The 144,179-nt window shown below is 41.1% G+C and overlaps 2 protein-coding genes and 1 long non-coding RNA gene across 4 annotated transcripts; 2 read left to right on the forward strand and 1 right to left on the reverse strand.

The window, feature by feature from the left end:
* Positions 1 to 2,322: 2,322 nt before the first annotated feature.
* Positions 2,323 to 79,131, forward strand: slc9a1 (solute carrier family 9 member A1). 2 transcript variants are annotated; one of them, XM_062962059.1, is made up of 12 exons: positions 2,323 to 5,145; positions 51,670 to 52,130; positions 56,619 to 56,869; positions 62,892 to 63,109; positions 67,515 to 67,717; positions 67,867 to 67,956; positions 68,900 to 68,970; positions 70,622 to 70,795; positions 72,248 to 72,362; positions 74,057 to 74,158; positions 74,501 to 74,573; positions 75,240 to 76,583. In XM_062962059.1, exons 1-12 carry the CDS (start codon positions 4,782 to 4,784, stop codon positions 75,251 to 75,253), a joined length of 2,136 nt encoding a protein of 711 aa, XP_062818129.1. In that variant the 5' UTR covers positions 2,323 to 4,781; the 3' UTR covers positions 75,254 to 76,583. The 2 variants fall into 2 exon arrangements, with proteins under 2 accessions (XP_062818129.1, XP_062818128.1); XM_062962058.1 differs by having other exon boundaries at positions 2,324 to 5,145; positions 76,443 to 79,131.
* A 33,139-nt stretch (positions 79,132 to 112,270) lies between these two features.
* Positions 112,271 to 118,829, reverse strand: LOC134293819 (uncharacterized). The gene is made up of 2 exons (XR_010000779.1): positions 114,002 to 118,829; positions 112,271 to 112,520 (listed from the first exon to the last, which is right to left on the reverse strand). It is a non-coding gene; the product is annotated as an uncharacterized LOC134293819 (long non-coding RNA).
* A 1,228-nt stretch (positions 118,830 to 120,057) lies between these two features.
* Positions 120,058 to 140,381, forward strand: tent5b (terminal nucleotidyltransferase 5B). Its single transcript, XM_008120667.3, has 2 exons — positions 120,058 to 120,561; positions 137,745 to 140,381. Exons 1-2 carry the CDS (start codon positions 120,328 to 120,330, stop codon positions 138,762 to 138,764), a joined length of 1,254 nt encoding a protein of 417 aa, XP_008118874.1. The 5' UTR covers positions 120,058 to 120,327; the 3' UTR covers positions 138,765 to 140,381.
* Positions 140,382 to 144,179: the final 3,798 nt, after the last annotated feature.

Genomic DNA, 144,179 nt, shown 5'->3' on the forward strand with positions numbered 1-144,179 from the left:
GTTGGGTCTGTGCTCCAAGTTTGGTCCAGACCCGACGTTGGCTGGGTTCAGTGCTCTCTGGATAAGGGTAAATAAACTACAACTCCCATATGCCAAGGACAATTTATTTATTTATTTGAAACATGTATATTCCATCTTTTTCACCCCGAAGGGGAGTCAGGGCAAAGCACAACATATATACAGCAAACATTCAATTCATTCAATACATTTATATCCCGCTCTTCTCACCCCGGAGCGGCTTACAAATTAAATGTACATACAATATAGTATTAGCATAGCACAATATAAGCATTAAATTACTATATGGTACTATATTATATATATATATGGTAATACTAGCTGTACCCGGCCACGCGTTGCTGTGGCAAAGTGGTGGTGGTATTGGTTAAAAATTGTTGTGTAATTTTTATTTGACGTTATTTGCATTTTTTAATTAATTTTATTGTAAGTTATATTTTTATTTATTATATTTTATTATTTTCTTGTATTATTTTTAGTTATTTTCTGTTATTATAGTATTTTATTGTATTAATTTTTTAGTGTTTTTTATTTAAAAAATTTGGGTAGCTAGGAGACCAAGTTGGAGGAGCTTAGCCTTCTAACTGGCAGCAATGGGATCAAAGCAATTATTCCTCTCTCTCTAATTAGGACTTTATTTTTCTTTTCTTTTTTGTTGTATCAACCTAGAGGCGTGGATGATGGGTTGTGTTGTCAAATTTTGAGGTTGGGGGGCCTGTAGTTTTGTTGTTTTGTGGGTCGCCGTGATGCCATCACTCTTTTATATATATAGATAGATTATTAGTAATATTACATTTAATATATAATATATAATTAATATTATTACAGTAGAGTCTCACTTATCCAAGACTCGCTTATCCAACGTTCTGGATTATCCAACGCATTTTTGTAGTCAATATTTTCAATACATCATGATATTTTGGTGTTAAATTCGTAAATACAGTACAGTAGAGTCTCACTTATCCAAGCCTCACTTATCCAAGCCTCGCTTATCCAAGCCATTTTTGTAGTCAATGTTTTCAGTATACAGTATTGTGATATTTTGGTGCTAAATTCGTAAATACAGTAATTACTACATAGCATTACTGCATATTGAACTGCTTTTTCTGTCAAATTTGTTGTACAACATGATGTTTTGGTGCTTAATTTGTAAAATCATAACCTAATTTGATGTTTAATAGGTTTTTCCTTAATCCCTCCTTATTATCCAAGATATTCACTTATCCAACATTCTGCCAGCCTGTTTATGTTGGATAAGTGAGACTCTACTGTATTATCATTAACTTTGGTAACATATTTATTTATTTATTTATTTACTACATTTATATCCTGCTCTTCTCACCCCGGAGGGGACTCAGAGCAGCTTACAAATCAAATGTACATACAATATAGTATTAGCATAGCACAATATAAGCATTAAATTACTATATGGTACTATATCATAAGGAGACCTGGTGGTGCAATGTGTTAAAGTGTTGAGCTGCTGAACTTGCAGACCGAAAGGTCCCAGGTTCAAATCCTGGGAGTGGAATGAGCGCCCGCTGTTAGCCCCAGCTCCTGCCAACCTAGCAGTTTGAAAACATGCCAATGTGAGTAGATCAATAGGTACTGCTCCGGCGGGAAGGTAACGGCACTCCATGCAGTCATGCCAGCCACATGACCTTGGAGGTGTCTACGGACAACGCCGGCTCTTCGGCTTAGAAATGTAGATGAGCACCAACCCTAAGAGTCAATCACGACTGGACAACGTCAGGGGAAAACCTTTACCTTTACCTTACTTATATGGTAATATTATTAGTAATATTACATTTAATATATACAGTAGAGTCTCACTTATCCAACACTCGCTTATCCAACGTTATCCAACGTTCTGGATTATCCAATGCATTTTTATAGGCTTTTCCTTAATCCCTCCTTATTATCCAAGATATTCGCTTATCCAAGTTTCTGCCGGCCCGTTTAGCTTGGATAAGTAAGACTCTACTGTACTCGCATAGCACAATATAAGCATTAAATTACTATATTGTACTATATCATTATATGGTATTATTATTAGTTATATTACATTTAATATATAATATATAATTAAAGTTATTATATTATTATTGGAAGGCTCAAGAAGCCCTTGGGATCAACCACGACTGCTAGGATGGATCCCATAGCTCTGAGCCAAGGGCATTTGGAGCGGTGTCAATCCGCATCAGGTCTACCGTGGAGCGGATCCTTTCCCCCTTTGGCTGGGCAGAGCGCGCGCACCCGCCCGTGGGAGGCGGTCGTGGGCGCGCACGGCGAGGGCGGGGCCCGGGAGGAGGAGGAGGAGGAGGATCCTCCGGGCGGAGCTGCAACGCTGCGGTTCCACGAGGATCCGGAACAGGCTCGGCTTCTTCTCTCTTCCTCCGGGAACGAGCCGCTTCCTCGCCGTCCTTGCCCGGGCTGCGCGTGTCCTTCGCCTCCTTGGAGCCACGGCCCGTCGGAAGCCGCATCCGCGCTAAGAAGGTCTCGGGCGCCGACCCTTCCCTTCTTCCTCTCCCAACCCACCGAGGAGACCCTCCTTGAAGCCTTCTCCACCCAAGCAAGGTCTTCCTCGCTCTCCTGAGAAAGGTGATCCTCCTTGAAAGCCCTTCCACCCCAGGAAAGGGCTCCAGGGTCCTTGTTTTTCCATCCCTTCCTTTCCCAAACCCTTTGGGGACCCCAATTTACTTATTTCCCCCCAAAACCAGGGAGATGTCCTCCTGGAAGCTCCTTCCACGCTAGGAGGGTCTTGGAGACCCCATAATTCCTCTCCATACTCTAGAGATCCTCCTTGAACCCCCTTCCCCTCTCTCCACATCTTCCTAGCTTCCAAACTATAGAAAAGTCTTGGAGACCCTTTGATTTCTCCATCCCTTCCTTTCCCAAACCCTTTGGGGACCCCAATTTACTTATTTCCCCCCAAAACCAGTGAAGACATCCTCTTGGGAGACTCTTCCACGCTAGGAAGGTCTTGGAGATCCCATAATTCCTCTCCATACTCTAGAGATCCTCCTTGAACCCCCTTCCCCTCTCTCCACATCTTCCTAGCTTCCAAACTATAGAAAAGTCTTGGAGACCCTTTGATTTCTCCATCCCTTCCTTTCCCAAACCCTTTGGGGACCCCAATTTACTTATTTCCCCCCAAAACCAGTGAAGACATCCTCTTGGGAGACTCTTCCACGCTAGGAAGGTCTTGGAGACCCCATAATTCCTCTCCATACTCTAGAGATCCTCCTTGAAGCCCCTTCCCCTCTCTCCACATCTTCCTAGCTTCCAAACTATAGAAAAGTCTTGGAGACCCTTTGGTTTCTCCATCCCTTCCTTTTCCAAATCTTTTGGGGACCCCAATTTACTTATTTCCCCCCAAAACCAGTGAAGCCTCTTGGGAGACTCTTCCACGCTAGGAAGGTCTTGGAGATCCCATAATTCCTCTCCATACTCTAGAGATCCTCCTTGAAGCCCCTTCCTCTCTCTCCAGATCTTCCTACCTTCCAAACTATAGAAAGGTCTTGGGAACCCTTTGGTTTCTCCATCCATTCCTTTTCCATCTTTTGGGAACCCTAATTTACTTATTTCTCCCCAAAACCAGTGGAGATATCCCTGGAAGCCCCTTTCGCTCTAGAAAGGTCTTCTTCTCGCTCCAAAGAAAGGTGATCCTCCTTGAAAGCCCTTCCACCCCTAGAAAGGGCTCAAGGATCCTTGAGTTCCCATCCTTTCCTTTGCCAAACCCTTTGGGGACCCTCATGTCTCCATTTCTCACCAACTCTAGGTGAGAGAGACTCCTGAAGGCCCCTTCCACACTAGGGAGGTCTTGGGGATCCCTTAATTTCTCTCCATACACTAGAGGTCCTCCTCCAAGCCTTTTCCATGCTAGAAAGGTCTTGGGGACCCCGTAAGTTATCTCCAAAAACACTAGCGATCCTCCTCGAAGCCCCTTCCTCTCTCTCCAGATCTTCCTAGCTTCCAAACTATAGAAAGGTCTTGGAGACCCTTTGGTTTTCCATACCGTTTGGGGACCCTAATTTACCTTTTTCTCCCCAAAACCAGTGAAGGCATCCTCTTGGGAGACTCTTCCACGCTAGGAAGGTCTTGGAGACCCCATAATTACTCTCCATACTCTAGAGATCCTCCTTGAAGCCCCTTCCTCTCTCTCCAGATCTTCTTACCTTCCAAACTATAGTAAGATCTTGGGAACCCTTTGGTTTCTCCATACCTTCCTTTTCCAAGCCTTTTTGGGACCCTAATTTACCTATTTTCCCGAAAAGCTGTGGAGATATCCTCCTGGAAGCCCCTTCCTCTCTCTCTCCAGATCTTCCTACCTTCCAAACTATAGTAAGATCTTGGGAACCCTTTGGTTTCTCCATACCTTCCTTTTCCAAGCCTTTTGGGGACCCTAATTTACCTATTTTCCCAAAAAGCTGTGGAGATATCCTCCTGGAAGCCCCTTCCTCTCTCTCTCCAGATCTTCCTACCTTCCAAACTATAGTAAGACCTTGAGAACCCTTTGGTTTCTCCATACCTTTCTTTTCCAGAACCTTTTGTGACCCGATTTTCCCCATCTCTTTTCAAAAAAAGAGTTAGGGAGTGTCTGAAGGCCCCAAACCCCAGGCCTAAAGTCCAAGCTCTGGATATTATGCCTGCTTTCCCCCTCCGACTGGCATCTCCTTCTGACCTGCCCTCCTCCCTCCAATGACACCTAGATCTTCTTCTGAAGGCACATCTTTTTAGGTTCTGCCCAGGACAGTTGCAACATGGCAGCCAGGTTCCTGGGGGCGCCCGGCTCTTTCCGGGCCTTGCCCTTCCTGTTCGGGGTGGCCGCTCTCCTGGGCCTGTTGCCGGTGCTGCACAGCAGTGGGTCGCAGCCCAGCCCGGTGATCGTGACCCCTCCGGCACACGCCTCCAAGGCCCTCATCGCCGCCGTGGAGAGCATCACGGCCGCACCGCCGCCGGTCCCTAAAGAGACTCAGCCGGGGGCCACGCACCCCCAGAACACCTCCACCACCAAGCACAGCAAGCCGCGCAAGCCCTTCCCGGTGGTGGGCATCGAGTACAAGCACGTCCGCATCCCCTTTGAGATCGCCCTGTGGATCCTGCTGGCCTGCCTCATGAAGCTGGGTAGGTCATCCGGGTATGTCGGGGACAAGGTTACGCTTCCAGGAAAGAAACACTGCTCTGGGTTGTTGTATGTTTTCCAGGCTGTATTGTTATGTTCCAGAAGCATTCCTTCCTGACATTTTGCCCACATCTATGGCAGGCATCCTCAGCTCTCCTCTGGAAAATGTTATTCCAAGATACTTAGCTGTGAGACTTTGGGGGTCAGGCCAATTGTCAAATGCTGGTTATGTGGTTCTCTGTGTGTCTGGAAATTACTTTTGCAGCCCTTTTGACAGTGAGATTCTGGTACAGGCAGGCCTCAAGTTGTAAATATCCAACTTACAAATGACTTCTAGGGAAGAACGGGGATGAGACAACATGAAGGGAGATAAATCTTCCCTTTGGAAGGGAAATTCACTCCTGGAAGGGTTATTATCATAGGGAAAATAATAATAATAATAATAATAATAATAATAATAATAATAATAAATAAATAAATAAATAAATAAAGACTCTGGCAGAAACCAGTACAGGTGGTCCCGGTGGTGATGGGCACATTGGGTGCTGTGCCAAAAGATCTCAGCCGGCATTTGGAAACAATAGACATTGACAAAATTACGATCTGCCAACTGCAAAAGGCCACCCGACTGGGATCTGCACGCATCATCCGAAAACACATCACACAGTCCTAGACACTTGGGAATGTTCGACTTGTGATTTTGTGATACGAAATCCAGCATATCTATCTTGTTTGTGTGTCATAACAAAATAATAACAACAATAATAACAACAACAATAACAACAACAACGATGATGATGATGATGATAACAATGATAATAATAATGATGATGATGATGATGATGATAATAATAATTCAGTAGAGTCTCACTTATCCAAGCTAAATGGGCCGGCAGAACGTTGGATAAATGAATATGTTGGATAATTAGGAGGGATTAAGGAAAAGCCTGTTAAACATCAAATTAGGTTATGATTTTACAAATTAAGCACCAAAACATCATGTTGTACAACAAATTTGACAGAAAAAGTAGTTCAATATGCAGTAATGCTATTTTGTAATTATTCTATTTACAAATTTAGCACCAAAATATCACGATGTATTGAAAACATTGACTACAAAAATGCGTTGGATAATCCAGAAACTTGGATAAGCGAGGCTTGGATAAGCGAGACTCTACTGGATTATCATGGGGAAAATAATAATAATAACAATAATTATGATAATAATGATGATGATGATGATTATAATAATGCTTTATTTGTACCCTGCCCTATCTCCCCGAGGACTCAGGACAGTTTCCAACAAAAGTAACAAAATGGCAAACATTCAGTGCCGTAAACAGACAATGATACATCAAATCAAAACAGTGGATAAAACAATCTCAAAGTAAATGTATAAAACTAAATAAAAATAATACCCTGTTTCCCCTAAAATAAGACATCCCCAGAAAATAAGACCTAGTAGAGGTTTTGCTGAATTGCTAAATATAAGACCTCCCCCGAAAGTAAGACCTAGCAAAGTTTTTGTTTGGAAGCATGCCCAACGAACAGAACATTAAAGCATGCAGGATCGGTAAATGTACGTACCATAGATTGTTGTACATGGAAATAATGGTAGTAACAAGAAATTCTTGATAGGATTCACAGTTTGTCTGGTTATGCTGGTTTGTGATGACAACTACTGTACAGTATATAATAAATGTTCATTTTTTTTGTTCAACAATAAGTGTGAATTCTTCATGGAAAAATAAGACATTCCCTGAAAATAAGACCTAGCATATCTTTGGGAGCAAAAATTAATATAAGACACTGTCTTATTTTCGGGGAAACATGGTATTACATTCATTTTACTCTATTTTTATTATGATTATTAATACATTTATTATTTCACTCTGATCTTATTATTATTATTATTATTATTGCATTTATTATTTTACTCTATTTATTATTACATGTATTTATTATTATTATTATTACATGTATTATTTTACTCTATCATTATTAAAAGGATACATAAGCACATTTACACTGAAGAAGATGAAAATAATGATTTGATCAAAGTTGGACAGTCTTATCTTAAATATGAACTTTAGGTAAATATTCAAAAACATTTAAAGTATTGATGCCTCAATTAATGTAATTTTATTGGTATCTCTTTTTATTTCTGAAATTTACCAGCCTCGGCTTATACTAGAGTCAATGTTTTCCCAGTTTTTTTGTGGTAAAATTAGGTGCCTTGGCTTATATTCAGGTCAGCTTATACTTGAGTACATACGGGTAAGTTTTTTTAACCTGGACCATAACATTTGGGAATGAGAGAAGGAGTTGATTGCTGTTTCTGGGACTTTTGGAGCAACAAGCAATTCCAAAGGCTTGAACTGATTGTTTTGCACATGGAGCAGTGAAATCATGGTTTATCTTTAGAGACTTCCATCTTCCAAGAAGACAAAGGCCCCGTTGATTGAATGCAGGGCTGTTAATTGGCCGAGCTCTGAGTCTTCTCTTCCAGATGAATATGCCTTGATTTGTACTCCAGGGCACGGCCTCTGTGTGTTTACGTCTGCAAACACAAAACCATGTGGAAAATGGTTGTTTTTCTCCAGAGCCAACTATAGGTTATGTCCACAGGCATCACAACCTTTTTCTCACTGGGTTAATGTAGAAATACCACGTGGTACGAACTTCAGTTGTTTCTTGACAGTCCACCAAATTGGCTTCATCCCATTATGTGATGGCTCTGGAGTTCTCGTAGTAGGCAGCATTTTCAATTTACACAGCAGGAGAAACAAATCAGATTTTGGAAATGGCCTATCTCCCAGGCCTCAATCTGTCTCAGATTCCAAAATTGCCTCCTGAATATAGGCGTAGTGGTCAAACTGTCTGTCTTCCAATTGATTGTTTTTATATTTTGTCTCTCTGAGTGGATGGGAAATGGGTAAAGCTTGGAAACATCCCTCTTTCAGGACTAAACTTCCCGGAAAGCATCCAGAAACGGATAAATGTTGGGAGCCTGGAGTCTTGCACATGCTAGACTTTGCTTTTGACTCAATTGTGATTAGTTCAGGTATCCATGAAGTGGCGGGTGAGGCACTTTGCTTGATCTAGAAGACTTCCTTCCTGTGTTGTCGAAGGTTTTCATGGCCAGAATCACTGGGTTGCTGTGAGTTTCCCATGTTCCAGAAGCATTCTCTCCTGACGTTTTACCCACATCTATGGCAGGCATCCCCAGAGGTTGTGAGGTCTGTTGGAAACTAGGCAAGTGGGGTTTATATATCTGTGGAATGATATCCAAAGTGGGAGAAAGAACTCCTGTCTGTTTGAGACAAGTATGAATGTTACAATTGGCCAACTTGATTAGCATCGAATAGTCTTGCATCTTCAAAGCCTGGCTGCTTCTGGCCTGGGGGGCATCCTTTGTTGGATTTCTCCCACCCTGAACATTCCACAAATATATAAACCCCACTTGCCTAGTTTCCAACAGACCTATATGGCCTAACAAGCCTGTGGGAATCTTTTGTTGGGAGGTGTTAGCTGGCCCTGATTTTTTTCCTGTCTGGATTTCCCCCATTTTATGGGTGTTGTTCATTATTTACTGTCCTGATTTTAGAGTTTATTGGTACAGTAGCGTCTCAGTTATCCAACACTCGCTTAGCCAACGTTCTGGATTATCCAATGCATTTTTGTAGTCATTGTTTTCAATACATCGTGCTATTTTGGTGCTAAATTCGTAAATACAGTAATTACAACATAACATTACTGCGTATTGAACTGCTTTTTCTGTCAAATTTGTTGTATAACATGATGTTTTGGTGCTTAATTTGTAAAACCATAACCTAATTTGATCTTTAATAGGCTTTTCCTTAATCCCTCCTTATTATCCAACATATTTGCTTATCCAACATTCTGCTGGCCTGTTTATGTTGGATAAGTGAGACTCTACTGTACCGGTAGCCAGATGACACCTCTCAACAAAAGATTCCCCCAGGGAGAAAGCAGCCAGGCTTTGAAGCTGCAAGGCCATTCAGTGCCAATCAAGGTGACCAGTTGCAACATTCACACTTGCCTCAAACAGACAAGAGTTCTTTCTCCCACCCTGGACATCACTCCACAGATATATGAAACCCCACTTGCCTAGTTTCTGACAGACCTCACAAATCTCTGAGGATGCCTGCCATAGATGTGGGAGAAATGTCAGAAAAGAATGCTTCTGGAACAGTCCTGAAAATTCACAGCAACACAAGCTACTTCCTTTCCAATACATCTTATGTCGCTGTCTCTGTTCATGAGGATCTTCATTTGTCAGCTTGATTTCTATTTTCTCTGTAGATACTTCTTAACCAGGGAGTGAATTTTAGTTTGAACGGCTGCTGCTATTTGCACAAGCTGACAGTCCTGAACTTCCAAAGCACAAGGGAGGATTTGATCTTGTTGTGTGTCTTATTCTTTCGTCTGTTACTCCAAAGTGAGCCGGTTGCCGTAATTTTGCTCTGAGTCTATTTTTATAGTTTCTGAACCGTTATCTCTTTGTTCGGTGTCAGCACTGTCGATGACGGGGACTTTATTACACAAGGCTGATAAAGCACGAAAGAGACAATTAACTTTGGATGGGACTTCTTACACAAGGCCGTGACTGTCCTGTCATTGTGTTGTGCCTGAATCATGATCAGATTGTCAACTTTCATTGATAGGGGAAAAAAAACCTGCTAATGAATCCAATGTTGCTGTTGCTTTGCCCCTGTTTTGTGTGCAATACTTTCCTTCTACGGCTCTCCCAATATTATGAAATGGAGGAAAGTCTCACAAGAACACAGAAACTGCACAACTTCACAGTTGTGTAAAAAAAACAGGGATAAATTAGCAGTGTGTGCGCACTAGGTGGGGCAAACATGTCACGGCGATGCACTGTTTATGGGAATTTGCATCACCAAAGGGGAAGAACTATGGCACAATTGCAGCGAGATGTGAAAACAGTCATTCCAGCAACAACATAGTACTATGTAATATAATAATATTGTGCTATGGTAATAATATAATATATTGTATACACATAAAATATTGATACTGATATTATAACGTAATGCAATATAATAATAATAATACAATACAATATTAATTAGATATTATATATTGCATGTAATATTACTAATAATATTACAGTATAGTGGTATAGTACAATATCTATATATATAAAAGAGTGATGGCATCAGGGCAGCGGACAAAACAACAAAACTACAGGCCCCCCAACCTTCAAATTTGACAACACAACCCATCATTCACAGATCTAGGTTGAAATTGTGGCATTGAATGTTTGGCATTTACATATATGTATGTTAACCACCCTAAGTCCCTCTGGGGAAAGAGAGCAGTCTAGAAATAAATTATTATTATTATTTTATTATGACACAGCAAACAAGATAGATATGCTGGATTTCGTATCACAAAATCACAAGTGTCTAGGACTGTGTGATGTATTTTTGGATGATCCGTGCAGATCCCAGTCGGGTGGCCTTTTGCAGTTGGCAGATCGTAATTTTGCCAATGTCTATTGTTTCCAAATGCCGGCTGAGATCTTTTGGCACGGCACCCAGTGTGCCCATCACCACCGGGACCACCTGCACTGGTTTCTGCCAGAGTCTTTGAAGTTCAATCTTGAGGTCCTGAGAGCGGCTGAGTTTTTCCTGTTGTTTTTCGTCAATGCGACTGTCACCTGGGATGGCAACATCAATGTTCCAAACCTTTTTCTTCTCCACAACTGTGATGTCTGGTGTGTTGTGTTCCAGAACTTTGTCAGTCTGGATTCGGAAGTCCCACAGTATCTTTGCGTGCTCATTTTCCAATACTTTTGCAGGTTTGTGATCCCACCAGTTATTATTATTATTATTATTATTATTATTATTATTATTATTATTATTATTAATTGCTTTGAGATGTCAGGCCAGTGTGATAAATTCCAGAGTCCGGTGTGAGTGTTCATTGTTACTCACAAGCAGAACGAAGTGAATGATAGTAAATAACAGACAGGGAAGTTGTGCCTTCCCAAGACATAGATCCTATCAGATCCATACATCATGGCTAGTGATCAAGGATGCTGGGTTCAGCAGCAGCAACAGAGAGTATGAAGTTCTTTGTTTACTATGGGTCAGGTGGGAATGAATTATTGAGTGAGTCCCCCGAGCACAGCAGGGCTTGCAGATTAATATGCAAAGGATCGGTGTATTGTCATGGCAGCTGCTTTGCATGGTCATCTTTAACTCTTTGCAGCTACAGAAGGAGTTAAGTGTGAGCTCCAAAGCAAAGTGCATCCTTCGGGCTCGGAAGGACTCTGGTTGAATCCCTGGCATCTCGAGTTCACAAGGGTTTACGGAGAGGTCCCTTGGTGTGAGATTTTGCAGAATCACTCTCAATGAGGAGTGTGACTCTTGGCCAGACGCAGAAATAATCTGCCTTGGCCAAGGGCGGCTGTCTGTCGAAAGATAAATACGTCTGAACGTATCCTTTGAAGGAACTGTTTGCATCAGTGTTGCCAAGGTGGGGCCGAGGATATCCCTGCGGAGGAAACTTTTTGGAAAGCAGATGATCTTGTTCTGAGTTGTTGTATGTCTTTCGGGCTGTGTGGCCATGTTCCAGAAGTATTCTCTCCTGACATTTCGCCCACATCTATGGCAGGCATCCTCAGAGGCTGTGAGGCCTGGATAAACTAGGCAAGGAAGGTAAATGAATATAAAGAGTCCAGGGTGTGACAAGAGTCCTTTGTCAGTTGGAAGCCAGCGCTAATATTTCAGTTAATCACCCTAATTAGTATTGGAAAGGTTTGTCTCTTGCCTGTAGGGCATCCTTTGTTCAGAGTCATTAGCTGTCCTTGGGGCTCCTCTGCCCTCAGAGTGTTGCTTCCCATCTACTGTTCTGATTTTTGTGTTTTTTTAATACTGGTAGCCAGATTTTGTTCATTTTCATGGTTTCCTCTTTTCTGTTGAAGTTGTCCACATGCTTGTGGATTTCAGTGGCTTCTCTGTGTAGTCTGACATGATAGTTGTTGGAGTGGTCAAGCATTTGAACAAAATCTAGCTGATAGAAATGTCAGTTAGTCTCAATAGTAGAATGGAAGCAACAGGTGGGAGGTTGGAGAGTTAGAAACGGCTGCCTTTTCATCGGAAATATTAATAACTATCCACAGACACCCATTTAACATCTAATTCTCTTCTGGCCGGTTTCCAGACATCACAACGTTAGGTCAGGCTTAAATGGATAATTACCAAGGGGTGCATTGCGGCCTTTGCTGAGAGCTTTCAATTGCAGGGTTCAGGCCAACAATTTGGCTCTAAAAACTACCTTGTGTCTCCCATATAAATGCAGGGTGCTAGAACTGCGCCGTAATGATGTGGGTGAAGCACAACAAGGGGGTCTTGGCCTCCGTTTCCGTCACCTCGGCCTCCGAGTGTTTTAATTACTATTCTTCTCGCATCTAATTGTGAAGTTGAGGCAGGACTTGGAAATGACGGGGCTCGGGGCTCCGTCTGCAGCCTTCGCTCAGCACCTTGTTCCGTCTTGCAGGGTTTTGCAACAAGTTGTTATCTTAATTCCCTGCCTCTCCCGTCGATTTTTGTAGGGACCTTCTGGTTAATCTTCAACACAAACCTTGTATTTGTTCACACAACGGGGAGGAACACACAGCCCACTCTTTAGGGTTGGTCTGCCTCGCTCGCCATGCCTTCATAGCCAGAACTGTGTCCATTTGCCTGTGTATTAAAATAAAGTGTTAAATAGGAACTGAAGGTAACAAATAACTGGATGCAATGAAAGAGTGAGTTTAAAGCCTCGGGTTGTTTCACCTATTTTACAGTTATTTATTTATTTATTTACTAGCTGTGCCCGGCCACGCGTTGCTGTGGTGTTGTCTGGTGTTGTCTGTATTTTATAGGTAGTGTGGAAGAGGCCTACGTGAGGCCTAACTTTGCCTGTCCCCTGGGCTGAGTGGGTTGCTAGGAGACCAAGTGGGCGGAGCTTAGCCTTCAAACTGGCAGCAATTGGATAAAAACAATTATTCCTCTCCCTCTAATTAGGACTTTATTTTTCTTTTTGTTGTATCAACCTAGAGGCGTGGATGATGGGTTGTGTTGTCAAATTTCGAGGTTGGGGAGCCTTTAGTTTTGTTGTTTTGTCGGCCGCCAGGATTCCATCACTCTTTTATATATATAGATTTATTTCGTGTCAAAAACATTGCATAATAAATAAGTTTCAAGGTGATAAAATAAAGGAAATCACTAGCAGCTAAATAGTTTCAGACCAAAAGTGGGCAACAGCGACCGCATTGTTCGTGGCTTTTTTACAGTCATGGAAACAGGATAGAGCGGGATCCAAGAAAATGCACATCATGACCAAAGCTCCACCAGTGTTCACATTTGGGCATATAATAGAGTATTCATACTAAGTTTGGTCCAGATCCGTCATTGTTTGGAGTCCACAGGGTCTCTGGAAGTAGGTGAACTACAACTCCCAAATTTAAGGTCAATGCCCACCAAACCTTTCCAGTATTTTCTGTTGGTTATGGGAGTTTTGTGTGCCAAGTTTGGTTCAATTCCATCATTGGTGGAGTCCAGAATGCTCTTTGAATGTAGGTGAACTATAAATCCCAGCAACCATAATTACCAAATGTCAAGGTCTATTTTCCCCAAATTCCACCAGTGTTCGCATTCAGGCCTATTGACTATTCGTGCCAAATTTGGTCCGGATCCATCACTGTTTGGAGTCCACAGTACTCTCTGGATGTAGGTGAACTACAACTCCCAAACTCAAGGTCAATGCCGACTAAACTCCTAGGGCATGACTGCATGGAGTGCCATTACCTTCCCGCCAATAGAAGCAGTATCTATTGATCTACTCACATTTGCATGTTTTCGAACTGCTAGGTTGGCAGAAGCTGGGGCTAACAGCAGGAGCTCACTCTGCTCCCCGGATTTGAACCGCCGACCTTTCAGTCAGCAAGTTCAGCAGAGTATCTATTGATCTACTCACATTTGCATGTTTTCAAACTGCTAGGTTGGAAGAAGCTGGGGCTAACAGCAGGAACTCACTTTGCTCCCCGGATTCGAACCGCCGACCTTTCAGTCAGCAAGTTCAGCAGAGTATCTATTGATCTACTCACATTTGCATGTTTTCAAACTGCTAGGTTGGAAGAAGCTGGGGCTAACAGCAGGAGCTCACCCTGCTCCCCGGATTCGAACCGCCGACCTTTCAGTCAGCAAGTTCAGCAGAGTATCTATTGATCTACTCACATTTGCATGTTTTCAAACTGCTAGGTTGGAAGAAGCTGGGGCTAACAGCAGGAGCTCACTCTGCTCCCCGGATTCGAACCGCCGACCTTTCAGTCAGCAAGTTCAGCAGAGTATCTATTGATCTACTCACATTTGCATGTTTTCAAACTGCTAGGTTGGAAGAAGCTGGGGCTAACAGCAGGAGCTCACTCTGCTCCCCGGATTCGAACCGCCGACCTTTCAGTCAGCAAGTTCAGCAGAGTATCTATTGATCTACTCACATTTGCATGTTTTCAAACTGCTAGGTTGGAAGAAGCTGGGGCTAACAGCAGGAACTCACTCTCCTCCCCGGATTCGAACCGCCGACCTTTCAGTCGGCAAGTTCAGCAGCTTGGCTCTGTGGACAGCTCAGTGGTTTAACCCATTCGAACCGCCAACCTTTCGGTCAGCAAGTTCAGCAGCTCAGCGCCTTAACCCGTGCGGTTTTGCAGAAAGTTGAGAATATCACTTTGCATTGAATCTTTTTTTATATATATAAAATAATCTTTATTAGTTTTAACAGAATAATAAAAAGCAAAACCCCCAATTGGGCAAAAAAGAAAAGAAAAGGTTAAGAGAAGAAAGGAAGGAAATGTAAAAAAAGAAAAGAAAAAAAAGATAAAAAGAGATTTTAAAAAGTGAATATAAAAATGACTTCTCGGCAGTTTCTTCAAGGTAATTTGCCTTTTCTTTCGTCCTTAATTTCTCCTTAAATTCTAACTCCTTTTCTTCTTATTTCCTTCTCCTTTCTGTTGAGGTTATCTTTTTTTCTCTTTATACAGTAGAGTCTCACTAATCCAAGCCTCGCTTGTCCAAGCCTCTGGATAATCCAAGCCATTTTTGTAGTCAATGTTTCCAATATATCGTGATATTTTGGTGCTAAATTCGTAAATACAGTAATTACAACATAACATTACTGCGTATTGAACTACTTTTTCTGTCAAATTTGTTGTATAACATGAAGTTTTGGTGCTTAATTTGTAAAATCATAACCTAATTTGATGTTTAATAGGCTTTTTCTTGATCAGTCCTTATAATCCAAGATACTCGCTTATCCAAGCTTCTGCCGGCCCGTTTAGCTTGGATTAGTGAGACTCTACTGCAGGGGTCCCCAAACTAAGGCCCGGGGGCCGGATGCGGCCCTCCGAGGTCATTTACCTGGCCCCCGCCCTCAGTTTTATAATATAATATATTGTATATACATATAATATTGATAATAATATTATAATGTAATACAATATAACTAATAATAATACCATATAATAATATTAATTATATATTCTATATTACATGTAATATTACTAATAATATTACTGTATAGTGGTATAGTTCAATAAAGTAATATATAATGCTAATATTGTGCTATGCTAATAATATAATATATTGTATGTACATATAATTTGTAAGCCACTCTGAGTCCCCTTTGGGGTGAGAAGGGTGTGATACAAATGTAGTAAATAAACGCAGTAAATAAATAATAAATACATTTTAGAATTAGGCTCACCCAAAGTCTGAAATGACTTGAAGGCACACAACAACAACAACAACAACAACAACAACAACAACCACCCTAATTAACTTGACTATCTCATTGGCCAGAAGCAGGACCACACTTCCCATTGAAATCCTGATAAATGTATGTTGGTTAAAATTGTTTTTATTTTTAAATATTGTATTGTTCTTTCATTGTTCTTGTTGTTGTTGTTGTTGTTTTTGCACTACAAATAAGTCATACATCGGAATTTGTTTGTATTTTTTTTCAAATGATAATCCGGCCCCTTAACAGTCTGAAGGATTGTGGACCGGCCCTCGGCTTAAAAAGTTTGAGGACCCCTGCTCTACTGTATTTTATCATTCCTTTTTCTTTATCATCTATTTTTGCTTCTTTCTCTCATCCTTTGCATTGAATCTTAAGGGATGGATTGAAATGTGTGGAAGCTCAGGCTCAACCAAGTCCTAAAAATGCTGCTAGATATCTTTCTATTTCTTCCTCTTTTGATGCCGGAAAAGACTAACATGGCTACTTCAGTTTGAAAACTGGTTCATTTGAACTGATGCCCTTCCAACTATCCAGCCTTTTAGACTAGGCATGGGCAAACTTTGGCCCTCCGGGTGTTTTGGACTTCAACTCCCACCATTCCTAACAGCCTACCGGCTGTTAGGAATGGTGGGAGTTGAAGTCCAAAACACCCGGAGGGCCAAAGTTTGCCGGTGCCTGACAACACAGCCTTTGGAAACCTTTACTTTCTCCTTGCCTGCTGCTTTGCTAAGCTGCTTGTGATGTAAGCCCGGCAGGCAGCTGATGCGGCTCTTGTGCTTTGCTGGCCTTGCCGTAATGCGTGAGTCATTTCAGCCTTCCCCTCCTCCTTCCCTTTGCTTCCCTGCAGCCCTTGGATTTTGTCATACGTCTGCGTCAGGACTAGCCAGCTCATGGGTTTAGTCTGGTGTGCGGCTGGCCCTCAACCCGCTCTTAATAGCCACCTGCCATCAACCCATATTTATAGGGAAGGGATGGCTGGCTAACTCTGTATAATTTTGGGCAACCCACATTATCTGGGAAATGATACACCTTCGGCTATTTTATTACGGCGCCTGGACACCGACACTGTGTAGGATCTTTCTTTTTTTTCCATGCAGTCAGACAGATTGTCCTGTCGGCCAGACAGACAGAAAAAATGGAAATCAAAGATACAGAATGGGGGACGAGGCCTGGCTTGACAGCAGTGTGTGCGAAAAAGACCTTGGAGTCCTCGTGGACAACAAGTTAAACATGAGCCAACAATGTGATGCGGCTGCTAAAAAAGCCAATGGGATTCTGGCCTGCATCAAGAGGGGAATAGCGTCTAGATCCAGGGAAGTCCTGCTCCCCCTTATTCTCTTCTGCCTTGGTCAGACCACACCTGGAATCACACTGTGTCCAATTTTGGGCACCACAGTTGAAGGAGATGTTGACAAGCTGGAAAGCGTCCAGAGGAGGGCGACTAAAGTGATTAAGGGTCTGGAGAACAAGCCCTATGAGGAGCGGCTTAAAGAGCTGGGCATGTTTAGCCTGCAGAAGAGAAGGCTGAGAGGAGACATGATAGCCATGTACAAATACGTGAAGGGAAGTCATAGGGAAGAGGGAGCAAGCTTGTTTTCTGCTGCCCTGCAGACTAGGACACAAGGGAACAAGGGCTTCAAACTACAGGAAAGGAGATTCCACCTGAACATCAGGAAGAACTTCCTCACTGTGACGGCTGTTCACCAGTGGAACTCTCTCTCTCCCCGGGGCTGTGGTCCTTCCTTGGAGGCTTTTAAGCAGAGGCTGGATGGCCATCTGTCGGGGGTGCTTTGAATGCGATTTCCTGCTTCTTGGCAAGGGGTTGGACTGGATGGCCCATGAGGTCTCTTCCAACTCTACTATTCTATGATTCTATGATTCTATGAGCGATGGCATGAGCCACGCATTACAATATTCAACCTCAGTTGTGTTATCTCACTGTTCTATTTTATTTATTTTATTTATTTATGTACTACATTTATATCCCACTCTCTCTCACCCCAAAGGGGACTCAAGAGCGGCTTACAGATAATATGACGATCCAATATTTTATACTAACTTTGCCCGGCCATGCGTTGCTGTGGCTTATGGGAATCCTTTGTTGGCCAGGTGGGATAGCAGTGAATAGCCTTACAGTCTCAAAGCCTGGCCGTTTTCTGGAGTAGCTGGAGCTGTTTATTGTATGAACGTAGAGGCATGGATGAGGGGTTGTGCTGCCAAGTTTAGTGTTTCTGGGATGTGTAGTTTTGTTGTTTTGTCCTAGGCTGAAATTTCATTACTCTTTTATATATATAGATTATTGGCATAGCACAATATTAGCATTGTATATTACTGTATTGTACTATGTACCATTATACTGTAATAGTATTAGTAATATTACGTGTAATATATATTACATGTAGTATATAATTATATATTAATCTTAATAATTATTAATTGATAATATTATAATGTAATACAGTATAATAATTATTAATAATATTGTAATGTAATACAGTATAATAATTAATAATATTATAATGCGATAAAGTATAATAATTATGTTATTATATTGTATTACATTATAATATCAATATTATATGTACAGTACAGTCTCACTTATCCAACGTAAACGGGCCGGCAGAACGTTGGATAAGCGAATATGTTAAGCACCAAAATATCATGTTATACAACAAATTTGACAGAAAAAGTAGTTCAATACGAAATAATGCTATGTAGTAATTACTGTATTTACGAATTTAGCACCAAAATATGATATATTGAAAACATTTACTACAAAAATGCATTGGATAATCCAGAACGTTGGATAAGCGAGTGTTGGCTAAGTGAGACTCTACTGTAATAATATGTAATTAATACTGTATATACTCGAGTATAAGCCTAGTTTTTCAGCCCTTTTTTAAAGACTGAAAAAGCCCCCCCTCTGCTTATACTCAGGTGAGGGTCCTTGTTGGCTTATATTTGGGTCAGCTTATACTCGAGAATATATGGTACTTTTCTTATTTTTCTCTATTATTATTGGTATTATTACATTTATCATCTATATATATAAAAGAGTGATGGTATCACGGTGACCCACAAAACTACATGCCCTCCAACCTCGAAATTTGGCAACACAACCCATCATCCACGCCACTAGGTTGATACAACAAAAAGAAAAGAAAAATAAAGTCCTAATTAGAGAGAGAGGAATAATTGCTTTTATCCAATTGCTGCCCGTTAGAAGGCTAAGCTCCTCCAACTTGGTCTCCTAGCAACCCAATAAAAAAATAATAAAAAACACTAAAAAATAATTAAAAACACTAAAAAGTTAATACAATAAAATACTATAATAACAGAAAATAACTAAAAATAATACAAGAAAATAATAAAATATAATAAATAAAAAGATAACTTACAATAAAATTAATTAAAAAATACAAATAACGTCAAATAAAAATTACACAACAATTTTTAACCAATACCACCACCACTTTGCCACAGCAACGCGTGGCCGGGCACAGCTAGTTTTTCTCTATTATTGTTGCTACTATTACATTTATTTTCCTCTTATTTTTATTATTATTATTAATACATTTATTATTTCACTCTGATCTTATTATTTTATTATGACACAGCAAACAAAATAGACATGCTGGATTTCATATCACAAAATCACAAGTCGAACACTTCCCAAGTGGCTAGGACTGTGTGATGTGATATGTGATCTTATTATTATTATTATTATTGCATTTATTATTTTACTCCTCAGAGCATCAGCTTTGCACAGTTCCTTTGACTCTTACGTGCTATTTTTTGTAATGTGCAGAAATGTCGTTGGCTCGGTCAGGCCACTTCTTGCAATGGCGTCTTGGTTTTGAACGACAATGTTGATCTCCCAGGACAGAGACACAACACAATCCCACCCCAGAGTCATGTCCTCCATGGGAGTCAATGTTCATGTCTTTCTGCTCCCGTCTGCTTTATTGCACCCTCGTTCTCTGGTCCCGCCATTCCAGTAATCTTTGCTATTTCTGTTAATAGTCCTCTTTCCACACATCCTTTGCTTCTCCTGCTTCTCTCAGATTTTCAGTCTTAGAACATAAGAGGAGCCGTCGCCGGATCATAGAGCGATAAACCGGATCATAAAATTGCAATTAATGTGCTATAATGCTCCGCGCATCCTTTGTAAGCACCTTACCGAACAGGATTTCATCTTTATGCGACTCTGGAGGATTTGCTAGGATTCACTGATGCTCTTAGCTGAGATGAAAGGGTGTGTTGTGTGCTTTATTGGTCATCCCAAAATATTTTGCTGTCCAAAGTGGGAGAAGACTGATATTTTTTCTAACCACGGCGGCATGAATAGCGCAGGACAGAACTCCCAAAAACAGCACGGATTGAAGACCCATGAAAGAGTATTTACTAAAAGAAAAAAAAAATAATATTCACATAGAATTGGACTAAGGAAACTTCCTGGGAGAATCATAAAAATAACAATAACAAAAAATGTAGTTAAACCTTTTCTTTAAACTATAAAATTAAAACACACGCATATTGCGAAAAATGAAAATAAAGGAAACCAACTGGAAACAAGTAAAGGAATACCTCATGTTAAAGAATAAAAAAATATTGATATGATAAGAACTATTCGTAAAAACAAATTTATGTACAAAAACAAAGGGGAAGAAAGAAGAAAGGGAGAAAAGAACAAGAATAGAAAAGAAAAATAGAAAAGGAACAGACCTCTGGAAGATGCCAGGAAGTCAAAACAACCAATCATTTTTCTATGTAACATTGTTTCTCTATCCTGATAATTTTAACCTATGTTTATATCTCCATTTCTTCTTCGCCTATGCGCTATATATATATCTATATATATAAAAGAGTGATGGCATCAGGGCAGCGGACAAAACAACAAAACTACAGGCCCCCCAACCTCGAAATTTGACAACACAACCCATCATCCACGCCTCTAGGTTGATACAACAAAAAGAAAAGAAAAATAAAGTCCTAATTAGAGAGAGAGGAATAATTGCTTTTATCCAATTGCTGCCAGTTAGAAGGCTAAGCTCCTCCAACTTGGTCTCCTAGCTACCTAATAAAAAATAATAAAAAACACTAAAATATTAATACAATAAAATACTATAACAGAAAATAACTAAAAATAATTCAAGAAAATAATAAAATATAATAAATAAAAATATAACTTACAATAAAATTAATTTAAAAAATGCAAGTAAAGTCAAATAAAAATTACACAACAATTTTTAACCAATACCACCACCACTTTGCCACAGCAACGCGTGGCCGGGCACAGCTAGTGTGTGTGTGTGTGTGTGTGTGTATATATATATATACACACACACACACACACACACACACACACACACACACACACACTGCAATTAAGTAACTATAACAATAATAACAAAAATTTTAATTATTTTTTTCCAGAATATACACAATTTAGTGTAGGTAATACACATAGTAAAATAGATACTCTAACTTGCAGTCTTAAATCTGTTCTATTTATGTCCCTTTTTTCATATCTATATATTAACCCTTCTTTTTCTTTTTTCCTTTCTTCTTTCCTTTTTTCTTCTTTATTACTATTATATTATTATTGTATTATAAAAGAAATCTTAATTAAAAAGTATTATATATATATATAAGAATATTGCGAAAAATAAAGAGAACCACTTCCAGAGCTCTGGAAGTCATAGAGACATATAGCAACCGATAAATGATACATTTATCATTATATATATTATATATATTATATTATATATATTATATATATATATAAATATATATTTATATATTTACTTTTTTTTCTTGTCTTATCCTTTTCTGTTTTTATTTTATTTTAATTTAATTTTTATTTTTCCCGTTCTCCCACACATTATGTTGGTATTTGGGTTGTGGCTATCTAAGATGTGTTTTTTATTCTCTTGAGAAAAGACTTTTGATCACTGTTTGTAACAAGAAAGATACAAGTTGCTTATAAATTGCACAATAAAAATAACTTGGGGAAAAAAAAACAAAGTGGGAGAAGACAAGATGACTGCCTTTACCATGCCATGCATGGAAGCTGAGTGACCTGACTATATTTCTCAGATTTCTATTTTATCTTTCCTCTGTCCTCATTGGCCATAACCAGGTTATTCAAGGGAAAGTCATGGCTTCACTTGATTCTGGAGCACCTCCATTAAAATATAATATGACACCCAGCACAATCACATATTTTAGAGCAAAGAGGGTTATCGGAAGAGATGAAAACCAATTGAGTGTCTCGACGGGAAATCTTAAATTAATGGGACGCGTCAAGACTATGACTCTAATAAATGAAGAAGCAGAAGGGACAAAGAACGGGATGATGTCGGTTTTGTAGCAAAATATTAAACTGGGGAGATTAAGATGGATTGCTTGGTATGTGCTTTTATTTTCCTCTTAAAAACTTTCTAGAAGATTTATTATTATTATTATTATTATTATTATTGACACAACGACATAGTATGACACAGCAAACAAGATAGATATGCTGGATTATTATTATTATTATTATTATGACACAGCAAACAAAATAGACATGCTGGATTTTGTATCACAAAATCACAAGTCGAACACTTCCCAAGTGTCTAGGACTGTGAGATGTATGGTTATTATTATTATTATTATTATTATTATTATTATTATTATTATTTATATTTTCTCTTCTTCTTTTGGCCCGAAAATGAAGGGGATCTGGAAAAGAATAGCATTAGAGGCCAAAACAACCTCAAGATCAGGGCCAGCTAAGGATTCTCCCAGGCAGGAAGCAGCCAGGCTTTGAAGCTGCAAGGCCATTCAGTGCTAATCAGGCGATTAATTGCAACATTCACACTTCCTCCAGCAGACTAGAGTTCTTTCTCCCAACCTGGACCTTCCACAGATAATATATAATATTATAATATATAATATATACTGTATATACTCGAGTATAAGCCGACCCGAATATAAGCCGAGGCACCTAATTTTACCACAAAAAAAACTGGGAAAACATTGACTCCAGTATAAGCCGAGGGTGGGAAATTTCAGAAATTAAAATAGATACCAATAAAATTACATTAATTGAGGCATCGGTAGGTTAAATGTTTTTGAATATTTACAGAAAGCACAAATTTAAGATAAGATTGTCCAACTCTGATCCAATCATTATTCTCATCTGCTTCAGTGTAAATGTGCTTAGGTATCCTTTTAATAATAATAGAGTAAAATAATACATGGAATAATAATAATAATAATAAACACAGGAAAATAATACAAGTAATAATAGAGTAAAATAATAAATGCAATAATAATAATAAGAATAAGATCAGAGTGAAATAATAAATGTATTAATTATAATAATAAAAATAGAGTAAAATAAATGTAATAGTAGCAACAATAATAGAGAAAATTTAACACTTTTGGCTTATACTGGAGTCAATGATTTTCCCAGTTTTTTTGTGGTAAAATTAGGTGCCTCGGCTTATATTCAGGTTGGCTTATACTCGAATATATATGGTATATCATGAGAAGAGTTATATGATGTTTCTTTACACCATCCTGGCCTAAAGAAGCCCTTTTCTTAAAGTACAGTGACTTAGCAGAAGCATACATTTTGCTGGCTGATTCATAGAGTTGGTTGTGACCCACTTTGCAAGAGGCGCGCCTGCTTTCCTTTTTGAATGGCCATTTATATTTGATGATAAAACTCCAGAAGTCCCCGATGAGAAGTGCTGTTCGTTGACATTACCGCTAGCATTGCGTGATAGGTCAGGAGATGTTCGGTCTTGCTCAAATGAGGACAAATCCCTGTGAGCTCCCGGTGCTTCAGTTTGTACTCGGGAGGAGAACTCAAAGCATAAAAGGCAAGCAAACTTTGTGGGTCCCGATCCGTGTCCTTTGGAGATGCAAGTTCCTTGGCAGCCCCAGGAAGGAGGGCAGCATCTCTAAGAACGACCGCCATTCAAGGCAAGAACAGGGAATTTTGATGGCCCTGGGCAGCTTCGTTCCAAATAAGCAGGATCAAAAGTGTTGTCGAAGGCTTTCATGGCCGGGATCACAGGGTTGTTGTATGTCTTTCGGGCTGTGTGGCCATGTTCCAGAAGCATTCTCTCCTGACGTTTCGCCCACATCTATGGCAGGCATCCTCAGAGGTTGTGAGGTATGGAGAAAACTAAGCAAAGAGGTTAATATATATCTGTGGAAAGTCTAGGGTGAGAGAGGTCAGTGTGAATGTTGTGTAGTTAATCACTTTAATTAGCATTGAAAAGCTTATCTGCTGTCTTCTTCCTGCCTCTGGGGCATCCTTTGTTTAGAGTCGTTAACTGCCCTTGGTTGATTCATGTCTGGAAATCCTCTGTTTTCAGAGTATTGCTTTTTATTACTGTTCTGTATTAAGGGGTCGCGGCATTAGGAAGGTTGAGAACCACTGATGTAATGGCACACAGGTAACTCAGCTGTTAGACTGAAAAACCATAAAATAATTTTATGGTTGGGGGTCACCACAACATGAGGAACCGTATTAAAGGGTCGCGACATTAGGAAGGTTGAGAACCACTCGTGTAATGGCACATAGGTAACTCAGCTGTTAGACTGAAAAACCATAAAATAATTTTATGGTTGGGGGGTCACCACAACATGAGGAACTGTATTAAGGAGTCACGGCATCAGGAAGGTTGAGAACCACTGTTCTAAAGCATTTCTGTGTCAATGGGAGTCGTTGTGGCTAAGCAATGGCATCATAAGTGCCAGTTGTTTCCCCTGAACACATGTTCCTTTCTGCATGTCAGATGATGGAGATCATATGTTCATCTTGTGTGTGTGTGTCTGTACTATGGCTTGTGTTTATCTCTCAGCTCCCTCTGCCTTTATCAGGTTCCTCCAGAGTCACTTGAAGGCTCCTTTCCTCTTTATAGAAGGGAAGGGCAAAGTTGATTGAGGAGAAACAGCAACCCCTGTTTTTGCTAATTTGCTTAAAGGGCAGAGAGATTTTCTACATGAAGCTTGTGCTTTAGGATCTGCATTTGGAAGGACGAGAATGAGTAATAAAAACTCCCCTGGGGACGGTCCAGATGCATGCCATTTTAGATGTAAAGTACAGTCGGCCCTCCACATTTTTAGGTTTAACGTTTGCAGATTTGAAAATATATGTTGACTAGCTGTGCCCGGCCACGCGTTGCTGTGGCAAAGTGGTGGTGGTATTGGTTAAAGGTTGTTGTGGAATTTTTATTTGACGTTATTTGTATTTTTTAAAATTAATTTTATTGTAACTTATCTTTTTTATTTATTATATTTTATTATTTTGTTGTATTATTTTTAGTTATTTTGTTATTATAGTATTTTATTGTATTAATTTTTTAGTGTTTTTTATTGTATTATTTGTATTTATTTTATTTTTTATTCTTTTATTAACACTGGGCTGAGTGGGTTGCTAGGAGACCAAGTGGGCAGAGCTTAGAGCCTTCTAAGTGGCAGCAATTGGATAAAAAACAATTATTTCTCTCCCTCTAATTAGGACTTTATTTTTCTTTGCTTTTTGTTGTATCAACCTAGAGGCGTGGATGATGGGTTGTGTTGTCAAATTTCGAGGTTGGGGGGGCCTGTAGTTTTGTTGTTTTCTGGGTCGCCGTGATGCCATCACTCTTTTATATATATAGATTAATTAATAATATCTTGCGAGTAAACTGCCACTCAGTGCAAGTCTATACAAGCATCCTGTTTTTTTCTCCACCTGCAGCAAGTTGACAAGGCAATAATTTCTTCTAATTCCCTAATTATTTCAACTCGTTCCCCATCATTTTGGCCTTGGGGGTTGAGTATACATTAATGGTTCAGACTGTCCCTTGGCTTTGTGTGTGATTGTTAAATTGTTCACTCAACCGCATTTAAGTCAGGAGCAGGTAAATTCATTAATGGACCTGATTTCTCGAGTAGAGTGGAAACACTCTTTGGTGCAAGAGCCTGTTTCTAAAAATACCTGGCATCAAATGGCAAGGTTTTTTCTCACCTAAAAGGACAATGGGTTCCCCTAAACTATGAAGACCAAAATCCACTGCTTGTGGTAATATGAAAATAATCAAACAAACTCAATGTATATCCAAAAATCAATGTCTATCCAAAAAACAGGACTGTCCCAATCGCATATAAGTAGAAATCAGCAGTTCTTCTCTTGAAGTATAAGGACAAGTTTTTCATGTGAGTAAATGTCCTGTTCTTTATTGTATGAGTAGACTCCAGTTTCCATATAACTTGACTCAAACTGTCAAGAGTCAGACGCCAGTTAACATACAAAACAAAGTTTATTCCGAAGATAAGCCAAAAAATAACATAAACACAGGAAATATCCTTGAGACACTTCACTTTTCAGTGTTTCGAGAGTAGATTGGACAATAATAACTCAAAAACGAGCCACGCTAATTTCTCATGCTGGCATTCAATAAAAAACTAAATAACGCTTCAGTTCAGCTTTGGAAAACAAATAGAGTTAATTGCTGGAAAATAAACAAACTAGAAAAGCAGTAAAGCTGCTTCCACGGTGCAGATAAGCCGAGAGCCTCAAAGGGATGATGAATACCGTCGTCAGAAGAATCCAAGGTCAGGTCAGGAGGCAGCAGAAATTCCGAAAGACAAACCAATAGTCAGAAGCTGGGAGTAGCCGTCAGTCAGAGGGCGTAGACAGAAGCCAGGTCAAATTCAATCCAAAGTCCGAAGAGGGTGCAGTCATCCAAAACAGGTCCACGATAAGACACAGCGAGAGCCAAGCTAGATGATATCAGCAGATTCAAATCATAGTCCAAGTTCAGTCTTCATGGAAACACAGAGATCCCAATGGCGCCTCAGCAACACCTTGCCGCACGCAAAGTGCAGTGGCCAAACATTCCCATTTTATTCCCCTTCCTCCTGGGTGACCAAACACTCACACCCAAACACCAGGTGTCCCAAATCTACTCAGAGTCTGAACTCCACACAGCTAGAGCTCGTGGATCTGGAGTACCTAGCAATTCATCGGAGTCCCAATCATCCTGCCCACACTTAGCCCCATGAACACTTAAAGAACCATCCTCCCTTCTCCAAGCATCCCAATTGGGATCAGCTCCTGCAGAAACCCCAGGTTCAGAAGTATCCATAAGCCCCAAATCCCCAGACATCTCCGGTGGCTGTGCCCATTCAGTGCCCGCTTCCCCAGCCGCCACCTGTTCCTCAGCATCCATCTCCCCATCTGAATCTTCCTCAGAAGATCCCCCATATAGCTCTCTAAGTCGCTTCCTGCGCAACTCCTCCAGTGAACCCTCATCACGAGGGTTTTTTCTTCCTCTTCAAATTCCATCACCATCAACCATAATCCCCGAAGGCGCAGTCACAACACAAACCTGCAACCGGTTTCGACTCACAGGAGTCTTCGTCAGGCGGTTGGGTCTACAAATAATACACATCATAAATATATACTTGCAAACCAGCAATTTGTAAAGAAAGTTTACAAAAAAGATTACAACAAGGTATGTTCAGGCACTCTACTTACTTAAATAAACAGAAAAGGTTCAACTTTTAAGGTGAGAAGTTCACCATCAATTTTCTGGGTAGGTGGATCCTAAGGGGACATAGATAGTGGCTCAAGGTAGTATTACATTATGACATGAATAATAGAACATATATAGAATACAAATTCTGTAAACCCAAAAAACGACTATAATACTCACAGCTTGTCTTTATTGCCCCATGTACTCTGCAAGGAGTTTTATTCTGTGGCGAGTATAGGGTGGAAATGGCTCATACCATTACTTATACAGTTAATCCATTGATCAGGTGATGATGATATCTTTATTGGTTCAAAATACATGGAGGTAAAGCCTACACTGTTATAAGAAACATTCATATGAATTGACATTGTTTAACCCTTTTGGATATTCTGTTTGCAGGGTAAAGATCCAGAAGGATTCCCGTTGTAACAGTTTAGTTTGGAAATCCATGTCTCTGGGTGGAGTGACCACCTCTAAAACCTGTACTTGAAAAGATTCAGATCCACAAAATGCTTGTATAGTATAGAATCCATGGAATGTTTCCTGATCTTACTCTTGTGTTCAATGATTCTGAGCTTGATCTCTCTGCTTGTTTGGCCAATGTAAGTGAGCAAGCAAGGACAGGTGATGGCATATATTACACCTTTAGTGGAGCAGGTAGCAAAAAAAAAAAAAAGGTTTTTTCTCCCCTTTAAGAATTGAATCTGGTTTGATAGGGGATCTTTGCACCCTGGCTTTTGCACTTGTTTTCCTGAATATTTTCCATACAGTTTGAGTGGTGACAGTAGGAAGAGGAGAAAAATGGAAGCAAGCCAATGGCAGGAAGGCCTCTCTTAAAATTCCTTAATGAGACGGGCAGATTTCCAGGGATGTGGGATCCGCTTTCCTATTTATCTGGAACCCGTAAGATCCAGCAGCTGCTGCATTCTGGTGCACAAGATACAGGCGGAGAACTGCAGGATGCCAAGCCTCCGGGATTTAGTTCTGAAAATATCCAAATACCAGAAAACAGACTAGAATCCTTCCACTCTTATTTCTCCCATCCCAGTCTTTCCCAGATATGTTGGATACCATCAATTCACTTTCCCATCCTTCCTATCTCACCAAAAAGACCAAGGAAATAGGAAAATAATAGTTCTTAAAAAGCAAAAGTAAAGTTCCAAATGATTGTTGCAAAACAAGGCTATAAAGAATAACCCAAGAAAATGTTAGGCATAAAACAAGGTTCCATAAAATGCATGGCAAAGTCCCAAGAACGTGAATACACCAAGGCTGCAAAATAATCCGAGAAAGCAAGAGCTGGCTACTTGACTCAAACGAGAAGTTGCTTTGACAAAGATTCCTCTCTCAGCACACTCTTTTAATATCGTTTGCATAGCATGAATGCATTTCTTTGGCCTCTGACCTCCCTCTTGTTTGCTATTCTAGCACTCCTGCGAATCCTGAATTCCAAATAGCCAGCTTGATCCAAATATTCTGTTTCGTCAAGGCCAGACAGCTCGTTAGCGTCTGTCTGTATGTTATCAGACTGGGAGCTGTCCTCCCTTTGCACCTGGCTAGCTTCAGTATCATCTTCAGAATTATCAAGCCTCTCTGCTCCTCATCTGCCACAGCAGGAACACTCTGAACCTGAATCCCATAATTCCCATCAGAGTCATCTTGAATTTGAATCTCATCATCTTGATCCTGAATCCCATAATCCCCATCAAAGTCACTCTGAGACTCTAGCTGAGTCACAACAAGTGCATGGAATTCGTTCCTCCCGTTTAATTCGTTCGTTTGTTTCTTTCATTCCATTCAGGAACACATAACGCAGTGGTTCTCAGCCTGTGGGTCTCCAGATGTTTTGGCCTTCAACTCCCAGAAAACTTAACATCTGGTAAACTGGCTGCGACTTCTGGGAGTTGAAGGCCAAAACATCTATTCACCCACAGGTCGAGAACCACTGACTTAACGGGAAGCCCCCCTCCGGCACGAAAACAAGCTCGACATGAAAGCAAGCCTTTTAGAAATGTGACTTTTGACAGGAATGTGAGGCATCAGCTCTGCCTTAATTCTTGCTTGTTTAAGAATTTAGCATCAAAACTACCTGCTGCATCAGATTACTAAGATCAGCATCTACATACAGGAAGGTTCACAAGGAGAGCATAATTTCGTTTATAAAAATGTAACCAAAACTATTCTAGTTTTGGCCCACATTCCAATATGCTTTCTAATTTCCAGTATGTCATCCCAGTCAACAAATGCCTTCTTTGTAATGAGGACATATATTCAGAACTTCCTTGCTTTTCAACCTTTACATTGTGTGTACAGGTTGCATATCTCTTGCACAAAGTGCATGAAACTAGAAATGTTGTGAATTTTGGATTTTTTCAGATTTTATAATACCTACTAGCTGTGCCCGGCCACGCGTTGCTGTGGTGAAGTATGGTGGTATGGGAAATAAAGTATTGAGGAATTGTTGGTAGTTAAGGTAAAGGGTAAAGGTTTTCCCGTGACATTAAGTCCAGTCGTGTCTGACTCTGGGGGTTGGTGCTCATCTCCATTTCTAAGCCGAAGAGCCGGCATTGTTCGTAGACTCCTCCAAGGTCATGTGGCTGCTGGCATGACTGCATGGAGCGCCGTTACCTTCCCACCAGATATTATATTATCTGGCTCTGATTGTTTCCCCTGTTTTCAGAGTGTTGCTCTTTATTTACTGTCCTGGTTTTAGAAATTAGATTATTCTGTATTGTTATACCACAGTAATTACTACATATTATATTTATAAGCTTATATTATCTGCTTAGAACGGGATTATATGAAGCCCCTTCGACAAAGCTGTTTAAAATCCATACTGAACTGGAGTATATGGTAGTGTGGACTCAAGATAATCCAGTTCAAAGCAGATAATATAAGATTATAAATGGGTTATATAGCTGTGTGGAAGGGCCTTGAGTCTACACTGCCATATAATCCAGTGAAAATCTGATAATCTGTATTTTATAGGCAGTGTGGAAGAGACCTAAGTGAGGCCTAACTCTGCCTGTCCCCTGGGCTGCGTGGGTTGCTAGGAGACCAAGTCGGCGGAGCTTAGCCTTTTAACTGGCAGCAATTGGATAAAAACAATTATTCCTCTCCCTCTAATTAGGATTTTATTTTTATTTTATTTTTGTTGTATGAACCTAGATGCATGGATGAGGGGTTGTACTGCCAAGTTTAGTGTTTCTGGGATGTGCAGTTTTGTTGTTTTGTCCTAGGCCGAAATTTCATTACCCTTTTATATATATAGATATCATAAAGAAGCAGATAGCAATTCTATACAAATGCACAAGCCTAACTTTCCCCCATTTTTCTGGGTTTGCCTGGTACGAAACGTCTGCAAACAAATGCTTTCAACATCCCCACATTCCTTTCCTGTAAGCACCACATTCCTTTTTCGATGTAAACATTGATATGTTAAAATATGCAACCGTCTAGCTTTTCCTTGATTGCAAGGATTTCCTTGTTTTGGATTTGCATTCTTTCATAAATGTGTTGCATGCCTTCAAGTAGTTTCTGAGAGACGGTAACTCCAAGGCAAGCCAACCTATCATGGGGTTTGCTTGGAAATTCAGGGATGGTTTGGCTCAAGAAAAGACCGGTCTCCAGTCTCCGGAGTCATAGTCGGTTGTTCAAACCACTGCATCACACTAGATGTTCTCATAGATTGAAGGACCACTTACGAGTCCATTAGGTGACCATGAGGAGGTCACACCATCTCAGCCCCAGAAAGCCCCTCTTTTTATGGTCACCTTAGGGTTGCCATACACCGGAAACATTTTGCATGCTCCCAACAACAGCTACTACTAGGGAGTAGATGCAGTACCTGTAGTGCACCATGCTGGCAGAATGGCTGATTTATTATTAAATACTTGCCTTTGTGTAACTAGTGACATGGTGAATCACAGGCTTTTATATTTGGAGGTTGGCACCAACTGCCTTGATCGAATGGGCACGCGGCAAGGCTTTGATTTTCTGCTTTCCTATCTACAGGTGTGGTCAGAATTCAAAAGGGACACTTCTGTTGACAAAAGGCAGGGTTACTTTTGGAGGCTGTTTCTGCCTTTCCCTTCCTTTCTTCTCCTACCGGCATTTCGTTCTCTGAGGATGAAGAAGCTCAGACCTAAAAGCAAGAGCTTCCAAAGCATTTCATGTGCCCTTCTTTTAACTTTCCTCTTCTGTCATGCTGTACAGAGACTTCTTTTTCTCCTTAGATTATTTCTGTAGCCCCTGTTAATGTGGGATTTGTGTATTAGTAGTGTTTAAATGAAATTGGTGTCTAGCATGTATTGCATCATCCAGGTAATGCTATAGTGTGTAAAGAGTTAAATTGGTAAGAAGCTGTATTGACCTTGGATAGGTGGCTGGAGCCAGAGAGGAGTGTCCAGACTACAAGTGTGTTTGTATATAGCTGATGGCATCAGATGAGATCTGTTCTGCCTGCTGAGAAGATCTGTGCTGTTTGTCTAGAGCAGGGGTCCCCAAACTTTTAAAGCAGAGGGCCGGTCCACAATCCTTCAGACTGTTGAGGGGCCGAATTATCATTTGGGGGAAAAAACTGAAAAAATTCCTATGCACACTGCACATATCTTATTTGTAGTGCAAAACAACAACAATAACAATAAAAGAACAATACAATATTTAAAAATGAAAATAATTTTAACCAACATAAACCTATCAGGATTTCAATAGGAAGTGTGGGCCTGCTTCTGGCCAATCAGATAGTCAGGTTAATTAGGATTGTTGTTGTTGTTGTGTGTCTTCAAGTCATTTCAGACTTTGGGCGAGCCTAAGTCCAAAATTATTTATTTATTCATTTACTACATTTATTTACTACATTTATATCCCACCCTTCTCACCCCGAAGGGAACTCACAGCAGCTGTATGTACATACAATATATGATATTATTAGCATAGCACAATATTAGCATTATACTACATTGAACTATACCACTATACTGTAATATTATATGTAATATATAACATATAATATTATTATATGGTATTATTATTAATATTATATTGTATAAAATGATAATATTATTATCAATATCATATGTATATACAATATATTATATTATTAAAACTGATATAAAAATATTTTATTATAAATGAGGGCGGGGGCCAGGTAAATTACCTTGGAGGGCCGCATCCGGCCCCCGGGCCTTAGTTTGGGGACCCCTGGTCTAGAGCGAAAGTCTTATGTCCATTGTCTGCAAGTCTGTTTGTCTTGTCAAGTAAAATTTTGTAAATACTTTTACATCGTCTCTGATCGTCCCTTCCTTCTGCGCTCAACTGACATCATACATCTGCTGCTACGCTGCGTGCATGACTCTGACAGCCCCTCCCACGAACTCAAACAACATAGAGTTAAGAGAAAATGGCATATCAAAATATACATACAATATAGTAAGCAATCTGAATTACATACATAACAAATAACTAGTATAAGAGGCTTGTAGAAGATTGCTATTTCTAACAGTAACTTCTAATATTAACCTGATACGTTATTGACCGGATTTCCATTCATTTCGCAGAATGCCATGCTTAGAGAATGGCATAAAATTTGGACAATGTCAGTGATATTGACTGTGCGTTATTGCACTGACTCCAATGCTAGTAGTGTTACTTACTGCATTGCCAGAAGGTCCGATTGAACATGGACCTTCCGATTGAAGGCTGAAACATGAGGTTTTTAGACCAATGGATCTAATTTACATATGTTTTAATTGTTATAATGTATTTTAATGATGTATTTTTATAGTTTTAATTGATTATATGTACTGTTTTTCTTTTATTATTATGTTCTTGGCATTAAATGTTGCCAACTCTTGTAAGCCGCCCTGGGTCCCCCCGGGTGAGAAGGGCGGGGTATAAATGCTGGAAATAAATAAAATAAATAAATAAGGCACAGAGAATTTCATCTATGCTGACGATCGTGCCATCACCGCCTGAGTAGGGAGCTTTGAAATGGTTGAAGAGAAGCTCTCTGAAGTTTTAGGTGTTCTTACTGCCTATTACAGGGAAAACCAGCTGATTCCTAATCCATCTAAAATGCAAATGTTTTAGATCCCACTGGAATCCCACGGGAGCATTGCAGCACATCAAAATATTTTGGGTCTGTGTGTCTTCAAATACATTACAACTTGTAGCCTCGGTTCGCTTCTGACACAATAAATAAATAAACTTACTGCAGAGAGGAGAATATTTTTGACCCTCTAATTGGAACCATCTAGCTGTGACGTCCTTCGGGAAGCGCAACTCCACAAGGACTCAATCCTTTTTCTTTCTCTTTATATATAAATCTAATGTCTTAGCTATTAGCAGCCACTTCTAGCTAGGCATTCGGTATCTGGGACAATGGCGGGCCGTTTTCTGGGACACAAAAGGAGGCAAAGTATGGGTGATTGCATCTACAGAAAGCCATTCTGGAGCCTGCAGGTGTGTCTTGTGCACCAGAAGAACAGAAACATCCTGGTCTGTGCTTTATCCCCTTCATCATTTTGTATTTTACAGCCACTTTAAAAACAAAATGTTCATTAGCACGATTGCAAGGGTTCTCGTGGAAGCCCCGGAGAGGTATAATTAGAGTGTCTGAGTGGGAAAACATATGAGCAACGTTTTGGCAGATCCTTCCTCCCGAGCTTCATATTTTAGCATGTGCTGTGCTTGCTTGCCACGGAATCCCTCGAACGTGTTTTTAGATCTGTTGCATCTTGCATAATGATATATCTAAAGAAGGGAGCATTCTTGTTAGTAATTAGCTGTCCTTCTAGGAAAGTGGTTCCCAAACTTTTTTTGACCAGGGAACACTTTGACCAGGGACCACTCCCCAGCATTAGTTCCAGAAGGGTTACGAATCCGTTTTTGGTCAACGTTAGATTTGGTTTAGTTATTTGGGGTGCTGATTCAGACAATTGTATTGGATAGACCACATCAGCTCTGATTCAGACAGTTGCATTGGATAGACCATATCAGCTCTGATTCAGACACTTGCATTGGATAGACCACATCAGCTCTGATTCAGACAATTGTATTGGATAGACCACATCAGCTCTGATTCAGACACTTGCATTGGATAGACCACATCAGCTCTGATTCAGACACTTGCATTGGATAGACCACATCAGCTCTGATTCAGACAATTGTATTGGATAGACCACATCAGCTCTGATTCAGACACTTGCATTGGATAGACCATATCAGCTCTGATTCAGACACTTGCATTGGATAGACCACATCAGCTCTGATACAGACAATTGTATTGGATAGACCACATCAGCTCTGATTCAGACACTTGCATTGGATAGACCACATCAGCTCTGATTCAGACAATTGCATTGGATAGACCACATCAGCTCTGATTCAGACACTTGCATTGGATAGACCACATCAGCTCTAATTCAGACACTTGCATTGGATAGACCACATCAGCTCTGATTCAGACACTTGCATTGGATAGACCACATCAGCTCTAATTCAGACACTTGCATTGGATAGACCACATCAGCTCTGATTCAGACACTTGCATTGGATAGACCACATCAGCTCTGATTCAGACACTTGCATTGGATAGACCACATCAGCTCTAATTCAGACACTTGCATTGGATAGACCACATCAGCTCTGATTCAGACAATTGCATTGGATAGACCACATCAGCTCTGATTCAGACACTTGCATTGGATAGACCACATCAGCTCTAATTCAGACACTTGCATTGGATAGACCACATCAGCTCTGATTCAGACACTTGCATTGGATAGACCACATCAGCTCTAATTCAGACACTTGCATTGGATAGACCACATCAGCTCTGATTCAGACACTTGCATTGGATAGACCACATCAGCTCTAATTCAGACACTTGCATTGGATAGACCACATCAGCTCTGATTCAGACACTTGCATTGGATAGACCACATCAGCTCTGATACAGACAATTGTATTGGATAGACCACATCAGCTCTGATTCAGACAATTGCATTGGATAGACCACATCAGCTCTGATTCAGACAATTGCATTGGATAGACCACATCAGCTCTAGTTTCTGATACAGTGTTGTGACTCAGCCTTTGTGTGACTTTGATGAGGATTCTGGGATGCAGTTTCAAGATGATGGGATTCAGGTTCAGGATGAATTTCAAGATGACTCTGATGGGAATTATGGGATTCAGGTGCAGAATGTCCTTGCTGTGGGAGATGAGGAGCAGGGAGGCTTCATTATCCACTGTGACACCGAGTCCTTGATGGAGTACTTCCTCATTCTTCCGCACGCTGCTGGACGTTTTTATGGTGTTCTAAATTAGTTAAATTAGCCTCCCTGCATAAAGTGGTACCTATATTTCCTACTCGACAGATGCAGCCATCTTTCAGGCTGCTTAGGTCAACAGCAAGCTAGATTATTGATGGTCAGGGGGCTTAACCCGATCTGGGCTTCGATCTCATGACCTCTCGGTCAGTAGTGATTTATTGCAGCTGGCTACTAACCAGTTATGTCACAGCCCAGCCCTTAAAAATTAACCATAGAGTCACCCTGGAAGACGTAGACATTGCTAGAGAGGTGTTCTCTTGTAGGAACCTCCAGGGTGACTGTGGTCAACTTTTGGGCAACATAGAGATGTATTATAGCCTCGGCACAGCATTGCCCAATACAATCCTGTGGTTGGTTTTCCAGACATTGACCATAGACTCATCCCAGAGGTTCCTAGAGAAATGTTCTTTCAGGTTTAAAAAAATTCCAATTTTTCAAATGGTTTTTCATTTTCATAGGAGTCCTGTGCCTCTAACTCCAGCTGGCTATGTTTGAATAACTTCCTCGTTCCATCCCTCTCTCTGTCTGTCTTAAAATTCTATATTTCACAGGCACCCTGATTCTGTCAACTGCTGTAGCCATTAATAATGCCTGTGTGACAGACAGATTAATAGCAAATACAACCAGCCGGGCTGGGCTTTGTGATGTGCCTAGCATTGGCCGCGTCCTGGCAGCCGTTCTAAAGAACGAGCCCTAAGCATGCCGGGTCGGTGTTTGAATTCGTGCGGTATTAGCGCTAAAGGTTATATATGGGTCTCATGCACAAGGAATGAGTCACGCTGTTCCAATTGAGAGAACAGCCAGCTGGGTTTTTTCCTCTCTTTGTGTTCTTTGCTGTGTTCAGTGGAGCTTCCTTGCAGGTAAGCGAGCGCAGGACGAGAGGGCACGGGAGACTTCGCTCTGCTCCAGATGGAAGGATCTAGCTCCAATAAATCAACTTGCCCTTATCAACATGAATACATTTTTAAGCCAACCATACAAAACAGGGGTCCTCAAACTTTTTAAGTGGAGGGCCGATTCACAGTCCCTCAGACTGTTGGGGGGCCGGACTAGGATGAAATAATCCAAAATTAGGATTGTTGTTGTTGTATGCCTTCAAGTCATTTCAGACTTAGGTCAACCCTAAGTCTAAAGTTTAGGACAGAGGCCAGGTCAATGACCTTGGGGGGCCGCATCCGGCCCATGGGCCTTAGTTTGGGACGATCTCATAAGACCATAGGTAAGCAAAGAGACCTCCAAAGACCATCTAGATGGTCTCATAAGACCATAGATAAGGAAAGGGATCCTCAAAGACCATCTAGATGCTCTCATAGGACCATAGGTAAGGAAAGTGACCTCCAAAAGCCATCTAGATGGTCTCAGAAGACCATAGGTAAGGACAGTGACCTCCAAAAGCCATCTAGATGGTCTCATAAGACCATAGGTAAGGACAGTGACCTCCAAAAGCCATCTAGATGGTCTCATATGGCCATAGGTAAGGAAAGGCACCCTCAAAGGCCATCTAGACGGTCTCATATGACCATAGGTAATGAAAGTGATCTCCAAAAGCCATCTAGATGGTCTCATATGGCCATAGCTAAGCAAAGATACCTCCAAAGACCAACTAGATGATCTCATAAAGCTATAAGTAAGCAAAGAGACTTCCAAAGACTAGGTAGACTTAGATCAACCCTAAGTCTAAAGTTTAGGACAGGGGCCAGGTAAATGACCTTGGAGGGCCGCATCTGGCCCCCGGGCCTTAGTTTGGGGACCCCTGATACAAAAGATCAGGCTTCCAGGTCAGGACTGACCTGAAAATGAGAGAAAAATAAGATATCTAGTGGTTGCTGTGGGTTTTTTGGGCTGTGTGGCCATGTTCCAGAAGATATCTAGTCTCATTTCCTCCCTTGTAAATTTGCAAAACCCAAGGAATGTAGAGCTTCCTCTCATTAAATTGCCTCTCTATGTGTCTATATGGCATTGAATATTTGCCATGTATATGTGCCTTGTGATCTACTCTGCAAATAAATACTGCAAATAAATAAATGGAATAAATCCTCTCTGGCAATGTCTTAATTTTTCCAGGGTGACTCTATTGTCAACTTTTGCACAACATCTTGATGTATTATAACATCGTCGCATCATGGCATTTATGGCACATCATAACACTATACCAGGGGTCCCCAAACTAAGGCTCGGGGTCCTGATGTGGCCCTCCAAGATCATTGACCTGGCCCCCGCCCTCAGTTTTAGACTTGGGCTTGCTCAAAGTCCGAAATGACTTGAAGGCACAACAACAACAATCCTACTTAACTTGACTATCTCATTGGCCAGAAGCAGGCCCACACTTCCCATTGAAATCCTGATAGGTTTACACAGTATATTGGTTAAATTTGTTTTTATTTTTAAATATTGTATTGTTCTTTAATTTACTAATACTGTGCAATCCTAATAATATAATGTATTGTGTATACATATAATATTGATATTATAATGTAATACAATATAATATTTATTTATTTATTTATTACAGTATTTCTACCCCGCCCTTCTCACCCAGCATGGGACTCAGGGCGGCTAATAATAATAATAATAATACAACATAATATTGTATAATGTAATAATATGAATTATATATTATATATCAAATGTAATATTACTAATAATATTACGGTATAGTGGTATAGTACAATATAGTAATATATAATGCTAATATTGTGCTTTGCTAATAATATAATATATTGTTTGTACATACAGTAGAGTCTCACTTATCCAACATTCGCTTATCCAACGTTCTGGATTATCCAACGCGTTTTTGTAGTCAATGTTTTCAATACATCGTGATATTTTGGTGCTAAATTCATAAATACAGTAATTACTACATAGCATTACTGCATATTGAACTACTTTTTCTGCCAAATTTGTTGTCTAACATGATGTTTTGGTGCTTAATTTGTAAAATCATAACCTAATTTGATGTTTAATAGGCTTTTTCTTAATCTCTCCTTATTATCCAACATATTCGCTTATCCAACGTTCTGCCGGCCCGTTTATGTTGGATAAGTGAGACTCTACTGTACAACTTTTAAGTCCCTTCGGGGTGAGAGAGGGTGGGGTATAAATGTAGTAAATAAATGTTGTTGGGTTTTTTATTTTGCACTACAAATAAGACGTGCAGTGTGCATAGGAATTTGTATTTTTTTAATGATAATTCGGCCCCTCAACAATTTGAGGGGCCATGAACCGGCCCTCCACTTAAAAGGTTTGAGGACCCCTGCACTATACTATAGCAAACAGCATCCTAAACAATCATTTACGTAGGTTTTATTTTGGGGGAAATAGGGTAGTATGGTTCACCTGGCTGCCAGAAGAAATAAGAGGGTTCAACTATTGCTAGAAGGCCTGCTTATATTTCCTGCACAAGAATGCTGCCTCTCCACAAGGCTCTCAAGGAATGCAGAGAATCAGGACGAAGGCTTTTATGAAACCTTGGCCAAGATGTAAACCTCGGCTACTCTTCCAGTCTGTTGTTGTTGTCTCGTATCCAATAAAACTAACTCAGGGAATGTTGGAACGGGCAGAAATGAAGCTGAATATATTGTGCTGTTCAATTGTTTCCGAATGGTCTATTCCAATGCCAATCTCTGAATAGTCCTATGAAAACACTCTGGTTAGATCCAGATTAAATGAGAATGCGTTGTTACAATGTTCTAACAAGGTAATTATTGTTACCTGCCATCACGTTGACTTGGACTTGTGGTATCTCCATCACGTTGACTTGGACTTGTGGTATCTCCGTCAAGTTGACTTGGACTTGTGGTATCTCCATCACGTTGGCTTGGACTTGTGGTATCTCCATCAAGTTGACTTGGACTTGTGGTATCTCCATCAAGTTGACTTGGACTTGTGGTATCTCCATCACGTTGACTTGGACTTGTGGGATCTCCATCAAGTAGACTTGGACTTGTGGTATCTCCATCACGTTGACTTGGACTTGTGGTATCTCCGTCAAGTTGACTTGGACTTGTGGTATCTCCATCACGTTGGCTTGGACTTGTGGTATCTCCATCAAGTTGACTTGGACTTGTGGTATCTCCATCAAGTTGACTTGGACTTGTGGTATCTCCATCACGTTGACTTGGACTTTTGGGATCTCCATCATGTTGACTTGGACTTGTGGGATCTCCATCAAGTAGACTTGGACTTGTGGTATCTCCATCAAGCTGACTTAGGCTTGTGGTGTCTCCATCAAGTTGATTTGGACTTGTGATGTCTCCGTCAAGTTGATTTGGACTTGTGGTATCGCTATCATGTTGGCTTGGACTTGTGGTATCTCCATCACGTTGACTTGGACTTGTGGTATCTCCATCACGTTGATTTGGACATGTGGTATCTCCATCAAGTTGACTTGGACTTGTGGTATCTCCATCAAGTTGACTTGGACTTGTGGTATCTCCATCAGGTTGACTTCAACTTATGATAGCTCCCTTAATGGTGAATGTCAGGTTGTGTTACATACAGTTGTTAACCCAGAACTAGTTGTTACAGTGTTCTAACAAGGTTAACTGCCATCAAGCAGACTTTGACCTATGGGCAGTGGTCCTCAACTTGTGGGTCCCCAGATGTTTTGGCCTTCAACTCCCAGAAGTCCTACCAGGTAGTAAACTGGCTGGGATTTCTGAGAGTTGGGATTTCAGATAGACTAGTTGCATAGATCCAGTCCACTAACTGGAAATAATTAATTCTGGATTGACTTGGCTGAAACAATGAAACTTTATGAAATCCAGAAGGCTGTGGATCTCAATGACTTCTTGTTCATTTAGTGGCTTCAGTGTTGGACTCAAGAACCTGGGGAGACCAGGGTTCAGATCCCTAGTTGGCCAACAAAACTTCCACAACAAGTCATGCATTCTTAGCCACAGGAAATCCCATGATGGAGTCATCATAGGGTTGCTATAGATTGGAAATGACTTGAGAGCACACAACAAGAACAGTCCTTATGTTATAGCATATATATAAAAGAGTGATGGCATCATGGCAGCGGACAAAACAACAAAAGTAAACACCCCACAACCTCGAAAATTGACAGCACAACCCCTCATCCATGCCTCTAGGTTCATACAACAAAAATAAAAGAAAAATAAAGTCCTAATTAGAGGGAGAGGAATAATTGTTTTTATCCAATTGCTGCCAGTTAGAAGGCTAAGCTCCGCTCACTTGGTCTCCTAGCAACCCACTCAGCCCAGGGGACCCTTTACCTTAACTACCACAAATTCCTCAATACTTTATTTCCCATACCACCATACTTTGCCACAGCAATGCGTGGCTGGGCACATCTAGTAGCATTGAAAAATCAACATTTTCTTTTGGCATACATTGTCAATATGTTGCAAGCTATGCCAGTGGTCTAACAGCATTTGAAAAGTATATTTTTGTGGCTTGAATCACCACTTGAGTGTTTCGGGAAAGAGAAGAATCCTCTTACATCCCATTTATTGCAATAAGAATGCAACACGATCTCGCTTGACTTTCTGATCCCCGATTGGGTGGGACCACTTAAGACTGATTCTTCTTAAGACCCACCCTTGTTGTTGGTCTCAATTGTGCTCTCTGGTACCGTTACAATAGCCATGATTTCATCCTGTTCCCTGCAGTTGGACTGCTTGGTTGGGTCCATTAATGGGACACATTCCAGAAGGAGAAGAAACCGATAGCAGCCACGAGAAACAATAAGCAACAATCATGTAGACCAGGGGTCCTCAAACTTTTTAAGCCGAGGGCCGGTCCACAATCCTTCAGACTGTTGAGGGGCCGGATTATCATTTGAAAAAAAAATACAAACAAATTCCGATGCACACTGCACATGTCTTATTTGTAGTGCAAAAACAACAACAACAACAAAAGGACAATACATTATTTAAAAATAAAAACAATTTTAACCAACATTATCAGGATTTCAATGGGAAGTGTGGTCCTGCTTCTGGCCAATGAGATAGTCAAGTTAATTAGGGTTGTTGTTGTTGTTGTTGTTGTTGTTGTTTTGTGCCTTCATGTCATTTCAGACTTTGGGTGAACCTAAGTCTAAAATTTATTTATTTATTATTTATTTATTTACTGCATTTATTTACTACATTTGTATCACACCTTTCTCACCCCAAAGGGGACTCAGAGTGGCTTACAAATTATATGTACATACAATATATTATATTATTAGCATAGCACAATATTAGCATTATATATTACTTTATTGAACTATACCACTATACAGTAATATTATTAGTAATATTACATGTAATATATAATATATATTTAATATTATTATATGGTATTATTAGTGTTATATTGTATTACATTATAATATTCCCAATATTATATGTATATACAATATATTATATTATAAAACTGAGGGCGGAGGCCAGGTAAATGACCTCGGAGGGCCGCATCCGGCCCCCGGGCCTTAGTTTGGGGACACCTGATATAGACTAACTCAGAGAAAGAAGTTACATCATAAGCTTTTGATGGTGCATCTACAATGTAGAATTAATGCAAATTGACACCACTTAAATGGCCATTTCTCATTGCTATGGATTCCTGGGAGTTGTAGTTTTATCCTGCCCGAGTTCTACTACATCACCAAACTACATATCCCAGCATTCAGCCATGTGGTGTCAAATGGCATTAATTTCATCGTGGAGATGCACCCTTTGCCTACTTCATCAGATGTATGGACTACCATGGCTACTTCCACCAAAGTGTCCGTTTTGATCTGAAAATAAAATTGCCTCCAAATCAGTGGGATCAGACCCTTCTGGTGGTCTGCTAGAAACACATTTTGTGTTCTCACCCCTTTAGACAGTGCGAGGAATGAAGAGAAAGCTCTGGAACGTGATGAGAACTTCCTTCCGTCAATAGAACAGTTTCCTTGGTTACAGCAATGAGCAAATCATGTAAATGAGTCTGTTGGCTTTGATATTAAATCTCCAATGATATGTGTGAATAAAGATGTGAATAAATCCTCCTAATAGCACCGGGAACTCATTATTGTAGTAAACACTTGAAGGCACTTTTTGAACAGCCTCATGGTTTTGTATGCAGTTTCCACAATGGCCAACTTTTGCCCATGTTGACTGCGGATGGTGGAGGTTAGAGTTCTCCAGACCTTTGTGTGACTCTGATGAGGATTCTGGGATGCAGTTTCAGGATGATGGGATTCAGGTTCAGGATGAGTTTCAAGATGACTCTGATGGGAATTATGGGATTGAGGTGCAGGATGTCCCTGTTGTGGGAGATGAGGAGCAGGGAGGCTTTCCCATGGGAAGAAATGATGTTGCTACTGATGATGGTTTGCAGGTGCAAGAAGCAGAAAGGGAGAGCAGCTCCCAGCCTCAGTCTGATAACACTAACGAGCCCTGTAGCCTTGAAAGCGAAAGCGATGAGGCTGCTTCTCTAGATTGGGCTAGTTGTTTGGAATTTCGGGGGTTGCACAGAAATCTCAGAATAGTAAATAAGAGGGAGGTCAAAGGACAAAGAAATGCCTTCATGTTATGCTATTAAAACAGTCTGCTGAGAGGGAAATCTTTGTCAAAACAATTTCCTCGCTTGGATCAAGAACCAAGTCTGCTTTCCTATATTATCTTATAGCCTGGATGTATCCTTGTTCCTGGGACTTTGGCTTCGTTTTAAGGACCTTGTTTCATGCCTAATGTTTCCATGGATTTGTTCTTACAGCCTTGTTTTTGGTACTATTTTTTGGAACTGAACTTTTACCTTTTATGAACTATCTTTTCCCTATTCCCTAGAAGCCTTATATATCACCTGTCACATCAGCACTTTTAATCTTGTACCCATTACTCTGGCCCGGCCCAGTTTTATTGTGTTTTAGCGTATTGTTTATTGCCTGTTGTTTATACTGTTTTAATTGTTTTAATTTGCCTTTTGTTTTGTATTGTTATATTGTGCGTTGAGGCCTTGGCCTTTGTAAGCCGCATCGAGTCCTTCGGGAGATGCTAGCAGGGTACAAATAAAGTTTAATAAATAATAATAATAATAATAATAATAATAATAATAATAAATAATATTCCCTAAGCTAAGCTCCTCCAACTTGGTCTCCTAGCAACCCAATAAAAAATAATAAAAAACACTAAAAAAATTTAAAAACACTAAAAAATTAATACAATAAAATACCATAATAACAAAAAATAACTAAAAATTATACAAGAAAATAATAAAATATAATGAATAAAAGGATAACTTACAATAAAATTAATTTAAAAATACAAATAATGTCAAATAAAAATTACACAACAATTTTTAACCAATACCACCACCACTTTGCCATAACAACGCGTGGCCGGGCACAGCTAGTAAACTGCAAAAGACTACATTTGGTGTACAGTCTATTGTCTTTTGCAAGGTGGAGCTAACCTGAGGTGCGACAAGGTCCTGCAGTGCAACTCTATGGTCAATGTCTACTTGAAGTTGCACTGGAGGACATAGAGATTCCAAAACGGGTGGTCTGTCAGGTTGAAAATGTGTTATTTGTGGTTTTTCTACTTTAATTGTGATCCTGTGAATGTGAAGGGCTGAGTGTACTCACTTATTCTTAGCCACCATCGTTGTTAACCAGTTTTGACCGGAGAAGGGCATCCACGTAGAGCTGGAGAAGGTCCACCGAGGTCCGAAAACCCTCCGAAGTTGCCCATCTGTCGTGTATGCCTTGTGGCATAAATAGGCTGCCTGGCACATATTAGGTGTTCATGGTCTGATGGTTGTAAAGAATGCAACAACCCTCCAGCAGACCAAACAAGTAGCAAAATATTGGCCTGATTTTTAGTTACAGCTCTCGAGGCCGACATGCCTTGCTTGTTGTGTGCGTTTTTCTCTAGGTCTGCCTTTAATAATAATAATAATAACTTTATTTTTATACCCCGCCCCATCTCCCCGAAGGGACTCGGGGCGGCTTACATGGGGCCAGGCCCGATAAAACAAACAAAACAGTAACAAAGCAATAAAACAATTATTATTTTCTGTTATCTCGCTTTGGTTGCCTATTATGTGCAACTTGCTCACAAGCTGCTCGAAACAAAAACACCAAACCCTTTTTTTTAAAAAGGATGGGAGGTGCAAAGCAAATGGGTGTTCTGTTCTGCCTTTCACCGAGATCAAAAACCGACACAATGGAAGTACATGTATTTTTAGAACTTTGCCCAAAAAAAAAAAAAAAAAAGAAGGAAAAGGCTCCGAAGGCTTCGTTCTCATTAACTCAGCCGTGCTCCATCCTAATGCAATCTTGACAGCCCATGGGGACAAAGTGGGAGACGGTGATAATTGCGAGATTTGAGTCTTTAATTCGCACTTGACTCCATGGCTTTTGTCAAGGAAAAGTGGCTTCGCGGCTGGCTACAGCGACGTGAACAGCTCTTTGCAGCTGAAGGGATCTTAATATTAGTTGCCGACTTCCAACTGTCTTCACTGCATATACTGTATATACTCGAGTATAAGCCTAGTTTTTCAGCCCTTTTTTTAAGACTGAAAAAGCCCCCCTCGGCTTATACTCGGGTGAGGGTCCTGGTTGGCTTATATTTTGGTCAGCTTATACTCGAGAATATATGGTACATTTCTTATTTTTCTCTGTTATTATTGGTATTATTACATTTATTATTTTTCTCTGTTATTATTGGTATTATTACATTTATTATTTTTCTCTATTATTGTTGCTACTATTACATTTATTTTACTCTTATTATTAATATTACATTTATTATTTCACTCTGGTATTATTATTACAGTAGAGTCTCATTTATCCAACACTCGCTTATCCAACATTCTGGATTATCCAACGCATTTTTGTAGTCCATGTTTTCAATATATCGTGATATTTTGGTGCTAAATTCATAAATACAGTAATTACAACATAGCATTACTGCGTATTGAACTACTTTTTCTGTCCAATTTGTTATATAACATGATGTTTTGGTGCTTAATTTGTAAAATCATAACCTAATTTGATGTTTAATAGGCTTTTCCTTAATCCTTCCTTATTATCCAAGATATTCGCTTATCCAAGCTTCTGCCGGCCCGTTTAGCTTGGATAAGTGAGACTCTACTGTATTATTGATATTATTACATGTATTATTTTTCTCTATTATTATTGCTACTATTACATATATTTTACTCTATTTTTATTATTATTAATACATTCATTATTTCACTCTGATCCTATTATTGGTATTATTACATTTATTATTTCACTCTGATCTTATTATTATTAATACATTTATTATTTCACTCTGATCTTATTATTATTATTACATTTATTATTCTACTCTACTGTATTATTTTCCTGTATTTATTATTATAATTTCATTTATTATTTTACTCTATTATTATTAAAAGGATACATAAGCACATTTACATTGAAGAAGATGAGAATAATGGTTTGATCAGAGTTGGACAGTCTTATCTTAAATTTGAGCTTGATGTAAATATTCAAAAACTTTGAACCTACTGATGCCTCAATTAATGTAATTTTATTGGTATCTATTTTTATTTATGAAATTTACCACCCTTGGCTTATACTTGAGTCAATGTTTTCCTAGATGTTGTATAAACGTAGAGGCGTGGATGAGAGGTTGTGCTGTCAATTTTCGAGGTTGTGGGGCATTTAGTTTAGTTGTTTTGTCCGGTGCCATGATTCCATTACCCTTTTATATATATAGATAATGATGTGGCTACCAGGGAGTTGGCCATGCCAAGTTGCCTCTCACTCCACCAGCCTCACCTCTTTCTCTCCATCTCTTCACCTCTTTATTGGCACTTTCCTTTATTCACTTCTTTGCCTTCCTTGCAGCCCTGCCTGGCTCCCTTGGCTCCCTTGTGGCTGCCACAGCTTCTTACCAATATTGTTTGCCTTCAGCATAACGAAACCTCGCCCACACAAAACGGTTGCTTCTTTCGATGGAGAACTGGTGAGGAGGCGGCGATGGTGGGGAGACAAGTTGCAATGTGGAAAAAGCAGGAGGAGGCTGGTGAAGCTAGACCAAGGGAAGGAGAAAAGAGGAAACTAGCTTGTAAGTGGCAGGAGGAAGGGAGAACTTAGAAAAGGAAGAGTAGGAGGAGATGACAGCAGCAGTATGTCTTCTCTTGCATCAGGAAGCAAAGGAGGTTGGTCCACAACTGTGGCTGCAGACGAGGAGAAGGTTTGTCTGTGCTGGGCTGAACAGAGCCATGTGGATCGAAGATCTCCACAGCTTAGAGTTAGAAGCCAGCTGGCCAACCGTTCATAGAACCATAGATTTGGAAGAGACCATGTAAAGATGCAACCACCAAAAACTCAGGGAGGAGACCATTTACTTTTTTTTCTTTCTTCTTCTTCACTTTAAAGGGTAGAGTAACTTGGTTTAGAACATATGCGACAGAGGCTTAGATGTTGGAAGAACAATAAGTTTATTCAGGCACAGAGCTTAGTGGTTACAATGTTGTTTGTCACTTAGATGTATTCTTATTAACAGTTACAACACTAGAATGAGATGAATCAACTCTCTAAAGTATCACTTCTTTTACTTAAAGTAGTTAAAACCTATTCCTCTGCTCCTTTCTAACTGTTACTTCAATGGATGATCTCTGTGAGTCCAGCTGGGATTGGTTCCCAAAGTCTGAAACTTGGACTATCCAGTGACTTCAAACCACAGTCACTCCTGTGATATACTATCACAGATTCTCTGTGCCTTACCAGGACACAGACTACATTAAATAAGTCACCAAACTTATTTTAAACCAATTCAAAATGAACAATTGAGTCTCCTTGATCCCATCAACCTAGAATCAATCTTCCCTGTGCCTCATCAGAGCACAGACTGACTTTCTTTTTTAAACTCTGCACTTTCTTCAACTAAACGGCAGTTGGCTCCACCTACTTCTCCATGGCAACCAGCCTCTGAGATGCAATAACTGTAATACTTACCCTTTTAAAACATAAACACACAATTAAATATAACATCTGTAAACCAAAATTCATACTTCATTACAGACCATAAGGATCATCCAGTCCAACCTCATTCTTTCATGCAGGGAGACACAGTCAATGGGCTCCTGATAGATAGCCATCCAACCTCTGCTTAAAAATGTTCAGACTCCACTGGACTCCAAGGCAGTTGCATATTTCACTGCTAAACAGCTCTGACTATTGCATAGTTCTTCATAATATTTAGATAGAATCTCTTTTCCTGCAGTTTGAATCCGTTGCTTTGTGTCCTAGTCTCGGGAGCAGCAAGGCTCCATCAATAGTGAAGCATGTCGCCTCTTCACCTTCTCTTCTCAAGGCTTCGAAGTTGTGTGTTTAATTGGACCGTAGTGTAAAACTATGAGGAATTGCCATGTTCTGGTCTGGCCATAACCATCTTGGCCATCTGTTTGGTGGAATGGTTGTCAAAAGCTTTCTTTTGAAGCAACAAGGCTTTCTGGCTTCAAGGTGTTTCTATTATGTTCTTGTCTCCATGTCAATAGACTGGCTGTGCAGCTCTGGCTATTGTGTGTTTGTGATTGTTGGTTCTTCTCTGCGAGCTTTCTACAGTTAATATAATATATTATAGGTAAAGGTAAAGGTATCCCGACATTAAGTCCAGTCGTGTCCGACCCTAGGAATTGGTGCTCATCTCCATTTCTAAGCCGAAGAGCCGGCGTTGTCCATAGACACCTCCAAGGTCATGTGGCCATAGGCATGACTGCATGGAGTGCTGTTACCTTCCCGACAGAGCAGTACCTATTGATCTACTCACATTGGCATGTTTTTGAACTGCTAGGTTGGCAGGAACTGGGACTAACTAACAGTGGGAGCTCATTCCGCTCCCCGTATAAGCTGACCTAAATATAGGCCAACCAGGACCGTCACCCAAGTATAAGCCGAGGGGGGCTTTTTCAGTCTTTAAAAAAGGGCTGAAAAACTAGGCTTATACTCAAGTATATACAGTAATTTAAAAATGTTTTCCAGTTTTTAAAATCTCTTTGCCAATATTGTTTTCAATTACCTTTTTTGCTCTATTCTGTATCACCTTGGGAGCCCTAGCAGACCGAAAGACAGTGACACGGTAGTGGCGATCATATGACGATGATATTAGTACCAGCAGTAGTAATAGTAATATCTAAATATATGACACATCTTGTGGCATTGATCTTATTTCGTTCTTTTTTTTAAAAAAAAATGCCCCTGAGTGTACATTTTCCTTCTGAAACGGCTGACTCACCACTGCTTGCTTGTCCTTGGATGACTCTTCTGAATGTTGTCTCTTATGTCTGACTGGGATGAGAAGTGGAGAAAGGAGAGGACGGTTGGGATGTCTCTGCAAAGCAGCCAAATTTAGGAGTTTCTGCTGCATCCAAGAAGAGCAAAGCCTTTGTCATTCTTGGTTCTTTTATTCCTGTAGTATACCAAATACTTGCATTACAACAGCTGGTCTCTGCAACCTGCGCTCTTTGCTCCAACATATTATGGGCATGCATCCAGGGATGCTGAATTCTGTGAACTGCATACATTGTGCCGACTAGTCAAATTTGTCAGAGTATTTTTGCAGCGCAGCAGTAGTTGGATGGAAGCAGTGGAACGCAGGACGAAGAGACACTCAGAGACATTGGTAAAACTATTTACAAAGTTTTACTGTATGCAGCAGTAATCAACACAAACAGACTTGCAGACAACAGTCGAACACAGGACTGCTCTGTTCTCCAACAGAACTTGACTCGAACTCTAGGCAGACAGAACTCAACTGAACTTAACTGATGCAATCGTTATGCACAAACACTTGTGTCTGGATACTCCCTAGTTCTAGCCACACATCAAGGTCATCATAGCTTCTTGGCAATTAACTCTTTCCACATTATGGTACAATCTGGATGATGACCTTGATGTGTGGCTGGAACTAGGGAGTATCCAGTCACAAGTTTTTGAGCATAACGATTGCATCAGTTCAGTTGAGTTCTGTCTTGCCTAGAGTTCAAGTTCTGTTGGAGAACAGAGCTGTCCTGTGTTCGTCTGTTGTCTGTAAGTCTGTTTGTGTTGATTACTGCTGCATACAGTAAAATTGTGTAAATAGTTTTACCAACGTCTCTGAGTGTCTCTTCGTTCTGCGTTCCACTGCTTCCATTCAACTACTGCTGCGCTGCAAATACTCTGACAGTAATTTTATTGATACCTCAGCTTATACTGGAGTCAATATTTTCCCAGTTTTTTTGTGGTAAAATTAAGTGCCTTGGCTTATATTCAGGTCGGCTTATACTCGAGTATATACGGTAATTTTTAAAGTGGGATTTGTGTATTGATAGTGTTTAAATGCAATTTGTGCCATGCTTGTATTGCAACTGATTGCATCATCCAGAATGTACCATAATGCGGAAAGAGTTAATTGCCAAGAAGCTATGATGACCTTGATGTGTGGCTGGAACTAGGGAGTATCCAGACACAAGTGTTTGTGCATAACGATTGCATCAGTTCAGTTGAGTTCTGTCTGCCTAGAGTTCGAGTCAAGTTCTGTTGGAGAACAGAGCAGTCCTGTGTTCGTCTGTCATCTGCAAGTCTGTTTGTGTTGATTACTGCTGCACACAGTAAAACTTTGTAAATAGTTTTACCAACGTCTCTGAGTGTCTGTTCGTTCTGCGTTCCACTGCTTCCATCCAACTACTGCTGCGCTGCAAATACTCTGACGGTAATTTTATTGGTACCTCGGCTTATACTGGAGTCAATGTTTTCCCAGGTTTTTTTTTTGTGGTAAAATTAGGTGCCTCGGCTTATATTCAGGTTGGCTTATACTCGAGTATATACGGTAATTGTTAAAGTGGGATTTGTGTATTAATAGTGTTTAAATGCAATTTGTGCCATGCTTGTATTGCAACCGATTGCATCATCGAGATTGTACCATAGTGTGGAAAGAGTTAATTGCCAAGAAGCTATGAGGACCTTGATGTGTGGCTAGAACTAGGGAGTATCCAGACACAAGTGTTTGTGCATAACGATTGCATCAGTTCAGTTGAGTTCTGTCTGCCTAGAGTTCGAGACAAGTTCTGTTGGAGAACAGAGCAGTCCTGTGTTCGACTGTTGTCTGCAAGTCTGTTTGTGTTGATTACTGCTGCATACAGTAAAACTTTGTAAATAGTTTTACCAACGTCTCTGAGTGTCTCTTCGTTCCGCGTTCCACTGCTTCCATCCAACTACTGCTGCGCTGCAAATACTCTGATACCCTGTTTCCCCTAAAATAAGACATCCCCAGAAAATAAGACCTAGTAGAGGTTTTGCTGAATTGCTAAATACAAGGCCTCCCCCAAAAGTAAGACCTAGTAAAGTTTTTGTTTGGAAGCATGCAGGATCGGTAAATGTACATACCATAGATCATTGTACATGGAAATAAAGGTAGTAACAAGAAATAATAATAGTAATAATATAATAACTTTATTCTTGTATCCCACCTCCATCTCCCAGAAGGGACTCAGGGCAGCTTACACAGGGACAAGCCCAACAACAACATAAATTTACATACAAACAGAAATTTAAAACTGTAATTTAAAAACAGTATAGCAATAAAATATCATATAGAAATTCTTGAAAGGATTCACAGTTTGGTTGTGCTGTTTTGTGATGACAACTACTGTACAGTAGATAATAAATTTTCATTTTTAAAAATTCAACCATAAATGGGAATTCTTCTTTGTGGAAAAATAAGACATCCCCTGAAAATAAGACCTAGCGCATCTTTGGGAGCAAAAATTAATATAAGACACTGTCTTATTTTTGGGGAAACAGGGTATATTTTGGGGTCACACACAGTTGAAAGGAAACTCACCCTTTGTTTGCCTCTGGTTCTCTTTCCAGGTTTCCATGTGATTCCCACCATCTCCAGCATCGTTCCGGAGAGCTGCTTGCTCATCGTGGTGGGTCTGCTGGTTGGGGGTCTCATCAAAGCCGTGGGCGAGGACCCCCCGATCCTGAATTCGGACGTCTTCTTCCTCTTCCTCCTCCCGCCCATCATCTTGGACGCTGGCTATTTCCTGCCTTTGCGCCAGTTCACGGAGAACCTGGGCACCATCCTGATCTTCGCGGTGGTGGGCACCCTCTGGAACGCCTTCTTTGTGGGCTCCCTGCTCTACGGCGTGTGCCAGATCGGAGGCACGGACTTGGCGGACATCGGCCTCCTGGCCAACCTGATTTTTGGCAGCATCATCTCCGCCGTGGATCCCGTGGCCGTGCTGGCCGTGTTCGAGGAGATCCACATCAACGAGCTGCTCCACATCTTGGTCTTTGGAGAGTCTTTGCTGAACGATGCCGTCACTGTGGTGAGTGGAAGGCGGCTTTGGCAGCGAGCTGTGCGGTTGGGTTTTTGTTACTTAAGACCAGGGGTCCCCAAACTAAGGCCCGGGGGCCGGATGCGGCCCTCCAAGGTCATTTACCTGGCCCCTGCCCTCAGTTTTATAATATAATATTTTATATCAGTTTTAATAATATAATACATATAATATTGATAGTAATATTATAATGTAATACAATGTAATACTAATAATAATACCATATAATAATATTAATTATATATTATATATTACATGTAATATTACTAAAAATATTACAGTATAGTGGTATAATTCAATATAGTAATATATAATGTTAATATTGTTCTACGCTAAACTATAATGTATTGTATATACCAGGGGTTCCCAAACTAAGGCCCAGGGGCCGGATGCGGCCCTCCAAGGTCATTTACCTGGCCCCTGCCCTCAGTTTTATAATAAAATATTTTTATATCAGTTTTAATAATATAATATTATATATACATATAATATTGATAGTAATATTATAATGTAATACAATGTAATACTAATAATAATACCATATAATAATATTAATTATATATTATATATTACATGTAATATTACTAATAATATTACAGTATAGTGCTATAATTCAATATAGTAGTATATAATGCTAATATTGTTCTATGCTAATAATATAATATATTGTATATACATATAAATTGTAAGCCGCTTTGAGTCCCCTTCGGGGTGAGAAGGACAGGCTATAAATGTAGTAAATAATAAATAAATAAATAAATAAATTTCTGACTTAGGCTCGCCCAAAATCTGAAATGACTTGAAGGCACACAACAACAATAATCCTAATTAACTTGACTATCTTGTTGGTCAGAAGCAGGTCCACTCTTCCCATTGAAATCCTGATCTGTTTGAGTTGGTTAAAATTGTTTTTATTTTTAAATATTGTATTTTTCTTTTGTTGTTGTTGTTGTTTTTGCACTACAAATAAGACATATGCAGTGTGCATAGGAATTTGTTCATTTTTTTTTCAAATGGTAATTTGGCCCCTCAACAGTCTGAAGGATTGTGGACTGGCCCTCTGCTTTAAAAGTTTGAGGACCCCTGCTTAAGACAATAAATTACTGTATATACTTGAGTATAAGCCTAGTTTTTCAGCCCTTTTTTTAAGACTGAAAAAGCCCCTCTCGGCTTATACTCGGGTAAGGATCCTGGTTGGCTTATATTTGGGCCAGCTTATACTCGAGAATATTATGGAACATTTATTATTTTTCTCTATTATTATTGATATTATTACATTTATTATTTTTCTCTATTATTGTTGCTACTATTACATTTATTTTACTCTATTTTTATTATTAATAATACATTTATTATTTCACTCTGATCTTATTATTATTAATACATTTATTATTTCACTCTGGCCTTATTATTATTAATACATTTATTATTTCACTCTGATATTATTATTATTAATACATGTATTATTTTACTCTATTTATTATTACATGTATTATTTTCCTGTATTTATAATTATAATTTCATGTATTATTTCACTCTGATCTTATTATTATTATTACATTTATTATTTCACTCTGATCCTATTATTATTAATACATTTATTATTTCACTCTGATTTTATTATTATTACATTTATTATTTTACTCTGATATTATTATTATTATTATTATTATTATTAATACATTTATTATTCTACTCTATTTATTATTATATGTATTATTTTCCTGTATTTATTATTATAATTTCATGTATTATTTCACTCTGATCTTATTACATTTATTATTTCACTCTGATCTTATTATTATTAATACTTTTATTATTTCACTCTGATCTTATTATTATTAAGACATTTATTATTTCACTCTGATCTAATTATTATTATTACATTTATTATTTCACTCTGATCTTATTATTATTATTATTACAATTATTATTTCACTCTGATCTTATTATTATTAATACATTTATTATTTCACTCTGATCTTATTATTATTATTACATTTATTATTCCACTCTGATCTTATTACAGTAGAGTCTCGCTTATCCAAGCCTCGCTTATCCAAGCCTCTGGATTATCCAAGCCATTTTTGTAGTCAATGTTTTCAATACGTCGTGATATTTTGGTGCTAAATTTGTAAATACAGTAATTACAACATAGCATTACTGCGTATTGAACTACTTTTTCTGTCAAATTTGTTGTATAACATGATGTTTTGGTGCTTAATTTGAAAAATCATAACCTAATTTGATGTTTAATAGGCTTTTCCTTAATCCCTCCTTATTATCCAAGATATTCACTTATCCAAGCTTCTGCCAGCCCGTTTAGCTTGGATAAGTGAGACTCTACTGTATCTGTAAATGTGTTGATAGACCGAATCTTGTCAACAGACACACAGAGAATGAGTGGCAGAGTCTTTGCATCACATGCTCGATTGTTAGTATTTTAATACTGGCGGGACAGGCTTTGATTGTGTTCCCACTGACCTAAATGATGCTAGGAATAAATAGCTAAATATAAAAAAGGGTCGCTAAAAATAAACATGGTGCTCTGCTCTACATGAAATTATTTTCTTCTTTCAAGAGCAATAGCCTGGGACAGGAATGACTGGTATGTCTTTAGGGAACGTTGCACATTCTTCTGAGAAAACATCGTTCTTTCCCGTTCTCTGCAAAATCGTGTGCTGTATTTTTGTTTTGGAGTCAAAACAGAAGTCCTTCAAAAGCAATGTATAAATTTTTCAAAACTCAGAATAATAACTCTGTAAGAGTCCCAAATCAAAACCAGATGCTACAATAAATTCAACTAAATCTCAATGACAGACCATCATAAACAGGTAAATCTTTTACGGAGACAGGGAGGAATAATAATAATAATAATAACAACAACAACAACAACAACAATAATAATATTCTTTATACTTATACCCCGCCCCATCTTCCCGAAGGGACTCGGGGCAGCTTACATGGGGCCTTGCCCGATAAAACAAACAAATAACAATAACAAAGCAATAAAACAATTATCCCAGTAAAAAAAACATCAACATCAATAAAAACAATCATTAAAATCAACAAGCAGGATACAGTATTAAAACAGGAGAATCTGTTGCTGCAATGTCCATTGGGTTTCTACATTCCGAAGTGTGTGTGTGGAGAGCCCAAGTCTGCCCATGCCTTCTGTACAGGCTGAGAAACCATTATCCCAAATTCCAAAATACTCCAGAATTGTCCGTGTTGGAGGTTGTAGATGTAAATAAATAGAAGCTTTACCACAGTTTCTGAACCAAGATATACCCTGCAGTATAATAAAGTGTCACTCAGGCTTGTGTAACAAGTAACCGTAACTTTACTTCAGTTCAAAAGATCAAACAGGGCAACAATATATACAGCAGTCTCTCTGAATTTTTACAGAGAATAGAGAAAATAAGCAAGGGAGGTTTATATATATCTGTGGAAAGTCCAGGGTGAGAGAACTCTTGTCAGTTGGAGGCCAGTGTGAATGTTGTAGTTAATCACCTTGATTAGCATTGAATAGCTTCATCTCCTAGCTTCTTCCTGCCGGGCAGCATTCTTTGTTCAGAGTCGTTAGCTGCCACAGATTGATTCATGTCTGGAACTGCTCTGTTTTCAGGCTTTGAGTATAAAGTGTATATGAAACATAAAGAAATGTCATATTTAGACTTGGGTTCCATTTCTTGCATATGCAAGTTTTCTAAACCCAAAAGAGTCTGAAATATGGAACATTCCTGGTCCCAAGCATTTCAGATACTCATATTGATTTCTGGTGGTTCAAACACTGAATATTATAAATACTAGCTATGCCCGGCCACGTGTTGCTGTGGCAAAGTATGGTGGTATGGGAAATAAAGTATTGAGGAATTGGTGGTAGTTAAGGTAAAGGGTAAAGGTAGCCTTCTAACTGGCAGCAATTGGATGAAAACAATTATTCCTCTCCCTCTAATTAGGACTTTATTTTTCTTTTCTTTTTGTTGTATCAACCTAGAGGCGTGGATGAGGGGTTATGCTGTCACTTTTCGAGGTTGTGGAGCCTGTAGTTTTGTTGTTTTGTACGCTGCCGCGATGCCATCACTCTTTTATATATATAGATTGTGTGTACAATTGTTTCCAGGCTTGAGTATAAAGTGTATATGAAACATAAAGAAATATCATATTGAGACTTGGGTTCCATTTCTTGCATATGCAAGTTTTCCAAACCCGAAAGAGTCTGAAATATGGAGCATTCCTGGTCCCAAGCATTTCAGATACTCAGCCCATATTTTCCTTGAGGATTCGAAGGTAGTGGTTCTCAACAGAGTTTGTGCTCAGCAGGATGAATGCCATTCTGAGTTTAATCCAACCATTTAATCCGTTTTTCCTGTATGTGTTACTAATTTCCTGCCTCTTTCATCTCAGCATGCCTGTTGGCCACCTCTGATCTTTGCTTCCATGGGCTGAGATCGTTCTCGCATCTTCTCGTTCCAGGTCCTCTACCATCTTTTCGACGAGTTTGCCAAATTTGACCAAATCACGGTCACGGACATCATCCTGGGCTTCCTGAGCTTCTTTGTGGTCTCCCTGGGGGGGGTCTTCATCGGCGTGGTCTACGGGGTCATCGGGGCCTTCACCTCCCGCTTCACCTCCCACATCCGCGTCATCGAGCCCCTCTTCGTCTTCCTCTACAGCTACATGGCTTACCTCTCGGCGGAGCTCTTCCACCTCTCGGGCATCATGTCGTAAGTATCGGGCACGGAGTTGGTTGGGAAAGACATTGCACATGTATGAATCCTGCTGCCTTAACCCCAATCTGGATTATGCTCACGGCACCTTGCTATTGGTTGGTTGTATGTTTTTTTATTGTATTTAATATGCTTATATGTTTTAATAGATTTTGTTGTTGTATTTTGTGTTGCATTCTGGGCTTGGTCCTCCATGTGAGCCACCCCGAGTCCCTCTGGGGAGATGGGGCAGGATATAAGAATATAATAATAATAATAATAATAATAATAATAATAATAATAATAATAATAATTGCTTTTGATCTTATATGCCTATATGTTTTAATGTATTTTGCGGTTGTATTTTGTGTTGCATTCTGGGCCTGGTCCTCCATGTGAGCCACCCCGAGTTCCTCCGGGGAGATGGGGCAGAATATAAGAATAAAATAATAATAATAATAATAATAATAATAATAATTGCTTTTGATCTTATATGCCTATATGTTTTAATGTATTTTGCGGTTGTATTTTGTGGTGCATTCTGGGCTTGGTCCTCCATGTGAGCCACCCCGAGTTCCTCCGGGGAGATGGGGCAGAATATATTATTATTATTATTATTATTATTATTATTATTATTATTATTATTATTTTGATCTTATATGCCTATATGTTTTAATGTATTTTGCGGTTGTATTTTGTGGTGCATTCTGGGCTTGGTCCTCCATGTGAGCCACCCCGAGTTCCTCCAGGGAGATGGGGCAGAATATATTATTATTATTATTATTATTATTATTATTATTATTATTATTATTATTATTATTTTGATTTTATATGCCTATATGTTTTAATGTATTTTGCGGTTGTATTTTGTGGTGCATTCTGGGCTTGGTCCCCATATGAGCCACCCCAAGTCCCTCCGGGGAGATGGAGGCGGGTTATAAGAAATAAATTATTATTATTATTATTATTATTATTATTATTAAATTGACACAATGGCATTGTATGACACAGCAAACAAGATAGATATGCTGGATTTCGTATCACAGAATCACAAGTCGAACACTTCCCAAGTGTTTAGGACTGTGCGATGTATTTTCGGATGATGTGTGCAGATCCCAGTAGGGTGGCCTTTTGCAGTTGTTGTTGTTGTTATTATTATTATTATTATTATTATTATTATTATTATTATTATTATTATTATTAGAAACAAGATGAGTCCACAGCAGACACTCTGTCCAACGTGTGATCCAATACAACAGCTAGCAGAGTGTCTGCTGTGGACTCATCTTGTTGTGTTTCAAATAATAATAGTAGTAGTAATAATAATAATAATAATAATAATAATAATAATAATAATAATAATAATTTATTTCTTATAACCAGCCTCCATCTCCCCGAAGGGACTCAGGGTGGCTCACATGGGGACAAGCCCTAAAAACATCTGTTTGATGTACAATTAAAACATAAACATAAAACAAATTACAGAATTAACATAATACAACAATTATTTAGAACATCTTAAAATAAAAACAACCATATCTATTAAGAAGCAAAGTGAAATTATTCAGGTTTCATAGAGGGCAGGCTGTGCAACTGTAGAAAATAGGACCATAGCGGCATAAAGTGCTAAGTATTATTATTATTATTATTATTATTACTACTACTACTACTATTATTATTATTTGAAACTTATTATTATTATTATTATTATTATTATTATTGACACAACGACGTTGTATGACACAGCAAACAAGATAGATATGCTGGATTTCGTTTCACAAAATCACAAGTCGAACACTTCCCAAGTGTCTAGGACTGTGTGATGTATTTTCGGATGATGCGTGCAGATCCCAGTCGGGTGGCCTTTTGCAGTTGGCAGATTGTGATTTTGTCAATGTCTATTGTTTCCAAATGCTGGCTGAGATCTTTTGGCACGGCACCCAGTGTGCCCATCACCACTGGGACCACCTGCACTGGTTTCTGCCAGAGTCTTTGAAGTTCAATCTTGAGGTCCTGGTAGCGGCTGAGTTTTTCCTGTTGTTTTTCGTCAATGCGACTGTCACCTGGGATGGCAACATCAATGATCCAAACCTTGTTCTTTTCCACAACTGTGATGTCTGGTGTGTTGTGTTCCAGAACTTTGTCAGTCTGGATACGGAAGTCCCACAGTATGTTTGCGTGCTCATTTTCCACAACCTTTGCAGGTTTGTGATCCCACCAGTTCTTAACTGCAGGGAGGTGATACTTGAGGCATACGTTCCAATGAATCATTTGGGCCACATAGTTGTTGTTATTATTATTATTATTATTATTATTATTATTATTATTATTATTATCTACACTGCCATTTGATACCACTTTAACCGGTAGAGAAATGAAGTGTTCCCAAAGCCAAGATGCAAAATGTATTTTCCTATACAAACGTGGTCTCTGTAAGAAAAGCGTGTTGTGCTGGTTCACGGCCACGTACGTCCACTACGGCCTCTCTTCCTGTTTTGTAACCCTGTTTTCTTCGGGTCTGACATAGCAACAGATCCCTGCTAAGCCTGAGCGAGTGAGTCATCATTTGGTTTGGTTGCTAGCGAGGCCGGGATTGTCAGCAGAAACCAGATCGGAAGGAAACCATGTCCCCTACTTGCATGTTTCGGAGCCTGCAAGGAAGGAAGCCGGCCGAAGTTCATTCCAGACGGAATAAAATAAATACAAAACCAAGCATTCAGGAGACCCCGAGTCCCACCTGAAAGGGCCTTAAATGCAGATCCTGTTGTTTTGGTGGACCTTGAAACCCATGCATCCCTTAACCTGATTTCCAAAATCTGAAATAGTCCAATATTATCCGCATGGGTAGCTGGGATAGTGACCTATTTTGCTCTCTGGTGGTTCATTCTACACAAACTTTGCTTCATGCACAAAATTAATGCATACACACACACACACACACACACATATATACTGTATATACTCGAGTATAAGCCTAGTTTTTCAGCCCTTTTTTAAAGACTGAAAAAGGCCCCCTCGGCTTATACTCGGGTGAGGGTCCTGGTTGGCTTATATTTGGGTCAGCTTATACTCGAGAATATATGGTACATTTATTATTTTTCTCTATTATTATTGGTATTATTACATTTATTATTTTTCTCTCTTATTGTTGCTACTATTACATTTATTTTACTCTATTTTTATTATTATTATTATTAATAATAATAATAATAATAATAATACATTTATTATTTCACTCTGATCTTATTATTATTATTATTGCATTTATTATTTTACTCTATTTATTATTACTTGTATTTTTTCCTGTATTATTTATTATTATTATTATTATTATTATTATTATTATTATTATTACATGTATTATTTTACTCTATTGTTATTAAAAGGATACATAAGCACATTTACATTGAAGAAGATGATAATAATGATTTGATCAGAGCTGGACAGACTTATCTTAAATTTGAGCTTGATGTAAATATTCAATAACATTTAACCTACTGATGCCTCAATTAATGTAATTTTATTGGTATCTATTTTTATTTCTGAAATTTACCACCCTCGGCTTATACTGGAGTCAATGTTTTCCCAGTTTTTTTGTGGTAAAATTAGGTGCCTTGGCTTATATTCGAGTCGGCTTATATTCAAGCATATATGGTATTTTGCTTTCTGATGGTTCATTGTACACAAATTTTGTTTCATGCACAAAATTAATGCACACACACACACACATATATATATACAGCATCTATATATATATAGGCACACCGTGTGTATGTGTATGTATATGTATATATATATTTGTGTGTGTGTGTGTGTGTGTATATTTATCTACAGTATATATGTGTGTATGTGTGTGTGCAATAATTTTGTATTTTTTACAAATAAATAAAAAATAAATAATTTTGTATTTGTACAGTATCTATATACACACACACACACAGTGCGTATATATATGTGTGTGTATTTATGTGTGTGTGTGTGTGTGTGTGTGTGTGTGTGTGTATATATATATATATATATATATATATATAGAGTATATATGTGTGCGTGTGCGTGTGTGTATGCATGTGTTAAAGTATGTATGTATGTATGTACCATGAAGGCTGTTGCTAGGTGAAGTAGCTGTCTGTCAGGAACTGGATTATATGGCAGTGTAGACTCATATAATCCAGTTTCTGAGTCCGTATCACCTGCTTTGAACTGGATTATATGGCAGTATAATAATAATAATAATAATAATAATAATAATAATAATAATAATAATAATAACAACAACAACAACAACACTTTATTTATATACCACCCTATCTCCCAGAAGGGACTCAGGGCGGTTTCCAATCATAAGAACAACAAGTGCATTACATAACAGTAGAATAAACATATTATTAAAACAGATAAAACTATACAATTAAGTAAGCAATAAATAACACTTATAGCAACTTGTAGACTCATATAATCCAGTTCAACACAAAAAAAATCTGGATTATATGGCAATGTCGATCCAGCCAAAGTTTCACAAATAGGGACTCCCACAATAACAACAACAACAATTCTTTATTGATTACTCACTTTTGACCATATCAAAACATGTAAAACATACAATACGTACACACTTACGCATACATACAATAAAACCATGTAAAGATACAAAACCTTCCGACCTGCGGCCTAATAACCCGCTCCTAGATAAGTGTACAAATACAGAGTAAAAAAAGGTTAAAATTAGTAATTTCCTAAGGTAAGGTTTGAACGAGGACCAGTTAGGTAAGTAAACGAGGACAGGGGTAAGTAAACAAGTGTCTTGTCCATAGTAAATTTTGAGTTTGGATTTTGCAATAATGTCTCAGCTCTCAGCTTCCATCTTCTCACGAATGGCTCCCACAATAAAAGATTGTGCCATTAGAAAAGTTGGAAAAATGGATTCAGATATAAATATAGTGGAAATATACAAAAATAAACATTATATTTCCTCTATAGTTTCGATTAATTTCAAAAAATAGAACGTATTATTGTTTCTATTTTGAATTAGACACCAAAATCTTCTAAGTGCCTAGGGCAGGGGTCCCCAAACTTTTTAAGCCAAGGGCCGGTCCACAATCCTTCAGACTGTTGAGGGGCCGAATTATCATTTGAAAAAAAATATACGAACAAATTCCTATGCATACTGCACATGTCTTATTTGTAGTGCAACAAGAACAACAACGAAAGAATACAATATTTAAAAATGAAAACAATTTTAACCAACGTAAACCTATCAGGATTTCAATGGAAAGTGTGGGCCTGCTACTGGACAATGAGATAGTCAAGTTAATTAGGGTTGTTGTTGTTGTTGTTGTTGTTGTTGTTGTTGTTGTGTGCCTTCAAGTCATGTCAGACTTTGGCCGAGCCTACGTCTAAAATTAATTATTTATTTACTGCATTTATTTACTACATTTATATCCCACCCTTCTCACCCCGAAGGGGACTCAGAGCAGCTGTATGTACATACAATATATTATATTATTAGCATAACACAATATTAGCGTTATATATTACTATATTGAACTATACCACTATACTATTATATAATATGTAATATATAACATATAATTAATATTATTATATGGTATTACTATTAGTATTATATTGTAAGATAATAATAAGATTATTATCAATATTATATGTATATACAATATATTATATTATTAAAACTGATATAAAATATTATATTATAAAACTGAGGGCGGGGGCCAGGTAAATGACCTTGGAGGGTCATCCAGCCCCCGGGCCTTAGTCTGGGGACCCCTGGCCTAGGGCTTCTAATGATCTTCATCCATTCCTGGGGTCGAGAGCAATTATACAATAATAATGAAAACTATTCAGGAAGCATATTTACGTTCTGTGATTTTCTCTGAAGCTTTTAGCCCTTTGCTCCCTGTTCTAATCTCAGTTGGTAATGGTTGCTGCGGAATGTGGATTTCTATAGCTTTGCAGAAATAAATTAATGATCTGTGTTGTGGTTTCTGTGGCTTTTGGTTGTGCATTCCGCCTTCCTTTGCAGGCTCATTGCTGCCGGGGTGGTGATGCGCCCGTACGTGGAGGCCAACATCTCCCACAAGTCCCACACCACCATCAAGTATTTCCTGAAGATGTGGAGCAGCGTCAGCGAGACCCTCATCTTCATCTTCCTCGGCGTCTCCACCGTCGCCGGGAGGCATCACTGGAACTGGACCTTTGTCATCGGCACCCTCATCTTCTGCCTCATCGCCCGGGTTTTAGGTAGGAACGGGAAAGAACTGCGTTGGGTTTGAAGCCTGGATGCTTCCTTTGCAGGGGAATCCTTGGTTGGCCAGCTTGAATAGCACTGAATAGCCTTGCTGCTTGCAAGCCTGGGCGCTTTCTACCTTGCGGAATCCTTGTTTGGCCAGCTTGAATTGCAATGAATAGCCTTGCTGCTTGCAAGCCTGGCCGCTCTCTACCTTGAGGAATCCTTGTTTGGCCAGGTTGAATAGCACTGAATAGCCTTGCTGCTTGCAAGCCTGGCTGCTTTCTACCTTGCGGAATCCTTGTTTGTCCAGCTTGAATAGCAATGAATAGCCTTGCTGCTTGCAAGCCTGGCCGCTTTCTATCTTGCAGAATCCTTGGTTGGCCAGGTTGAATAGCACTGAATAGCCTTGCTGCTTGCAAGCCTGGGCGCTTTCTACCTTGCGGAATCCTTGTTTGGCCAGCTTGAATAGCAATGAATAGCCTTGCTGCTTGCAAGCCTGGACGCTTTCTACCTTGCGGAATCCTTATTTGGCCAGCTTGAATTGCAATGAATAGCCTTGCTGCTTGCAAGCCTGGACGCTTTATACCTTGCGGAATCCTTGTTTGGCCAGCTTGAATAGCAATGAATAGCCTTGCTGCTTGCAAGCCTGGGCGCTTTCTACCTTGCGGAATCCTTATTTGGCCAGCTTGAATTGCAATGAATAGCCTTGCTGCTTGCAAGCCTGGACGCTTTATACCTTGCGGAATCCTTATTTGGCCAGCTTGAATTGCAATGAATAGCCTTGCTGCTTGCAAGCCTGGACGCTTTCTACCTTGCGGAATCCTTATTTGGCCAGCTTGAATAGCAATGAATAGCCTTGCTGCTTGCAAGCCTGGACGCTTTATACCTTGCGGAATCCTTATTTGGCCAGCTTGAATTGCAATGAATAGCCTTGCTGCTTGCAAGCCTGGACGCTTTATACCTTGCGGAATCCTTATTTGGCCAGCTTGAATTGCAATGAATAGCCTTGCTGCTTGCAAGCCTGGCCGCTTTCTACCTTGCGGAATCCTTATTTGGCCAGCTTGAATAGCAATGAATAGCCTTGCTGCTTGCAAGCCTGGCCGCTCTCTACCTTGCGGAATCCTTATTTGGCCAGCTTGAATTGCAATGAATAGCCTTGCTGCTTGCAAGCCTGGACGCTTTATACCTTGCGGAATCCTTATTTGGCCAGCTTGAATAGCAATGAATAGCCTTGCTGCTTGCAAGCCTGGCCGCTTTCTACCTTGCGGAATCCTTATTTGGCCAGCTTGAATTGCAATGAATAGCCTTGCTGCTTGCAAGCCTGGCCGCTTTCTACCTTGCGGAATCCTTGGTTGGCCAGGTTGAATAGCATTGAAGAGTCTCAGTGCGGCAAGTATGAATGCTGCAATTAGTCACCTTAATTAGCATTTAATGACCTTGCAGCTTCAAAGCCTGGCTAACCTTTTTGCAGCTAATAATAATAATAATAATAATGTATTTTTTTCAGGCATTTAATTTTTGCCTATTTTTGTAAGACGCCTTGAGTCCCCTTGGGTGAGAAAGGCGGGGTAAAAATGCTTTAAATAAATAAATAAAATAAAATAAATAAAACTTTATTTATACTTTGCTCCATCTCCCGAACGACTCGGGACGGCTTACACTGGGACAAGCCCAAAACAGTATTACATCAATAAAAACAGTAACACAATACAATAACACTTCTCACAAAAGTTAAAATAATTCAAACATAGACTGTAATCCCAATCTTTGGAAGAGAGAAATGCCTCTTGCCATGAGAAATTGCAGGATGCTTTGAAGGCATGCATGTGAATGGCTAAAAATGGATGCAGCTGACTTTGGTATGCACAAACACGCTTTCGTCGATGAAGGAAAAATGCCATCTTAGGTCAAACGCAAAAAGAACTGTGCATTAGGCAAACAAAAATACATTAAAAATGCATGTGGATTTCAGAAGTGAGGTGGGAGCCCAGAGTCTTTCAACCAGATACAAAAACAAAGGAGGGGAATCGATTTGGAGAAAGGTTAACTAAAGCAAAACGGAGAGATGTTATGTCTGTATTTTTGGAAGTGGAGCTGAGATTCCGAGTGTAATGATGAAGCAGGAGGAATATTTCTTGCAAAAAATCATAATAACTAGACACTGACATATAACTATCAATTAAAATCATTAAAACCATTAAACATTAAACTACAACATTTAAACACTAAGACGAAGCATTACAAGCATCCAATAATAATAATAATAATAATAATAATAATAATAATAATAATATACAGTAGTCTCACTTATCCAAGCTAAATGGGCCGGCAGAACCTTGGATAAGCGAATATCTTGGATAATAAGGAGGGATTAAGGAAAAGCCTATTAAACATCAAATTAGGTAATGATTTTACAAATTACAAATACAACACATTTGACAGAAAAAGTAGTTCAATACGCAGTAATGTTATGTCGTAATTACTGTATTTACGAATTTAGCACCAAAATATCATGATATATTGAAAACATTGACTACAAAAATGCCTTGGATAATCCAAAACCTTGGATAAGCCAGTCTTGGATAAGTGAGACTCTACTGTAATAATAATGATATAATGTAATAAAACTTAATTTTATACCTCTCAATTGCCTCGAGAGGACTCAGTATACAAACAAGTGTACAAAAAACAATTGTCAAAAACATCATACAACAGCTTAAAACATAGTAAACATAATAAATAACACCATCAGACAGAAACCAAAACATTAAAATGTGCATAGTTAAAAATGTAATCCATAAAATCACGTGATCCGAAAATCGTACACCATGGCCATTCTGATTGTCATTGTACATATTTCTTTGCACTGAGGCTGTTGGGAATTGTGGGAGTTGAAGTCCAAAAAACCTGGAAGACCAAAGTTCGCCCATGCCTGTATTATAGGAACCAAATGGTAGCGTCTTATCTCATCTAGTGGTGGTTTCTTGTTTGTCCAGATAAAATTTGGGCATTTTGAAGGGCAAAGTAAAGGATTCTTAGATCCAAAGGCAATACATGGGATTGAAAACCAAGGACCCATGTGAAAGTGAAAATCCATAATTGAAGTTGTTTTTCTTTACCTGATGGAGGACTCTCGGAACTTAGGTTCTCCAGCATGACTCTGTCGTCAACTTTTGCTGGACGTTGACCATGAATTGCACTGGAGGACCTAGAGCAGTGGTTCTCAACCACTTTTGGCCTTTTAATAATAATAATAATAATAATAATAATAATAATTTTATTCTTATATCCCGCCCCATCTCCCCGGAGGGACTCGGGGCGGCTTACATGGGGCCATGCCCAGACACGACAGCACAAATCAGATAAAACATTAAACCGAGCAGTAAAACTTCAACATGATTAAAAACAGTCATAAAAGTCAATATACACAATAATATTAAAATCCCGATTTGGCCTACAACTCCCAGAAATCCCAGTCAGTTTACCAGCTGTTAGGATTTCTGGGAGTTGAAAGCCAAAACATCTGGAGACCCATAGGTTGAGAACCACTGACCTAAACTCTTAGAGAAGTGCTCTCTCTATGAAATTCTAGGCTTCTGTGATCAACCTCCAACAGAAGTTGATCATAATGTTGAACTGGAGGACCTAGATATTCCCAAAGATAATGTTTTAATCGAATTTGTAAATACCGTATATACTCGAGTATAAGCCGACCCGAATATAAGCCGAGGCATCTAATTTTACCACAAGAAAACTGGGAAAACATTGACTCGAGTATAAGCCGAGGGTGGGAAATTTCAGAAATAAAAATAGATACCAATAAAATTACATTGATCGAGGCACCGGTAGGTTAAATGTTTTTGAATATTTACATCAAGCTCAAATGTCCAACTCTGATCAAATCATTATTCTCATCTTCTTCAATGTAAATGTGCTTCTGTATCCTTTTAATAATAATAATAAAGTAAAATAATACATGTAATAATAATAATAATAAATAGAGTAAAATAATACATGTAGTAATAAATAGAGTAAAATAATAAATATAATAATAATAAGATCAGAGTGAAATAATACATGTATTAATATTAATAATAAAAATAGAATAAAATAAATGTAATAGTAGCAACAATAATAGAGAAAAATAATAAATGTACCATATATTCTCGAGTATAAGTTGACTCAAATATAAGCCAACCAGGACCCTCACCCGAGTATAAGCCGAGGGGGGCTTTTTCAGTCTTAAAAAAAGGGCTGAAAAACTAGGCTTATACTCGAGTATATACAGTAATCAGAAATCAAATCTGCACATTTTGAAGGCCAGCAGCAAGTCTTGCTTCCCATAGGGTCTTGGTATCTGAGAAAATCTCAGCCCTCTTCCATCTCTACACCATCCTTTTCAAACGGTCGTTTCAGGTGTCCTGGGGCTGACCTGGTTCATCAACAAATTCCGCATCGTGAAGTTGACCCCGAAGGACCAGTTCATCATCGCCTACGGCGGCCTGAGAGGAGCCATCGCCTTCTCCCTGGGCTACCTCCTCGAATACGAGCATTTCCCCATGAGGGAGATGTTCCTCACGGCCATCATCACGGTCATCTTCTTCACAGTCTTTGTGCAGGTGGGACTTCAGGGCCTCTCTCTTGGCCAGGAATGGACGAGGCCAGGAGACTAAGGTCTCAGTCACATCAGTTAGTTGTTTTGCAGCAATTGCCTTATATCTTCTGAATGTCATATGGGTGGACATTAAGATGGCTCATCTTTTCACAGGGCATGACCATCCGTCCTTTGGTGGACCTTCTAGCCGTGAAAAAAAAGCAGGAGACCAAGCGGTCCATCAATGAGGAAATCCACACTCAGGTGAGGCTTTGGTTCATCTTGGTGGTGAGTGAGTGTAAACCACATGCTTCTTAGTGGACATTTTAGATCATTTCAGGGAGAAAAACTTTTGAAACATTTCACAAAATTGTTTTTGATCTCTTTGGAGAGTTTGGTGTCTCCAAATTGGATGGATGGATGGATCAATGGATGGATGGATGAATAGATGGATGGCTAGATGGATGGATGGATGGATGGATGAATGGATGGATGGATGGATGGATGAATGGATGGATGGCTAGATGGATGGATGGATCGATAGGATGGATGGCTAGATGGATGGGTGGGTGGGTGGATGGATGAATGGATGGATGGATGGCTAGATGGATGGATGGATGGATGGATGGATGGATGGATAGATGAATGGATGGATGGCTGGATGGATGGATGGATGGATGGATGGATGGATGGATGGATGGGTAAATGGTTGGATGGTTGGATGGATGGATAGATAGATGGATGGATGGATGGATGGATAGATAGATAGATCGATCATTACCCCGTGAATGCTATTCCCAAGGGTATAGAACAGGCTCTCCATAAGTCTGAGTTAGCTTGAAGACACAGAAGAGCAACCATGAGACACACTTCACAGTGTTGGTAATAATTTTTATAGGGCTTGTAAAACTAAAGATAAGACTTAATAGTAGCCTGAAGTTTTACACTTAAGTGTACATGTTTGTTGTATTCCAAAGACATAATTGCTTTCACTTCAATAGTCTTTGAAACAAGACTCGTGTGCCACCCTGGGGCCTACATGGGCACTACACTGAATTACAAACAACAGTCCATGTGGAAATGCCTATCAGGTGGAAAATGACTGTCTGCCAACATCTAGCTTCTGTGGTTAAATGTGGAAGAAACTGAACTGAGATAATGCAGATGGTAAATGAGAAACAAATGTACATTTCTTCTATTTAAATAGTTCTTGGATCACCTTCTGACAGGGATTGAAGATATCTGTGGCCACTATGGTCACCATCACTGGAAAGACAAGTAAGAATATGCCTCCTTTCCCTTCTCCTTGTCTCGGTCAGCAGACTTTTACAGTCTTTTAACAAAAGTAATAATAATATAATAATAATAATACACTTTATTTATATTCTTCTCTGTCTCCCGGAAGGACTCAGAGCAGATTACAACATACATAGATAGATAAACATTCAATGCCTTTAATATAGTGAAATAACAATGACATATGAATACACAGAACAAAGATAAAGGCCTTTCATCCCTGGCTTTTTGGAGGCGGTGCTCAACTCCGGCCATGGGGAGGTGCTCTTGGTCCATTTCCAAGCCAAGGAGCCTGTTGTCCAGAGACTCCTCCTGGTTGTGTTGCCGGCATGGCTGCATGGACACCTTTATTACCTTCCTGCCGAAGCAGTATCTATTGATCTATTCACATTTAGATGGTTTCGAACCGCTAGGTTGGCAGGAGCTAGGGCTAACAATGGGATCTCACCGTGACCCGCGGCTTTGAGCTGCCAACCTTTAGGTCAACGGATTCAACAGTTCAATGGTTTGACCCATCACGGCACAGTTTTCAAACTGAATTATATTTTAGAAATATTTTTTTAATTAACATGGTTAATAGTTCAGTTCGGTCTGAATATTGATTTTTGGTATGTTTTTGATTCTTATCTTTTTAACGTGTAACACTGAATTCCAGTTTTGGGGAAATGCAGGATATACATGAAGATGATGATAATGATGATAATGAGTCATAAAAGTCAGTCCTCAAACTGCAGAGGGATAACTGTAGTAGTAGTCCTAATGATGATACAGTAGAGTTCCAGTTATCCGTCGTACCGTATTATCCGACATGCCAGGCCAAGCCGTGTGACCCAGGGTGCTTTTTGGAAGGACGAGACGTGGCTGGCACAGACTTTCCCTCCCGGCAAGCACCCAGTGCTGGGGAGAGGCCCACCATGCATTGCTAGGCTCTAACACGCAGTGAGCCTCTCCAAAGTGTTGGGTTCTTGCCTGGATGGAAACGTCTTGTCCCTCCGGTAAGCACCCAGCACTTTGGAGAAGCCCAGTGTGTGTTGCTAGGCAGCAACATGCACCAGGCTTCTCTAAACTGGGTGCTTGCCGGAGGGACCAGACTTTTCCCTCCAGCAAGTACCCGGCTTGCCGAGAGGGATAATAGGGCCTCCCTATTATCCAACAGTTCCTGTTATCCAACATACCGTATTATCCGACATGCCAGGCCAAGCCGCATGGCCCAGGGTACTTTCTGGAGGGACAAGAAGCAGCTGGTGCAGACCTTCCCTCCCGGCAAGCACCCAGCACTGGGGAGAGGCCCACTGTGCATTGCTAGGCAGCAACACACAGCAGGTTTCTCCAAAGTGTCGGGTGCTTGCCCGGATGGAAAAGTCTTGTCCCTCTGGTAAGCACCCGGTACTTTGGAGAAGCCCGGTGCATGTTGCTAGGGCTTCTGTAAACCAGGTGCTTGCCGGAGGGACGAGACTCTTCCCTCTAGCAAGCACCCAGCTTGCCGAGAGGGATAATAGGGCCTTCCTATTATCCAACAGTTCTGGTTATCCGACATTCTGCCCGCCCGTTTATGTCGGACAACCGGAACTCTACTGTAATAATATTAATGCCGTATTTTCTGCTCGCTCACCATCATCTTCCTTCCGCCAAGGTTGAACCGCTTCAACAAGAAGTACGTGAAGAAGTGCCTCATTGCCGGGGAACGATCTAAAGAGCCCCAACTAATTGCCTTTTATCACAAGATGGAGATGAAACAAGCCATTGAGTTGGTGGAAAGCGGCGGAATGGGCAAGATTCCTTCTGCCGTCTCCACAGTCTCCATGCAGTGAGTACCAAGAACGTAGACGATAGGGATTCTGGACCATTAAAAGGAGGAAGAGGGGGAAATCGAGTGCTTTTTGGGGTTCAGCTTGTGCATGTTAGTCTTGCCATGAATCCCGGCAGCAAACTAGTAAAGTCAGTTGGAGTTGGAGATGTTAGTGGACAGTGAAGGAGAGAATAACACCAAATATTCCTTAGTGGGTTCATGGCAGAGGTGAGGTATGAAACAAGATGTTCCTGATTTCTGAAATATGTACCGTATATACTCTACTATAAGCCGACCCAAATATAAGCCAAGGCACCTAATTTTACCACAAAAAAACCTGGGAAAACATTGACTCCAGTATAAGCTGAGAGTGGTAAATTTCAGAAATGAAAACAGATACCAATAAAACTACATTAATTTAGGCATCGGTAGTTTAAATGTTTTCGAATCTTTACATCAAACTGTATTTAAGATATGACTGTTCAACTCTGATTAAATCATTATTTTCATCTTCCTCAATGTAAATGTGCTTATGTGTCCTTTTAATAATAAAAGAGTGAAATAATAAATGTAATAATATTGATAATGATAAATGCCGTAAAATAATAAATCTAATAATAAATAGAGTAAAATAACAAATATATTACAGTAGAGTCTCACTTATCCAACGTTCTGGATTATCCAACGCATTTTTGTAGTCAATGTTTTCAATATATTGTGATATTTTGGTGCTAAATTCATAAATACAGTAATTACTACATAGCATTACTGCGTATTGAACTACTTTTTCTGCCAAATTTGTTGTCTAACATGATGTTTTGGTGCTTAATTTGTAAAATCATAACCTAATTTGATGTTTAATAGGCTTTTCCTTAATGCCTCCTTATTATCCAACATATTTGCTTATCCAACATTCTGCCGGCCCGTTTATGTTGGATAAGTGAGACTCTACTGTATTAATAAAAACAGTGTAAAATAAATGTAAAAGTAACAACAATAATAGAGTAAAATAATAAGTAATAATAATAATAATAATAATTAATAAATAGAGTAAAATAATAAATGTAACAATACCAATAATAATAGAGAAAAGTAATAAATATACCATATATACATATATAAGCTGACCTGAATATAAGCCCACCAGGACCCTCACCCGGTTATAAGCCGAGGAGGTTTTTTTCAGTCCTAAAAAAGGGCTGAAAAACTAGGCTTATACTCGAGTATATACAGTATATTCTAGAAAGAAAACCAATTGAGAGAGACATAATTGGTATCTGCAGGGGATACATGATTGGACCTCAAGTCATGTTTACTTTGCAGTGATGAGTCACAAAATCATGCAAAATACAAGCGACATAGTTGGGGACAATCACTCACTGTGTTCTGTTTGAAAGAGCATCTCTTCTAAAAACTGCCTTATAAAGATACTGCCTAATGTGACCCCCTGCTGTTCTCTGAATCTTGCAGGAACATCAACCCCAAAACCTTGCCGGTGGAGCGCATCTTGCCAGCTCTCTCGAAGGACAAGGAGGAAGAGATCAGGAAGATCCTGCGCACCAATTTGCAAAAGACGAGACAGAGGGTAAGGCAAGGACATTATTACTCCTATAGTTTGATAAAACTAGGTAGATCGGAGTCTTTCCAGTGTTTTTCTTCTTGCAGGATCATTTTTCCCATCTATACAGAACCTAATTCTTGCAACTAAACAAAAATATGTGAGTTAATAGGCAATCTTGGCCCGTGATAAAGCAAATAGATAATTGTATTGTCGAAGGCTTTCATGGATGGAATCACTGGGTTTCTGTGAGTCTTTCGGGCTGTATGGCCATGTTCCAGAAGCTTTCTTTCCTAATGTTTTGCCCACGTCTGTGGCAGGCATCCTCCGTTGTAAGGTTGCCACAGATGTGGGTGAAACATCAGGAGAGAAAGCTTCTGGAACATGGCCATACAGCCCAAAAGACTCACAACAATCCAAATGGATCATTGATTTGTTGCGAAGACAAATGTCAAGGATGGGAAACATGTCTTAATCCAGATGTTGTTAGACTCCAATTTCCATCTGCTTCACCATCTTTGCAGCTAGTAATGACACATCTGGAGTCCAGAGGTTGTCCGCTTGGATGACTAGTTGAGTAGAAGATGGGCAATAACTGGCCAGGCTGAGGATGGATCTTAAAGATCATGAGATAGGAGAGATCAACCCTTGCATATGGAGCAATGGCAGCCCAGATGACAACAGCAGCAAGGCGTGGGCCACAGAAACCCATGCACTTAACATGGACTTCTTGATCTGTGCAGCCTAAAAGAAAATGAATAGTAGCTCTATTGTCTCTATTTCAATGGTGGAATAATAAAAAGTTGGAATCTCACATCATCTGGAGGGTTTTGGACATTGCATCTGTTGTACCTGTCTGCTTTTCCCAGATGTTATTTGTATTTAACTCCCTTGATGTTGTGACTCAGTTAAGAGTCTCAGAGTGACTCTGATGGGGATTGTGGGATTCAGGTTCCTGATGTTCAAGATGATGGGATTCAGGTTCAAGATGACTCTGATGGGAATTATGGGATTCATGTTCAGAGTGTCCCTGCTGTGAGAGATGAGGAGCAGGGAGGCATTTCCATGGCAGGGAATGGGGTTGTTGATACTGGAGATGATACCGAAGCTAGCCAGGTGCAAAGGGAGGACAGCTCCCAGTTAGACAGCATGCAGACAGAGGCTGCTGCTAACGAGCTGTCTGGCCTTGATGAAACGGCATCTCTGGATCGAGCTGGCCGTTTGGAATTCCGGGTTCGCAGGAGTGTTAGAATAGCAAACAAGAGAGAGGTCAGAGGCCAAAGAAATGCATTCATTCTATGCAGAGAATATTAAAGGGTGTGCTGAGAGAGAAACCTTTGTCAAAAGCAACGTCCCGTTTGAGTGCAAGCTCTTGCTTTCCCGGATTATCTTGCAGCTTTGTGTATTCAAGTTCATCGGACTTTGTCATGCATTATTGGTACCTTGTTTTATGCCTGATGTTTTCTTGGATTATTCTTTATAGCCTTGGTTTTGCAACAATCTTTGGGATCTTTACTTTTGCTTTTTATGAACTATTTATTTCCTATTTCCTAATAAACTGCAAAAGACTTCAACCTGTGCGCAGCCTGGTGTATTTAGCAAGGTGAAACTAACCTGAGATGCGACAGTTGAGATTGTCCTCAAATGGCGGGTGAGTTTTTGTGCATATGTATATGTGTGCTCTCGCCACACATGTCTAATCTGTTTGAGTTTCTTCCTAGTTACGGTCATATAACCGGCACACCTTGGTGGCGGATCCTTATGAGGAAGCCTGGAACCAGATGTTGCTGAGGAGGCAGAAGGCACGGCAGCTGGAGCAGAAGGTGGGCGACGGGAAGTTTGGGATTTAGACCCAAAGGGAGGTTGATGGCTTTGGGGAATGTAGTCCGAATTTACGGTCTGCTTCAACAGTTGCCTGTTGGCATAATGTGAGTGTGCACTAAATATTTCCTGGCTTTCAAAGGCACAGCTTTGAGAAATAACTATATTTGGGTGCTTAAACTGAATGAATAAAATTGAATTCAGAGCGTAGAGTTTGCAAAGAGGATGACGAAGTCAGGCTCAAGGAGGCTGACCTTGTTTACGCCGTGGAGAAAGAGCAGACAGCTGCCTTGCATGGATGTCGAAGAGCCTTTCGTAAACGCCTGCCTTGTTTCTGATTCCAGATCAACAACTATCTGACAGTGCCGGCACACAAAATCGACTCGCCGACCATGTCAAGAGCACGCATTGGCTCAGGTGAGGAGAAGGACTATTATTAGAAATGATTTCCATCAGAGACCATTTGGGAACAAAGGTTTAGGTCAATACTTTAATGCCAGGAATGGGTTTGCTCTGGATTTGGGCTGTTTTCGAACATTATCCCAACTCTTCTTGAGCTATACCAGGCATGGGCCAACTTTGACCCTCCAGGTATTTTGGACTTCAACTCCCAAAATTCCCAACAACCTACCCTATCCCCAAACGTCTCCAGAACTCATTTTTAACCTGCAGTATCATATTGTAGTTCCTGAGTGTGGGCACAAACACAAGGGATATGGTACATCCAGGCCTGTAGCGAGGGGGGAGGGGGGGGGGTTAGGGGTTCAACCCCCCCCCCCCCGAAATTTTTCAAGTTATAAAAAAAATCTCATTTACTCATGAATTTTAACTGGTTAACCAAATCCCCATGCTAAGTCTATGAGATGCAAAACATTAAGAGTCCCTCCAGGCACTATCTCAAGCAGATATTGACAAGTTTGTAGCGGGGAGGGGTATGTGCTAGGGGTTCAACCCCCCCCCCCCCCCCCGAAATTTTCAAAACCCCTCCCGAAATTTTTTTCTGGCTACGGCCCTGGGTACATCTAAAAGATCTTTGCAACAGATGGGTTCTCCTGCTAGCTCTCTCTTCTTTCTCTTGACCAGACCCTTGCCTCTAAATAGGACTGCTGCTCCTCTCCTTAGCAGGTAATGCAACCAAACCCAACTGTGGTCTGTACAAGCGTACCCACCCACCCACTCTTTCCTTAAGCCAAGAATGGATCCTAGCTGTATCCTAATGTAGCTTCTCTATCTCTTTAGTTTCCTCTTCCTTCTCTCCCTTCATTCTGAACACAGTGTGAGGTCCTGTGTCCCTTTGTATTAGTCTAGCGCTGTGAACTTCCAGATGGTGTGCTGAATGAGCCGACCAGCCTGCTACTGAGAATTTCCTGTGGACGAGAAACATTGAATACACTTAAAGGCTCCTACGTTGCTTACGTTGCTTGATATCCAGACGTAGCTTCTAAAAGAACATAAAAATAAGCACCTATAACATTTTAATTAAAAGTCGTGATCCTTGGATGTCAGGTATTGTTGTGGTTCAGTCTGATGATGATTTGGGTTTATGCAGGTTGACCAAGGAAATGTTGAAGACTCTGAATTGTCATAAAGGACGCAGGCTAGCAGGGAAGCTGAAGTTAGTGATAAGGGTGACCTTTCACAAGATTTAGAACATCAACAAAGTCCAGGTGGCTCGGGCAGTGAGTCAGAGGAGTCTTCCTTAGATAGAGACACAAGGTTAAGGTTAAGAGTTTGCCCCAGGCGTTCTGTGAGAATAGCTAGTAAACGTGTGGGAACCCAAGGTCAGAGGAATGCTTTCTTAGCTTGTAAGTATGGTTAAATAGGGAGAAACAGGGAAAGATTTCAGATAAAGCAATGTTGATTTTGGAAGCTTAATTCCTACCTTGTCTCTATTCATGGAAAAAAGATTCTTGCTTTTGATCATGCCTAGATTCTGTGTTTGGATTGTATTTTGGAGTTCACGCTACCTTGTTTTTCAGGACTGATTTGCTATATTAAAGACTTTGAACTATTTTCTACAGAGACTTTGAACTATATTCTGCAGAGACTTTGAACTATATTCTGCAGATTGCATTTGCAATTAGATTACTGCTTTCTTTACTGCTTTTTATTCAGACTTTGCTATCTTTTATCAATAAACTGAAAAGCCAAGTCTGCTGTTGTGGAGTGTGTGTTAAGAGCAAGGTAAACCAGCAATGAGGTGCATCAGGTATTTGGGAAAGGATAGCATTGTTGTTTTGACTGCTCTTCTCTCCATTGGTGTTGACCTTCTCTCTCCTTCTCCAGACCCTCTCGCTTATGACCCCAAGCCGGGTTCGGAGAACCTCCCCATCATCACCATCGACCCGGCCTCCCCGCAGTCTCCGGAGTCTGTCGACCTGGTGAACGAGGCGCTGAAGGGGATGAGCCGCCTCCCGCCGTCCCCGGAGGAGGAGGAGGACGAGGCCGGGCTGGTGATGAGAGCCAAGGAGCCCTCCTCCCCGGGCACCGACGACGTCTTCACCCCGGGGACTGGGGACAGCCCCAGCAACCAGCGGATGATGCGGTGCCTGAGTGACCCTGGGCCGAGGCCCGACCCCGAGGAGGGGGAGCCCTTCATCCCCAAAGGGCAGTGAGCCCCCAAATGCACTACTTGACGGGACTGGTCGGGGGAGCTTCCTGCACGTTCACACAGACACAGACAACTCTCTCTCGTACATATCCATCACAGACGCTCTCCTCTCCTCTCTTGCTTTCTCTTCTCTCACTCAGTGTCTCTCCAATCATTTCTGTCTCTGCTTCTGTTTTTGGTCTTTCATTTTGGAAACTTTGCAAGAGCGCCCCCAAGTGGGTAGGTTTGTGAAGGCAGGGAAAAAAACGAAAAGTCAGTCTCCTCTCATTGAAATAGTGTCTTGCCCAGGATTAGGCGTGCTTTACTCTGCTGAGGTCTCCTGCAATGCCAATGAAACCTCTTGTCCATTTGCACTTCAGAGAGCCAGTTTTGATCGTGGTTGGTTGGTTGTTGTTGTCCAAAACACACCAGAAAAGCTGGAGAAACGTTGTTAACGTCCGGATTGAGCAGAGATCGTGGCTAGATTGTTGAACCCTGTGGAGTGATCATTCCTGGGCAGACATGTCCAAGGCAAGTCATGACACTGGATTTGTATGAGAGTCTGAGTTTGGCTTCAGCTCACCTGCTCTGCGTTAGTGTAACATCTGCCGGAGTTCATGTTGTGGCAGTAAGAGGCTTCCAAGCTCCTCCCAAAAAAAAAAACAATTTCTGGAATCTCTGTGTCACTGAGGCTCCGTGCCCAGTGGATATCCGTAGCCGTATTTTTAAATAGCCCTTCCAGCTTGGAAAGAGTTTGGGATTGTAACCTCTCACTCCGTCAGAAATGCCGTTGTCATCCGACACAACTTTCTAAATTGGGCGATGCTTGGAGCACGGCTTGGAATAGTTGCTGCATTGGGCGACAGGTCTCACAATCCTAAAACCAGCATGGCCCTGGTGACTTTTCCAAGCGGTAGGTTGGAGAGCAGCTTTCGAATTAGAAGATTTCTTCAAAAACACTTCCATGGAGCCATACCTTCTTTTAGTCTTTCAAAGGTCTTTTAGTTTGTTGTTTTCTGCTCTGTTCTTGGTTGTTTTTGTCACTTTCCTCTAATCCAGGCATGGGCAAACTAAGGTTTGGGGCCCTGGATGCTTACCTCAGGCCCTCCTTATTTTCCTTGTTCTCTTGGCAGAAGGACAAGGAGGTCCACCTTGTCTTTATGCCAAAAAGATGTGGGAGGAAGGCACGTAGTAGTTGAGAGCTCTCTGGAGCGCTCTCAGCCACCTTGTGTCTTGCTCTCCTCCCAGTATAAGGACGGTGCGAGCGGTCCCATCCATATGCCGGGAGGATTGCCCTAGGAAGGCACACTGCGACTGAGAGCTATCCGGAGCATTCTCAACCACCTTGTGTCTTGCTGTCCTCCCGGAATAAGGACAGTTCAAGCAGCCCCATCCATATGCAGGGAGGACTGCTCTAGGAAGGCATACTGTGGCTGAGAGCTCTCCGGAACACTCTCAGCCACCTTGTGTCTTGCTCTCCTCCCGGAATAAGGACAGTTCAAGCAGCCCCATCCATATGCCGGGAGGACTGCTCTAGGAAGGCATACTGTGGCTGAGAGCTCTCCGGAACACTCTCAACCACCTTGTGTCTTGCTGTCCTCCCGGAATAAGGACAGTTCAAGCAGCCCCATCCATATGCAGGGAGGACTGCTCTAGGAAGGCATACTGTGGCTGAGAGCTCTCCGGAACACTCTCAGCCACCTTGTGTCTTGCTCTCCTCCTGGAATAAGGACAGTTCAAGCAGCCCCATCTATATGCCGGGAGGACTGCTTTAGGAAGGCACGCGGTGACTGAGAGCTCTCCGGAGCACTCTCAGCCACCTTGCTCTCTCCTGGAATAAGAACAATACGAGCAGCCCTGTCCATGTGCCGGGAGGACTGCTCTAGGAAGGCACGTGGTGACTGAGAGCTTTCCGGAGCACTCTTAACCACCTTGTGTCTTGCTCTCCTCCCAGCATAAGGTTGTTGAGAGCAGCCTCATCCATATGCCGGGAGGACTGCTCTAGGAAGGCATGCTGCGGCTGAGAGCTCTCCGGAGCACTCTTAGCCACCTTGTGTCTTGCTCTCCTCCCGGAGTAACGATGGTACGAGCGGTCCCACCCTTATGCAGGGAGGAGTGCTCTAGGAAGGCATGCTGTGGCTGAGAGCTTTCTGGAGCTCTAGACTGAAGTCTGAAGGTGTCCTTCAACAAGAGGGTTGATCTTACTCCAGATTTGGTGACCTTGCTGTTAAATCTGTCCTGAGTGCATGCCTCTCTCTCCTTCGCAAGACCATCTAGGTCAGGCATGGGCAAACTTGGGCCCTCCGGGTGTTTTGGACTTCAACTCCCACCATTCCTAACAGCCGGTAGGCTGTTAGGAATGGTGGGAGTTGAAGTCCAAAACACCCGGAGGGCCCAAGTTTGCCCATGCCTGACCTAGGTTTGTATGCAGAGTAGAATTGCCTCTTTTGGATCATATGTTCTCTTGCTGATCACTCCACATGATCTCTCAAGGCATTTTGTTGACCAAAGATGACTACATGGCTGTACATAAGGAATTTCCGCATTATTATTATTATTGTTGTTATTTTTTTAGAAGACAGGGTATCTCTTTCGTAAAAGGTGATGAACGATTCCTCAAAAGGGCAATGGGATATTATTAAAGAAACTCACTGTCCCTGCTCTGGCTCAGGGAAGAAACGCTACGTTCTCGCTCTTTCTCTCTCTTGAACCAAAAGCTTTAATATGTTCTCTCTCCTTGTTTTTGGCTCAGAGACGTTGTTCCTTCTCAGTTCCACTTTCTCTTGCCTGCCATACTTACCTTTCCCCCATAATAGTTGTTACCTTTCTGTAGGAAAGGATTGAGTACTCGTCAGTCCTCCAGATGTTTTGGCCAACCAACTACATAGATGGCACACAACATCTGGAAAGCTTGCTCCAGAAGGTGATATCCTTATGCTTAGCTTTTCCTTTCTCCACGTCCCTTGTATCTCTTCCATCCCACATTTCTGAGAATCCCATTTTTACATTATCCTGGGATGCATATAAAACTCTCCCTTCATGCCAATCAAATTAATATTTTAAGGAGGTGTGTCGTTGATTATTCTACAACCCTGTGTAGATGATGGGGAGGCTTCGAATAATGCTGTGCTTGTGCTCAGTTCGAAAGTCCTCCTCATTTGTAGAGAAGCATAATTCAATCTTGGCATGATCCACAAACCATTGAACCATAACATGTGCATCTTGCATAGGAGAAGAGATCAGCCAAAGATGTTTTGACTTTGCCAGGGTTCCCCGTTGCTTCCAAGGACTTGAAGAAGGAGACGTCTGGTCTGGTGAGGTTGGTTTTCCAGACACAAATCATCCTTGCAGATCTGGAGAACTTTGGGCTCTCCCAGGGACTATAGTTCCTTAGATCTCTCACTCCTTGGACATGCTGTCCAGGGCGTTGGAAGTCCAGCAACTCCTCCCTCTCCTTTTCCGAGCCTTGGGCTTAGAATTCCCACTCCTGGGCACCATCCAGTTCAGTCCTTGCTGTGCTTTCTTATACCTTCTGCAGTGGAGCAACGAGGACTCACCCTGCCATTTTTGTAGAATTGCCTCTTGTGGATCATGGGGAAGGAGTCACGACTCCGAGATCTCCAGAATTTGCCCTTTCACAGGTTGGCTTTCCAAAAGTAGGACTCTCTTTCTGTCCTACCTCAAAATTTCAAACTCTTAGATTTCCAAACTTGCTAATCACGTTTATTTATATCAGGCATGGGCAAACGTGCTTTGGGACCTCATTGTGGGTCCAGCCAGCAGGCCCGGGAGGGGAAGGTCCCAGGAAAAGATAGGGCCAGGATTGGGCAGAACAGGGTCCGGGTCAACCTCAGGTTGTCCTCCCAGCATGGTATAAGGACAGGCCTGCTCACCACATCCTTATGCCGGGAGGAAGGCAGGACACACTGTGACTGCCCTGATCCTCTTGCCCCGATCTTCGGGCTGTTCTCTTGGCATTACGCCGGGAGGGAGGAGGACGAGACATGTGGTGGCTGAGAGTGCTCCAGAGGGCTCTCGGCCGCCACGTGCTGTCCTCAACTGTCCTCCCGGCATAAGGATAGGCCCCTCACACTGTCTTTATGCCGGGAGGAAGGTGAGACATGCAGTGGCTGAGAGTGCTCCAGAGGGCTCTCAGCCGCCGCGTGCTGTCCTCAGCTGTCCTCCCAGCATAAGGATAGGCCCCTTGCACTATATTTATGCTAGGAGGAAGGTGAGACATGCAGTAGCTGAGAGTGCTCCAGAGGGCTCTCGGCTGCCACGTGCTGTCCTTGACTGTCCTCCCGACATAAGGATAGGCCCCTCGCACTGTCTTTATGTCGGGAGGAAGGTGAGACATGCAGTGACTGAGAGTGCTCCAGAAGGCTCTCAGTTGCCACGTGCTAACCTCCCGACATAAGGATAGGCCCCTCGCCTTGTATGCTGGGAGGAAGGTGAGACATGTGGTGGCCGAGAGTGCTCCAGAGGGCTCTCAGTTGCCGCGTGCTGTCCTAAACTGTCCTCCCAGCATAAGGATAGGCCCCTTGCACCGTCTTTATGCCGGGACCAGGGTGAGACATGCAGTGGCTGAGCGCGCTCTTAGTTGATGCGTGCCTTCCTCCCCTGTCTTTTTCCCATAAGGATGTGTTGGCCTGCCATGTCCTTATGCCAAGAGGACAGAGAAAACAAGGAGGGCCTGAGGAAAGTGCCCCCGGCCCCCGGGCCTTAGTTTGCCCATGCCTGATTTACATTCTCAACATTTAGGTAGATTTTATTTTCAGATTAAGGATGAGTGTACCTTGCATGCATGGCTGTGGAGAGTCAGGAAGGAAGCAATGGAGGGAGGGAGGGTTGCTGGATTTGCACTTTAGGTGCCCGTCTGCTCCCCAGACGCCTCTTCAAGGTCTGTGCCGTGCCGGTGCCTGCTGACCCCCTCCTGCCCAAGTCGGTCTTAGGCCTCTTCCCAGCCCTTTCCCCATGATCTCTCTCCCCTTGCGCCGTGCCTTTTTTAGCCATACAGTGTCTGCCTGCGCAAAACGGTGTTGTGACTTTGCCGCGCTCTCATTGCCTTGGCCCATCCATCGCTCTGTGTGCACCTGTCCGTCCTGCCACCCGAAACCGACCACCCCTCCCCTCCAACGGCACACCTGCCCTCGCTGGCAGTGGGGAGGGGTTGCAAGCGGCACAGGTAAGGGCAGGTGAGCGGCAGGAGGGGGCTCCGCCCACTTGGCCCCCTCCCCATCCACAACGCTGCGTCTCTCTGGCGCTCGCTCGCGGCTTCGGGCTGAGCAGAGGCCGGCCGCCTGTATGTGCTTTCCTGTACAAAACGCTCTTGTCTCCAGCGAGGAGCCGTCAAAGCAATGAAAACCGTTGTACAAATAAAATGTGTAAAGAGAGTCTTTTTACATAAATATTCTAATAAATGAATGTTTAAATTTTTCATGGCTGTGAAGATTCTTCTGGGTCTCCAGTCTATGTCATTTGGGGACAGCGGAGTGTGCCATCTTACTTGGTAAGGTGGAAGGCAGAAGGAAAAATGGGAAGCCACATTCCAGGTGGAGACACAATCAAGGCAGTCACTGTCAGGGTCATAGTTTGAAATCCAGAGAATCTCATAAACTCTCTCCCTGACATTGCCAGTTTGGGACAGTAGATGGCAGTGAAGACTAAGTTGTGGAACTTGTCATTGACAGCTTGGGCCAGCAGAGGATGTCGGAGACTAAGTTATGGAACTTTCAGGAAAAAGAGTGGGCTGATGGTCTTCAAAAGCTCCGGGAGTGGGGAAAGTATCAGTAGAGTCTTTCTTTCTGTGGAGATACATGCAATACAGCCATTTCCAAACCTATTTGTGAGTGGTCTGGTTTTTGCTAGCAAGATCCTGCAGAGTGACAGTCACAGCCCTGAGTTTGCAAGACCGGACAGACTTGACTTGAAGGCCATTCTGCAGGGGCCGGATGGCCATCTGTCAGGGGTGCTTTGAATGAGATTTTCCTACTTCTTGCAGTGGGTTGGACTGGATGGCCCACGGGGATCTCTTCCAACTCTAGGATTCAATGATTCATTAATGGGGTCACCATCAGTTGAAGTCGGCTTGATGGCAATTCACAGCAAATAGTTTACAGCAGCCCTTTCCAGTCATGCTTTCCTTGGTGGTGTTGGACTACAACTCCCTTTACCCCAGTCCATGGAGTAGGCCATATATGGGGAGCTCATTTATAATGCATACAATGAAAGCAGAGCCGGCCCTGGGTATTTTTCAAGTGTAGGCGAACAGAATTTTGGCGCCCCCTCCCACCCAAACCAATCACTGAAAAATAAAAGCATTGGATAAGCAAAAATGTTGGATAATAAGGAGTGATTAAGGAAAAGCTTATTAAACATCAAATTACATTACGATTTTACAAATTAAGCACCAAAACATCATGTTTTACAACAAAACATAACATACAATAAAATGTATGTACTCTACAACTACTTTGCTCGGTCACAATAAGATAGTCCAAATACCGGATCGGATACAGGATAGTCTTCTGGATGAGTCAAGGCCAGCACTTGTCCAAATGGGACAAACCTCATCTTGTTCAACAAAGTGCCTCCTACTCAGGAGAACCACTTAACACAGATTAATTGATGTTGTCCTCGCGCTGCCCATGTTAAAGATGCCAATCAACCTCGGTGACTTGGAGAAAATTAATCATAAAAGTCTATCACGGAATGCTGGAGTCAGCCACCCTCGGCTTGGTTTGTGTTGGCCAACCTCAAAGGATGCGGCGATGTGGCAAGGACACGTCTCACGTAAGCAGTTTTGACTCCATGTGTCACATAGACCTTTGTCAAAGCACCTTGAGTGGCCCTGTTACCAACAACAAAGCTAAAGCCAGGTTTTGTCACTTGTCTTTTGGAAGAACGTCACACATTCTCAGCACTGTTTCACACTGAAGTTGTTTCGATGCTGTGCTTCTTCACCCTTGTTGTTTTCAATATCATTGTTTCTTGCTACTATTTGATCCTACGGATTATGGCAGCCTGATAAATTTACTAATAACGATGCAACACCCGATGTGGTGATTTCCAAATAATAATAATAATAATAATAATAATAATAATAATAATAATAATAATAATAATAATAGACATTGACAAAATTACGATCTGGCAACTGCAAAAGGCCACCCTGCTGGGATCTGCGCGCATCATCCGAAAATACATCACACAGTCCTAGACACTTGGGAAGTGTTCGACATGTGATTTTGTGATACGAAATCCAGCATAGCTATCTTGTTTGCTGTGTCATACAATGTTGTTGTGTCAATAGTGATGCGAGCTTTCTTGCAAAGTATAGATTGAGCTTCTCTTGTCTGGAATTCCAATATCTATTGCCTTCCTTTGGGGCTGAGAGAGTGTGGCTTACCCAAAGGAGTCCCAACAACACGTGGGCAGCACTGTGTGTGTGTGTGTGTGTGGCCATATATATATATGCTAGTAGTGTGTAAGGGCTCCTGAAGCGGATGGAGAAGGGTCTTGGATGCCATGTGAGCGAATGAACTCGGGTAGCCTGGCACAAAGAGAAATTGGGAAAGGACAACATTCCCAATTATTGGCCAGCAAATCCTTTTTCCAACTTCTTATCTGGAGGACCTTTCGGTCTTTATCGGAAAGGAAACTTGGACGGCATCTTATCAGATCGATGCTGACGATTTTCAAACGGGTTGGCATTTGTCCTATCTTGGTACTCGGCTTTTCTGAGAAGGTTTCCAAGAAGATTGATGCAGAGAAAGACAAAGAGAGAGAGAGGGGGGGGGGTGACTTGCAGCAGGAAAAAAGGATAGTTGGAGCACGTTAGCCCTTTGGTAAAGCTATCCAGGGACATGAGGCAGACCAGGATTTCATTTCAAAAAATCACAAGTCAAACATTTCCCAAGTGTCTAGGACTGTGTGATGTATTTTCGGATGATGCGTGCAGATCCCAGTCGGGTGGCCTTTTGCAGTTGGCAGATCGCGATTTTGTCAATGTCTATTGTTTCCAAATGCCGGCTGAGATCTTTTGGCATGGCACCCAGTGTGCCCATCACCACCGGGACCACCTGCACTGGTTTCTGCCAGAGCCTTTGCAGTTCAATCTTGAGGTCCTGAGAGCAGCTGAGTTTTTCCTGTTGTTTTTCGTCAATGCGACTGTCACCTGGGATCGCGACATCAATGATCCAAACCTTTTTCTTTTCCACAACTGTGATGTCTGGTGTGTTGTGTTCCAGAACTTTGTCAGTCTGGATTCGGAAGTCCCACAGTATCTTTTCCTGCTCATTTTCCAATACTTTTGCAGGTTTGTGATCCCACCAGTTCTTTATTGCTGGGAGGTGGTACTTGAGGCATAAGTTCCAATGAATCATTTGGGCCACATAGTTGTGCCTCTGTTTGTAGTCTGTCTGTGCAATTTTCTTACAGCAGCTGAGGATATGATCCATGGTTTCGTCGGTTTCGTTGCACAGTCTGCATTTTGGGTCATCAGCTGATTTTTCGATCTTGGCCTGAATTGCCTTTGTTCTGATGTCTTGCTCCTGGGCTGCAAGGATCAGGCCTTCTGTCTCCTTCTTCAGGGTCCCATTCGTGAGCCAGAGCCAGGTCTTCTCCTTATCAGCTTTTCCTTCAATTTTGTCAAGGAACTTTCCATGCAATGTTTTGTTGTGCCAGCTGTCAGCTCTAGTTTGTAGTGCGGTTTTCTTGTACTGATTCTTTGTCTGCTGTGTTTTGGGGAGTTTCTGATTTTTGACTTCAATCAAAGCAGGTTCTTCACTTTGCTTTACATATTCTGCCAGGGCATGTTCTTCTTCTTTAAGTTGTATTATTATTATTATTATTATTATTATTATTATTATTATTATTATTATTATTATTGTCTGACACAGCAAATAAGATAGATATGCTGGATTTCGTATCACAAGTCGAATACTTCCCAAGTGTCTAGGACTGTGTGATGTATTTTTGGATGATACGTGCAGATCCCGGTCCTGCCAGGAGTGCTGAGGTTGTATCTTCCTACCTGGTCTGGATGGTCCTTTGGATGTCTTCTAATTTTATGATGCCGTGGTTCTGCAATCAACACACATAGACTACAGTCTCCGCCAAACGTGGAGTAGTCGTAAACGAAGGAAAGGTAATTGATAGGCCGGAAGGGACTTGAACGCCCACGGCATCAATAAAGTGTATTTCTGCATGCGGAATCACTGTGCTTTTGCGTAGCCATGCAGAATTGCAGCACTTGCGTTTTACATCCATTTGCAAAATTAACTTCCCAATTTACCCAGGATCTCTGATCAGCTTGACCTCGATAAATACTCAAAGGCACCAGACCCTGTTGAAACTTGGAAGCTCAGCAGGGTTTGGTAGAACCGGGCTGTATTCCTCGCCAAAGAAAACCCGACGAAATTCATGGGGCAGCCGAGAGGCACATACTCTATACACATACACGTTCAGCGTACCATCTTTAAAAAATTCCGACGTTAATCTTTATTGAAACGCCAGCACTCAGATATTTATAAAAGTGCCAGATATGACAGCTACAGACTGGCAATTTGATTCAGTGTATTCATTCATTGTTTTGCTTGCAGTTGGAGTGTGTGGATAATATCCATTGTTCCAGGCTAATTTCTCATTTTTGGCAAATGGCTCATGACATCACCAGCACTGGCCAAAAAAAATCCTGTCTGGAGTTTGAAGCAGAGCTGGGAAGTGTTGTCTTTTGGACTACAGTTCCCAAAAACCCTGCTTGGGAGTTGGCAAATTTTCCACTTTTAGGTTTGCAGCGGGTGCAATTTGAAGTAAAATGTCCTTCACAGAATGACTCGCACACAGAATCCTCCCGGTAAAAGCACACTCTTTGGAAAGCTGCTCCAAGAGACCTAGGATTTGTTCAGATCCTTTTGACTATCAATCAATCCATCAATGTATTAATGCTCTGACCAATGGTCATATGCATTTACAGAAACAACATCAAACAAACATCTATACAAAACACTGTAAAATCCAACAGTTCAAAGTGGGATGCAAGCAGGATAAAACAGAGTGTGCAAAATATACATGATGAGGTGCAGCAACGCAAATGCAACATGTGCTGGGAACTGCACACGGGACTATGTAGAACACGCATGGGCCCTCCGGGTGTTTTGGACTGCAATTCCCACCATTCCTAACAGCCTCAGGCCCCTTCCTTTTCCCTCTCAGCCGCTTATGTTTAAGTTTTTGTTGTTGTTGTTATTATTATTGTTGTTGTTGTTGTTATTGTTATTTAAGGAGCTCCCAGTGGTGCAATGGGTTAAACCCTTGTGCTGGCAGGACTGCTGACTAAAATGTTGGCAGTTCGAATCTGGGGAGCAGGGTGAGCTCCCATCTGTTTAAATCTATATATATAAAAGGGTAGTGAAATTTCGGCCTAGGACAAAACAACAAAACTACACATCCCAGAAACACTAAACTTGGCAGCACAACCCCTCATCCATGCCTCTACGTTCATATAACAAAAAGCTCCAGCAACTCCAGAAAATGGCCAGGCTTTGAGACTGCAAGGCTATTCACTGCTATTCCACCTGGCCAACAAAGGATTCCCATAAGCCACAGCAACGCGTGGCCGGGGACAGCTAGTTTTTTATAATTGTGCATGTCTTTTGTCTATTGTTGTGTTTTATATTGCTATTATTTTTATTTGAGCTTGGCCCCATGTAAGCCGCCCTGAGTCCCCTTTGGGGAGATAGAGGAGGGGTATAAAAATAAAGTTATTATTATTATTATTATTATTATTATTATTATTATTATTATTATTATTATTATTATGACACAGCAAACAAGATAGATATTCTGGATTTCGTATCACAAAATCACAAGTCGAACACTTCCCAAGTGTCTAGGACTGTGTGATGTATTTTCGGATGATGTGTGCAGATCCCAGTAGGGTGGCCTTTTGCAGTTGGCAGATCGTGATTTTGTCAATGTCTATTGTTTCCAAATGCCGGCTGAGATCTTTTGGCACAGCACCCAATGTGCCCATCACCACCGGGACCACCTGCACTGGTTTCTGCCAGAGTCTTTGCAGTTCAATCTTGAGGTCCTGAGAGCGGCTGAGTTTTTCCTGTTGTTTTTCGTCTGGTATGGCAACATCAATGATCCAAACCTTTTTATTATTGTTGTTGTTGTTGTCATTATTGTTATTTAAGGAGCTCCCAGTAGTGCAATGGGTTAAACCCTTGTGCTGGCAGGACTGCTGACTAAAATGTCGGCAGTTTGGATCCAGGGAGCAGGGTGAGCTCCCATCTGTCAGCTCCAGCTTCCCATGGAGGGACACGATAGAAGCCTCCCATAGGATGGTAACGCATCTGGGCATCCGCTGGGCAACGTCCTTTCAGACGGCCAGTTCTCTCACACCAGAAGCAACTTGCAGTTTCTCAAGTCACTCCTGACACGGAAAAAAATCCGTTTAAGTAGCTCAGTCCATAATTGTCTCTGCAAGGAGTGCTTGGGTTGTGTCTTCTTGCCTGGCAGAATGGAGGTCTCTTCTCGCTCCAAGATTTTACCATCCTAAGTGTTTTTTGAAGCCGGGACTTCCTTGTTTACACCGGCCTCCCTTTGCTCTCTCTGCCTTGTATTAATCTGGGGATTGCTTAAACACCTTGGCTGCTCAAAAGACTTGGTGCCTTCTTCCTTGCTCAGCAAAAGACTAATCCCTTTCTGATGAATGCGGCTAAAACTCACAAGCCCTAGGGCGCAACCATGTCCGAATGTACCCTGCATTAATTCTAAATTATTTCTTTGTGTCCGACCACATGTCTACACAAGTCTGTTGACTAATAGATTGGCAAGGAAGGAGGGAATGTTGGTTCAGAAATACTTATATTTTGCAAGTCTCTCTATGCAAGAACATGTCCTATAACTGCAGTGGACTCAAACCATGGCTCCGATGGCATTTCCACCTCCAAGCGTTTTATGCAGCCTGATCCGATGTGTATACAGTCGCACCGAAGCACAAGATTGCAATTCTTGCCGTCTCGAGCACATGATTTCCAACCCAAGCACTGTGTAAGCTCCCCGACTTGTTCTCCGGGCTGGTTTAGTGGTGCACGAAACCGCATCAGCACTATTATGCAAACACTGCTTTCCTCTCCTTCTTTTCTGCTTTCGGTGCTGATCTTTCAAGAGGTCTCCTGATAGGCATGCCCTCTATATCCCATTATCCCAGTCAGGACGATGTTGACGGTAGACTGAGCAACTTTAAATTCATCTCTCTCGCTCATTTGCACCTCCATTAACATTTTTAAGAAGTTAATAGCATAATGGCTGGCACCCGTCAACGGGTTTACAACATCATAAACCCAACTTGCAAATCATTACAAATTGCAGCCATGCAAACTTGACTATATTTTGAGGAGGGGAGTGTTATCGTAGCTGCGCCACCGGGACCATGACCCAAGCGGAACAACAGCGTGGCCGTGGCGCAATGTGGGTGGAGCTTAGCCTTCTAACTGGCAGCAATTGGATAAAAACAATTATTCCCTTCCCTCTAATTAGGACTTTATTTTTCTTTTCTTTTTGTTGTATGGACGTAGAGGCATGGATGAGGGGTTGTGCTGCCAAGTTTAGTGTTTCTGGGATGTGTAGTGTTGTTGTTTTGTCCTAGGCCGAAATTACATTACCCTTTTATATATATAGACTAGCTTTGCCCGGCCACACGTTGCTGTGGCTTATGCTTTCAGAGTGTTGCTCTTTATTTACTGTCCTGACTTTAGAGATTATATTGTTCTGTATTATTATATGACAGTAATTATTACATATTATATTTATAATCTTATATTATCTGCTTAGAACTGGATTATATGAGGCGCCTTCTTCACAGCTGGATAAAATGCACACTGAAGTGGTTTATATGGCAGTGTAGAGTCCAGATAATCCAGTTCAAAGCAGATAATATAAGATTATAAATGGGTTATATAGCTGTGTGGAAGGGCCTTGAGTCTACACTGCCATATAACCCAATTCAAATCTGATAATCTGTATTTTATAGGCAGTGTGAAAGAGGCCTAAGTGAGGCCTAACTCTGCCTGTCCCCTGGGCTGAGTGGGTTGCTTGGAGACCAAGTGAGCAGAGATTAGCCTTCTAACTGGCAGCAATTGGATAAAAACAATTATTCCCTTCCCTCTAATTAGGACTTTATTTTTCTTTTCTTTTTGTTGTATGAACGTAGAGGCATGGATGAGGGGTTGTGCTGCCAAGTTTAGTGTTTCTGGGATATGTAGTTTTGTTGTTTTGTCCTAGGCGGAAATTTCATTACCCTTTTATATATAGAGACTAGCTGTGTTGTATCAACCTAGAGCCGTGGATGATGGGTTGTGTTGTCAAATTTCAAGGTTGGGGGGCCTGTAGTTTTGTTGTTTTGTCCGCTGCCCTGATGCCATCACTCTTTTATATATATAGATAGCACAGGCATGGGCAAACTTGGGCCCTCCAGGTGTTTTGGACTTCCACTCCCACAATCCCTAACACCTGGAGGGCCCAAGTTTGCCATGCCTGATATACTCTTTGTGTACTCTTTACACAGCTTTTAATAAAATACTTCCATCCACTTCCAAGCATCCTCTACTTTAGGTCACTTTTAACAGCAGATTCCTTGACCAAAGGCAGGCCTCCTGGGATCGTTGTACAGATAGGGAAACCGAGGCAGAAGGAGTCAAATGCAAGATGTGAATTAACAGAATTATTGAGGAAGAGCTCTCCAGCTGCCAGCATATTTATCTTAGCTTGCCTTTGCATGGGGAATTATGCCGGTTATTACAATGTGTCTCTGCATGAAATTATCCTCCAGTTAAATGAAAATAATGGCCGTATTTGCTACTGTAAGGAGTATAGTATTTACATAAACCAGTTGATAGAGTTGCATCTAGGGTTACATTCACTTAGCTGAGGGTAAGCCCTACTTAGGACCATATATGTGTTAGAAATACTTTGCCCAATGTTATTTCAGCCTAGTCATATTGAATGGCCTTCTCTGGGAAGTGATACAAAACAAAAGAAAGGAGACAATACATGATCTTTTATGTTTCATCAATTCCTGGAGAAGGCTATTCAATATTATTAGGCTGAAACGCATTGGGAAGATATAAAATATATATATATTTTTGCAACACCTTGAGACTTTGTCTCTCCTCTGCATTCCTTCTTCTGGGTGTTTCCAATCCGCACGGCTTTGGACGCTTTAATAGACATGTCTGTGATCTTACTCTCTGTAATCAAGAACTGACCAATATATCATTTTCACCTTTGCGTTGTTGATGCCTATAATTTCTTCCTTCCTCATCGTTAATTATTTTATTCCTCGCTTTGTTTTAATTACGGCTGCTCAAGGTGGCAGACGCGGCGCTTTCCTTCCGCCAACACAATCCATGGATTATTTTAAATCCCATTTTGGGAGAAAGCCACGATCATTACCAAATAAATACATATTGTTTATGTATTTGCTGGGTGGCAAAAAAAGACTACTGTAGTTCATTTTCCCACAGCAAGGAATGATGTTGATGATACTGAAACTAATCAGGTGCAAATTGACTTGGAAAAGGAGGACAGTTCTCAGTCTGATAATGAGGCTCAGCAAACTAATGAGCAGGCTGACCTTGACGAAACCGGCTCCTTAGATCGAGCTGACCGTTTGGAATTCAGGATTTGGAGGAGTGTGAGAATCGCAAACAAGAGGGAGGTTAGAGGGCAGAGAAATGCTTTCATGCTTTGCAAAGGGTATTAAAGCAATGCGTTTGGAGACAAACCTTTGTCAAAGCAACTTTCGTTCAACCAAGAAGCAAGCTCTCGTTTTCCTGGATTATCTTGCAGCCTATGTGTTCATGCTCTAATGGGACTTTGTTTATTCTGTGTGACTTCTTGAATTATTCTCTAAGGCTTGATTTTGTAACAATCTTTTGGAACTTTTGCTTTTAAAGAACTTTTTTAACTTCTATTTTCTAATAAACTAAAAAGACTTCAACCTGTGTGCAGTTTGGTGTATACATCAAGGTGACGCTATACAAAATACTGCTGGAATGGTCTACAGAGCCGGAAATAGTCAAGAACTGCGCAATAAAATGGGCTAAGAATAATGGACGCCCAATTAAAATTGAAGAGTGGGAAAAGATTTGGAAAATAAAAATAAAATATACGTATGCTTCTGATCTTCAGGAAAATTGGTTTAAGATGTTTCATAGGTGGTATATCACACCCAAAAAATTTAGGAATAATGTACAAAAATATCCAAAATAAATGTTGGAAATGTAAATCACAAGAGGGAACTTACTCCCATACTTGGTGGACCTGCTCAGAAACAGTTAAATATTGGAAAGAAGTACACGAAAAGTTACAAAATATTCTAGAAAAAGTATTTCCAATGAAGCCGGAATTCTATCTTCTTGGACTAACAGATAGCATAACAACTTTGACTGAAAATGACAATATTGTTTTTACCTACATATCAACGGCCGCAAGGATAACCTTTGCTCGACAATGGAAATCGGAAGAAATACCAGCGAAAGGCCTCTGGTTAGAAAAGCTTGACAAAATCTATGATATGGACAGACTAACATATTTAATGAAAGAAAACAGAGGCAAACCAATAAAAAATACAGACTGGGATAAATACGAAAAATATAGAAAACAAGCAATGGACTAGAAGAAATGAAAAGGAGAATCCCGGGAATCCAAACAAAATGGAGACCAACAAACAAGAAAAGACAATGTAAATATTTGAATATATCCAAGAAGAGTAGAAAACCGAAGACAATTTTTTTACCCCTACCCCACCCCATTTTTTTCTTTTCTTTTCTTTTCTCTCCTCACTCTCTTTCTTTTCCCCATCAATTTCCCTATATTTCCACTTACTATTATCTCTTTCTTTCTTCTTTTTCCCTCCTTTCTCCCCTGTTTTTCCCAGTTTCCTATATATATTATTATTGGTTTTTATTATTGTTCTTTGATGTTTCATATTTTATTTTATCATTGTTTTGTATCTGATTTTGCTGTAAGCCGCGGGATATAAATAAACTTCTTCTTCTTCTTCTTCTTCTTCTTCTTATTATTATTATTATTATTATTATTATTATTATTATTATTATTATATCTTTTATGTAAAGTACTTAAAATCTGAATAAAAATTATTTTTTTAAAAAAAGTGAAGCTAACCTGAGGTGCAACAATGACTGCCCTAAGGTCAGTCCAACACTACAATGGGCCGTTGTGTTAAAATACTGCAACGAAGCAGAAATAAATAGGTCGGCTTCTCTGTGCAAAGACAAAAATAGCTCCCAGAGACACACTTTGGTATCAGACGAATGGCACCAGCCTGGAGCTAAAACCTTCCCTAATTCATGCCAAGTGAAAGGGTGCCCGACTGCAGTGTGCTTCTTTGGGAGGCATGCGCAACGCTCGCTTGCGCACAACGAGGGAGTGGGGAATCAATGGTCTTGACACAACCGAACAGACACCCCAAAAAGACACCAGCGCAGCAGGAAACGGCCCAGGGAAACCGGACGGGCAGCTTTCCTCCAGGCCAACGTCATGCATGCTAAACCTTCAGGGAGCCGAAGGAAGGCTCGGAAGACGCCGGGGCCTCCTCCCATGCGCTTCAATTAAGACCTCGTCCCATTACGAAGGGCACCCACACCCGCCCCTGACGCTGGGCTAGAAGTCGGCCAGACGCGAGGCGTGAGGTTAACCACCTACAGGCCTTTGGTTATAGGATTTGTTTATTTCATGTCAAAAGCATTGCATAAATAAGTATACAACTGATAAAACAGAGGGAGAACAAGCAACTAAACAATTTCAGACCGGAAACAGGCAACAGGGACAGCATGGTCTGTAGCTTTAAAAAGTTCTTACTCTGTGCTTACTTTACTTACTCACTGTCCGAGTATGATGGCCCTCCAAGTGTAGTGGCTTGGCGGTGGGTCCGTAGGTGACTGTGGAGTCCTATTCTTGACCCGCATGTCAATAATAATAATAATAACAATAATAATAATAATCAGGACCTCAAGATTGAACTTCAAAGACTCTGGCAGAAACCAGTGCAGGTGGTCCCAGTGGTGATGGGCACACTGGGTGCCGTACCAAAAGATCTCAGCCGGCATTTGGAAACAATAGACATTGACAAAATTACGATCTGCCAACTGCAAAAGGCCGCCCGACTGGGATCTGCGCGTATCATCTGAAAATACAACACACAGTCCTAGTAGCATGGGAAGGGTTCGACTTGTGATTTTGGGATACGAAATCCAGCATATCTATCTTGTTTACTATGTCATAATATAATATATAATAATAATAATAATAATAATAATAATAATAATAATAATAATAATAATAATAATAATAATAATAATAACAACTGCAAAAAGCCACCCTGCTTGGATCTGCGCGCATCATCTGGAAATACATCACACAGTCCTAGACACTTGGGAAGTGTTCAACTTGTTATTTTGTGATACGAAATCCAGCATATCTATCTTGTTTACTGTGTCATAATATAATAATAATATAATAATAATAATAATAATAATAATAATAATAATAATAATAATAATAATAACTGCAAAAAGCCACCCTACTGGGATCTGGGCGCATCATCCAAAAATACATCACACAGTCCTAGACACTTGGGAAGTGTTCGACTTGTGATTTTGTGATAGAAAATCCAGCATATCTATCTTGTTTGCTGTGTCATACTGTGTTGTTGTGTCAATAATAATAATACTTTATTTTTATCCTGCCACCATCTCCCCGAAGGGACTTGGGTCGGCTTACATGGGTCCGAGCCCAAAACAGAAACAAAGTATAACAAGATTAAAACCAATATCAATAACGAAGAAACAATGATCACAACAAGCAAATAAAATAAAAAATTTAAAAAGCATACAATAAAACACATAGTGACAATACAAAATGAGGTAATAATACCTCCGCAGTGAGGGCATCTGTTTCCAGGTTGAAGGCGGTCCCGTGCACATTTCTCCCTTTCTCCCTCCATTCGTGTTTCTTCGAATTCCACAGCATTGATGGTCACAGCTGACCTCCAGTTAGAGCACTCAAGAAGCAGGGCTTCCCAGTTCTCAATGTCTAAAGGTTAGCTTTAAGCCCCTTGAGTATTCTAACTGGAGGTCAGCTGTGACCAGCAGTGCTGTGGAATTTGAAGAGGCACAAATGGAGGGCGAAACGGAGAAACGTGCCAAGAGGAAGGCGCATTAAGCCAACCTGACTGGGACCGCCTTCCATTGTAGAAGAACATGCAGGTCAAGAACAGGACTCCACAGTCAACAACGTACCCAACACCAAGACACTACACTTGAAAGACCATCATGCTCGGATGACGATGGTTTGCCCAAGTAAGTAACTAAGCTGGTCCTGGACTGTAATAAAGTCTTCTTGTTGCTGTTGTTGTTGTTGTTGTTGTTGTTGTTGTTGTTGTTGTTGTTGTTGTTGTTGTTGTGTGAAAGAGGCCCTCGGCTAGCATGACCAAAGGTTTGGCAACCTGCACAAGGATACTTATTGAAAAATCTGGGCCCAGATATTTGCCCTCACCAACATGAATTGAGCACTTCGGAAAATTGTATTTACCAAACCATTAACTTTGGCCGAAATGAACTGGATGTGTTGCTATAAAAGCAAACAAAGCTAGCGAGCTCATGGAAAATACAGGCCAATATTTGATATGACCTTTTAATAGATCTGCATACAGTGTTTGAAGGACAGGCTCAAATCAGCCAGCAAACATCTTGGTTTACTCTGGAAACATTTCAAAGAAACTTTTTGCTAAATTGGTCTTGATACAATGAGCCCAGTGGCAGGAGTCCTTGGCCAACGTTTCTTCAGCTTCCTCCTGAAACTGGAATTCTGCTCCTCCCAATTTGGTGTCGTTTGCAAACTTGATGACCATGCCTTCGAACCCTTCATCGACGTCAGTGGTTCCCAACCTTCCTAATGCCGTGACCCCTTAATACAGCTCCTCATGTTGTGGTGACCTACCAACCATAACATTATTTTCGATGCTACTTCATCACTGTCATTTTGCTCCTTTTATGAATATTAATCTAAATACCTCATATGCAGGATGTATTTTCATTCACTGGGCCAAGTTTGGCACAAATACCCGATACGCCCAAATCTGAATGCTGGTGGGGTTGGGAAGGGATTGATTTTGTCACTTGGGAGTTGTAGTTGCTGGGATTTATAATTAAGCTAGAAATCAAAGAGCATCCTGAACCCCACCAATTATGGAACTGAACCAAACTTGGCACATAGATCTCCCAACCAACACAAAATACCAGAAGGGTTTGGTGGGCATTGACCTTAAGTTTGGGAGTTGTAGTTCACCTAAATCCAGAGAGCACTGTGGACTCCAAACAATGATAGATCTGGACCAAACTTGGCATGAATACTCAATATGTCAAAATGTGAATACTGGTGGAGTTTAGGGAAAATAGACCTTGACATTTGGGAGTTGTAGTTGCTGGGATTTATAGTTCACCGACAATCGAGAAACTCTTTGAACCCCATCAACGACAGGATTGGGCCAAACTTCCCACACAGAACCCCCCATGAAGAACAGAAAATACTGGAGAGATTTGGGTTCCTAAGATCATAAGAAATGTGTGTTTTCTAATGGTCTTTGGAGACCCCCTCCCAGGGGTCCCAACCCCCAGGTTGAGAAACACTGGTCTAAGTAATTACTGTATATACTCGAGTATAAGCCTAGTTTTTTAGCCCTTTTTTAGGACTGAAAAAGCCCCTCTTAGCTTATACTCGAGTGAGGGTCCTGGCTGGCTTATACTTGAGTATATATGGTACATTTATTATTTTTCTTTATTTTTATTGGTATTGTTACATTTATTATTTTACTCTATTATTATTGTTAGTATTACATTTATTTTACTCTATTTTTATTATTATTAATACATTTATTATTTCACTCATATTATTATTGTTATTACATGTATTATTTCACTCTATTATTATTAAAAGGATACATAAGGGCATTTACATTAAAGAAGAGAATAATGATCTAATCACAGTTGGACAGCCGTATCTTAAATTAGAGTTTTATGTAAATATTCAAAAAATTTAACCTACCGATGCCTCAATTAATGTAATTTTATTGGTTCCTATTTTTATTTCTGAAATTTTCCACCTTCGGCTTATACAGGAGTCAACGTTTTCCCAGTTTCCTTGTGATAAAATTAGGTGCCTCGGCTTATATTTGGGTCAGCTTATACTTGAGTATATACGGTAATAAAGAATTGTATTTGGTGGTTGACTGATATTATCAACTATTATAATACATTTCTTTTATATTGTATTTTGTTTTTATCTTGTTACATTGTGAATTGTGTGTATGTTTTTATCTGATTGTGCTGTCGGGGCTCTGCCCCATGTAAGCCACCCCGAGTCCCCTTGGGGAGATGGTAGTGGGGTATAAATAAAGTTTTATTTATTATTATTATTATTATTGACACAACGATGTTGTATGACACAGCAAACAAGATAGATATGCTGGATTTCATATCACAAAATCACAAGTCGAACACTTCCCAAGCGTCTAGGACTGTTTGATGTATTTTCGGATGATGTGCGCAGATCCCAGCAGGGTGGCCTTTTGCAGTTGGCAGATCGTAATTTTGTCAATGTCTATTGTTTCCAAATGCCGGCTGAGATCTTTTGGCACGGCACCCAGTGTGCCCATCACCACCGGGACCACCTGCACTGGTTTCTGCCAGAGTCTTTGAAGTTCAATCTTGAGGTCCTGATAGCGGCTGAGTTTTTCCTGTTGTTTTTCATCAATGCGACTGTCACCTGGGATGGCAACATCAATGATCCAAACCTTGTTCTTTTCCACAACTGTGATGTCTGGTATGTTGTGTTCCAGAACTTTGTCAGTCTGGATTCGGAAGTCCCACAGTATCTTTGCGTGCTCATTTTCCACAACCTTTGCAGGTTTGTGATCCCACCAGTTCTTAACTGCAGGGAGGTGATACTTGAGGCATAAGTTCCAATGAATCATTTGGGCCACACAGTTGTGCCTCTGTTTGTAGTCTGTCTGTGCAATTTTCTTACAGCAGCTGAGGATATGATCAATGGTTTCGTCGGCTTCCTTGCACAGTCTGCATTTTGGGTCATCAGCTGATTTTTCGATCTTGGCCTGAATTGCCTTTGTCCTGATGTCTTGCTCCTGGGCTGCAAGGATCAGGCCTTCTGTCTCCTTCTTCAGGGTCCCATTTGTGAGCCAGAGCCAGATCTTCTCCTTATCAGCTTTTCCTTCAATTTTGTCAAGGAACTTTCCATGCAGTGTTTTGTTGTGCCAGCTGTCAGCTCTAGTTTGTAGTGCGGTTTTCTTGTACTGGTTTTTTGTCTGCTGTGCTTTGAGGAGTTTCTGATTTTTGTCTTCAATCAAAGCAGGCTCTTCACTTTGCTTTACGTATTCTGCCAGGGCATGTTCTTCTTCTTTGACTGCTTGTTTTACTTGCAAGAGTCCTCTGCCTCCTGATCTTCTAGGCAGATAGAGCCGGTCAACATCACTGTGAGGGTGCAGGGTTATTATTATTATTATTATTATTATTATTATTATTATTATTTATTTGTTTGTTTGTTTATTTATGTGGAACAGAACCGGGCCCAGGATGGAACCCTGCTGATGGCACTCCACTCGTGACTTCTTTTCAGGATGAAGAGGAACCATTGGCGAGCATCACCCGTTGGGTTTGTTCACGTAACCAGTTACAGAGATTCCTTGCACAAGCTGCCACTGAACTCTACTTTTCCATATGGGGATGTCAATGAGGTCCCCAGATTGTCCCCTTGGCTCCCCACTCCTAGTTGTTCAGACATCTCCTTATCTGCTGGCGGCCGGATCTGAGACGATGGCTGTCTCTTGTCTGAGGAGCAGCGATCCACCCAGTGTGCGGCACTTTGGCAACCATGACGTAGCTTTGGCGGAGTAAGGGAGTATGGAGCAAGTGGCTGATACAACTACAAGGTGGAAGGAGATTGTGCATTTAGGGAGGGTGGAATTGGTGCCAGAGAGACTTTCGCAACCCTCAAAGAGCTTGCGATAAAGCCCCACAGCATGGACGGGATCCATTTGAATAATTGTCCTTTTTGCATTGCGCTTGCTCAGCTGTTTGCAGTCATTTCCTTGGCCTTGTATTCGGAGCTCACAACTCGCCACCGGTTGCCCAAGTAAAATTGCAACTCTCCTATTATTCCTCCTATTAAACTGGTGTCAAGCTGCATTCATTTTATAATGTAGATGCACCCAGAGTGAGGTGGAATCCCTCTTTTTGGAGATTATTTTTAAAGACTTTCTGTATATATTTCAGATCTCAATATTAATGTCAAAAATACGTAGTATGACTTTACATAGGACTAGCTGTGCCCGGCCACGCGTTGCTGTGGCAAAGTATGGTGGTATGGGAAATAAAGTACAGTAGAGTCTCACTTATCCAAGCTAAACGGGTCGGCAGAAGCTTGGATAAGCGAATATCTTGGATAATAAGGAGGGATTAAGGAAAAGCCTATTAAACATCAAATTAGGTTATGATTTTACAAATTAAGCACCAAAACATCATGTTATACAACACATTTGACAGAAAAAGTTCAATACACAGTAATGTTATGTTGTAATTACTGTATTTACGAATTTAGCACCAAAATATCATGATATATTGAAAACATTTACTATACATTGGATTATCCAGAAGCTTGGATAAGCGAAGCTTGGATAAGTGAGACTCTACTGTATTGAGGAATTGGTGGTAGTTAAGGTAAAGGGTAAAGGTTTTTCCCCTGACATTAAGTCCATTATAAATGGGTTATATAGTTCTGTGGAAGGGCCTTATAATTCAGATAAAATCAGATAATCTGTATTTTATAGGCAGTGTGGAAGAGGCCTAAGTGAGGCCTAACTCTGCCTGTCCCCTGGGCTGAGTGGGTTGCTAGGAGACCAAGTGGGCGGAGCTTAACCTTCTAACTGGCAGCAATTGGATAAAAACAATTATTCCTCTCCCTCTAAATAGGACTTTATTTTTCTTTTCTTTTTGTTGCATGAACGTAGAGGCATGGGTGAGGGGTTGTGCTGCCAAGTTTAGTGTTTCTGGGATGTGTAGTTTGGTTGTTTTGTCCTAAGCCGAAATTTCATTACCCTTTTATATATATAGATTTGTGCTACATTAGAACAGTAAAGACAAATATCATTAAGGAAAATAAACATTAAATATTAAATAACCAAAAAAATAAAATAAAATAAGGTGTAAACACTAAGCTAATCTGGGAATCTGTTATTGCAAGACATCCAATGAAGTGGTTTAAAACCAGTATAAAAAAAGATTAGGACTAAGTACGTTCCAGTCTACTTGGAATACACGAAGCTCATTCCAGAAGCGTATTTATTTATTGGCTTGATATCCCACTTTGGAGCCTCCGGTGGCTCAGTGTGTTAAAGCGCTGAGCTGCTGAACTTGCAGACCGAAAGGTCCCAGGTTCAAATCCGGGGAGTGGAGTGAGCGCCCGCTATTAGCTCCAACTTCTGCCAACCTAGCAGTTCGAAAGCATGCAAGTGTGAGTAGATCAATAGGTACTGCACTGGCGGGAAGGTAACGGCACTCCGTGCAGTCATGACCTAGGAGGTATCATAGACTCAATAGCAGGCATGGGCAAACTCCGGCCCTCCAGGTGTTTTGGACTCCAACTCCCACCATTCCTAACAGCCGGCAGGCTGTTAGGAATGGTGGGAGTTGGAGTCCAAAACACCTGGAGGGCCGGAGTTTGCCCGTGCCTGCTATTGAGTCTATAAACGAGATTCCCTCTTTGAGGATCGGAAAACCTGTAATTTTATATCGACTAAATGAGATGCCAAAGCAATCTCGTGTTTTAGGGTGTGGACCCGTTATAAAAACACAAACTTATTCATTGTATAATTGATGAATGCAGAGAATACAGTATTACATTTATTTGACAGAGAAGTGCATGGATAGCGCACTGTATAAACAACAACACCAGGTTTGATATCTATGGTCTGATGTACCCACGCTCCAGAAAATCTTGGAGTTCGAAAACATGCAAATGTGAGTAGATAAATAGGTACCGCTTCATCGAGAAGGCAAAAAGACGCTCCGTGCAGTCATGCCGGCCACACAACCAGGAGGTGTCTATGGACAACGCAGTCGCCTCGGCTTGAAAATGAAGATGAGCCGGAAATGAAAGGAGAGGCCTTTGTCTTTGTCTGTGTATTTGTGTTTCCTTGTGTTTCATTGTAACAAGGCATTGAATGTGTGTTTTATATGCTGGAATCCACTCTGAGTCCCCTTGGGGAGAAGGGCAAAATACGAGGGTTGAATGAAAAGTAATGCCTCCACCTTCATAATTATTGCTTTGCTTGGCTATCGGAAGATCTGTGCACGATGGGTCCTGCGAGACGTCGGTTGTGGAAACAGAGTGTCGACTTCTTCCGTGACTGCTTCAGAAAACTTGTTCATCGTTGGCAGAAATGTATCCAATTGTCTGGTGATTACAGTAGAGTCTCACTTATCCAACATTCGCTTATCCAACGTTCTTGATTATCCAACACAGTCGGTCTCCCTCCCCAATCCACAGCTGTTTCTCTAGGCAGCAAGGACTGAACTTTTATGGATTTAATTTCCAACAATGTTGTTACTATAAGTTCATTTTATGGAATTCCATCTTTATTTTGTAGTCAATTTGTTAGTAGCTAATGTTTTTGTAGTCAATGTTTTCAATACATTGTGATGTTTTGGTGCTAAATTTGTAAATACAATAATTACTACATAACGTTACCATGCATTGAACTGCTTTTTCTGTCGATTTGTTGTAAAACATGATGTTTTGGTGCTTAATTTGTAAATTCATAACATAATTTGACGTTTAATAGGTTTTTCCTTAATATCTCTTTATTATCCAACATTTTCACTTATCCAACGTTCTGCCGGCCCGTTTATGTTGGATAAGTGAGACTTTACTGTATGTGGAAAAGTGAATAGTGGTAGTTCAAGAGCACATTCTAAGGATTATGTCTGTGTTTGATTTATTAAAATAAATCCCGTTTTTGGTCTAAAACTATTTAGTTGCTTGTGATTTCCTTTTTTTTTCATCATTTTAAAATGTATTTGTTATGCAATGCTTTTGACACGAAATAAATAAATAAAATTTATTAAAATATTCCCATTCAAACCAAAGTAACAAAAGTGGAGGCATTACTTTTCATTCAACCCTCGTATAAATTATTATTATTATTATTTTATTATGACACAGCAAACAAGATAGATATGCTAGATTTCGTATCACAAAATCACAAGTCGAACACTTCCCAAGTGTCTAGGACTGTGTGATGTATTTTCGGATGATGCATGCAGATCCCAGTAGGGTGGCCTTTTGCAGTTGCAAATTTTGCATCCATAATAATAATAATAATAATAATAATAATAATAATAATAATAATAATAATAATAATATGGATGCAAAATTTGCAACTGCAAAAGGCCACCCTACTGAGATCTGCATGCATCATCCAAATATTATTATTATTATTATTATTATTATTATTATTATTATTATTATTTTATTATGACACAGCAAACAAGATAGATAAGCTGGATTTCGTTGCACAAAATCACAAGTCGAACACTTCCCAAGTGTCTAGGACTGTGTGATGTATTTTCAGATGATGCGTGCAGATCCCAGCAGGGTGACCTTTTGCAGTTGGCAGATCGTGATTTTGTCAATGTCTATTGTTTCCAAGTGCCAGCTGAGATCTTTTGGCATGGCACCCAATGCGCCGATCACCACTGGGACCACCTGCACTGGTTTCTGCCAGAGTCTTTGCAGTTCAATCTTGAGGTCCTGATAGCGGCTGAGTTTTTCCTGTTGTTTTTCGTCAATGCGACTGTCACCTGGGATGGCGACATCAATGATGCAAACCTTTTTCTTTTCCACGACTGTGATGTCTGGTGTGTTGTGTTCCAGAACTTTGTCAGTCTGGATTCGGAAGTCCCACAGTATCTTTGCGTGCTCATTTTCCAAGACTTTTGCAGGTTTGTGATCCCACCAGTTCTTTGCTGCTGGCAGAAAAATATTATTATTATTATTATTATTATTATTATTATTATTATTATTATTATTATTATTATTATTATTGATGCAGCCATGAGCAAGCACATCAACAGAATAAAAAGTCCTGGATTCCGGAGCAGAGATGTCAATTCCCAGCAGAGGTCACTGTTGTTGCCTTTGCCGCAGATTGTGCCGGTTCCTCAACAGCTGGCAAAGAGGCAAAGAAAGCCCTGCATCACTGGCCAAGCCTTCCATAATGACAACCTGGCCACTTCCAGCCCCTTTCATCTTTGGATCTCCAAGCGGGTTGCAAGCGCTCATTACCTCCTGGAACGCCTGGCGTGAGGCAGGTGCTAAGTGCCTCTAATTGTATTGTGCGCAGAGGGAAACTGAGGCACAGAGCAGGCAAATGACTTGCCTCTGGTCACGGAGGAAGCCCTGAGTAGAGCTGGCTGACCAGCCCCTTTTGGCTTCTACCAGGCCAATAAATGCCAACATGATGCACCCCAGCAAAGCCATCCTCTCGTATTGTATCTAGCATGACCTCGGATGGCTCATTGTCTATCTAGAGCAGGGGTCCCCAAACTAAAGCCCGTGGGCTGGAGGTGACCCTCCAAGATCATTTACCTGGCCCCTGTCCTAAACTCTAGAAGTAGGGTTGACCTAAGTCTACCTGGTCTTTGGAGGTCTCTTTACTTATCTATGGTCTTATGAGATCATCTAGATGGTCTTTGAAGGTCTCTTTGCTTAGCTACGGCCTTATGAGACCATCTAGATGGCTTTTGGAGGTCTCATTGCTTATCTATGGTCTTATGAGATTGTCTAGATGGTTTTTGAAGGTCTCTTTGCTTAGCTACGGCCTTATGAGACCATCTAGATGGCTTTTGGAGGTCACTTTCTTTACCTATGGTCTTATGAGACCATCTAGATGGTCTTTGGAGATCTCTTTGCTTACTTATGGTCTTATGAGATCATCTAGATGGTATTTGAAGGTCTCTTTGCTTAGCTACGACCTTATGAGACCATCTAGATGGCTTTTGGAGGTCACTTTCCTTACTTATGATCCTATGAGACTGTCTAAATGGCCTTTGAGGGTCCCTTTCCTTGCCTATGAATTTATGAGATGGTCTAGATGGCCTCTGGGGTCCCCTTTCCTTACCTATGGTCTTATGAAATCATCTAGATGGTCTTTGAGGGCCCCTTTCCTTATCTATGGGCTTCTGGTGGCCTGATGAGATCATCTAGATGGCCTTTGAGGGTCCCTTTCCTTACCTATGGTCTTATGAGACCGTCTGAGGCTGGAAAAGTTAATTGTGGACCATCCTCACTGGGTGTCATGTACCAAATGACTTGCCTCTGGTCACGGAGGAAGCCTTGAGTAGAGCCAGCTGACCAGCCCTTTTGGCTTCTACCAGGCCAATAAATGCACCCAACATGCCAACATGATGCGCCCAGCAAAGCCATCCTCTCGTATTGTATCTAGCATGACCTCAGCCTCAGCTCATTGTCTATCTAGAGGTTGGAAAAGTTATTTTTGGACCGTCCGCACTGGGCGTCATGTTCCAAACAAGAGCTTTGGCAACCACCCCTCCCGCCCTCCAGCTTTATCTCTCCCAAAGGAGACTCAAAGTGGCTAATAATAATAATAATAATAATAATAATAATAATAATAATAATAATCTTTATTTGTATTCTGCCCTATCTATCTCCCCGAGCGGATTCCAACATACAATGGCAAACATTCAACAAACAATACTGACATAAAATCCCAGAGAAACCCCGCATATAAAAATAACATTAAAACATGACCAACTTAAAATACCAGCACAATTTGAGGGTGATTGACAGAGGATGATGGGATTTGTAGTACACCCACATCTGGAGAGCAGGTTGAATCCCACTGATGATGGATCTGAACCAAACTTGACTAGTAACTCTTTTTTTTTTACTAGTAACTCACAAGCAACCAGAAACTATCTTTTTGTGGCACCTATCCATCCTTATGGGTGCCGGTTAACTGAGAGTCCATTACATATTTATAATTTTTCTCTGCATCATTAAAAGAGGAAAAAAATCACTGTGAGGTTTCCCTTTGTGTGTATATATGTATTTCAGGAGATGCTAGATAGATAGATAGATAGATAGATGATAGATAGATAGATAGATAGATAGATAGATAGATAGGGATGATAGATAGAGATGATAGATAGGTAGGTAGATAGATAGATAGATAGATAGATAGATAGATAGATAGATAGAGATGGTAGATGGATGGATGGATGGATAAATGGATGAATAAATGGATGGATGGATGGATAAATGGATGGATGGATAGATAGGTGGATAGATAGATAGATAGATAGATAGATAGATAGATAGATAGATAGATAGATAGATAGATAGAGATGGTAGATGGATGGATGGATGGATGGATGGATGGATAAATGGATGAATAAATGGATGGATGGATGGATAAATGGATGGATGGATAGATAGGTGGATAGATAGATAGATAGATAGATAGATAGATAGATAGATAGATAGATAGATAGATAGATAGATAGATAGATAGAGATGGTAGATGAATGGATGGATAAATGGATGAATAAATGGATGGATGGATGGATGGATAAATGGATGGATAAATGGATGGGTAAATGGATGGATAGATGGATGGATGGATGGATGGATGGATGGATGGATGGATGGATGGATGGATAAATGGATGGATAGATAGATAGATAGATAGATAGATAGATAGATAGATAGATAGATAGATAGATAGATAGATAGATAGATAGAGATGGTAGATGGATGGATGGATAAATGGATGAATAAATGGATAGATGGATAAATGGTTGAATAAATGGATGGATAGATAGATGGATGGATGGATAAATGGATGGATAGATGGATGGATGGATGGATGGATATAGATAGATAGATAGATAGATAGATAGATAGATAGATAGATAGATAGATAGATAGATAGATAGATAGAGATGGTAGATGGATGGATGGATAAATGAATGAATAAATGGATGGATGGATAAATAGATGGATGGATGGATGGATGGATGGATAGATAGATGATACAGCCAACACTTCGAAAGGCTTTTTGTAGGAAAGTCATTGTTCTTTACCCACCAACGTGGGTAAGCTTTGATAGCAAAGACCCAAAATTGAGGGAAAGAAATACAAAATACACACGTTATTATTGAATCTCCCCTTGGAAGGGAAGTGTTGACGTCACTGGGCAGAACTGCCAATTACCTGCCCCGAGAGCGTGAAATACAGTAGGCTTTACATTCACAATGAATAAAACAAGTAATTCCAGATGTTCTGGTACGCGACTTCCTGCAACATGGAAAGCAGATGAATGCCTTTTGCTGGAGCCAAAGACCAGAAAAGTTAGCCTTTTGCTCGGCCTGAACTGACCACACTCGTCGGAGGATTTGGAGATTGATAATCCTTCAAAGGAACTCTCCAACGTTATTGTTATTATTATTATTATTATTATTATTATTATTATTATTATTATTATTATTATTATTTATCATCAGCATAAAGGGACTCAGGGCAGCTTACAAGTTATATGTACGTACAATAAATTATATTATTAGCATAGCACAATATAAACGTTATATATTACTATATTGTACTATACCACTACATTGCAATATTATTAGCAATATTACATGTAATCTATAATATACAATTATAATAGTGTATTATTATTATATTTTATTACATTACAATATTATCATCAATATTATATGTATATACAATTTATTGTATTATTTGTATAGCATTATATCATTACATTATTATATTATTATTAGTCCAGTGTTCCCTCACAACCTCGCAGTTCGCTTTTTGCGGACTCGCTGTTTCACGGTTTTTTAATAAACACTAAAATAATATTATAAATCATTAAAAAATTATGATTTACAGTGGTGGTGGTCTCAGTCGGGTGCAGGCGGTGGGGCGGTGCCCAAATGGCAATGGGAGGAGAAGGAGACGGCCCCAGTTCCCCATGGCGGTGGTCTTAGTCGGGTGCGGGCAGCGTGGCGGAGCCCAAACGGCAGTGGGAGGAGAAGAAGGCAGTGCTATGTTCCCCATGGCGGTAGTCTCAGTCAAGTGCGGTGGCAGGGCAGAGCCCAAGCGGCAGTGGGAGGAGAAGGAGGCGATGCTATGTTCCCCATGGTGGTGGTCTCAGTCAAGTGCGGGAGGCAGGGCGGAGCCCAAATGGCAGTGGGAGGAGAAGGAGGCGGCGCTATGTTCCCCATGGCGGTGGTCTCAGTCAAGTGCGGGAGGCAGGGCGGAGCTCAAATGGCAGTGGGAGGAGAGGGAGGCGGTGCTATGTTCCCCATGGCGGTGGTCTCAGTCGGGTGTGGGCGGCAGGGCGGAGCCCAAATGGCAGTGGGAGGAGAAGCAGGCTGCACTATGTTCCCCATGGCGGTGGTCTCAGTCAAGTGCGGGTGGCGGGGCGGAGCTCAAATGGCAGTGGGAGAAGAAGGAGGGTAAAAGAATTGGTTGGGCTGTCTTATTATCTGTAGTAGTAACGGTGAGACCGCAGACCATATTTTAGTTCTTGCGGACCACTGGTGGTCCGTGGACCACAGGTTGGGAACCACTGTTCTATAGTGTAGATACCCCCTAAGATTTCATGTGGCCGTTTAGAAGCGGGGTTGTGTTCTGCCCGTTCCATGGCCTTTGTTTTTTATTCTTACGGCCATCCCATCTGTGTATATTTTTTCTGAGATAGGAGTCAAGTGTCTTCAGGCGGATGGCGATGATGAAAAGGCGGGCAGGAATTACCTAAATGAAAGAGTCGTGCGTGCCTTTGTACTTTGGAATGCTTGGCTTTTTAGCATACCAAACAATGAGTCAGAAGATGGGAAGATAGATATCAGAAAATCTAATCCCACGGGCCTCTTCAGTTCCTTTAAAGCCGTGAAGGCTGGCGTAATTAGTTTGCATTAACAAACAAGATTCTCTGGTCTGCTCGGGATAATAGCTGCGCTTTTTTGATCGTTCCAAGAATAAGCCTTGGGTAGGTCACCTTCGTCCTTCATGCTTTCCCACAACTGAGAATAGGGCAGAAGTGTATATAATTATGCAAAGTGCAGAGAAAGTGCATGATGGCCCATTTTATTGTTTTTATTGTTATTGTATTGCTCCTGCACAATGTCGACTTTACTGTGTTTTACTTATTGGAATATGTTGTTTTATCTGTTGCATTTTGTTTTATTGCTTTGGGGCTCCCCATGGAGAGATGGAGGCGGGATAGAAAAATAAAGTTTATTATTATTATTATTATTGACACAACGACGTTGTATGACACAGCAAACAAGATAGATATGCTGGATTTCGTTTCACAAAATCACAAGTCGAACACTTCCCAAGTGTCTAGGACTGTGTGATGTATTTTCGGATGATGCGTGCAGATCCCAGCAGGGTGGCCTTTTGCAGTTGGCAGATCGTAATTTTGTCAATGTCTATTGTTTCCAAATGCCGGCTGAGATCTTTTGGCACGGCACCCAGTGTGCCCATCACCACCGGGACCACCTGCACTGGTTTCTGCCAGAGTCTTTGAAGTTCAATCTTGAGGTCCTGATAGCGGCTGAGTTTTTCCTGTTGTTTTTCTTCAATGCGACTGTCACCTGGGATGGCAACATCAATGATCCAAACCTTGTTCTTTTCCACAACTGTGATGTCTGGTGTGTTGTGTTCCAGAACTTTGTCAGTCTGGATTCGGAAGTCCCACAGTATCTTTGCGTGTTCATTTTCCACAACCTTTGCAGGTTTGTGATCCCACCAGTTCTTAACTGCAGGGAGGTGATACTTGAGGCATAAGTTCCAATGAATCATTTGGGCCACATAGTTGTGCCTCTGTTTGTAGTCTGTCTGTGCAATTTTCTTACAGCAGGCCTTGATTGCCTTTGTTCTGATGGCTTGCTCCTGGGCTGCAAGGATCAGGCCTTCTGTCTCCTTCTTCAGGGTCCCATTCGTGAGCCACAGCCAGGTCTTCTCTTTATCAGCTTTTCCTTCAATTTTGTCAAGGAATTATTATTATTATTATTATTATTATTAAGAGATGTCCCCCCTCCCCTAGTTCAGACTATAGGGTGCATCTACTTTGCAGAATTAATGCAATTTAGTTCCACTTTAACTGCCTTTGCTCAATCACAGGCAAAACTGGGGGTTGTAGTTCTACAAAGCCCGGCACTCAATAGTATTGAACCAGTTAAACTGGGGTCAAACTGTATTCATTCAAGGCCTGGGCAAACTTCGGCCCTCCAGATGTTTTGGACTTCAACTCCCACAATACCGGCCACAGAATATTTTCATTCCAGAGAGAGTCAGGTAATGACAAACTTCATTCACTAAGTGTGATATCAAAGATCAGAAGAGATGAGCCCGCCGTGAATTCCCCCGAAGGCAGTGGTGTTCTCAAGCAGGCACAACATCTGCGTGAAAAGGCCACCGCTTGTAGGGACATGCAAGATTGGAAGCAGGGAACTTGCAGAGATGGGGGTGATTTCTTTCCAGTTAAACCCCCAGCACAGAATGTTCTCCAGAAAAAAACACAATGCTTCTGCTAGTCTATGTCATTCAAACATAGCACAGGTATCTCCAACATGGCAATTTCCAACTATATTGAGACACAAACCAACCCGTCCCAAAGTGCAATCAAATTGAGAAATTGAGATTAACTCCACCCGGAACTATTATAAAAGTTCTGAACCTCAACCTTCCTTGATGACTTTCCCCAGGGTCTCCTTTTCTGAAGGTACAAAGAAAAGAAGAAGGAGCTTCGGCTACTGGAAACATGGGGACAACTTGCACGAAAGAAGGTGTGTGCAATGCACAGCTGACATTTATTCTACAGTGTGATGGCATGCCCGAGCCTTTGGGAAAAACTATCGTGTCTGGCTTTACTTGAGGGCTATCTGTATACCTTCTGTTAAGATCACGACCCTTAACACACAGAGGCACTTTAGGCAAGGTAAAAAGATAACCAAAGTCAGTTTACTGAAAATAAGATGAATAAAGGGTTAATTCCACCCAGGACTATTATAAAATAGCTTAGAACAATACGTTACAAAAGGAGATTTTGCTGGTTGCAGTCATCTCTCTAGAGTCCTTGAAAGTTTTCTGCCTCTGAATAAAGGGTTAACTCCACCCGGGTCTATTATAAAATAGCTCAAAACAATACATTGCAAAAAGAGATTTTGCTAATTGCAGTCATCTCTCTGGAGTCCTCCTTCAAAGTCTTCTGCCTCGGAATAAAGGGTTAACTCCACCTGGGACTATTATAAAATAGCTTAGAACAATACATTACAAAAGGAGATTTTGCTGGTTGCAGTCATTTCTCTAGAGTCCTTGAAAGTCTTCTGCCTCTGAATAAAGGGTTAACTCCACCCGGGACTATTATAAAATAGCTCAAAACAATACATTGCAAAAAGAGATTTTGCTAATTGCAGTCATCTCTCTGGAGTCCTCCTTCAAAGTCTTCTGCCTCGGAATAAAGGGTTAACTCCACCTGGGACTATTATAAAATAGCTTAGAACAATACATTACAAAAGGAGATTTTGCTGGTTGCAGTCATCTCTCTAGAGTCCTTGAAAGTCTTCTGCCTATGATGCAAATCAATGGTTTACAAGCTGGTGCTTATAAGCTGTCTCAGTCTTTTACTTTGTGAAGCTTAAACTGACCAAAAGCTTCTGTTGTCTCTGGGACTGGTGGTATTTGAATACTTCTGAATGCAGGTGCTAAGGATGCCTGTTTTGGATTGCTTGAGCCTAGGGTTGACCAAGTCTCTAGTCATTGTAGCTCTGCTGGAGAAAGAAGATGAGTCTAGAAAGAGAGCTCTGAACAGGCAAATGGAATAGACTCTGAACTCTAGTGGGTTATGCTCCACCCAAAACTAATACAAAGGGAGGTATCTACACTATTGGGAAAACCTAAACGAGGCGAAATAAAGCAAAGGAGAGGAAAAGGCAGAGCCAAGACTTCACACAAGGAGACTTGCTTAGCCAAGCTTTCTCGCTGGATAGAGGCCTTAATTCATTTCATCAAAGCATGCAAGCTCTTTATATAATTAAGGACAGGGGACAATGACACCCAGCAATCCAGGCATGCAGCAATAAAGCCCATGCGTGTGCAGCACAAAGGGAAACACGTCCCAGACTTTGCAGAGCGCACAGTCGTAAAGCCCCAGTATTTATTTATTTATTTATTTACAGTATTTATATCCCGCCCTTCTTTCTCACCCCGAAGGGGACACAGGGCGGATTACAATGAACACATATATGGCAAACATTCAATGCCAACAGACAAACAACATTCAGTTTTAGACAGACACAGAGGCATTTTTTAACATCTTTCCAGCTTCACGATTCCGGCCACAGGGGGAGCTGTTGCTTCACCGTCCATTGGTGGCTGTTCTTCCTCTTCTTTTCCTCGTGAGCAGTTTTATGGTGTTGTAGATTAGTTAAATTAGCCTCCCGCATAAAGCGTACCTAAATTTTCCCTACTTGACAGATGCAACTGTCTTTCGGGGCTGCTAGGTCAACAGCAAGCCGGGGCTATTTTTTTTTTTTTTTATGGTCGGAGGCTTAACCTGACCCGGGCTTCGAACTCATGACCTCTCGGTCAGTAGTGTTTTATAGCAGCTGGTTACTAGCCAGCTGCGCCACAGCCCGGCCCCATGCTTTGCTATTTCACCTGGTTGGAGCTCTCGGTGGTACAGCGTGTTAAACCGCTGAGCTGCTGAACTTGCTGACTGAAACATTGGCAGTTCGAATTCGGTGGAGCAGGGTGAGCTCCCACTGTTAGCCCCAGCTTTGGCAGTTCGATATACCTTTATTGGTTAAGCTCTTTGCACCAATGCAATAGTAAGGTTTTAGAAATGGGTGAGCATGCAAACAATCATCTGAAACCAACCACAGGCCAAAAACAAAACAAAAAAACACTTTTCTTTGGTTATTGCCTGATCTTCAACCCTAATGTGGTTTCTAGAGGGAGGTGGAATAGTCTGTTTCGGTTTTGTCCAATTCCAGCTAAGCAAAAAATCAACAGATAATGAGAAAACGGATTCCTCTAACCTTAATATAGAGCTCACTCTTTGCCTGTTCTCGCCTTTTCAGGTTTCAGGCAAGCCGTACTTTGCATAGGCTTACTGGCAAGCTTGACCCCAAAAGCATTTTCTCACAGACAAGTATCCATTTCTGGCTATTTTACTTTCTGAGGCCCCTTCTACATTACCATTCAGGGATGCGATGGCACGCCCAAGCCTTTGGGAAAACTATAGTGTCTGGCTTTACTCAGGGGCTATCTGTATACCTTCGATTGAGATCAAGACCCTTAACATACAGAGACACTTTAGGCAAGGTGAAAAGATGACCCAAATGAGTTTACTGAAAGCAAAATGAATACTGAAAGATAGCTTAAAACAATACATTACAAAGGGAGATTTTGCTGATTGCAGGCATCTCTCTGGAGTCTTTGAAAGTCCTCTGTCTCTGGTGTGAAGCAATGGCTCGCAAGCTGGAGCCCAAGGACTGTCTCAGGCCTCTTTCTTTGTGAAGCCTAAGCTAGTCAAAGGCTTCTGTTGTCTCTGGGATTGGTGGTACCGTGTTTCCCTGAAAATAAGACAGTGTGGTTAGCAGCCAGCTGCAATAAATCACTCTGACCAAGAGGTCATGAGTTTGAGGCCAGCCCGTGTCGGGGTGAGCACCCCACAATTAAAAAATATATATAGCCCCTGCTCGTTGCTGACCTATGCAACCAGAAAGATAGTTGCATCTATCAAGTAGGAAATTTAGGTACTACTTATACGTGGGAAGGCTAATTTACGACACCATAAAATCATCCAGACGCCGTTGGAATGAGGAAGTGCTGTCGCAGTGGATGATAAAGCAGCTGCTCCCCCTGTGGCCGGAATCAAGCATATCCTCAGGAAGTTGGAAGGTGGAGAAGGTTTAAATTGCCTCTGTGTCTGTCTCTGTCTCTGTTCTATGTTTATATGGCATTGAATGTTTGCCCTATATGTGTATAATTTTTATATATGCGTTTTATTGTAAGCCGCCCTGAGTCCCCTGTTGGGTGAGAAGGGTGGGATATAAATATTGTAATAAATAAATAAATAAATAAATAATGTGATCCGCCCTGAGTCCCCTTTGGGGTGAGAAAGAAGGGCGGAATATAAATACTGCAAATAAATAAATAAATAAATATTATTATTATTATTTTGCTCCCAAAGGCACACTGGGTCTTATTTTCAGGGGATGTCTTATTTTACAGCCTGTTAGGCTGTAAAGAATGGTGGGACTTGAAGTCCAAAACACCTGGAGGGATGAAGTTTGCCCATGCCTGGTGTAGTTACACCCCGAGTTCAAGCTCCTTCTACACTCAACTCTGTTTGTAGTATGCTAAGGATCAAGGAGGAAAGCAGCAGAAGAAACACAACCGAGGATTAAGCAGGACTGGAGCTGCGAGATCGGGACCATTGGAGGGCCGGGGTTCCTCCTGGGACGGATAGATAAGGGTGAAACAAGGCGGCATGATGGGTTTCCAAGTAGTCTCCACATAACTAGAGTAAACAGCAAACCACAATGTATTCAGAGCATTCCACTGGAAGCCAAGCTATCATTATGGCAATAAGGGAAGCTGGGGGAAAAAAGACACTTCCTGGACGGTGGATGAGTGTTTACATCCGAGGGACAAATGAGCACGGTTCCGCCACGTTCCCTTCCCTTCCAAACGCCTCACTACCAAGACTTGCCCACACAAGTTTTTCCACGGAATTAGCAAGCCTCTGCACACTCCGCTCACACCCTTTAAATAATAGATTAGCCACACGGTCCCTTCACTACTCCGGCCTCTTCCTATTTAAAGGCTTAGTATGTCCTGCGTTGCTCACACAGAAGGCAAAGGCAGTTCCTGGACAGAACTCTCGAGTGGCCATTTCCACAATCATGTTTCTTTTCTGCATCTGTGTCCACATTGCAGAATTATAGCAGTTTGACACCCCATGGATTAACACTGAAATTCTGAGTTGTTACAAAAGTACTAGCAACCTAGCAATTTGAAAACATGCAAATGTGAGTAGATCAATAGGTACCGCTTCTGCGGGAAGGTAACGCCGCTCCATGCAGTCATGCCAGCCACGTCGGAGCTTCCGATGGCACAGCGTGTTAAACCGCTGAGCTGCTGAAATTGCTGACCAAAACATTGGGAGTTCAAATCCAGGGAGTGAAATCCAGCATATCTATCTTGTTTGCTGTGTCATACAATAATAATAATAATAATAACAACAACAACAACAACAGGGAACCCTGGTGGCGCAGTGTGTCAAAGTGCAGAGCTGCTGAACTTGCAGACCAAAAGTTCACAGGTTCGAATTCGGGGAGCAGAGTAAGCACCCGCTGTTAGCCCCAGCTTCTGCCAGCCTAGTAGTTTGAAAACATGCAAATGTGAGTAGATCAATAGGTACCGCTTCTGCGGGAAGGTAACGCCGCTCCATGCAGTCATGCCAGCCACGTCGGAGCTTCCGATGGCACAGCGTGTTAAACCGCTGAGCTATTGAACTTGCTGACCAAAACATTGGGAGTTCAAATCCAGGGAGCGAAATCCAGCATATCTATCTTGTTTGCTGTGTCATACAATAATAATAATAATAACAACAACAACAACAACAACAACAACAACAGGGAACCCTGGTGGCGCAGTGTGTCAAAGTGCAGAGCTGCTGAACTTGCAGACCAAAAGTTCACAGGTTCGAATTCGGGGAGCAGAGTGAGCCCCAGCTTCTGCCAACCTAGCAGTTCGAAAACATGCAAATGTGAGTAGATCAATAGGTACCGCTCCAGCGGGAAGGCAACAGCATTTCATGCAGTCATGCTTATGGCCACATGACCTTGGAGGTGTCTACGGACAATGCCAGCTCTTCAGACACGACTGGACTTAATATCAGGGGAAAACCTTTACCTTTACCCTAATAATAATAATAACAACAAATTTATTTTTGTACACTTCCTCCATCTCCCCGCAGGGACTCAGGGTGGCTCACATGGGGCCAAGCCCACATTTCCACAATAAAACAAGATAAAATACATTCACAATAAAAACAAACATAATTTGCATTTAACATGGCACAGATTAAACCAACATTTTGAACAACAATATAATGGTAGGTAAAAACCACCAAATAAAAACAATACAAGAGGTTAAAATAGTATTGCATTGTATGCAACAAACACTTGCAATGTATGTATATTTGAATGAATGAAAATAAATAAACATTATATATATTAAAAAAATAGTAAAAGGCTGGGCAGTGGCGCAAGGAGTGGATTTTGTCTTTAAAGTGTATAGAAATGAGAGGCTTGTGAAGAAGGGGCCGAAGAAAGTCACATTCATTTCAAGAGCCCTTCTTCAAATGGTAACACAGGATCGAAACCTCCTCCAACTGTAAGTTTTGAGCAACAGGAGGCCTCCAAAACACCATCACGGAAACCTGAGTCTGGGTTTTGCAGCACAAACTATGAGTAGAGTTGAAAGGTGTTGCTATAAAACTTAGTCACTTTGCTTGCTTGGTATGTGCAGAGACCGGAGAGCATACGGCATGGAGACCCTTAAGAATAGAAACCAAGACTCCGGGACACTGTTTTTCACATCATGGTTTCGTTGTCGTGCAGGTGTTTCTCGGTATTGAGTGACTGCATTTAGCTCCAGCAGTCAGAACAACCCCTTTATGGCCATATTTATGGCCTCTGGACTTTCCTAGGTAAAGGTTTTCCCCTGACATTAAGTCCAGCCGTGCCCAACTCTGGGGGTTGGTGCCCATTTCTAAGCTGAAGAGCCAGCGTTGTCTGTAGACACCTCCAAGGTCATGTGGCTGGCATGCCTGCATGGAGTGCCATTACCTTCCCACCGGAGAAGTACCTATTGATCTACTCACATTTGCATGTCCATAGACACCTCCAAGGTCATGTGGCCATTGGCATGACTGCATGGAGCGCTGTTACCTTCCCGCCGGAGCGGTACCTATTGATCTACTCACATTCCCATGTCCATAGACACCTCCAAGGTCATGTGGCCATAGGCATGACTGCATGGAGAGCTGTTACCTTCCCGCCGGAGCGGTACCCATTGATCTACTCACATTCCCATGTCCATAGACACCTCCAAGGTCATGTGGCCATTGGCATGACTGCATGGAGAGCTGTTACCTTCCCGCCGGAGCAGTACCTATTGATCTACTCACATTCCCATGTCCATAGACACCTCCAAGGTCATGTGGCCACTGGCATGACTGCATGGAGCACTGTTACCTTCCCGCCGGAGCAGTACCTATTGATCTACTCATATTAGCATGTCCATAGACACCTCCAAGGTCATGTGGCCACTGGCATGCCTGCATGGAGTGCCATTACCTTCCCGCCGGAGCAGTACCTATTGATCTACTCACATTTGCATGTCCATAGACACCTCCAAGGTCATGTGGCCACTGGCATGACTGCATGGAGCATTGTTACCTTCCTGCCGGAGCAGTACCTATTAATCTACTCACATTTGCATGTCTGTAGACACTTCCAAGGTGATGTGGCCATTGGCATGACTGCATGGAGCATTGTTACCTTCCCGCCGGAGCAGTACCTATTGATCTACTCACATTTGCATGTCTGTAGACACTTCCAAGGTGATGTGGCCATTGGCATGACTGCATGGAGCATTGTTACCTTCCCGCCGGAGCAGTACCTATTGATCTACTCACATTTGCATGTCTGTAGACACTTCCAAGGTGATGTGGCCATTGGCATGACTGCATGGAGCACTGTTACCTTCCCGTCGGAGCAGTACCTATTGATCTACTCACATTTGCATGTCTGTAGACACTTCCAAGGTGATGTGGCCATTGGCATGACTGCATGGAGCACTGTTACCTTCCCGCCGGAGCAGTACCTATTGATCTACTCACATTTGCATGTCTGTAGACACCTCCAAGGTCATGTGGCCACTGGCATGACTGCATGAAGCACTGTTACCTTCCCGCCGGAGCAGTACCTATTGATCTACTCACATTTGCATGTCCATAGACACCTCCAAGATCATGTGGCCACTGGCATGACTGCATGGAGTGCCGTTACCTTCCTGCCAGAGCAGTACCTATTGATCTACTCACATTTCATGTTTTCGAACTGCTAGTGTAGTACAATTTATCTCCAAGGATCCTGGCTCAGGAGGCTTGCAGACAGTAAAACCCAGTAAAAGTTTATTTTCATCATAGCTATGAGAAGGCAAACAGCCCTACACACACAAAAGGTCTGCACTTGCAAATGGCCACTGCGAAGCGTGCCGCAGTAAACAAAGAATATATATCTTGGCTTATCTAAACTTGACCAATTACTGAGGGTCTTCCTCACCTCCACACCTCTTTGGCACAGATTGGTGTCTGCGATCTCACTTGTTTACTCCAAACTAGCTTCTGTCCTTGGAACTTTCTAGAGAAAGGTACCAGCTCAAAGAGAAAGAGAAGAGCACAGGTCCTTTGTTACTTTGGCTCATACAAAGAGCTTAAATTGTCTATATAAAAGCTAATATGATATATGCAGAGGCAAAGATCCCAAATTGATCTCCAACGAATTTGCAGCAATTTATTCTGTTATTTTGAGTTTACAACTTTTATAATGTGCACTTTACCTAGTCTATTATCATAACCTTGCTGTTTTTAATTCCATGTTTTATTGAGTGTGTTTTTTATTTCTATAGGTTAATGTTTCAAATTTTATAATTTGTGTATGTTTTTTGTTTATTGATGTATTGTATATTGTTATTGTTTTTATCTGGTATTATCTGTAACAGCTGAGTGAGAATTCAAACCTAAAGAAAGAATTATAGTTTTGGACAGCAGTGCATCAGCATGAGCTAATGCGCACTTTCAGGCACCAGGTAATTGGATGTCTTTACACATTGAATCCATCCTCAGAATGAAAGTGAGGAAACATTCAAACATAACTCATGGGAAGAACACCCTGGATAAGTTCACATTTCAGTGCACAATTGAAAATTCAGACTGTCTCAAAGGAGACCAAACCCCATAATCCCCGTCTAGCACTTTTCTCTTTGGCAGGCCGTTCACCCTACAGAATTATACTGCAATTATTCCACTTTAACTGCCGGTTTCATCCTATGAGATCCTGGGATTTGCAGTTTAGGAGAAGCCTACTCATGATTCTCAGCTGGAGTGACCCAGCACTTGACCAAACTTCAATCCAAAAGGCCTTAAACTAGAACCGTGGTTGTTAAAGTGGAACAGTGGTGCTGTCATTGGGAGCACATACGGGGTCCTTGATTTTTGGGGCTGCATTTTGGAGTGATCAAAACCTGGGCAGGTGGGTAAACAACTTCTGGAGATGACAGAACTGAAGTGGTGGGGACAACCTACGGATGGAAAGATCTGCCAGTCTCTATTAGTGCAACTGTAGGTATTTTTTAGTAAAATGCAGAAGATAGCACCACTCATTTGTTGATACTCCTACCTTTCCACCAAGGAGTTGAAGGCAGTTATGCAGCATTGTCTCTCTTCATGTTGCTCGCACCGCGACCCTATTAAGTCGGTTAGGCAGACAGGAAAGAAACAAGAGACGGGCTCCAGGACATAGAGTAAGTTCTGTGCATGGCTGAGTGAAGGTATGAATGTCATTGCCTCTAAGGGCCCTTCCACTCAGCCATATAACTCAGAAAATCCCACAATATCTCTGGGGGTTGGTGCTCATCTCCATTTCTAAGCCGAAGAGCCGGCGTTGTCCGTAGACACCGCCAAGATCATGTGGCCACTGGCATGAGTACATGGAGCGCCATTACCTTCCTGCCGGAGCGGTACCTATTGATCTACTCACATTTGCAGGTTTTCGAACTGCTAGGTTGGCAGGAGCTTTTGGTCCGCAAGTTCAGCAGCTCAGTGCTTTAACACACTGTGCCACCACCAGGGGCCTTTTTATATTATATTATTAAATTTTATATATATATATATATATATATATATATATATATATATATATAATTAGCATAGCACAATACTGGCACATAGCACAATTATATATATATAATATATAATTAGAATTATATAGTATTATTAATATTATATTGTATTACAAAATAATATTAGTATTATTTGCATATACAATATATTATAATATTATATATTATTGTAAATTATATTGTATATATGTATAATATGGTAATTATGCCATGGGATAATATACAAATATATTATTATATATTATATTATTATTATTATTATTATTATTATATAGTAATATATTATATAAATTTATAAAAAATTATACACACACACACACACACACATATATATAATTAACCCCATTGGGACCCAAGTTATATAAATGTATGCGTGTGTCTCTCTCTTTACATACATGTGTTTATATATCTCCTCAAATATATTACAGTATATGCATTATAAAATATATTATATATTATATAAATTTATAAAAAATTATATACACACACACAATATATATATATATATATATATATATATATAGTTACCTCTATTGGGACCCAAGTTATGTAAATGTATGCGTGTCTCTCTCTCTTTACTTACATGTGTTTATATATCTCCTCAAATATATTACAGTATATGCATTATAATATTATATATATATATATATATATATATATATATATATATATATATATATATATATATAAATTTATATACACACCCACATATATATATATATATATATATATATACACATAATTACCCCCATTGGGACCCAAGTTATATAAATGTATGCGTCTCTCTCTTTACATACATGCGTATATATATCTCCTCCAATATATGATTCTTTTACCTTGCCTTTCTCCTCCTGATGAGCTTTGACAGCCTCCTGTCTCTTTAAATCAAGCCTCCTCCTCGCTGGCCAATCACGGGCAGGATTCCCTGTGACGCGCGAGACGAGCTGTCATCCTCCCTGTGGCCCCGCCCACTTTCTCCCGCCTCCCTTCCCTCCCCCAAAGAGAGGCGCCGACTCCTTCTTTTGCTTTTCCTTCCTTCCAATGAAAACGCTCCGAGCGGCCAAGGCTCGCTTCGGATTGGCTGATCCGAGAGGACCAATGGCGGCGCGGCGCCCCCGGGGGTATAAAAACCGGCCGCACAGGGGGCGCCGTCTGCAGTTCTGAGGCGCGAGTTGGAGCGAGAGGGCACGGGTTGAGTTCGGTTCGGTTCTGAGAGAAGGCACGAAGGAAAGAAGGGAGCTAGGCCTTCCCGCCTTCATTTTCTCCCGGCCCCTCAGGTCCCTTCAGATACTCCCCGAGGTGGTGGCTGCTGATTTCCGTGCTTCCCGTGTGGACCTGGCTCGGGCTCTCGTCGGGTTCCCTCAGGGACGCGTTCCGCCGCCTCTTTCCCCTCATTTCTCGGCGATGCGGGCCACGGGCGACGGGCCTTCGAGGGCTTCCGAGGCGGGGAAGAAGAAGAAGCAGCCCCAGGCGCAGCCGCCCGGCGAAGGCCAAGGCGAGGGCCAAGGCGACGCCCGCTTCAGCGTCCTCAGCTGGGAGCAGGTGCAGCGCCTGGACCACATCCTCGAGGAGGCCGTGCCCGTCCACGGGAGGGGGAACTTCCCCACGCTCTCCGTCCCGCCCAGGAGGGTCGTCCAGGTGCGTGGCAAGGCCCAGGCCTGGCAGGGATAAATAGGCCTCCGTTGAAGGGTTGAGTAGCGCTTCCCAAGGCAAACCAGGCCCCAGGTTGGGTGTGCCATAGAGCCTGGTGCTTCTGAAGGAGGAAAATACAGCATTTCACTCCCTGGAAGTATCCAGGCTTAGGCCTGACAGGGATAGATGTGCCTTCAAGTCCATTGAAAGATTTATTAAGGCTTTCCAAGGCAGACAAGGCCTCAGATTGGGTGTGCCATAGAGCCTGGTGCTTCTAAAGGAGGAAAATATGGCATTTCACTCCCTGGAAGTATCCAGGCTTAGGCCTGACAGGGATAGATGTGCATTCGAGTCAATTGGAGGATTTATTAAGGCTTCCCAAGGCAAGCCAGGCCCCAGATTGGGTGTGCCATAGAGCCTGGTGCTTCTAAAGGAGGAAAATATGGCATTTCACTCCCTGGAAGTATCCAGGCTTAGGCCTGACAGGGATAGATGTGCTTTCAAACTGATTGAAGGAGTACTTAAGGCAAACCAGGCCCCAAATTGGGTATGCCATAGAGCCTGGTGCTTCTAAATGGGGACAACATTGCATTTCACTCACTGGAAGTATCCAGGCTTAGGCCTGACAGCAATAGATGTGCCTTTGAGTCCATTGGAGGATTTATTAAAGCATCCCAAGGCAAACCAGGCCCCAAATTGCGTGTGAGATATACATGCATATACATACTTCATATAACTTGGTTCCAATGGGGTCAATTTCATATCTATATACAGTAGAGTCTCACTTATCCAACATAAACGGGCCGGTAGAATGTTGGATAAGCAAATATGTTGGCTAATAAGGAGGCATTAAGGAAAAGCCTATTAAACATCAAATTATGTTATGATTTTACAAATGAAGCACCAAAACATGTTAGACAACAAAATTGGCAGAAAAAGTAGTTCAATACGCAGTAATGCTATGTACAGTAGTCTCACTAATCCAAGCCTCGCTTATCCAAGCCTCTGGATAATCCAAGCCATTTTTGTAGTCAATGTTTTCAATATATCGTGATATTTTGGTGCTAAATTTGTAAATACAGTAATTACAACATAACATTACTGTGTATTGAACTACTTTTTCTGTCAAATGTGTTGTATAACATGATGTTTTGGTGCTTAATTTGTAAAATCATAACCTAATTTGATGTTTAATAGGCTTTTCCTTAATCCCTCCTTATTATCCAAGATATTCGCTTATCCAAGCTTCTGCCGGCCCGTTTAGCTTGGATAAGTGAGACTCTACTGTAGTAGCTACTGTATTTATGGATTTAGCACCAAAATATCACGATATATTGAAAACATTGACTACAAAAATGTGTTGGATAATCCAGAACGTCGGATAAGTGAGTGTTGGATAAGTGAGTGTTGGATAAGTGAGACTGTACTGTACATACACATACACACGCAATGAATACTATATAATATATATATTTATATAATATCCTGATGGGGTTAATTTATATAAATATATATTTACACACACATGCACAAATGCAATATATAGTAATATAATATATTTATATATTATCCCAGAGCCTAGTGTTCTGGCTTAGGCCTGACAGGGATAGATGTGCCTTCGAGTCCATTGGAGGATTTATTAAGGCTTCCCAAGACAAACTTGGCCCAAAATTGAGTGTATAATAGTCTACTGTAGGCATAGGCAAACTTGGGCCCTCCTTCCAGGTGTTTTGAACTTCAACTTCCCACCATTCCTAACAGCCTCAGGCCCCTTCCTCCCCCCCCCCCCCCCCAAGCCGCTTAAGGATTTGTTAAGGCTTTCTAAGGCAAACCAGGCCCCAAGTTGTGTGCGAAATAGAACCAGGTGTTTCTTCCCAGTCTTTTTTGGGGGAAATATTATCACATTTAACTCCAGGCTTAGGCCTGACAGGGTCAGATGTGCCTTCAAGTCCATTGGAGGATTTATTAGGGCTTCCCAAGGCAAACCAGGCCCCAAATTGAGTGTGAGATACACTTACATAATTTGGTCCCAATGGGGTCAATTGCATATCTATATGTATACACACACACAATAAATAATATGTAATAATTATCTTTATATATTATCCCAGAGCCTAATATTTCTAAGGGAATAAAACATTGCATTTCACTCACTGGAAGTATCCAGGCTTAGGCCTGACAGCAATAGATGTGCATTCAAGTCTATTGGAGGATTTTTAAGGCTTCCCAAGGCAAACCAGGCCCCAAATTGAATGTATAATGGAGTCTATTGTAGGAATGGGTGAACTGTGGCCCTCCAGGTGATTTGGACTGCAACTCCCACCATTCCTGACAGCCCCAGGCCCCTTCCTTTCTCCCCTCAGCTGCTTAAGGATTTGTTAAGGCTTTCTAAGGCAAACCAGGCCCCAATTTGTGTGTGAAATGGAATCAGGTGTTCCTTCCCAGTCCTTTTGGGGGAAAATGATATCATATTTAACTCCAGGCTTAGTTCTGACAGGGATAGCTGTGCCTTCAATTCAATTTGTGGTTTTGGGAGGGCTTTTTTAGGCAAAGGATACTCCCAAATTGGGTGTGAAAGAGGGCCTGGTGTGCCTTGACAGCCCTGGAACGAGAAAAACATTGCATTTGGAAGCAGTGGAAGTATCCAGGCTTAGGCCTGACAGGGATAGATGTGCATTCAAGTCAATTGAAAGATTTATTAAGGCTTTCCAAGGCAGACAAGGCCCCAAATTGGGTGTGTAATAGAGCCTAGTGTTTCTTGGCAGCCCTTGGGAGGAAATATATCACATTTAACTCATGGAAAGTATCCAGGCTTAGTCCCGACTGTGATAAATGTGCCTTCAAGTCCACTGAAGGATTTGTTAAGTCTTTCTAAGGTAAGGAAAGCCCCGAATTGGGTGCGAACTAAAACCAGGGGTTCCTTCCCAGTCCCTTTTGGGGAAAAGAATATCTCATTTAACTCCTGGCTGAGTCCTTACAGGGATCTGTGTCTTCAAGTCCATTTGTGGATTTTGGTGGCTTTTAAAAGCAGAAGAATACTCCCAAATTGGGTGTGAAATAGAGGCTGGTGTTCCTTGACAGCCCTTGAGAGTGAGAAAAATGTATTTAATTTAGTGGCAGTATCTAGACTTCATCCTGACAGGGCTAAATGTTCCTTCAAGTCCATTTATGGATTTATTAGGGTTTTTTAAGAGAAGGGTCAGCCAAAATTGGGTGCTTATGCTCATTCCTTTCTCTGAAGTAGAAGTGTTCAGGCTTCATTCTGATAGGAATAGGTCAGTTTATGGTGACTATGGATTTCTTAAGGTAAGTCTTGACAAGCATATATGTGCCTTCATGTCCACTCAGGGACTTCTTAGGGCTTTTCTTAGACAAGGAATATCTGAAATTAGGTATGAAAAAAGGTGGCTGTTCCTTGACAACCCTTGGGGGGAGAACAAATATCACCTTTAACTGCTGGAAGTATTCAGGCTTGATTCTGATAGGGATATATGCGCCTTCAAGCCCACTTTTGGATTTATTAGGGCTTTCTAAGGTTAGGAAGGCCCCAGATTGTGTTGGAAATTGAGTCTGGTACTCCTTGGCAGCCCCCAGGGGAGAAAAATATCACATTTAATACCTAGGCCTAATCCTGCCAGGAATAATATGCCTTCAAGTCCATTTATGGTGACCCCATGGATTTCATAGAGTTTTTTGTAGCCAAAATTGGGTGTGAAATAGAAGATGAGAGCTTTGTGTGTGCCTTCAAGTCACATGTCAGCACATGGTGACCCCATAACTTTCACATTTTCTCTCATTGGAGGTACCCAGGCTTGGTCCTACCAGGAATATATGTGCCTTCAAGTCAATTTAATAGTTTTTTCATAGGCAAGGAATGCCCCCAGAATTGAGTGTTTTCACTCTTTCCTTTCTCTGAAACATACCCTATAGAACTTGCTATTCTTCAGCAGTCCTTTGGGGTTTTTCTTTTTGGACTGCCACTCGCAGATTCCCTCAGCCTGCAGGAGAACCCCATACATTTTGCATTTAACTCACTGGAGATGTCCAGACATCTCCCAGTCAGCATGTTCTGGGTCCTTCCTCTGAAATAGCCTGATGTTCCTTGGCAATCCTTTGAGGCTTTTCTTTTTGGGCTGCTACTCCAGAACCCCCCAGCCAGCACTTGACAGTTCCTTCGTCTGAAATAGAGCCGACAGTATCTGGCATTCCTTTGTAGGCCTTTGAGGCCCTTTTTAGACTTTTGATCACTTTTCTCCATGCTCTAGCATGTGGTATTGGGGGAAGCCCGAGGTCAGAGCTTGTGTGCATACCTTAAAGTCACCTGATGGCATATGTTAACCCCATACATTGTGTGTTGTATTCTTAAACAAGGAATGCTCAGAGCTGGGTGGTTTTGCTATTTGCTACTTCTGAAAAAGAGCCCACAGCTCCTGGTATTGGTTGGCAAAACTTTTGGGCTGTGCTTTTGGGGACTATGTTGGTTGGTTAGGGGATTCTGGAAGTGACAATCCAAAAAAAGTATTTTCCCCCCATGCTCTGGAAGTTCTAGTGTGTAGTATTTCAGGAAGAAGGGACTGGGGTCAGAGCTGGTGTGTACTTTCAGATCACATTGTTAGCATATGATGACCCCATACAGTTCATATTTAGTTCACTGGAAATGTCTAGGCATAGTCCTGACACAAATCGGTGTGTCTCTGGTTCAACTTATGGCGTCCCTATGGATTTATTGGTGTTTTCATAGCCAAGGAATGCCCCAAAATTGAATATCCTTCTGTGCTTGGGGAAAGTATTTTTGAACTGCCTCTGTGCTGCTTGGGGGGGTTCTGGGAGTTGACAGACTAAGGCCCCTTCCACACTACCCCTATATCCCAGGATCTGATCCCAGGTTATCTTCTTATCCCAGATTATCTGGCAGTGGAGACTCATATAATCCAGTTTAAATCAGATAATCTGGGACCAGATCTTGGGATATAGGTAGTGTGGAAGGGGCTTAGGAGGAAACCTTTTTACCATGCTCTGAAGTTTGGAGGAAAGGCCCCAGTGTCAGTCCTTGTGTGTCTTCAATTTGCCCTCAGTTTATGGCAGCTTTATGAATTTCATAAGGTTTTCTTAGGCAACAACTACTCTAAGGTGGTTTGACCAGTTCCTTCCTCTGAAATACATCTGACAATACTTTGTATTCATTGGTGGTCAGAGTTATAGAGTTGGAAGAGGACCACAAGGGTCATCCAGTCCAATTATTTAAACCAGGTTGATCCTGCTTAATTTTCAATGAATACAAAATTTGTTTCATACAAAAAAATTGTTTTAAAAATAGTCTATCAAATTGGATTGTTGTGAGTTTTCCGGGTTGTATGGCTATGTTCCAGAAGCATTCTTTCCTGACATTTCGCCCACATCTATGGCAGGCATCAATTTTATGACGTGTGTAAAATTACCTTCAGGCTATGTGAATATGAAGCCTAAGTGAAATTGGAGCACAAACTGGGGTCTCCTCTCCAAGATATTACATTATGTAAATCCAAATATTTCAGAATCTGGAAAAAAATCCAAAGCATTTTTGGTCCCAAGCATTTCAGGTAAGGATATTCAACCTATATTCTTAAAAGATGAGAGACCTACCAGGAATTTATATGGGTGTATATTATTGTAATTGGGACTCACAAAGGCTAAAACTATTCAGTTTATAACCTGTTTTTCTTCTGGCCTGACTTCCGAAGTAGCTAAAATCTTACTGGGACTCCAGTTGGCTTCTAATATTAAAAATAATATGACTAAAACAAAAAGCTTATTAACCATTCAGAATACTATAATGATTAAAATCTATATTTTCTAAGACCAGAAATATAATTAATTTTATTTAATTAGTTTATTCTTTATTTTTCTTCTGCTGTGGAATCCAAAGTAGCCTAAATCTTATTTTTACAATTCCTTTAAGAAGTACATAGGTTAATTATTTTTTGTGTTTGTATCCTGCTTTATCTCTCTAAAAAAGAGACCCAAAGCAGCTCACAATAAAACCAATACAATCTAATTTAAAAGTTAAATCAGTTAACATAATTGAGAATGGTGTTTCCTAAAGTAAAGATATTTAGGATCAAATATCTTAATACAAATTAAGATTCTTCTAATAAATACTATGATGTCATACTTGCTAGCCAAAGCAAGTAGTAGTTCGAATGTTGGACTAGGACACTGGTAGGCCAGGGTTCAAATCCCTTCTGGGCCATGACATCCTATTAGGTATCCTTGGGCAAATCCCGATCCCTCCACTTCAGGGGAAGGGAAAGCAGAAACCCCTTTGCCTTGGAGTCACCGTAAACCAGAAATAAGTTGAAGACACAACAAACAAATGATGACAGTGGTCAGGAATGTACATGTTTTCACACTGGTTTTCTCCCAGTGGCAGGAATACAGTAACCAAAAGCAGCTTACAATAGTGTACGCAGCTTAATATGTAATATGACACATCCTGGAAAAGAACAGTAACAAAATATCACTAACTTCATAGTAAACTTATGTAAAATTTACTATTTAATTATCTAAGCTTGTTACATATTGGCACTTCCCTAAGGGAGGAAGAATGCCTCAAAACAACTTGATCCTAGTGATAGCTCTTGTTTCGTAAGCCTCATTCAGTTCAGTGGGTAATTCAATAAATGTGTCGCAGGTTGTATCCTTAATATGTTTAGCTGTCAACTGTCATTAGGTTTGTGTAGACTTCAGATAGCTTTTATAAGATGTTAACAAGCTTGGCTCATTGTGAACTAGAAAACATGATATAATGCATATGTGTGTGTTGTCTTAGTATCTTTTGTAAGTAATCATATTGATGTATTAAAGAATTATTTCTAACCCATGTACTTGCTAACAATGAATTGGTAGCTGAAGCCCCAAGTTTCAATCTTATTAAAATTAAATAAACACTAATTCCGTCTTACGATAGGCAGTCAAGTTTATGGGGAAGACAAACTCTATGGGACTTCCTTGTCAAAAGCTCATCCTGAGATTAGCCACTGTGTTACACGAGTGAGTTGAAGTTTTGAGAGCTGCTTTTTTAAAAAATAGAGCACAGTTTCAAAAGTTCAGTTTGCAAGAGATTAGTGTTCACAACAGTCCAGCAATGTAGATCAATGCTGATATATTTGAAGGGTGGCCAATGCTTCTGATATCTTGCACTGTATCTGAACTAGAGCTTGCATTTGTAATTAGATTTGGACAGAGGAAAAAGTTTCCCAACTAGTTTAACAGTCTGTGTGTGCTTGCGCCTTCAAGTTACTTGTTGACTTATAGTGACCTCGTGGATTTTATAGGGTTTTCTAGGCAAGGAATACTTAGAGGTGGTTTTGCCAGTTCCTTCCTCTGAAATATAGCCTACAGAGGATATTATATGGTGGAAGCAATCCTTATTTTCAGGTATACCTTCCTCTGGGCTCTTGACTAGAAATGACTGCATCTCAGACCGAAAGTTTATTAGAGGGGTCAGGGAGCAGGTAATAATGCTACGGTTGCAGCAAATATTAAAGAGATTTGTGGCATCATACATAATGTTTTGTTTAGTCTTTGAAACAAAGAAGCTTAGCCAGTAATATTTCTGTAATAAAGATTCTGTGGTTGTAAGGAAGAGACCTTTGCCTGGTGCTGACACTTTGGTTTTCAGCTGCAGAGGTGGCATTGATCTTACACGTGGTCCCTGGGTTGTCAGCACTCCTTGGAATGTACTTGAAGTTGGAAGATGGGTGGCTGCACAGGTGAAGTTTCTGGATTATGTTACCAGAAGGACTGCAACGGTAATAGCTGCTTGACTGTAAATAGTTGATGGGAGGAGGGAGTCAAAAGGGGGCAGACTGGATTGGAAGGGATTTCTACATACAGTTCTTGCGGTATACATGGCTCTGAGTTGGAGCAACAATAGGTAACTGCAGCCTGGAAGATGTGCTTGTATTAGCCAGCACAATTAGGGGTGAAAGGACTATGGGAGCTGCAGTACCAGAACATCTAGCCAGCTATAGTTATCCAACATGGATTGTAACCTTGCTAATGAAACTGATTGATTGTGAACTGATGCTGGCTATATGCCATCAGCTGCCAGTCTTCAAAGTTTTCAGGGGGAAAAAACAATTGCAATCAAAAGGGACAAATATGTTACTGGCCCCTGGCCCATTCAGTGGGGGAAGTGCTAGTCTACACATCAGGTACCATGAGAAGCACTGTATTAGAGAAAGCAGTGGGTCCAAAGGAAGAATGCTCCCATTGATCCTAATATGAAAAAAGGTTTCAAACTTCTTAGCCAAGCTTTGTCTTCAGGCCTTCTGTTCACTTGAAAGGTGACAATTCTTTGTCATATACTATGTTTAAGTGGCCTACTTAGGAGACAGTCCTGACCTAGAAAGAGCAGCATTTAGGACAACAAGATTCCAGTGCATGAAAGTTTTGTGATGGGATTTTGAAGAAGAAACTTTGGCTTGTGAACTGAAACATTTAAGCAGGTTAAACAGATAGAGCTGCAGATTTTGGGGGAAAGATCCTTGTTTCCTAGCCACTTCTGTATATTTCACCATGCCATGTGTTTGAGAACTGTCTAGACTGGGTTGTGGTAAGAGGGGACTTTTGAGATATAAAGGGAACATGCTAAAATGAAATGTATTTGAAACTATCCAGGTAATGGTATTGAAAAAGAGGTTGTTCCTTGAGAACAGCTGTAGGACAATCCAGCAGAAGATAATGTTGTAATCCAAATGCATCAGACTGGTATAAAGGTGAGAAGTCTGTGCCCCTCTAGATCTGGCATCTTCAAACTGCTGCCCCCCAGCTGTTTAGGCCTCCAGCTTCCAGAAGCCCTAGCCAGAGTGTTCAATGGTCAGGAATTTTGGAAATTGGAGGCTCAAAGTGCTAGAGGGCCACAGTTTGAGGATGCCTGCTCTATATGTTGTTGGCCTCTTATTCTAGCCCAGAGAACATGGTTAATGGCCACGGGGAGTGAAAATAGTATTTTGTCAGCATCTGGAGGGTGGTTCTCTCTCCACCCCTGAAGAATACTGATAGTAGGGGCATTGTAAGTAAGGTTAATAGAGATAATAAGGAAGTGGCAAATCAGCAAGGGGGAGTCTTCTTTACAGGGCTGTTGTGTGTATGTGTGTGCGCGCGCTTCCTGTTAGGTAAAAGGCTTTGCTATATTGGGAGAGGATCTTGAGTTTTTGGGTGGGTTGCTATCCCAGGCATGGGGCATATTATGTATGTTTGCTACTGTGTGTACCTCTAAAGGCAATATTGTTTTGTCAGTGCGTTCAGTAGGAATGTTTGGCACGATGGATTGAAACTCTGGCTTTCTTTTACCAAGCTACACCCCACATTACATAACAAGGCTTCCAAGTATTGGAACTGTAGGGTCATAAACTGGCAGAGCTCTTTTAAACCAAACTCTGTTTGAATTGTGATGGCCTTTAAGCAAGAATGTTCAATGTATTTAACATCTACCAAGGGTGTTTCCTTTTCCTGGAAAAGGCTTGCATTCAGCCACCCATAAAGCATGATTCATGCTGAAGCACGAATACTACACATCAGTGCTCCCATATGTAGCGCATGACTGCAGTATGGCTTGCCCTTTGTCATGGATCATTAGCTATCTTTACCAGAGAGGTGAGGGCCCCTTCATAGTTTCTCTTCACCATACTTGATGTTCATTGCCCTCCCAGGATCACGAGTTCTGTATGTCATTGAACATTTCACTCAATTTTCTGTAACAGTTCTGCAGCGATGGTACAAGTGACAGTGTCAGTCATAACTATCTTGAGTTTAAAGTTTGTAATCAGGCCACCTCTGACTGTTTTTTTTTAAGGCTGATTCTAGTTTTTGCGAAGTAATAAAGAAGAGAGTACAAAGAGTTCAGGTTAGTTTAAAACCCATTAGTGGTTGCTTCCTCTTAGAAAGGTTTGGGTTCCTTACTTTCTCCTGTATATCAGTTGTCTGGAAACTTCTAACTTCTTTAAGAGGCTTTAGAGGAGTACAGTGGAATAAAGCAAGACAAGTGGATCTTCATCTGTTTCAAGTGTATGGGGTAATTGAAGTACTGTTCTGGTGATCCACATATGAAAGTTAGTGCTATAGATGAAAGACAGTAGTCAGCACAAACCCTATAAAGACAGCACTGGAAAAATACTAGAATGCAACAGTAGCAGTGACACAATTCGGATTATCTGCATGAAATATCGTGAAGGTCAGCTGCTTTGTGCAAAAGCCAGCCACCTTGAGAAGCCACTGTGAACTACACTGACCAAAGCAGGTCAAGTCAGATATTGGACTCTGTCCTGATGATCTTGCATGGTGCGTAGCACTCTGTTGTCAGCTTATATGGAGCTTGGAATCTTCTAGTAAAAAATAAATCTGCTGAGGTAATGGTATCTGGTCTATGACGTTGGCTGTGTGCCATCGGGGCTCAGGATTCTCTAGTTGAACTTGGAAATGACAAAGACTGGTGGCTATAGCAGTTGTACAGAAATGGAGAAGTCCCAGCAAAGTTCCTAGTCTCTGTCACAAGTATGTGAATGGGCATGAATGTATAATACAGTACTTCTTTATCAAAGCCCGTTTTGATCTGGACTCTAAATATCAGTATGTTTGCAGTGTAAGTAAATTGGAGAGAAATGGTGACCTGGAGAAAGATAGGTCTGCAAAATCAAAACCTGTTCTGAGGCTTTCATATGGGATTATTACAACAGCCTTATGAAGCAAGTTATGCTTAAATAATGTTGACTTGTCCAAGGCCGGATCTATACTTAGTCAAGTCACTATAGCCTACCTCGTTTAAAGGTGTGAGACCTGTTGCAGAATTGAGCCACAGAGACTGAGGGTGCACCCAACCTGTAGAATGAATGCAGATTGGCACCACTTTAACTGCCATGCCTCAATGCTATGGAATCTTGGGAGTTGTAGTTTGCTGAAGCACTCTGGCAGAGAAGGTTAAACACTTTATAAAAACGATGACTCCCAGGATTCCATAACATTGGGCTTGTACTTCTTTCCTATTCCACCTTCATCACTAAGAGATTGACCCAACAAATTCAAAACAACTTGCTGTATAAAACTTCACCTATTATCCTGGACTTCTGGTAAAGGTAGTTGAAAGTTAACTCCACTTTTGGCTGACAAGATGGATTTTTATTGGAACATGGTGGTCTTAATGTATGCTTTCAAGGGCAATGTAATAGACTGAGCTCCAGCTTAGGTGAAAACAATATGGAATATTTCATTGTGTGGCTTCCTTTCAAATGAACCCTTAACACTGAATTTTGAAACCACTTATAATAAACAGATTCACCCTGTTGCTTGTAGATGGCTTTCAGCACAGCAGATCACTGAATAATAAGTAACAATTCATTTTTACTTTTGTTCTGGCAAAAGTTCATAGAATGACACAATTTGAGCAGTAAGGCTGCTGCGGTAGTACATGTCCTGCAGTTTCATATATACAGTTTAAGCTTCCAAATTTGGTTGTGTTTTCCATGTGTTGGGTGAACAGGAGCTGGAGGAACTCTGTTTGTGCTGGAAGAGAATCAGATTGAGGTCTATAAAGATGGGAATCATCAAAGTTGTTACACGAGTATTACATTTTCTTGATTGATTTGAAGTAGTAATGTTACTGCATTTCACAATTACACATCTGTGTTGGAAACTGGGGCAGTAGAATTTCAAAGCCACAAAAGTCTTTGATGCTTGTTCCTGATGCTTGCTGACTCCCTCCAGAGAGAAGCCGCCTAACATTGAAGGCTGCTTCCAGTACAGTCCTTTTGCCCAGAAATAGCCTGCTCGGCTGTGTGTCATCACCGCCACAAATTACTAGGGATTTGTTTGTCCAAAAAGTATCAACAGTGTGCTTAGTAGGCATTAATGTTGTGCCAATAAGCTGCTTGCATATTCATTTTGTTTGGGAGGTGGCTTCATTCCTCAGTAGTGAGTCACTAAAGTAAAATAAGACACACTGGAGTTTGATTTTTTAAAAGTATTGTAACAGAAAATGTGCTGTGTTAAACAATAGCAGTTTCCACAAACTGGAGATCCTCCTGAGGTGTAAGCCTGGGGTCATATAATGTAGTAAATTGTTATAAATTATGTACACTATATGTTTCATGTATTTATAGACATGTTTTTTGGGTTTGCTTAAATTCAGTACATGTATGGGTCTTTAAAATTACAGAAAGGCATACAAAAGCCTAAAGGTCCAGATAGAGTAAGAGGAACAGTTTTAATATACGATTTCAACAATGAAACAGAGCATACATTAATATCCAGATGTAAACAGTCACTAGCACTTGAAGTTCTATGAAGTATTTAAGAATTTCATAAATCTCAATTTTTAAACAAAAAGTTATACACCTTGCCAGTCAAATGACTTGCCATCTGCATACAATAGTGCCCCAAATTCTAATTCATTCAGTTCAAAATCATTCATTTTTGCCTTTTATAATTTTTTAAATATTAAATATTGTCTGTAGGAATTGCACTGAAAATGGTGGCCACCTACTGATATATTTTCATTTGATATTTAGATGCTTTTTCAGAATCTAAAACTCTGAGGAGCATTTGCTTCTCTGAATGTTTTTCTAAAAGTTCCAAAATGTCAAACATCATGTCGTGTTATCTTGCAGTTGTCTCTTCGGTAAAAATCCAGATGTGAATGCTTGTAAAATTTGGAATTCTTTAAAGCAAAAGTTCTCAGCCCTCTGTTTGGTGCCAGACTCCAGCATACCATATGCAGGCTTTTAGCACCAAGCGAACATAGAGAACAGAGCTGTCAAACAAGGCTGAAATAGCTTGCTAAGCTTTTCAGTATAGCCTCTTTTTTTTGGGGGGGGGGGGGGGATATTGTTGGGCTCCTTCCTCTTTTTGTTGGGTGTAACTCTCAGCCGCATAGATAACAGCATAGTTTTGAGGATTGCTGGGAGCCCAATGATAACTGGATGGTTGTAACCTGCTACATTTGATCTACATTTGCCACACAATTAGTAGATCCAGCTCACATTTAGGAACTGATGTTTTTAGTAGAATAGCTACAGCTAATGTAGAGGGACTTGTGTTGTTGCTCCCTCTGAATCAATAGCACAGATGTCAAGAAGTGTGAGGACCCTTAAAGTGTTTCATTGGGACAAGGTGATTAGTATGTAGCCACTGCAGCAAGAGTTAGTAGAATAAATAGTGTTGAATGGAGAAGATGGAAAGTATAGCCTAGTAAGTTTGGCGCTTAAGAGTGCAATTTGTAGCTCATGAGAAAGGGGCTTGATTGTTGCCGAGCTAGATTTTATTGAACGGGGGATAACAGGTAGGGGAAGTGGTCATGTCTAAGAAGGATTTTTAGCCAACAGATAAAGAAACAATTCCTGGCTCATTCTCATGTTTAGTAACTGATACTGAATGGTAAAGAAAGCTGTTTTGGAGCCCTCTTCCTCAATGAATGGTTCAAAGAAGCAATGATCTGGCTCTTGAGCATCCACTAGGAAATTAGTTTCCCGTCCATTTAACGTTTGCCACCTTGGTATGTTAACATCAATATCAATAATGAACGGCCATGAATATTTAGTATTGGTAATGAATAGCCATGGACACAACCTGTTGTGGTTTACTTAGGAAGTGACATGTTTACCTTATACAAGAAACAAGAGTGACATCATATACTCCCTGTACTTCAGTTAACCTGAATGGGTTGATACCATGGCTAAACAAAAGCTAATCCTCTTGTTTTAAAATCCAGAGAATTTAAAGAAGACTAGAGGTTGCATGTTGAGGGCATCTTCCTTCTAGATCTTCTGCAGTTACTACTGTAAATGTAGCTATACCCTCAATTAATGCAGATTGAACTGTTCTGTGTAGCTATGGCTAGTTAATCACATGTCCATCTTTCTGGAAACAAAACACTCTTAATTGACTGGATTAGTCTTCAAAGGACAGCTAGATAATCTACCTTTGGGACCATACTCAAAGCCTTACCAGCCTTATGTGATGTTGGCATAATTTTCAAAAACCAAGATCACTCTTGTGCTACAGAGAAGCTAGAATCAAACTGCAGTGACAACAATATTGTACAAAATTTGGTACATAGAAGTAGGGCCATTTCAGTGATTGGGTAACAATTTGAATCACTAAATTTATGTGCGTAGTGAACACTAAAGATTATGCTTGTTACCTACTTGGAGTCAATTGCAACTTGGCATATTCCTGCTGTGATATTTAGGCTGGCATGTAGGTTTGGGCACTCAAATGGAAGTGAGAGCATTGGGATGGGGTGGAGCATTTGAACTACTACAGTGAAGTCTGTATTTAATATGGTAAAGGAAATTACAGAGGAATGCATCAGTATATCACATTGCAATGGCTCCAAGGGACTAGTTTCTACCTTGCTCTCATTAGGAGCTGCATGTACTATGAAAAATTCCCTCTTCCCAAATTCAGCAGACATTGGAAACTGTGGGGGAGGGTCAATTCTACCTTACTGCTGGTGAAACCAATATTGCGAAAGGTAGCAGAAATGGAAGGTTCTTAGGATTTCACCACCATTTGGCCTCCCTTTTAAGACATTTATTTGTGACTCACAAGGAGACATGCACATTGCCCAGGTATTCACCCCTAGCATGGGAAACCCACAAGCATTTGTACATATAAGACTCCACAGTGCCAAGTATAGAGGATTATAAAAAGGTTCCAATGCCTGTTCCATAATGAGGCTGTCCAGTTACAAAAATGTCTGCTTGGGCATTGTCTGTGGTCATGGTAATGTAGCATGCTAATGTTAACCTTAAAGGGCAGCTAATACTGCTCTTTCTATACTTTAAAAATATATAGTTGCATACTTTGTGGCTCACAGCAGTTTTCTCTTATAAACAAAGGCACATGTATCTGAGCAGATAAATATGAGTCATTCCTAAATGCAGAGGTGTCAGTCTTACGTAACCTAAAAAGGCAGTCACTTCTGTAAGGTTCTGTGTGTTCCTCCAAACCAAATGAGGTAAAAAATATAAGATGTTCAGGCAGTTCAGCTACTGTGGTGGACCTCTTGGGTGTGAAGATCACACAGCGGCAATTGAGCAAAGTTCTCAAAAAGGAAGATACCCAACTCTATGTTATAAGCTTTGCTCTACCCATAAGTTAACTATTTTCCTAGTAGTTTTATCTTGCTTGTGTAGCAGGTACAATATTGATAGCTTTTTCATTACTATATTGAATTGTAGCTGAATTTCTGTTTGTATAGCTAGCTGTCAAAGGTGAGTGGGCAGCTGGCGTAATTCATCCAAACTCCTAACTTGGATTAGTTGCTACTTGGGAAAGGATAAGTTTTTTCCAAGGTGTCCAAGTCTTGGCAAAATGAAGTCCATCTATTTGGCTCCACACATGTCTCCACTATATGTTGGAGGCATGACATGGTTATAAACATAGGCTACTTGTGGTTTTTGTTGGTATTGATAAACATGTATCTTTTCTTATCATTGTCTCTTGCCTGATCATTCATCTCTACCATTAGTCCTGTCATTTTCATCCAGGGCTCTTCTCCAGATGCATTAGATTTCAACTCTCAGAAGCTCTGATCAACATGACAAGTGGTTAGGTATTATAGGAGCTAAAATCCAAAATGGGAACCACTGTTTTAGCCTCACTTAGTCAGAAGACAACTACCATGTAGCTTTGTGTGTGCAATTCACCTGTCAACTTATGGTGACCTCATAAATTTCATAGAATTTTCTTAGTCAAAGAATACGCAGAAGTGGTTTTTCCTGTTCCTTCTTCTGAAATAGAACCTCCAGCACCTAATATGTGTTGATGGTCTCCCATCTAAATACTAACCAAGGCTGACAGTTTAGTTTACTAGATCAGACATAATCTGGCGCCTTTAGAGTATTTAGCCTTCATTGATGTGTCTTAGTTAGCTATGATACAATCTTCGGCCTAATTGTTTTCAAAATGAAGTTGAGAACTGCATCTGTTTTTCTCATTTCTACTGAAGTTGTAGTAAGAGTTCTAGAAAGTGTCACAATCAGCCTGAGGGTTGTCCATATGACATATTATAACTTTAATCCCTACAAGTAACTTCTAAGGCTTATCTAATCTTGTAGATGCCCCAGCAGGTCTGTCCAGTAAAGATGAGAAATTTGAATTTTAGTAAGAGCACCAGGCAAATGCTACCTTTTGTAATCTCAATCTTGCATCAAACATGTTTGATTTTGCAAATTCCTACCTTGATTCTTTCTGCCATTTTGTATTTCAAGGAAAGTTCTCGTAAAATCCTAGTCAAAGGATAAAAGGTATAGGAGCGAGTAGTTCCATGCGCTGCTTTAAGATACAAATAGGAACCGCTTCCTATTCGAAAGATTTAAAGTCTCATTAGTAAGCATGCTGCTGTTAGAGCCAGGATATGAAGTGTATTTAAGGTCAAACTAGATGCTATGTCAGATGAGCAGTGACTGTATTTTCTGTATTATTGTTTCAATAGCATAAAGCAGCTGGTCATATTTGTTAGACAACTCCTTGAGCTAAATGTAGTTGCTGGTTCCAGCTGTGGTAGACCTGGTGATTCAGTGGGTGTGTATAAGAGACATGCCATTCAGCAGTTGATTGACTTGATCTGGCTTTACTTGGGATTGAATCTCCATGTTAGTTCTGAGCTAATTTCTCTCCCCAGCATGCCAATGGCTCCTTAGAGAAAATGTGTGTGGGTTTCTGTATAAAGCAGCTGTGAGAAGATGATGATGTATCCTCCTGTGCTGCTTCTAAATGGGCTCTAAATTAAATATAGTCAGGTCCTTTGCTCAGGGAGCCTCACTACAGCAGGGGACAGCAGAGTAGAGATATATATTGCTGCCAAAATCTGGTGACCATCACCATAGTTGATACGACAATTGCAGGAGGGTACTGAAGAGTTTGCTGCATCATAGAGCTTTGTGAGGCCACTGGAATACACCATCTGCTTTACTTTCTGATGCAATAGGAAAGAAGGAAAATGCTATGATCTTGATGTTGCAGATAATGGTCACAAGCGCTGCCACTTTTTTCAGCAGTGGGGTGTTTGTGATCCACTTCTCGCTTTAAAAACACAAAACACCTATTCAAACTCCCCAGCCAGATGCTTTCTGAAGGCCCTTGAGGAGTTGTCTTCTGTTTTCCTAGCTCTCAATGCTGAAAGCTGTCTCCCTCTTCTTTTTTTGCAGGTGGTCCGTAGCCGTTTGGAAAAGCATGGCATCACAGTCCACAATGTGAGGTTGAATGGCTCAGCAGCAAGCCACGTGCTGCATCAGGACAGTGGTCTGGGCTATAAAGACCTGGATCTCATCTTTGGAGTCGACCTAAAAAGCGAGGATGTCTTCCAGCTGGTGAAAGATGTTGTGATGGACTGTCTCTTGGACTTCCTCCCAGAAGGGGTAAACAAAGATAAGATCACTCCCATGACTCTAAAGGAGGCCTATGTGCAGAAACTAGTGAAAGTGTGCAATGAAACAGATCGCTGGAGCCTTATATCACTGTCTAACAACAGCGGGAAGAATGTGGAACTCAAATTTGTAGACTCTCTCCGACGTCAGTTTGAGTTCAGCGTAGATTCCTTCCAGATAATACTGGACTCGCTGTTGCTTTTTGGGGAGTGTTCTGAAAACCCAATGTCTGCAAACTTCCACCCAACTGTCACTGGGGAGAGCATGTATGGGGACTTTGAGGAGGCGATGGACCACCTGAGAAACCGGATCATTGCCACTAGGAATCCAGAGGAAATCAGAGGCGGAGGACTTTTGAAGTACTGCAACCTTCTCGTGAGAGGATTTAAGCCCAAATCTGAAGTTGACATGAAGGCACTACAGAGATACATGTGTTCCAGGTTTTTTATAGACTTTCCTGACATAGGGGAGCAGCAGAGGAAGCTAGAGTCTTACCTCCAGAGCCACTTTGTTGGAATGGAGAGTAAAAGGTATGATTGCCTGATGACCCTTCACAGAGTGGTGAATGAAAGTACGGTGTGCCTGATGGGACATGAAAGGAGGCAGACGTTAAACCTCATTGCCATGTTGGCTGTGAGGGTCCTGGCTGAGCAGAACATAATCCCAACGGTCACAAATGTCACGTGCTATTATCAGCCAGCGCCGTATGTCAGTGAAATCAATGTCAACTACTATGTCACCCACATGCAGCCTCTCCTGCCTTGCAGTCACTCCTACCCAACCTGGCTCCCCTGCAACTGAGCACTGAAGTGGTGCCAGTCCTTGTCACATGGGGAGCAGAGGTTGCGTGCTCTGAAGAAAAAAAGAATGGTCCTCTTGCTCCTGCATTGGAACTAAGTCTGCTGTATATTGTGGGGCAATTGTGCAGTGTTATGAGTAGCTATCAGAAATGTTTACAATAAAAAAAATGCTTGAGTTATGTATGGGGTGGGTGGATAGGATTAGATTTAAAGGTAGAGCTGCACTACCTGAAATGCAAGCTGATTTTTTTTCTCCTTTTAGTACAAGAAGCATTAATGGTTGTGCAGACTCAGTTTCAGAAGATAAGCCAAAGCGGCTGATTCCTTTTAAGGGACCAAAGAAATCCTATTCAAGTGCCTGTTAACCTTTGATTTTTTTTCTGTAGGGAGAGAGTTCCCTATTAGTGGTTCAATTGGGGATGTCTACCATTAATTTGGGGGTTAGGGTCACTGAATCATTTCTCAAAAAGGAAAAGGACATGGGCAAGGGTTTGCAAGAGCAGCCCCTGCACCGTGGTTTTCTATCTGATGGACCAGCAGTATTGATGAATAGCCAGAGCAGAGCCAGGAATAAAGGGGGTTGGGTCTATACTAGCATTTGGAGAAATTATGTTTTTGGACTACAACTCCCAGACATCCCCCCCCCCAAGCCAGCATGGCTATTGGCTCTGTTCACTTTGGAAACCTGGAAGTTGTAGTCAAACAATAACTTTTCTAAGCTGTGGTTCATAATAAGAGATGTTTTGACAGGATGGATGTTGCACCTTATTGTGAGAAAGAAAAGGAACAAGGACCTGTCCCCATAGTACTACTCGAATAAATGTGCAGTGCCAAAAAACCTAAGAGGTGAATTTGTGATGAAAAGGATTTGCATCAGTGCACTCTTTCAATTGGGAGAGGGCAGTAAGGAGAGTTTGTTGTGATTTGAAATAAAGTGTCTAGTACCAGCTAGCAGCAGGCTAAAATGAACTGGGCCTGAAACATGGTCGGATGTGGGCAGGCCAGCGCATTCTTGGTAGCAGCTGTAGAGCTGCGATTGCAAGAATCCCAGGCCTATTAATGGAAACAATTGCAGCCTCTCTAGTATGATTTTCAGTCTTGAGAGCTGCTCGTCTGTTCTTTTCAGTTGCCTGTGTCCACCTGCTCCTCTCCATGTCAGAGTAAGAATGGATATCATTGCCTAGCAATAGGCCTTTTGTTAAATTAATGATGTGCCCTAAAGTTTGGTCTTTTCTGCAGTGAGAGAGGGAGAGAGAGAGAGCTGTTTAAAGCCAGTTATCTGTGTCCAGGAGACTATTAGTGTCTTGTACAAATACATATGCTTTTGAAGTAATTATACAGCACAATACTCCCTTTTTCTTTTCCTGATGTTTTGGATTGCATTGCAATTCTTTGTACAATGTGTCAGTTCAGGTTAGTTCTTTATGCTTTTTTTTCTTTTTTTAGAAAGCTGAGGCAATGAACACTGTAGCTTTTGGGCAGGCCTGCTCTTGAAAGAGCTATATGAAGAATGGCTTCATGGTTGTATCCTTGAAGGTCTTATCTTGTTTCTTTGCAATAAAGCTGTACCGTATTGGGGCAGGCTGAAAAAAAACTGAAATAAAAAATCATACTTGGATTGTGTCTAGGTAAAATTCTGCCTCTTCCTGGGAAATGTAAGCTGGATTGGCACGGCCAAACCCATATTACGTCTTCCGCCATACTGACAAATATCTGCTCCTCCTTTTGCCCACTTTCACAACTCCTACAAGCTACAAAGGGGCAGCTATCCACTTTTAAAGAAGTCGCATACTATGTAAGCAGGAGTTCTCTTGGTTGTTTATATCCTTCCTCTGTATGCCAGTGAATTCTTCCATGTTCCAAGAGAAATGTGGCTACGTTAAGATTTCCTTTTTCACACACTGAAAGGGTTTCTTTTACACTATTTTCTTAGGCAGCCTTTCACATATATGTTTCACAATATAATAGAACTGGGTTTTCACTGAAGTAGTAAACCTGATTCACAGCATTTTGGCTGAATTATGGCTGGGGATAAATAATAGAACTGCCTCTTTAAAAGATAGATACTCTGGGGTTTTTTTAAAAATAAAGCTTCCCCTATAACCAAGGGCTTGCTGGAGGAATTTATAAAAAATGCACTTTTGTGGCATGGGAAGGGTGTGTATATGTGTGTGTAGTGAAACTCTTTCACATGGAGGCTGCATCAGATATATGCTGTGATTGTATGTGTGTGGATATCCTGAGGTTTAGAAAAGTACGACACTTTGAATGGAACTTCCAGACTTATGTTTGAACGTGTTCTGCAGCTGTCAAAACTTGTCATGCGCTAGGCCTGACATGAAACTTGCTAGATTCTTTAGAATCTGTCACCATAAATAAATACAATGTATTGAACTCTGTTGGATTCTTCTTGCTTGACCACACAAAGATGTCATTGTTCTGTTCTGGTTGCTCACCCACCAGGCCAACCTTCTGCCCCACTGGTCTGACACAAGGCTGGCTTGAGCAAAAGTGGGGCCAAGCACAATTAAAGGGCTTCGAAATGAGTCCTCGTTCCTCTCCAATGCAAAATAATCTTCTGATGGTACTTCAGATCACAAGTGCCAATAGAAAGCACACTATTTTTTCTGTGACCCTCTTCAAAATGAATGACCTCTAAATGTTCTGGAGTAAAACTCCAGCCTCGCGGACCATTGGTCATGTTGGTGGGAGTCCAGGAATATCCGGTGGGTACTCTGTTCATACGGGAGTGTGGCATAGCTTCAGTAAAGGAATTCACCCTAGTGTTTCCTTTCTGTGTATTTATGCAGCTTGTATCTAGTTTCTTTAAAATTAGTGGATGAGAGGCTTATCGCACAGGCATTGTAGGACAGTGACTACTGCTGGGTGTTCATATTCCTATTTTTCAGTGCTGATATCCAAGACTGCTCTGGTCTAACAGTGGTCTTTTAAACATAATTTGAAGCATTCTACCCACTGGCAGTGCTTGAGGCTGACAGGATGTATTGCCCTAAGGATTTGGTAGGCCACGGATACCTACTTCTGGGCTAGCTGTTTTGGGGAGTAGCGTATCTCCTTTCAGATGACATTATATTGCAACTTCCAGCATTTAAGATCTTTGGCTGTACGGCTTAAGAGTTGCAGCCCAGCAGCTGGTATTGAGATAATACTAGGGCAGGGTACTACTTAAATGTGAAGGAAATGTTTGCTCTTGGATAACTCCAGGCTTGCCACCCTCATCGTGGCCGAGCCTGACAAAGCTAATTCCATATGGTCCTGCCTTACTTGTCCACCAAATAATTATCAGTCGTCACATTTGCCCAGCCTGCAAGGCTTAAAGCAGGACTGAAAATAACTGCCTGCTGTGAACATTAATTTGTCCTTTCTACATAGGATGCCTTAGTCTACCAAGTTTTCTCTCATGCCATTCCAGCAGCATGATCTCTCCAATCCCAGTCTATTGTGTTCGGCAGTTGTCTCTCTGAATCTGACCAGAGCAGCACAAAACACCTGATGTGGTTGGCTTTTTCCATTGTTGGAGCAGATCAAGCTAAACAAAAGGATGCTAGTGGAAAACGCTAGCTGTGATCTGAAAGGGGGTTTTCAATGTTTTGAGTGTTTGATCCCTTTAAAAAAAACTAATAAAACATTTATTTTCTCAAATGTTGGTTTGTCATTCTTGGCTAAACAGAAGCTGAAATGCAGTGGGCAAATCCAAACAATGTCCTGAAAATGGCTTTCTCCAACCTGCTGGATGTGTTGGACTGAAACTGTTATTGTTGTCAGCTGTGTCACTTGGGGATGGTGAAAGCTGTCGTTCCAATGACAGGAAATTATCAAGTTTTAGGGTGGGGGTGGGGGTGGAGGTGTGGACAGCTCTAAACCACATACTTGACCTTTTGGTGTGTCTATGATTAAAAAATGAAAGAGAAGCAAGTATAATACAATTTACCTTGGAGGGCTGTGGGCAGAGCAGGCAACCCTAGAGTTTGTTAAATACCTAGTTGCATGCATACAGGTGTTTGCTCACAGAGGAGTTGGTTGAGTTTTTTGGACTTGGTGTTCAAAAGCTTACCGACAAGGTGACAGGTTCCACAGCCAAAACACAATGACTGGGGATTAGTGGAGATGTCGAAAATATCTTTCCCATGAAAGACTTTGAATGTACCTTTGTTGAATATATATATATATACTAGCTGTGCCCGGCCACGCGTTGCTGTGGCAAAGTGGTGGTGGTATTGGTTAAGATTTGTTGTGTAATTTTTATTTGACATTATTTGTATTTTTTAATTAATTTTATTGTAAGTTATCTTTTTTATTTTTTATATTTTATTATTTTCTTGTATAATTTTTAGTTATTTTTGTTATTATGGTATTTTATTGTATTAATTTTTTAGTGTTTTTAATTATTTTTTATTGGGTTGCTAGGAGACCAAGTTGGAGGAGCTTAGCCTTCTAACTGGCAGCAATTGGATAAAAGCAATTATTCCTCTCTCTCTCTAATTAGGACTTTATTTTTCTTTTCTTTTTGTTGTATCAACCTAGAGGCGTGGATGATGGGTTGTGTCGTCAAATTTCGAGGTTGGGGGGCCTGTAGTTTTGTTGTTTTGTGGGTCGCCGTGATGCCATCACTCTTTTATATATATAGATATGGCCCTACTAAGTCCACAGAGCTGATTTTTCACATTCAAGTGAAGGCTGCGATGCCAAGCAGAGAAGCTAACCCTGGTCTCTGGAGTCACAGTCCAACCTTCAAGCCGCTTGCACGGCACTGGGAAGAGGGAAGAAATTAACTGGTGAAATCCTCACCCACTTTTACAGGAGCCGAGTGCCATCTGCCAACGAATGCACCCTACTTGTGGCTCAGGGAAAGGGTGGGGTGCATTCCATTGAAAGTATCTCTCGGGGTGGGGCTCGCTCTTAGCCATGGCAGGAGCCAAGCGCTTCCGTTCCCCCTCCGGGTTTTGTTGTACTGTTCTTGCAACCAATATGGGCACCGAGGTTGCGTTCTTGCAGCCCCCACAATGTCCCAGATACATGGTTTGGAGGAGGAATTGCATCCATCAGCACCCCTCCTCCATTCCCTGCCCCCCCAAACGTATACATTTTGCACAGTAGCTTCCATTTCCATAGAAGTGTTGTGATTATAGAAGGGAAGGTATCTCGGGGAGTGTCTGATGATTCAGTTTTGTTCTGCCACCTAGCCTAGTGAAGCCAATTCCCACAAGGAGTTGCTTGCTACGAAAAGCATGCGGCCTATTGAATTGCTTGTTAAAACAAATTCCATGTGAAACCCTCTGGTTTTTAAAACATCTCTAGCTTCAGAGCTTACAATGACTTGTTCTGCCCATGTAAGATGAAGGTTAACACACACTTGGTCAGTAATAAGCGGTACAGCGCCCTGGCCCTTCAGTAC

Source organism: Anolis carolinensis, unplaced genomic scaffold (genome assembly GCF_035594765.1).
Source record: "Anolis carolinensis isolate JA03-04 unplaced genomic scaffold, rAnoCar3.1.pri scaffold_10, whole genome shotgun sequence".
In the NCBI taxonomy this organism is placed as follows: domain Eukaryota; kingdom Metazoa; phylum Chordata; class Lepidosauria; order Squamata; family Dactyloidae; genus Anolis; species Anolis carolinensis.

Coding starts and splice junctions, on each gene's coding strand:
- slc9a1 (XM_062962058.1), top strand. CDS start 4,782: ATGGCAGCCAGGTTCCTGGGGGCGCCCGGCTCTTTCCGGGCCTTGCCC. Junction 67,957..68,899: donor ATGAGGAAATCCACACTCAG/GTGAGGCTTTGG, acceptor CTATTTAAATAG/TTCTTGGATCACCTTCTGAC. Junction 70,796..72,247: donor GTCTCCACAGTCTCCATGCA/GTGAGTACCAAG, acceptor TGAATCTTGCAG/GAACATCAACCCCAAAACCT.
- tent5b (XM_008120667.3), top strand. CDS start 120,328: ATGCGGGCCACGGGCGACGGGCCTTCGAGGGCTTCCGAGGCGGGGAAG. Junction 120,562..137,744: donor CGCCCAGGAGGGTCGTCCAG/GTGCGTGGCAAG, acceptor CTTTTTTTGCAG/GTGGTCCGTAGCCGTTTGGA.